We start from the raw sequence: 118,558 nt of genomic DNA, 5'->3' as shown, positions 1-118,558 counted from the left end.
ATAAACATATCCTTTATTCCAAAGTTTTAATTCAAGAAGGGCAGGGCTGAAAGCTCCACACGAAATATGTAATAAATGTTTCTGGTTTGGCAAACATGTCCTGTCAGGAGACTTGTTTTTATGGAAGGTATGTGATGGGAACTGTTTTTACATAATTACATACAACATGGGAATAACTAATGGGTCTTATATGTCATAGAAATGGTTTCGTATCTGCTGTGATTTAGTAGTATTTAGTTATTGAAATTAAATGCCATGACAATGTAATAAGATTTTGAAAGAAGAGCCATGGTAAAGGGGATTACTTAAAGGCAAACTGTGATAATCTCATCCGGTCTTACTCAGTCGTGTAAAAAATGAAATATTCCCGTTTTCCCTCCAAAAATAATGATTTTGTTAAGTCATTTGAAACACAATAAATTCACCTTCAGCCCTCAGGCTTTCAAAAACATTTGAGCAGACTCAGACTCATTTCCCATTCCTGCTTTTCTCTGCAGATTAGGTGGCAAAACCTGACACGAATTCTTCCATAAAGTACTCAGAGGAGGTTTGCAGAGTGCTAAAGCCCCCACAGCAACATTTCACATATTAAGTTCTGATTGGATTGACAAGGCGAAAGTGAAGAAACTGGGAGGGAAGAGTGTATGGAAAAACTGCCCTTGCACCAGATTTAAATGCAAGACTTCCATCCCTACATCAATCTGAGGCACTTTTAAGAGTTTGGCCATGATGTCAATAAAATATAATTTTCATTGTGCAGAGCATGACATGAAGAATACGAAAGCAAAGGGTTGATGTCTGAAAAGAGGTTTGAGTGCACTGCAGTTCCACAATACCAGCAAAACAGAACTCGGTGTGACAAAAGAGCAGCTACATCAATCAAAAAGAAACTAAATTCAATTCAATTTTATATTCTGTTTTATGCATTTAGCACCAATTCACAACAACAGATGACACAAAGTGCTTTAGAATTGCAAGGTTAAAGAGCCTAAAAGTAGTTGAGGGATGAGAGGAACGAGAAGGGGACCAAACATTCACTATAGGAGAGTGGACAAGAAGTGCTCAGTGTATCATGGGTTGTCCCCCTGCACCCTGAGCCTATAAGTAGCATAACTAACACAGGGTTCAGGGTCACCTGATTCATCCCTACTTATAAGCTCAAGGGAGGCTGATTACTTAAGATTTTGGGACCCAGTGAAGAGAAGCTTGCATGGGAGAAATATGATCTGTCTTTCTAATTGCTGTTAGTACTCTAATTGCAGCCTTTTTTGGATCAACTGAAAGCTTTTCAGGGAGTCTTGAGAATAGCCTGATAATAAAGAATTGCAATATTTCAGCATTAACATAATGCATGGTTGGATTAGCTGTGGCTCAGGTGGTAGAGCAGGTGTACCAGTCTGAAGGTTGGGGGATTGATCCCTGACTTTTGGGATGTCAGAGTATGCTTGGGCAAAGTACTGAAACCTCAGTTGGCTGCATTGTCACCGTCGGAGTTTGAATGTGAGTGTAAATGTCTTCATCTGAGTAGAAAAGTACTACCGGTATGTAAGTACCAGTTTATTTACCATTTTTACTTAATGTGCACATTGAAGGATATATCCTTGTCAGAAATGTTTTCTCACAGTTTTACTGGAGGTCAGGGCAATGCCATCGAGAGTACATCACATTTATAACATTTTTAGGACCAAGTACAATAACCTCAGTGTTGCTGGAATTAAGGAGAGGAAAATAGGACATGCCTGACAAGCAGCATTAATATTATAGACACTGTGGTTTGAATTGTAAGACATTTTATAATAGAAGCTTTTCTTTTCTTTTAACAAGATATAAACATAAAGTTTATGAATTTTACTTTTCAAACTTTTCAAAGTTGCCAGAAAATAATGGTCCTTGTAAATATATATTCATCTTCATCTTTTCACATCGTTGTTGAGACCACATAAAATAATATGAGTTAGGAAAGTCACTACTAGAGGCCAGGCCGATTTGAAGGTTCAAATGCAAAGCTGAATACCCTGCACGAGAACTGTGCTGTTACAGTTTTTCACAGTTCCTTTGGTGCTTTTCTCAGATCAGAATGAAAATTCTCAAAACCATTAGTGCAACCTCCGCAACATTTAGTCATTTGTGCACATCATAGTAGCAATTTCTCCTTCCTCTGAACAAATTGCAAATGCTCCTGGACATGTATCAGTTGCTTTCATACAATTCTCTGCCATTTTATAACATTATCATTTGCTTATGTCATGTCAGTCAAAATGAACTATACTTTTGGATGCTGAATAGTCGTTCCTAATCAAACTAATAGTCTTCATTTGATTGCTTGAGTCATTACATACAAAATTGTTGAATTAGTTATCAAATTCTGTCAAGCAAATTTTATACCTTTTGTTATTATTTTTTCCTGGAAATGTCTCCTAAATTGAACAATTTCTCTCAGGTGAACTTCAGCTTTCACTGACGAGGAGGTGTGTGAAGTATTAGTTGTAACCAATGACAAGCCACTTGCTCACAGTCACTCATGGATCAATCCCATGAACCCTCAACACAGAAATGGAAGGTCATCGTGGAAGACGGGTGAGGATGCGGTGGGGACAAAACAGGGGAAGAAGGAAAAGACGCCAAATACACAGGCAGATTCCTAATGAACTTAGGGCAACACTTGTTGGCCATGTTGTCAATCACGGCCTCACAATGGATGAGGCTGGTCGGAGGGTGCAACCAAATGTTGGAAGAACCACTGTGAATTCAATCATTCAAACATTTCGTAGGGAGAACAGGTATGTATAGTATTGGACAGTAATCCAACATCTCATAATATCTTATGTTTAGTGTACATCACTGTAATTTTTACTGTAATCTGCACCACAAAGGATTGAAAGACAACCTCGCAGAGGTGGAAGAGGGCCCCTTTTTACCCCGCAGCAAGAGGAAGCCATTTGTGCAATGGTGATTGCAAAGAATGCAATAAAGTTGAAAGATATCCAAAGTGCTGTCTTAGAGGATAACGGTGACAATAATGGATCTGCGTCAATTGCAACAATTGACAGAGTGCTCCAGAGGAAAGAAATGTGCATGAAACAATTGTACAAAGTGCCATTTGAACGGTACAGTGAAAGAGTGGAGGAGATCCATCACCAGTATGTACAGGTAAAACATGTCTTCTATGTATACTTTAATGTACAGCACTGTAAACTGTTTTACTTTGTGTAGTTTTATGTAGTAGACTAGCAATTCTGTATATATATTCACAGAACATACAGAACGCATTATGCTACACATCTCTCTCTCTCTCTCTCTCTCTCTCTCTCTCTCTCTCTAAAGCGTGTACTGGAGCTGGAAGCCAGGGAACCACTGCACACGTTCATATACGTTGATGAGGTGGGTTTCAATCTTGCCAAAGGCAGAAGGCGTGGAAGAAATGGCATTGGACAGAGAGACAATGGCATTCTCACCCATATTCCCCTTCTTGGTCCATACAATACACAACGGCTCCTGACGTTTTTAGACACTCTTTACAGGGACATAGTCCCTGAGAATGAGAGGGGTGGAGGCCAACTCAACAAGTATGTTGTTGTGTGGGACAATGTCCGTTTTCACTGCTCACATCTGGTCAGACATTGGTTTGCAGCACACGACACAATGCTGGTTGAATATCTCCCTCCCTACTTCCCGTTCCTTAATCCAATAGAGGATTTTTTTCTCTGCCTGGAGGTGGAAGCTTTATGACCGGCATTCACATGCGCAAATGGCCCTGCTAGCAGCCATGGATGCAGCATGTGACGACATCACAGCAGAGTCATGCAGTGATGTCGTCTCCAAGAGATACTTTCCTCACTGCATTGCAAGGGATGTAGATGAAAATATGTGGCAAGACAGACAGGAACGTCTGGATGTGCCAGAATGATTTACGGATATTCAGTTACAATATGTACTGTTATATTGTTCACATTTGTGCACAGCTCCACCAAAAGAGTGTTTCTTATGTTTATTCTAAATAAGTGGCTGTAGGGTATTTTTCTTTTACACAATGTTGTAGAATTACAAACAGCCTAAACAGTAAAAATATGAAACATACGTATTCAGTGTCTTGTACTCCCTTACTTGCCTAACTACAGGAATGTCCAACTTTACTGTAGATTTTACTGTAAATGGCTGTACAAAAAGTGTATAGTGCTGCCTTGAGCATTTTCAGGTAGTGTCGAGTTCTGACCTTTTTTTTGCATTGGGAAACACTGAGAGAATACTGTAAACTGTAATAATGAAAACATGACTGTTGCATCTTCAAAAAATAAAAATACAATAACTGAGCCTTACACCGGGGTATCGTTGCACTGGTTTACTGAACCTTACTTTCAGGGCATGTACAGAACATGAGCATCCATTTTCTACTGCCTCCTACAGGACACACTCTTCTTCCACTTCCTTACACATTAATGTAACACAGAACTAATACTGCCTCTCCTGGCATTACCATTGTAACAACACATTCATTCTGTTTCTTTCAGAAGATTAACAGGAACTTAGGATGTAGGTATCTATGAATAATAACTATTATGTATACTCATATATTTATATAACCACTTATTTCTTGCGATACCACATCTCCTCCCCCCTTAAGTCAACAACTCCCTTGACTTACAAAATAACTGTTTATCTAAAGAATGCTTAACAAACAATCAACATGTAATTAAGGTAACCATACAACCATACAACTGTACATAGGTTTCCATGTTTCTCTTTTTTTTTTTTTTTCTCTAACTAGGAAGGTACGTCCTTCCTGTGAGATCAGAGCGCATTGTTGCTCTATTTCTGGAAGATCTCACACTACCTAACAAAGTCCTTTAAAGTCTCTGGTGGACGTCTCTCTCTCTGGGAACGTCGCAACACGGGTGTCCCTGAGGAGTCTCCGGGAGCTGGAGTCTCCGGAGCATAAGGCAACTCCATTGCCGAAGGTTGTGGCGATGTGTCCAACTCTGATGGCAAGCAGCACTCAGGCACTGATTCTTTGTCAAGCAATGGCTCCACCTCCCTGTCTGGTGTACTGGGAACAGTGTCAGCCACTCTTGCTCTCACCTGATCCACATGCCGCTTCACAGTTTGACCTGATCCAATGGTAACAATGTAAGACACTGGACCCGATGCTCTCACAATGACTGCGGGAATCCACTTCGGGCCATAGGAGTAGTTTCTGATGAAGACCTTGTCTCCTGGTGTGAAACTTCTCAGTCTTTTCTTGGTGTCATGATTTTCTTTCTGTTTCGATTGTTTGTGCTGCACTTTTGTTTTCACATCAGGCATGAGCAAGTCCAAAACTGATCTGAGTCTCCGTGACATCATCAACTCTGCAGGTGATAAACCAGTAGTGGCATGCGGTGTGATGCGATAACTGAACAGAAATCGGGACAGTCTGGTTTGCAAGGTATCACCTTTGACTTTCTTCATCCCCTCCTTAAAGGTCTGGACCGCCCTCTCAGCCAGCCCATTTGAAGAAGGGTGGAAAGGTGCTGATCTTACATGGTCAATTCCATTCTGCTTCATGAATGACTCAAATTCAGCACTTGTGAAACATGTTCCGTTGTCTGAAACTAACATTTTAGGTAGTCCAAACACACTGAAACTCTGGCGCAGTTTCTCTATAGTTACCTGTGATGTAGAGGATTTCACAGGGTAAATGTCCATCCACTTGGAATGAGCATCCACAATGATTAGAAACATCTCACCGAGGAAAGGCCCTGCATAGTCCACATGGATTCTGGACCATGGTGACTCCGGCCACTCCCAAGGGTGTAATGGTGCAGTAGGTGGTGACTTGGAGTGTTTCTGACACTCCTCACATGCCTGCACTTCTCTTTCAATGTTCTCATCCATCCCTGGCCACCATACATACGACCTTGCCAAGCCTTTCATCTTCGACATGCCTGTATGAGTCTGGTGCAGGAGTTTCAATATTTTGTCTCGGCCTTTGGTGGGAATAATTACTCGGGCTCCCCAGAGCACGCAACCATCCCTCACACTCAGTTCCAGCTTTCTCTGTCGATACGGCTTTAAACAGGTGTCGGTCTCAGTTGGCCAGCCTTTTAAGGTGTACTCGTGGACTTGCGACAACAAGACATCCTTAGCTGTCCATCGTTTGATCTGTGCAGTGTCCACTAATGTGTCATCCAGTACATCCATCATCAAAACCTGCTCAGCCATCTCTCGCTCAGGTGCTGAGTCTGGTACCGGCAACCGGCTGAGCGCATCCGCGTTTTCATGATGTTTTCCTGGCTTGTACCTGATGTTGTACTCGTAAGCACTCAATGTCACGGCCCATCTTTGTACTCTTGGTGAGCCCATCTGAGGTATAGGCTTCTTTTCATTGAACAGTGAGATTAGGGGTTTATGATCTGTGTAAATCGTGAAAACTCGGCCATACAAGTATTTGTGAAATTTCTTGATGCCAAATATCACAGCTAGACCTTCTTTGTCAAGCTGAGAATACTTTTTCTCAGCAGGAGAGAGTGTGCGTGACATGAACCCCAAAGGTCTCTCGCTTCCATCCTCCATCTTATGTGACAATATGGCGCCTACGCCATATGGGGATGCATCACATGAGAGAACCAACTCACGGTCAGCAGAATAATGAACTAACACCTCTGCTGAGTTCAACAGATTCTTAGATTTCTGGAATGCTTCCTCTTGTCTCTTTTGCCATGTCCACCGTACCTCGTGTCTCAAAAGTTCATGTAAGGGTGCCAACCGGGTTGCCAGGTTTGGAAGGAATTTGTTGTAGTAATTTAGCAAACCTAAGTATGCTTTCAGTTCAGTGACATTTGTGGGGGTAGGTGCGTCCATGATTGCTTTAACTTTCTTTTCCACTGGGTGGAGCCCCTGGGCGTCCACTATGTGCCCCAAGTACTCCACTTTCTCTTGCATGAAGGCACACTTGCACCTCTTTAACCTCAACCCAGCTTCCTCCAACCGACCCCCTCATCCAGGTTCTGTAGATGGCTTACTTCATCCACTCCAGTCACTAAGATGTCATCTAAATACACTGCTACATGAGGTATCCCCTTCAAAAGACTTTCCATGGTCCTCTGGAATATTGCTGGAGCAGAGGCCACTCCAAAAGGCAATCTGTTATACGTGAACAGCCCCCGAGATGTGTTTACTGTCACGTACTTTTTCGATTCGTCATCCAAGAGGATTTGCTGGTAAGCGTGGCTCATGTCTAATTTTGAGAACTGCTTACCCCCGGACAGTGTGGCAAACAAGTCCTCCATTCTGGGTATGGGGTACTGCTCCAGTGAAGCCACAGTATTTACAGTAAGCTTGTAATCCCCACACAGTCTTATTGTCCCTGTGGGCTTCAGGAGTGGCACTACTGGTGCCGCCCATTCAGCATATTTCACTGGCGAGATGATGCCTTCTTTCAACAGTCGGTCTATTTCCTCGTCGACTTTTGCTCGCATAGCAAAGGGGACAGAACGCGGACGGAAGAAGCGTGGGGTGGCATCACTTTTCACATGAATAGCAGCTTTCATTCCTTTCAGGGTGCCCAACTCCTCTTTGAACACATTTTCATGTTTACTTAACACTTGCTGAAGTGTTTTCTCTGTTGTTTTGACTTGGTGCAGCTTTCTGTTGTTAGGACTGTTTTTCACTTCACCCCAGTCCAATTTAATTTCCTCGAGCCAAGCTCGACCTAGCAAGCTGGGGCCGTCGCCTTCGACCACCACCAGGGGCAGATGTTTTTTCTGCTGCTTGTATTTGACGCTGACTCGTGTTGCACCAATCACCTTAACAGGATCCCCTGTATAAGTTTCGAGCTTGATTTTGATGGGCTGCAGGCTGGGGGGCTTGCTGTCTTTCCCTGTTTCTCTGAATGTTGCTTCGTTCATGACTGTTAGGCAACATCCAGTGTCTATTTCAAAGTTCACCTTTTTTCCATCAATTTGCATATCCACAGTGTAGGGGTCTACTCTTCTTAAGTGTACCGCACTGCCACGCCCTAACTTGAACAGTTTTCTTTTGTGCCCTTGACTGCACTTGACACAGTTCAACATAAAAGAGTCATCTTCAGAGCTATCAGTTTTGTTGTTATCTGCTTTCTCGCCCACATTGTGAGTACTGTAGTGTGAACTCTGCTTTTTTTCTTTCTTTACATATGTCGATCCATACTTTTTCTGGTTCAGTTTAGTCTTGCTTTTACAAGCTCTAGCTATGTGTCCCATTTTACCACAAGCATGACATTTTTCTTGTTTGTACTTACAGTCTGCTGCTGTGTGCTTGGTTCCTTTGCAACGATAACACTCTTTATTTTCTGCTTTAAAGGTACGACTCTCCTGTTGTCCTCTAGCGAGACTGAAACATTTTGCTGACGCCCCTGAGGTCTGCAGATCCTGTGCATTTTTATTTGCAGTCTCCATGGCTACTGCAATTGACAGAGCCTTGTCAAAAGTGAGATCTATTTCTGACAAGAGACGTCTCTGAATTCGGTCATCCTTAATTCCGCAGACGATCCTATCTCTCAACATCTGTTGTAACGTGTTGCCATAGTTACAATCCTGTGCCAGGCGACGCAGCTCCGCTACATATTCCATGACGGTTTCATTCGGCTTGCGGGAGCGAGAGTCGAACTTATACCTTTGCACAATTTCACTGGGCTTCGGATCGAAGTGATTTTTCATCAGAAGCACCAGCTCTTGGAAGGTTTTGTCTTTGGGCTTGGCCGGGCTGAGAAGGTTTCGCATCAAGCTGTACGTCGCTGCTCCGACGACACTTATTAATATCGCTCTTTGTTTCTCTGCATCGTCGATCCCGTTAGCTGCGAAAAACTGCTCGAGTATTTCCGTGTACTCATCCCAAGTCTGATTCTTTGGATCGAACGCTACTAGCGTACCAATTGTAGCCATTTCCGCTTCGAGGTCACTGCCTTCTATTTCCAGCCGAAAACTTTTGCATTCTTTGAAAAGCTAGCCAAACCTGTAGCCGACTCCATCACTTTATTTTCTTCTCTTTTCTTTCAGTCCGATCGCCCAAACTCCTTCCCCCTAAACGTCCTCGTCGCCAAAAAGATGTTGCATCTTCAAAAAATAAAAATACAATAACTCAGCCTTACACCGGGGTATCGTTGCACTGGTTTACTGAACCTTACTTTCAGGTAGAGCTGGGCGATATGAGATTTTTTCATATCACGATATGTTTTTTTCATTTCAGGCGATAACGATATCTATCACGATATAAGCCAAATAGCTATATTTGTAAGATTTAAATGTGCCGTTGCTCACAAGTAAAATGTGAAATAATCAGCAGCTTGTTTTTATTTAAATATTTATTTCCCATAATAAGTTCAACAGGGTAGATGTACTTAAGGAACATGAGACTTTTTCAGATAAATAAAGGCAAATATTGCAAACTACACAAAAGGCAGCCGCTAAAGCGTTTAAGTTTCAAAATAGAACAAACGAAACAGACTAAATTGTCAATTCCACTTAGAAACAAAATATTAATTCTAAAAATAAATCTTAGTTTGTTTTACAGAAGAACAGACAAAACTGACTAACCTTTGTCAATATCAAATAAACTGAGAACTAAAAGGAAATTCTCAATCTCTCCTTGTTGTATAGCTTAGCTTTTCAAACAGTTTTAACAGTTACTTTAGTCTGACAAAAGCCGAATGACGAATTAGCGCTTCCAGTCAGAGACTGAGGCTACGTCCACACGTACACGGGTATTTTTGAAAACGGAGATTTTCCGTTTTCGTTTTAAAAAATAATCCCGTCCACACATAAAGGCAGAAATGAAGGAAAACGCTGCTATGAACATGCCAAAGCAGCAGGTGGCGCTAGATTCCTAACCGTGCAGAAATGTTGGCCAATCAGAAGTCTAGAAGCCTCGGTGGGAAAAAGTAAACAAAGCTGCGGCATAGAAGCAGAACTGAGTCGTATGTGTGGAGGGACAGTAACTGTGTGTATATGTAAGCATTTAAACACTGCAGAGAGTAGAATTAACAGTAACAGTATTGTAGAAATTCATTTCACCAAAACAATAACGTGGCGCACAGTGTGACGCATGCACCAGTTTATTGTATTTCCAGACTTGCTTTCGGCACATTTACAGTGCACGCTACTCTGTTTTTGTCAGACTTGAAATAGCCGAAATACCTTCACACTACGGAACTTCTATGGCTCTTCCGTTCGACAATCTCTCCGGCATTGGAACCATCATCTGTTTTCTCTTCGGTCACGCTCGGTTGATTTTTCTAGTCGGCACACTCATTTCCTCCATTATGCGCTGGCTCCATTACCCGCTGGCTGTTTCCCAAACAAACACACGTGCGGCTTGGCACTTGTGCTGTACGTAACAAGTCACGCGACGTGACGCTGCGGCTGTGATTGGTTCGGCTCTGCGCTGCTTAATTTGGATTGGCTGACCTTTTTTTTTTTTTTTTAAGAGGACAAGAGCGGCGAGGTCTATCGCGATAGCTTAATTTCTCTATCGAGTAAAAGTTATATCGCGATACATATCGTTATCGTTCTATCGCCCAGCTCTACTTTCAGGGCATGTACAGAACATGAGCATCCATTTTCTACTGCCTCCTACAGGACACACTCTTCTTCCACTTCCTTACACATTAATGTAACACAGAACTAATACTGCCTCTCCTGGCATTACCATTGTAACAACACATTCATTCTGTTTCTTTCAGAAGATTAACAGGAACTTAGGATGTAGGTATCTATGAATAATAACTATTATGTATACTCATATATTTATATAACCACTTATTTCTTGCGATACCACAATGACAAAGCCATTTGACTATCCTGTTCATAAAGATGGTGTCAGGACTTCTCATTTTGATGACATTAGCAGTTTCATTGACATGAATACTTGCTTTTGAGGACTGGATTATCGATTTTGAGCGAGTGACCTCCTTTTGCAGGTTATCCACTAGGTTTTGCAGTTTGCGCCAATTGTTTTGAGAAATACTCTAACTGCTGTGCAAATGTTAATAGTGATGTGAGGAAAGCACCAAAGCGACTGAGAAAAACGGGAACAACAAAATATATAAATGACGGTGTGATGTGAGACAAATCCAGTAGAGGGCAGCAGATCTCAATTTCCATAGCGACTCTCACCATCGGCCTATTGATCAGCACTGAAGTTAAATGCATTATAACTGGACTGAGAACCAAAGTGAGACTATATAATTGAATTATTTTTGCGCCTTATTGATGACATGCTCAATAACAGACTGTCTGGCTGACCTCCTGAGGCTGGAGGTAACTTAACCTTCAGGAAGAAACAGTTTGGCAAAAATAGTGTAATGTTTTCTCATCTGCTGAGATCAAGAAGTTTTCAAGAAAAATATTATTTCTACCCCTTACTGTGAGTATGAGTGTGTATGAGGGGAAACAGAGAGAGAGAAAGTGGAAATAACATACAGTTTGGTGGAGAATGAATCAGGCATGACTTTCTCCCATGCCTGAAGGAATGAATCATAATAATTTATACAGACTGAGAAGCCTGTGGGGAAGCAGTTACACAATAGGGAGATCAATTGAGTTGAGCGCTGAGCAGCAGCTTGTCTCTGGGGGTTCACACAACCGCGAACAGCTCCCAGGGGTGGACAAACACAGGAGAGAGCTGTGAAGACGCAAACAGATAAAGGGTCACACAATGGGGAAAAATAGCAGCAATGCCTGCTAAATCTTTATCTCCATACTGTTAGCAGAATTTAGAGTTTGCTTAAAGTCTATAATTCTTTTCCAGAAAACAGTCGGTAATGATGTCTCTTATTAACAATGGCAATAAATAGCAGTGGAAGTCTTTTATTACAGTAAATGTACCAAAACCATAATTTAGAAGAACTGGATATAAATTAAAGTCCTGAATTCATGTTTTAGTTACTATAGATTACAAAATACATCAATAAAACCAAAAGTACACATTCTCACTATTCAGAATCACACATTTGGAACTGTATCTGTTTATGATGTGTTAGTTTGTTCTAAATTACTCAAATCTAAGACTAGAGTCAACACTGACATTAAATTTGAAGATATATTTGTTTGCCATTGTTTGTGTGTACTTCTTTTTTTAAATCTTTTTCAAAGCTCCATGAGTTTAAAGCTAATCTTGTAGATTTTACTGTTCTCCGTGTAGCACTACAGTTATTTTCAGTTTTCTTATCCATGTTATTGTTTGCATTCTCGAAATTACTCTGATTATTCCTGTGTATAAAATATCCCAGAGTATCTACATTACTGTGCAAAAGTCGTGACACAGCCTTCATTTCAATTTTTTATTTTGCAAGGAAAATTGGAACGAAAAATGTGGGGATTTACTGAAACATCTGCAAGCATATATGAACAAACAGAATATGAGGCCAAAACTCATTTTTTACAATTCTAACGTGAAAGTTAAAACTTTGACCTCCTTTGTTCTTCAATGCAGCCTGAAATCTCTTAGACAAGCTTTCTTGTAAATTCTTTAGGAAGTCTACAGGAACAGTCCTTAAAGGGACAATCAAAGCTTTTTTTTGGATGCTGGCTAACTTCTTTTTCATTCTCTGTCAAGATGATCTCACACTGCTTCAGTAGTGTGGTGGTCCAGGCTCTGGGGAGACCAATCCATGACTCATACTGTGCATGCTCTTCTGCCCATATATGCTCCAACTGCATCCGCATGTTTGGGATCATTGACGTGCTAAAAAATGAAGCAACTACCAACAGATGTTTTCCACATGGTATTGCATCGTGAAATAAAATGTGACAGTATTTTTCTGTGTTCATGATTCCATCAATTGTGACAAGATCCCCAGCACCACTGGCTGAAATGCGCCAAACCACGATCACACTGACTGTTGCACCTCTCTCGTGACCTCCCGTGACCCTTCAATGGCTTAACCCTAATATTATGTCATATTAATAACAAGAATCTGCAGATTAACCTGTCACTGAAGCTTCAAGATAAATGATGTGGTCTAAATATGCACAATGTTTGCTTTCAAAAAATAGATAACCACGGAGAACCATCTCAAGATGGTCCTTAACACCACTTGAGTGCATGTAATTAGGGTATAGGTGTCATTTTAAATGTTTCTACAGCAAATGTTATAATGTAAATATGAATTATTGGCAGTGATGTCTGGAAAAAATCCCAAAAGAATATTTACTTTGATTTGTAAAGCACAGTTTATGTATAAACACGTGCTTTTCATATTTAATGTGTATTCAAATGGAAGGCAGGCAGATCAATTCAAATATCATTATTTGATATTTGATAATGATAATGATTGATCTCATATGATATGCTGATCTCCCCCATACAAGCAGTCTTTATAGGTTAGTCTATTTAAGTATTGGTAATGCTGGCCCTGTGTTTACCTGGTATCAGATCAAAACTAAATTTGCACAATACTAATAAAAATGTTCTACTAATTTTCATTAAGAAATAAGTGATATATTAATATAAAGGTTGGTATTTTCCAACTACCAAGGTATTAGAAATGAAACTAGGCTCAGTATCCAGAATCAAAATTTCAGCTAACTTGTAAAGAACACTTTCAGTGTCTTATGAGACCAGCTCGTGGCCTCAGTAAAGCTCATCTGTTTAACCTGCACAAAGACAGGAGAAAAATATAACTTAAAAAAAAACTATAAAAATCAGATAAGATATAAAAAAAAAGAGGAAAAACACAACACTTCAGGATTAAAAATTTGTTTTAAATGTATTTTAAATGTTTTGTAGTCTCTTGTGTCCTTGCATAAATATCACCTATAAGAACATCTCTTCCTACACTACAGTGTAAACAGACCTATGGTTTTCAGAAATGTTGTTAAACATTACACAACTAAAATATAAAAGCAGGCACACAATGGAGTTTCACAAGAGACTGCTCTACCAAGTATATAACCTCTGTCTCCACAATGTCTGCAGTCTCCACCCACCCTGTGTGTGCAAAGTTATGACATTCTCAATCCACCCTCTTTTAATCAAGCTCTTAACCCTGCACACACTCACCCACACCTTTAATGTATGTCATTATGTTGTAATCAGTGCTCTAATGGTTATATTTATGGTTTTCAATTCATATCCTGCTTCGTGAGGTCTCACCTGTCGATGGACGCACCATCGTTGTGCAGCTATTTTTGGATAGAGTAACTGCACGCAGAGACACTGTCATCAGAAAGCTTTTTGTTTTTCTTTTGGTCGGTTGGTTATATAGTTATTTGTCAAAGAAAGAAGCTGATTCTGGGTGATACACAATGATTAACCACACTCTTTTTATACTCCAGCTGCTGGCCTATTGCAACACTCTTACATGTGCCTGGAAGAGAACTGTTTGGTAAATGTCATGGTCTTATTTTGACATGAAAAATGATTTCGCACACACAGCCTTTGGGTTTCAAGGAGCCTGGGTAGATAAGGCTACTGGTGGACTTTTGACACAGGCAGGGATGATGCGAATTAGGAGTACTTCATAATATTGTGTTCTTCTTTGCACAAAGGTGTGGAGAAACTCTCTGCAAGTTGCATGTATTCTTTTTCCAGAAGGGTGGAGGAGTGTGTGAAAGGGGATCTAACACTTATCTGCCATATTTCCTTGTGGTTGCTCCTTCATGAATCACTACTCACTTCGTGAGTTAGGTTTCTATATAACTAGTTTGTTTAGTTAGTTAGTTAGATAGATAGATAGATAGATAGATAGATAGATAGATAGATAGATAGATAGATAGATAGATAGATAGATAGATAGATAGATAGATAGATAGATAGATAGATAGATAGATAGATAGATAGATAGATAGATAGATAGATAGAATTCAGACCAACTCTTTTCTCATGGAAACAATGGCTCCCAGCTGTATGTCTCCGAGCTGAGGGAGCCTCTTTTCTCCCACTCAGGTCACAGCTAAACAACAGGACAGGGTCAGGACCATACAGATTAACTGTTACCATTATAATGTTTGTAGTACTCAAGGGTGGAATCATGACCAGCAGTTATGAATACCAGTTTTCATAGAAAATAGTTTAAATGACACACAGCTGCCAAAGAAGAAAGAAGGGAGAAGGGGGGGTTGAGAGGTAGGGGATGTGTGATTCTATGTGTGTGTGTGCCTGAGCCATGTGTTCAGTGACTGTGTGTAGGTGTTTGGGGATATTTTGGCAGCAGCAGGGGGATTCAGGCATGATAGAGGCCTTCATCGTATAATAGGATAATGTTTTATCTCATCGGAAGACAGGGGGAGGAAAGAGGGGTAATGAGAAGCAGTGGAAGGGGTTGATTATTTTCATACAGCAGATGTCATGGTTGTCCTCCTACGAATCTTTATAACCTGCCTGATGCATCCATCGCTCACGTGCACAAACACACACATTAAGAATATGTGCACGGGGTAGTCAGACAAGTTAGGACAGGTTCTAGGAACATCTTTTCATTATGTAACATCTATTCAAACAGAATTATGTGCTTATCCTTTAGATACAAGAGTCTGCATGTTTGTGCGTGTGTGAGTGTACTTGCTGCCAGTTAGAGAGTTCTTCCCATAGCTTTCTTCCTTTTTAATGGAAACCAGTAAAAATAGCTTGTTTAACTGCCTTTTTAAATCACTTAGTTGAATATCAACTACCAGTGTATATCAATATAACATCTTACTGGTTGAATGACCTCAGTGGTATACTGGACTCTGCCTCCCACTGCAAATACACCTCCAGGTCAGAGCTAAATATAAGCTAAACTTAAAAGTATGAGGTTGGTGTGATGGGAATTTATTCGTTTCTGACCTCTTCGTCTATTCACTGGATGAACGTTTTCCTAACATTTCTGGTCACACTGGACTCCCACACTAGCTGTCAAACCAACACAAGATTACTCACAGATTTTAGTCAGTTTGTGACATGTAATATGTCAGTGCTCCATCTATCCATCCATGTTTTGCCACTTATCCAATTCAGGGTCGGGGAGGCTGGAACAGCTGCCATGGGGTGAGAAGCAGGAAACACCCTGGACAGTCTGCCAGTCTGCCGCAGGGCTAACACAAAGAGACATATAATCATTTGCACTATCATTTACACCTATGGGCAATTTAGATTTACCAGTTAATCTAACACCACCCCACCTAACATCTTACAAAAAGACAAATATGGAAAATATTTTAGTTATGAAAGAAATAATGTGTAATCTTAATTTTGATCATAATTACTGAACATGTGTGGTTTCAGTAAGGTTACCAAACCGCTTTTTATACGGGCTTAAGTATTCTATGTCATAGATAAATGAATGAACAACTGATAATTAGTCTGAAAATGACTTCATTGGAGTATCAGTACAGTTTCATCTGCATACATGTTCAGCAGCAGGCACTATTTTCAGACAGCTTATCCCAGAGCTTATTTAAGAATATAAATGACAGAACCTCCTACAGGTGATGATGTTTCTGTTTCTCATAAACATTCTTCCTGAAACTGGGAGAATGTACTCAAACCTCACATGATTTCTCAGGCTTAACATGATGTCATATTTTCTTTTCAATTCGGTGATTTATGCATTTGCAGTAATGCATGACTGAAAAGAGGTTAAACTTTGAATCATAGACCATAAACCAGAGTAACATGTTAAGTAAACTGAAAAGCAACTCAGGTATGTCGTTTTCTGTTTAATGCAATCAATTTTGTTAGTCAGTGAACAAATCAATCACTTTACTTTTATATATCAGATTTCATGTCGGTTAGTGCAGTTTAAAGAGTTTCAAAGATGACTGACAAACTTAAAATAACACAAAACAAGGAGTAAACAAAAAAAAACCCAAATAAATTAAAGTCTACAAAGTTTCTTTAATATAAAAAATGATTGTAATCATAAATATACATTGTTTACTACATATTACATCTTTCAATAAAGTGATATATCACATAAGCGTAGAATTGATGGATTAAAAATACACAGAAGCATGCACCTGATTGTGGAAGCTGCCATGTTGCCTCACCGGGCATTACCGTTCTGTGTAATCACATTTTATGCATATAGCTAGGGACTGGTCACATATGTAGTACACTAAAGGTGGAGGACCAGGCATTCATGTTCAATGGGGGTAAATTTTAATTCATGCCTGCACCTTCAGAATCAAGATACGAAGAGTCATACCTCATCTGAAGAGTCCCTTCACTAAAGAAGCCTAAACGCAAAAGAAAGAGACAACACAACACCATCCTATTAAATAGCCATCCTCTTCCTCCTCACCTTAAGCCTCATCTCCTGAACTGAGGTCAAGGCTTTAAAAATGTTTATTTATTCCAATTATTGTCGCGATCAATTATTATTAGCAGATTAGATATGCAACCCTCCCATCCTCAGATAGCTGACAAGCCAGTTAATAAACAACAACAGGCTAACAGAGGCTAACAACGAGCCTAACAGCTCACAGAGGCTAACAGCCGCTAACAGAGCCTAACAGTTCACAGAGGCTAACAACTCACAGAGCCTAACAGCTCACAGAGGCTAACAGCAGCTAACAGAGGCTAACAGCTCACAGAGGTTAACAGCAGCTAACAGAGGCTAACAGCTCACAGAGGCTAACAGACGCTAACAACTCACAGAGCCTAACAGCTCACAGAGGCTAACAGCAGCTAACAGAGCCGGCTCGGACGTCGCCCGGATCAACAAGGTCCGCGTCAGGTGTTGAGGAACCAGGGCACCCTGAAGAAAAGTGGGCTACTGGAACAAGAAGGCATCGGTGGGCAAGAGACGAAAACAGGGCGTTGTTGGAATGCTACTACGCAAGTAACCCCGGCGGAAGGGGCTACATGAATAGGATGAGGGACCTATGGATTCTTCGATACCCAACATCCACAATGACGGCGAAACAACTAGTAGCTCAGTGTTCCAACATTCGAAAGAAGGGACTACTCTCACAGCTAGAGATTGACGAGGTACAACACAAATGCTACGGCAAGGAGGAGTCAGGACGCCAGGTCAGGGGGGAGATATCATCACCCCCACCCGAGATTGGGTACATAGCCCCAAGTGCGATAGGAGAAGGATCGTTGAGTGCGAGAGGAACTGACCTGAAAAATAGGATCATGGCCAAGCTTGAAACCTGGATCCCCCATAGCCGGTTACCAAGATTACGTGAAGTACCCTCAGAAGGTCTGCTAGATGATGTTAATGCAGCATTACGGGCAATACCTACAACCACGATTACCGACACTAACAAGCTGATCTACAATACGGCAGCAGTGATCAGTGAGATGCTTGGCTACAAGTTGAACAGCGACAAGGGGCAGTACCCTCCATGGAGAAGGAGGCTAGAGGGCAAGATCAAAGTAGCACGGAGGGAGGTTAGCCAACTAACGGAGTTGCAGAAAGGTGCGACAAATAAGGTGCCTAAGAAATACAGCAAGCTGTCCATACCTGAGGCCTTGGAAACTGCCAAGCAAAGACTCACAGCCTTGGCCAGCCGCTTGAGGAGGTACACCAGAGAGATAGAAGGCAGGAGAATAAACCATCTGTTCTCCACAGAACCAGCAAAGGTGTACTCTCAGTGGCAAGGGAACAATAAGAGAACAGCACCACCAAGGCTGGAGACGGAGCAATACTGGAAGAGCATATGGGAGAAGGACGCAACTCATAACGGCAATGCTCAGTGGCTAGTGGATCTGAGGGCAGACCACAGCGACCTCCCTGAACAGGGTCCAGTAACCATCACAGTGGCAGATATCCAAGAAAGGGTCTCCATTATGAAGAGTTGGACAGCACCAGGGCCCGACATGGTTCACGCCTACTGGCTGAAGAAGCTGACTGCACTCCACGAGCGTCTGGCAGCACAAATGAACCAGCTGCTAGTTAACGAGAGACACCCGGAATGGCTAACCGAAGGCCGGACGGTCCTGATCCCTAAGGACCCCAAGAAGGGACCGGTCCCCTCCAACTACTGACCAATAACCTGCCTCAGTACTACATGGAAGCTCCTGTCAGGCATCATATCGGCTAAGATGAACAGGCACATGGGTCAATACATGAGCGGGACACAGAAAGGAATTGGCAAGAATACCAGAGGCGCAAAACACCAGCTACTGGTAGACAGAACAGTCAGCCGAGACTGCAAGACCAGACTGACCAACCTGTGCACTGCCTGGATTGATTACAAGAAGGCCTATGACTCAATGCCCCACAGCTGGATACTGGAATGCCTAGAATTGTACAAGATCAATGGGACCCTAAGAGCCTTCATCAGGAACTCAATGGGGATGTGGCGTACAACACTAGAGGCCAACTCCAAGCCCATAGCACAAGTCACCATCAAGTGCGGGATCTACCAAGGAGATGCTCTGTCCCCACTGCTGTTCTGCATAGGCCTGAACCCCCTCAGTGAGATCATTAACAAGACTGGCTACGGATACCGACTACGGAACGGAGCAGTTGTCAGCCACCTCCTGTACATGGATGACATCAAGCTGTATGCCAAGAGTGAACGAGACATCGATTCACTGATCCACACTACCAGGCAATACAGCAATGACATTGGAATGTCGTTCGGACTGGAGAAGTGTAGTCGGATGGTAACAAAGAGAGGGAAGGTAGTCAGAACTGAGGGGATTGAACTACCAGAAGGCAACATTGCAGACATAGAGGACAGTTACAAGTACCTGGGGATCCCGCAGGCGAATGGGAACCATGAAGAGGCCGCTAGAAAAGCTGCAACCACCAAGTACCTGCAGAGGGTCAGGCAAGTCCTGAGGAGTCAGCTGAATGGTAAGAACAAGATCCGGGCCATCAACACGTACGCCCTGCCCGTGATCAGGTACCCTGCTGGGGTAATAGGCTGGCCAAAGGAGGAGATAGAAGCCACTGACATAAAGACAAGAAAGCTCCTTACCATGCATGGAGGGTTTCACCACAAGTCCAGCACCCTGAGGCTGTACGCTAAGCGGAAGGAAGGGGGCCGGGGACTGGTGAGTGTCAGCACCACAGTCCAGGATGAGACAACGAACATCCAAGAATACATTGGGAAGATGGCCCCAACTGACCGAGTGCTCAGTGAATACCTCAGGCAGCAGAAACCCAAGAAAGAGGAGGGAGACGAGGAACCATCATGGAAGGACAGGCCCCTGCACGGTATGTACCACCGGCAGATAGAGGAGGTGGCTGATATCCAGAAATCCTACCAGTAGCTGGACAAAGCTGGACTGAAAGACAGCACAGAGGCACTAATCATGGCAGCACAAGAACAAGCTCTGAGCACAAGATCCATAGAGGCTGGGGTCTATCACACCAGGCAAGACCCCAGGTGCAGGCTGTGTAAAGATGCCCCAGAGACAATCCAGCACATAACAGCAGGGTGCAAGATGCTAGCAGGCAAGGCATACATGGAACGCCATAACCAAGTGGCCGGCATAGTGTACAGGAACATCTGTGCCGAGTATAACCTGGAAGTCCCGAGGTCAAAATGGGAGATGCCCCCAAGGGTGGTGGAGAATGACCGAGCTAAGATCCTGTGGGACTTCCAGATACAGACGGACAAAATGGTGGTGGCTAACCAACCGGACATAGTGGTGGTAGACAAACAGAAGAAGACGGCCGTAGTGATCAATGTAGCGGTTCCGAATGACAGCAATATCAGGAAGAAGGAACACGAGAAGCTGGAGAAATACCAAGGGCTCAGAGAAGAGCTCGAGAGGATGTGGAGGGTGAAGGTAACGGTGGTCCCCGTGGTAATCGGAGCACTAGGTGCGGTGACTCCCAAGCTAGGCGAGTGGCTCCAGCAGATCCCGGGAACAACATCGGAGATCCCTGTCCAGAAGAGCGCAGTCCTGGGAACAGCTAAGATACTGCGCAGGACCCTCAAGCTCCCAGGCCTCTGGTAGAGGACCCGAGCTTGAAGGATAAACCGCCCGCAGGGGCGTGCTGGGTGTTGTTATATATAGAATAGAATAGAATAGAATAGAATAGAATAGAATAGAATAGCTTTTATTGTCATTGTACAGAGTACAACGAAATTGGAGTGCCACTCCCTTGGTGCAAGTTTCAATAATAAATATAAATGTAAAATATAAAAAGTACAAAAAACAATAGTATGTACAATATATACAGGATAGCAGCATTAATATAATGACAGTATGAATAGCAGCACAATATAATGGTAAATGGCCTGCATTTGTATAGCGCTTTTCTAGTCCATAGGACCCCAAAGCACTTTACACTACATTCAGTCATCCACCCATTCACACACACATTCACACACTGGCGATAGCAAGCTACATTGTAGCCACAGCTGCCCTGGGGCGCACTGACAGAGGCGAGGCTGCCGGACACAGGCGCCACCGGGCCCTCTGACCACCACCAGTAGGCAAACACGGGGTTAGTATCTTGCCCAAGGATATTTGGCATGCAGCCAGGATGCAGCCTGGGATCGAATCACCGACCTTCTGATTAGTGGCTGACCTGCTCTGCCACCTGAGCTACAGCCACCCGATGACAGTGACGGTATGGAATAGGTCCAATTGTTTTTGTGCTTATTTACTACGGTGGTAGCTCTGGGAAAGAAGCTATCCCTGAATCTGTTTGTCCTGGTTTTATGTGACCTGTACCGTCGGCCTGACGGTAATAGTTCAAACAGTTGGTTGCTGGGGTGAGAGTGGTCCTTGATGATATTGCCAGCTCTGCTGAGGTACCGAGAGTTTGCAGTGACCTCCAGGCTGGGCAGAGAGCAGCCAGTGATCTTCTGGGCTGTGTTGATGACCCTCTGCAGTACTTTCCTGTCCGCAGCTGAGCACCCTGCATACCATGTTGTTATCTCCAAGAATATACAGAGGAGATTCTACACTGGTGTCATTGAGAGCATCCTGTGCAACAACATCATGGTGTGGTACGGGAACTGCACAGTACAGCAACAGAAAGCCCTGCAGAGGGTTGTGCGCACAGCTGAACGCACTATGGGAACATCTCTACCAGCACTGCAGGACATCTATGCTGAAAGGTGCAGATCCAGGGCCATCAGGATCATTAGGGATTCTAGCCATCCCGCCCACAAACTGTTCAGGCCACTGAGGTCAGGGAAGCGCCTCTGTAGCCTGAAAACAAGAACAGAAAGGTTCAGGAGGAGTTTTTACCCACAAACTGTGAGACTCCTCAACCAAAACACAAACCGGACAACATGATGGACAATCTCACACACAGTACATAATTTGCACTTTATCTTTCTTCTCTGAACCTTATCCGTACCTTATTATATACATCTGTACTATGTAAATATGTATATTTTTTATAGTCTTCTCATTCAAATCATTACAGTGCAATATCTTGCACGTCATGGATATATATTTATAAGCACAAACATATGGACTTTTACATTGTTTTTTTATATATTTTTTTACTTTTAACTTTTGTTTCTTTTCCTTTTTTTCTTAGCTTATGTAAAATCCTTTTTAGCATGTTTGCACAGTCGGGGGGAGTACTTTTTTAGCCAGAAAAAACATTTCACTGTATGTTGTACCAGCTATAACTACATGTGACAAATAAATAAAGAATTGAATTGAATTGCCGTACGTTAGGATGCTCTCTATGGTGGCTCTGTAAAATGTCACCAGCAGCCTCTCCTCCAGGTTGTTCCTCCTGAGCACTCTCAGAAAGTGGAGACGCTGCTGGGCCTTTTTAACCACCGCCATAATAACGGTAATATATATATATATATATATATATATATATATATATATATATATATATATATATATATATATATATGTGTGTGTGTGTGTGTAAACAGATGAAATTATGTTAACAAAAAAAATTGAAATAAAAATAAGTTGAGGTTGAAAATACAGGCATGGTATTGTAAAAAAGAAAAGAAGAAGAAGAATTAAATATGCTATAAAATATGTCATGCTAATGGTTCTCAGAATTGTCATACTTTTACACTTTCTAAAAAACATACATTTATTTAATTATAAACCCTTTCAAAAAAAATTTTTATTTCTGTGTACGTTGTATATGAAAATGCATTGGATGATTTCCACATTTATTTTATTTTCTTCTCTTTATTTATTTATTTTTTAATCCCTCCTAGAAATTACCTTGGTTTTCTTACTGGTAGGGCTTTGCTTGTAAATAATCTCATTTGCACTCTTCCTGAGCGTATATTTCAACTAAAACCAGAAGATATGAATGTTAGGTTGTCTCCTGCTTCACTGGGAGGTCACATTTTGCAATGAGTTTGCCTACCAAAGATGAGTGTTTGCCATTCAAAACAAAAGACTCAACAATGGTACTTTTTTCTCTTTTTTAAAGAATCCTGTTTGGTTTTTTTGCGATGACAAGACCTCAGAGTTCCCCAACTGATTCCTCTCAAACAGAATAAATCAGTTCCTCAAACAGAAACAGTAACAACAAAAGCACAAAACATTCTTAAGCCACAGGTTCAAGTCATTGTCTACTGTACACTCATATGAAAGGCCACTGACCAACTGCTGCGTATCATTTCCCTCACGCCCTTCCATTTATGGATATTTGAAGCTTTACACGTGTAATTACACGTTTCTGATTAGTCACATGCTTAAAGCTGAAGTTGGTATTGTGTTTCGCAGCCACTCGTGTCAAAAAGTTGGAGATGAGTTTGGCTTACTAACTGGTAACACAATGCAGTGTGCACAGAAGTGGAGATTAATATGTTAAACAATGACTGTGTCCAACATTTTTTATTTATGAGGGGTAGGATTTTTTTTTTTTAACTCACTATTGTGATTGGGAATAACACATTTTCAAGAAGGCATGCAAGAAAACATTGTTTTAAAATAGAAATACATCATAGCTGTTTTGTTTTGATCAGTTTCACAACAAGAAGGGACATATAAGATACTTTAAAGAATGTTGACTGTGTGGTATTTTTTACAAAATGTTGTAATCCAGTTATTTTAGTCTGTCTGTTGATTGTTTCCATTATAGGAAAAGCCAAAAACAACAAAGTGAAACACATTTACTTCTATTTGTGTCATGTATTGCTTTTGTTTGACTGAGGAGTTCACACAAACACCTCAAAAGTGTCAAGAAAATTACATTAATTACATTTACCGAATTTCCCGGAGGAACCCACCTAAGGGATTTATAAAGTTTCATCTAATCTTTTATCTAATCTAATTTAATGAAGCGTAGGAGCATTACAGTGTAGAAAAACTGGGCATTCCAAATTACAATACAGTAAAATGACAAAAGTATTAAAATATTAGAATCAAGATAAAGGTTAAAGTAGCAATTTTAAAATCTATTTTATATATATTGTATTTTGTTTTATTTTTCATTCTTCATAGTAACTAGGTAAACTCAAAGTAGTAGGATCACTACATAATATTTCCTCTCAAATGTATTGGAGAAGAAGTATAATAAAGCAGCAACTGAAAATACTCAGGTAAAGTGCAGCAAAGTGCATATTTAAGTATTGCACTTGTGTAAATGTCGTTAGGTACATTCCACCTCTGCAGCTGACTGACATGTTGGACTGAACCGTGAGGTTCCAGTTATACGAGTAAGACTGTACAAGTAACCAAATGGTGACCACATGTGCTCATCACCTCTAATCTGAACCTATAAAGCGATAAAGATTGCGAGAAAACGTGGAGAAACGATTAGCTGTTTGGTCAGCGAGGCCTTCAGTCCAATCCAACAGCCTAGGAGTTTTCAGTAAGCAAACAGCTATGATTAAGAGCACGTATGTGGATGATATATAACCTGTGGAGTGTTTCTTTAAAAAAAAAAACATGATAAGAACCACTCAGAGTCACACCTCAAATGTGAAGGGAAAAGGTTTTTGTTGTATCCCCACTTAAAGTGTGACTCTGAGTGGGCCCTGAGTGTTCAGTAGGTGGAAAGATATTTGTCTGATATGCAGGGAAACGTCACAGGTTTAAACTCTGAGCTTATTTTACATTCAATGGAAGCATGAGAATAAAGTTATTTAACCTAAGATGACTCATAGCTGTTGCAACAGATTTCTGACCATCAATTATTACTAGAAAATGCTCCTTCAACAGGAACTATGACTGTTATTTGGGTTTACAATGTCATGTTTTTCTCATTTGTCATTTGTCAAGTCGTGTTGAAACTCCTTGACAACCGATTGTTTGAAACACTGCTATGTTTCAGTGAGGCGGTGACAAAAGCGTGAACTTGAAAAATGAAGTCAATAAAAGACAAAATAACACAAGACTTCAACCTTCAGAACAGCGGCTAAAACTTCATAATAGTATTTTTGTGGTCCACTTATTTCATTCTCAGAACGTAAGGTCACTAAATTTCAACAACTATGTGTGTATTTCAGTCATGCTTCTGTTTGCCAATCTCTTGTATCTGTTGTTTGATTGTCGAAGGGTTAGAAATTCATTGTTGATCATCAGCCATCCAATGGGATAATGAGCTTTTTTCAATTTAAAATTTTAGGGTTGCTATTTTCTCTTAATCAATCAGTAGTTCTGGTGTCAGTCCTAGCAATGACACCATTTGCTCTCAGTTGCGAGTAGCAGTTTGTGAATTTTTCATCCATGCTTGTCACCCAGTTGCGGCTATTTTATTTTTTTTAAACTAGGGACGCAATTGTCACTCAGCATTAGAAGAAACTGAATCCCTGAAACTCCCTCAAGATATGTGAAAGGTTGCAACATAGAGGTCCAGTCCTTTCTCATTTGCTATAATGTGTTTCCAGAGAGCACTGTCTGAAAAAATAACAATGAGAACATTTAGTCCAAAAATGTCTGAAGCCTCAGATAAGGTTCATATCTTCGCTGTGAATTTTGTCCTCCCCCATATTGAAAATTTCTTCACTCTTCATTGCCTTGCTGTGACTGTATGTGCTTTAAGCCCATGACTCAAACTTGAATTTCTGTGCAACTGAATGATCACTTCATTATGTGCAAGATTGGGAACTGTCTTGCACATAAGAAATCTCAAAAAGCATAATCTCATTTCAATTCAAACATTAACCCATTGCCATTTTTTATTACATTTTTTGTTTTTAATCCCAGTAGGTAGTAACCAAAGTTATCAACCAAAAGCAGTTGTAATGACTGATCAGTATGCAATTGTATTTATTTTGAGTAAAATCAGATTTAGACACAAAGACACCTTTGAGGCCTTGTCCTGTTGGTATATTTCAACCATAAGTGCTGTTTGCTTATCAAGTTCATGCAAAAACTACCAAAACCAAAAATTCAGGGGAACGGCCAGAGAAAATGTCATTTTCCCCAGTTAATAATTCCTCTTTACTTGAGGCCAATCTTGGCTTAACTTAAATGCTAAAGCTATAATAGTGACACAGAGATAAACACTGATTGTCACACAAAGTGTCATCTAAACTACCAGGAGCAATTTGGGTCTTGACTCAGGATGCACCTGTAGATTGAGGAGTGTTCTGGTACTTTTGGAATTTCTTTGGCCTACAGTGCTCGGCTGCACGGCCCACGAAGTCCCCTGTGGCGGTTGTCATATAGAGAACCATCTATCAGCAGGCATGATGAGGCTCTGGTATCTGATTTCAGCCTTCTAATATTTTCTAACTGCTGAGCGGTTCACCTCAGGCAACATTTTTAAAAATGAACGTAACGTCGTGATATGAAAACCTCCTCAATTTCTGATATTATCTTTAGCTTTGTGTCAGCGTGTCAGTTGTTGCGGTATCTCTTCAATCTTTGATAACAACGTGTTCTATTCTGAGAATATTGGGAAGGGTTGATTTTGGAGGGAGCTGCATATGTGTGTGTGTGTGCGTAGATGTTTGTGTCTAGCTGGGCTCCCTGTGGTCATTCTATTGGTCTTCTGGGTGGGTGGTCTGTTCCAAGAGAGGAGCACTGGAAACATTATACCAGCGTACACACACGCACACTTTTACACATGCACAAAGGGAAACTGGGAATCACACCAACGCAGCACAGCAGAGGGTGGAGCCGGCAGGAGTCTTCTTCCAGATGTGTGATATTAATTTAGTTGATCCAAAACATGAACCGGTAGCTCCCACTCAGTCATCACCGTTTAGCATGTGTGTGTGTGTGTCTGCTGCTGGTGGTGTCGCAGCACTCGACCTAATTTTTTAATATTTTCAGACCCATAAAACACCTGTAAGTTTTTATTGGGATAAAGTCTATTAATTTGAACCCTAAGTAAGAGATAGAAATCAAGACTGACTCAAATTCATGAGTTTCAGGTGGAGGAAACTACAGAGCAGAGCGGGCTAGAGAGAGGAGAGGTACATGATTAAAAAGGGGGGAAAGATTAGGAGTGGAGCAGGTTATGAGAACAGCCTCCACTCTGACCTGTGGAGCAGCGCCCCTGGACTTTCATACAATACATTCCACCGGGGAGGAGAGGGGGATACGGTGCATGGAAAGACAAAGAGACAGAAAATGAAATTAAATAGGAAGAGCGGAGGAGGAGAAGGAGACAAGATGTAGGAGGACGGAAGTGGTTGATTGGGTTCCCCCAGAGATTCTTTTGTTTAGATTGTTCTGCATTTCACTTCTTTCACTCTCTCCCCTCCACCTCCCACTTTTTGACATCTGAGGTAGATTACAACAGAGACCCTGGGTCACATTTATGACTTAAACCAAGAACATATGGTGTGTATGCGTGTTTGAACATCCATTTCAGTACAGTGGGATTCCCCTACGGTCCTTGAGTGGTGGTCAGATTTATTTTCTTGTCCATTGTCTCTTGCTGGGATATCAAAGGACTATTGTTTGTTGATCAGCAAGGGTTCCTCAGGTTACTTGCAGGTCCTGGACAAAAGTGCTTTGCCTTTCTTCCACATCTTCCCTTCTTATCTCCTTCTATTTTTACTTTTTAAGTATGCTGGCCCTACCGCAGAAAAGCCAAGAAACAAAGGATCAGCACTTCCACAGAAATGTTGTTAAGATTATAAAAGATTAAGCGCGGTTATGTCTTGTTTGTCTTGTTTGGTCAGGCATGTTTATTGTTCCAAAGGTACCTGACTTTCTATTTGTACTGCAACGGATTTGATTTTATACGAAGTTCACAGACAGATTACCAACTCCACCACTGCAGCATGTTGTTAGCAAGAAGAAAGAAGAAATATTCCCATTAACTTCAGCACAACAAGCACATCTGTAAAAGTGTCAGTTGACTTTATTAGCATCAGCTTCACTCAGTTGAAGAAAAACAACTTTTGTCTTTGGAACGTTTAACCATGGAAGAAAAAAAAAAAAAAAGCATCTATAAAATAAGTTGCTGGAAGGACAATATATAAAACAATGGCATCAAAATAGGTTTGACAAGAAGAAAAAAACAAAGAAAAAAGGCTCAAATATTTTTGGATGCGGGGCATTTTTCCTCTGTTTGCCCTGTTGTTTACAAAAAATAACAAAAGAGGAAAACAAACAAAAAAATGTATTTACAGTGCATATATTTACATTAAGGCATTTTTGCTGGGGGAAAAAAGACGGTTGATCAGATACAACCCCTGCTTCTACACAATCAAATAAATAGTCAGATTTACCATTATACATTACAGTGCTATATTATCGATATGCTACCTGCAGTGAATGAACAAATACAGTTATAAGTGCAGGCTAAATCTCCCCATCAAATGGACATTCAGGCGTACATTAAAGGATAGGTTCACACTTTTTTGTTATGCTTTTTTTGTTTTAAACAATACTCCATATCCATATGTACATTAAAAGAGTTGGTGATTGACGAGATCCGTTTGGGGAGCGATTTCAATGCAAGCAATTGGGCAAATTCAATATTCTGTGGGGGGGGGGGGCAAACTAATCTTCAACTTTAGAAGCTGAACCAAAGTTTCAACAAGTTAATAATAAATTTTAAAAAACAAAAAAACAAAGTGAACCCGTCCTTTAACAAAACGTGTCCAGGAGTAGTTAGAGCCAAGATAGCTCCGTAGAGCCAGAGCATCCCAGGATGTCCGCGAAGTGGCCAGAGCTGTGTTGTTACATTACCACAAGGGTGGCTACCTTATAATTCAAGAGATTTACCTTTTCAAAGCTAAACCTAGAGATTTAACAGATTTAGTTTTTCTTTTCTTAAAAAGCACCATGTTTTTAAAACGATTGACTACACTCATCACAGCTCTGCTACTAGAGAACAAAAACACATAAATGAGAGAAAGAGGCACTTAATAAGGTGTTGGCGATGTGTTGAACATGATGCTTTGGTTAAAACAATTAACAGAAGTAAAACGCTGGGTGAGACTGATCTACACTAATAGCATGCTGCATTTTGAAGACACTTCAGTGCACATTCAAGTTTGTGCATCAAATACTGTCGATTCTGTATTAACTGAATGAGTCCTAGAACACGTCTATGGGTTCTGCTTACATTTCTCTGGATGGAAATCCATCAAAAGACGACCTGAATAATTCATCATCTAATTGCTGCTCTTTAGCATCCATCCACCTTACTCTGTTTCTCAATCATCTTCCAATCTCCTCTCTCTAAAATCAAAAATTTCTCCCTCTCGGTCTTTCTCTCCATCTCCATCTCCACCCCCACACTCTCACTTTTTCCCTGCTCTCTCTTCCCTCTCTCCAGAGTACAAATGCCTTAAATTTTTAATATCTGAACAGCAATGATTTGTGTGGTGCACACAGAGATGTAGTCCAGTAGTGATAATGATCGTTCCAGTGGTGAATGAGATACTTGGGCCAAAAAGGCTGAGGCTTAGATTACCAATTCTAGTGCAAATCTAAGGATTTGGTAAAGAATAAAAACCTGGACATTCCAGTTCTAGAGAGAAACTAACAAATCAATGAGTAAACAAAGATTTGGCTTGACTAGTTTTGCAAACAAAAGCTTCTCTTTTATAAAAGAAAATTAAGCCAGTTCTATGTTACAATAAAGACAAAAAAGATGCTGTTTTAATTCATTCCAGTCACACCCCATCTCATCTTTTCATTTGCCCAAACACATCTATAATATGTGTATCTGGTGGTTAAGGGACCAGAAGATCATCTGGCCACCATCTTCCTACTTTAAAACCTCCAAATTGTTCCACTTGGCGTTAAGAGCAACATGTTTGTTAGGCTATCGAAGTGTTTTAGCCCACGACAGCAGCACCAGGAAGAGCTGTGATGTCACTGAAAGTCACTCTGCATCAGGCAGCTCGTGTAGCTGCGGGACACGGAGTGAATGCTTTATGTTTTGTCAAGATAGTGCTTGTATTTTTGAGCATGTGTGCAAAACGTTGCTAGTTCTGGTGTCTCTTCATGTGCAGGGCAAGGTGATCCGATCGGGAGAAGGAGCGTGAGCAGACGCCACACTGGAAGGGTTTGGCGCCCGTGTGTTTCCTGTAGTGACGCGTCAGCTCATCCGAACGAGCAAAACGCCAGTCGCAGCTGTCCCACGTACACCTGTACGGCTTCTCGCCTGCAGGACAGGAGAAAGAGTTTGAGTGAGTGCAAACCGCCGTGCCGTCTGGTGATCTATTCTGAGCTATCGCTTGATCACACGATACGAACCAGAGCAGGACTGTCAATATTCAGGTACTAAGAACAACAATTATTGTGACACAAGCCAATTCTCTAACTAAAGCGATTCATACAGTTGGGTGGAGGAACTGGGAAAACAGGTTTCACTGAAAACGCCAGTTGTCTAACTAGATATACAGTCATAACACGGTCACTCAAAAGCATTCATCAAGCATTCACACGCCAATGCAGCAACCAGTGCTTCATAATTTTCCCACAGTGCCTGGTCTGTATTGTCAACTTTTCCCTCCAGGTATTTTTCTTTAATGACTGCAGCACATATGTCTTTCTGTCAGTCATTCCAGCAAAATTCACCTGCAGCTTCAGGCACTTTCTGAAAAACCAGTCTGCTCTGCTCGTTGTCCCTCTGGGAGAGTTTTGTCTTAGGCCCACAAGTTGACCAGTGTATACTCAGGTCTACTAAATGTAAAGCACTTGCTAAATATTTAGTATGCAAGTATAATTCATTTTTCTGCAACTTAAATTCAACCTGACAAACCTACAGTAACTACAGTACATGCAAAAGACCAGAACAGAAAAACTTAGAATTATAACTTGTACATGTTGACGCGTCTACTGCTTCTTTGTATTTAGCGTGTGTCTGATAACAGTGGATGCTTAAAAAATATGAAAGGATTGGAAGGAACTTGATTTTTGCTGAGCTATATTCCTCCCTTTTCCTTCTTTTTGTACCCTTTCATCCAGATTTTGAAGGTTAAGTGGAATAGCATCTCATTTCAGCAAACACATTTTTTGGCTTTTTAAGATTCATGAATATGAGCCACTGTGGTGCAAAATCAAATGGAATAAATCAAGCTGTGTGGTTGTTTTCCTTCTTCCACTCCTCATCGCTTTTAACCTCTATTTACATATCAAAAACAGAGTCCAGAATCAGTGTCCCCATTACTCTAAATACCCCCCATTCCATTGTAATGAGAAAACAGTGAAAATGTTTTGAGCCTTTTCTGTGGCTTATTCAGGCCACCAAGGCTAAAGTTAATAATAATAATAATGATAGTGGAAAAAACAACTATTTGAGAATCATTTTTCAAAGCTCTTTGCACTATAAACATAATCCCATTAAACTGAAGTGGCAGCATAAATCACAGAGATGGCTTGTTTTATAATCTGGACAAATAAAAACAGAACTATTTCCGCATGATAAACGCCGCTGGGGACATCCAAGAATTTTTTTCCCCCCTTTTGTCATTTAGGTGACCAACTCTTCAAACAAGCACATCAAGCTCTGCAGCATTGCTTTTTTAAAAAAAAAAAACCCAGAGTAAACCTGTTAGAACCACAGTGTCACCAAACTTAAAGACACACACCTTAAACCGAACACAAGGAAGAGAGACCATGAGAAGGCGCTGTTTAAGGGGGAAAAAATCAGAAATGATTTCCAATACAGAAAGAGGATATTTCTCACAATACACCCACCCACACATGCACACACACAGACACACTAACAATCAGGGTAATGGATGTTGATGGAGATTAGAGTGGGAACTCCCAGTGGGACCCAAACGCATTAGGAATCATCTCATAGAGATTACTGACAGGTGTGTGTGGAAGTGTCCGTGTGTGGGTGTGCACGTGTGTGTACGAGTACATAAGTGTGCATTCGAGCAGCTAAATAAGAGACGGAGAACGAGTTATAGACGAAGATAGAAGTAAAGGAGGAGGGCAGGGTTGAAGATGAAAGTATGAGAGCACAAAAACAGAGGAGAACAGGATTGGAGAGGGGGAAAAAAAGGGGGGGGGAGAAAATAACTAAGCGAGGCCGACAGAGGCATAAAGGACATGTAGTTGCTGCTAGATAACATTTACGTGTCTAGTTCTCATCTTGCGGTCTGTAATAAGTGCAATCACCACAATCAGCCTGCAGCATGAGTGACGCCATATATAATTGTCGCGTCATGTTCCTGATACGAAAATGCAAAGCACGCGCACCCGCAACGATGTTCCGAACAAGTAGTTTAGATCCATAATTAGGACACATTCTGGCTTTTGTGTGTGTATCCAGATGAGCGAGGAATGTGTAGATATCAACAGAAGCTTTGTTTTGTTAGCTGGAGTGAGGTGGGGCCCAACACCTAAGCATTTGTTTATTGACTTTGCTTGTCCAAATCCAAGCTCAAATCTAAACCTGACAGGAAGAAAGGGAATAAAATGAAATGCAGAGAGAACGGAATCAAAGTGGAAAAGTGCATTAAAGCATTTGAACAATTCCTGAACGGGCGATGGGATTCAAAAAAACATGGCACCACACGTTTAGCACTGACCACATAGTCTGAGAGTCATCCCCTGGCAGAAGTGTGTCACTTCCACCTGTTTTGATGGAATAGTATATTGGGCAGAGGATGGGGAATGGGCTAGGATACATTTACACACACATGCCAAGAACACAACACTCTGCCTAGCAACATAGTGCCAGTGCAGATACTGAAATACGAGTCCTGTGGTCAGCGTCATTTTTTTTGATGGGTCTTTTTAAAAAGCTGCATTAATTAGAGGAATCTCTTACCAGTGTGAGTCCTGAGGTGTGCTTTCAAATGGGACGACTTGGTGTAGACCTTCTTGCAGCCTGACGACAGACATGGAGATAAACACAAACAGACGGCTTAATCCAAGTAATTCACACGTGGCAAATATGCATTTACCCCATAAACTGAGCTGTGGAATTCAAAAAATCCAAACTAATGAAGAACAGAAGCCGTTTTGGAATCAAATATAGTAAAGTGTGTTTCGTAGAGCCTCAAATCCTGCTCCATCTCATCTGCTGCTTTCCAAAATGAACAAAACAGGCTCTGTTAAAAGCAGCCCTCATAGCCTCATTTGGTATTAAAAGGCATTTGATTACAAGCCTCGAATCACCAACAATGCGACCTGAAAACCTCTGTTTTCTCCTTCTGCGCACGCTACAGTTTGTTTCTACAATGTCAGAAAGGTCATTAAGGATTTTGAACGATTTAGAAAGATATTCGTCAGATATCTTATGACTTTAAGTTAGGAAACGATAGAATTTCGTGTATTGCTATGATTAAACTGTGAGCAGCTGCAACAGTGTGACTAATATACATACACTTGGATGAAGTGTGGCTCTGTGAATATGATGGATCTGCTTCATCTGGCTTTTTAAGAAGTAAGACGTGTGCTAACGTGCTGCGGTAGGCTCTGCTTAAGCCTATTTTACATGCCGCCACAGGCTAGCTGACATTACATGTCCTACAAGTAGCTACATATCATACAGTCTGTATGTGTGTGTGTGTGTATGTGTCTGTGCGCCAGCTAAAGAAAATAAATACTTTAATCTCAGCATGCAATCTCAAGTGTAACAGTATGAAGATATGTGTGGGAAAAAAGATCAAATGATTCAAGGAGAACATCTTTTTAATTAACACAGCCCCTGCATACAAAAACGTGCACTCTCTCTCACACACACAAAAACAGGTTCATTCCACAATCATACCAGTGATTACTCTAAAGCCACCACACTGTTTGAGAGCTCATAGCTGAAAGTGCCACAGTCATTTGAGGTGTGCTAATATATGCAAAGCAGTGTTTGAACCAGATAGTTGACTGAAAGGTAGTAACAGTCTGGCTGGCAGGACAGAGTGTACTCTGCCTCCACGACCCAAAGGCATAGGCAAATCATTCAAAACATGAACAGAAACATTCACTACAATGCAGTGATAAACTAAACACACAACGGTGATTACATTCACAGTGCACATTCAGTGGTGTGTGTGTGTGTCGTTCTTCTAACCTGGGTAATCACAGTGGTGGATCCGTCGCTTCTCTAAGTCGGGGTTGTTCCTTCGGTTGTAGCGGACAGCCACTGCGTTCTGTGGTGGATTTGGGGTTGGTGTTGTCGTGTGGGCTTGAGGAAGGACTGTGGCTGGGCCTGGGACTGGTGTGGGGCCTGTAGGGTGGGGCAGAGCTAAGCCACCTGGTCCCGGGCCAGGTCCAAGTCCGGGTGTGCTACCTGCAAGCTTGGAGGCAATGGTGGCAGCATACGACGGAGGTGGTGACATGTTGTGGAGCAGCTCCTTCTGCCTGTCAGGGCTGCCGGGCTCTGAGTTTGGCGGAGAGGGTGGCAGGTAGGGCACCTGCTGCTGGAGGAATTGGGGATGTGCCTGAGAATGAGGATGTGTGTATACCCCACCACCTAGACAGCGGTAGGCAGGCTTGACAGTTTGCTCTTGTTGAGAAGCAGAAGTAGCTACTGGCAAATCATGAAAAGGTGTGTGCATCGTGGTAGTGTGTTGGATCGGTTGCTGCTGCTGATGGTGATGATGATGCTGAGCCTCCATCCCATTGCTATGGCGATGATCCAAGCCAGAGTTTAGGAGCTGAAACAGCGAGCCGCTGTTGTCATGGTGGTGGTGGAGAGCGTGCTGCTCAAACTGTGGTGACATTTCCTGTTTGACATACACTTCTGGCAGTGAATCACCACCGCGGCTGCCTCCCAGCTGATTGAAAACACTGGTGAATTCTGGTAACCCAGTTAATGTCATGTTTGTGGCGGAGTTTTCCATGGCCATACTGCCAGGGCCGTGGCCGGATGTGCTGCAGCTACTTGTGGGCGTAGTGCCGGGGCAGTGGGGCTGCAGGTTAGAGGAAAAACACGAGGAGGGAGATTCTGTTTTAATGTGAGTGAGACTCGGGTGGTTCTGGTGTTGAGGGGACCGCACCTGCTGGCACAAGCCCATCCTCAGGTAGCCGACGTCAGGGAGATAAAGATTCATGTTGAGGGTATAGGGAGCCCCAGCGTCAGTGAAGAACTGATCCACTGCTGACGAGCTGTCTCTGAGTGACTTCTGCTGGTTGTCTGCAGGGTTTGGAAGTGGAAGAGGCTGAGGGGAGAGATATCTGTCCATCTCACACTTTGCCTGAGGATTAAAAGGGAAAACACACATTAAAAAGAAAAATTTAAGAAAAAAAACAAACAAAAAACAAGCAGTTAACATAAAAATAAACTTTCTGTTGAATGAAAAGTACCAAAGCCTGACTTCACTAAGTCCTTCTCAGTGCTTCTATTCTGAACCACTATTATGAGAAGACAAAAGGTTTGATAGGACAGTCACTGCTAAAGCATTTATCAAGTAGTCATCAAAAGGCAGTTGCCACATTCCCTCGCGGCCTGCAAGGCTGAACTCAGAAACCTGACGGTGGTGAGGCCCACATTTGAGGATTAAACGATGTTATGTCAATAAAGAACCTGATCTAACGCCTCTTATTTGAACATGTGCAGCTATTACAAGCATAACAGAGCAGCCAATCGCCGGTCAAACTGCACACCACAGGTGAACAACTTGGCATAAAAAAATGCTTCATTCGTACTGCTCTTTTTGGTCCAGCTCCTGTGGCTCTGGGGGGATCTAATCGGTATAAAAGTTAAAGAAGCAGAGCACCAGAGGATGAAACAGTATCATGAAAGGGAATAGGGAAACACCCATGTCTCCCTGCAGCAGCAGCAGCAGAAACAGCAGCAGCAGTAGTAGTCTGGGGATGGGCTGCTATTTGAGGGTCCTGATCCTACCAGCTGTTATAGATCTCCCTGCTATGTTGCACAAGTTTCTTTCTAACTGGGGACAGAGTTGCCGGGACGTTTCTGTCCGAAGCTGGAGTCAGTTGCTGTCAGCGTGGTATGATGGTGAGAAGGGACGCCAAGGAGAGACCAACAACTGGTGACCAACTGGCTGGCTGGCATAGAAAACATGCGGTGAATGCGTTTTGCAGGCGGAGGTGCTCGACTACGCGTCCAGCTGGTCGCTTATTACCGAAAATAGAGCTGAATAAAGTGACGGTTACGATCGCGCAGAGGGGGACGACTGAAATTTAGACTCAAATAAATAAACAAATAAACAAGCAAACAGAAAAACAAGCTGGATTTAAAGCCAGACTGCCACGCCCATTCAGTGAAATGCATCACTAATGTATAAAGTCGGTTTGATTTCCAACCGGTTTACCTGTGCGTAATCATTTTGTCCAGCCTTGTCTGCTTCGGTGATCTTGCAATCCAAGCCGAACAACGCCGAGTCCTCCAAGGGGAACCCAGCGGGCAGAGTCGCCTTCTGCAGCGGGTAGAAGGGATCCTCCTGCACGCCGCCGCTCATCGTGAGTGTTGCGGCCATGAAGCTCCGACGCAGCGCCGCAAAAACGATCGCTTGCCGTGTGTTATTATGCAAAGCGGAGGATGCTACAGCGTACAGAGAAACGAGTGGAGCCGACGAGGTGTAGTGCGTGCGTTAGAGTAATTAATGTGTGCCTGTCGGCTACATCTCCTTCCACTTGTTTCATCCCTCTGCTCCGGCCCACAGACAGTTTTCTATCTGGCGTTCGCAGGGCGGAGCGGCCCCAGTGTAAATACAGACCGCGCACCGCCCACCAAACCTTTAAAAACGCTTTGATCATTCATTCACCGGCCACCGCCCTACGTTTGCCATCCATACACACCGACAACAGCGCCGTAAAAAAGTCCACGAGACCGGTCAAACCGCATTAAAGTGGTGAAAGTTAAACTCATCGCAGCCACGTTAACCGACAGAGTTTTTGTAAAGTGTTTTGAGATGATAAAAACAGATAAAACGTGGAAAGGCACCGCGAAATTGGTCAAATAGTGGGTATGATGCACATGACTGCATATGACACACGCGTGTTACTTAATATAGTTACAGCAGGTACAGGTGTGGTTACAGGTGTGGACTCTTGTGTAATGCTGTGTCTATAATCTATAAACTGTTTCGATGTTGCATTAATGGTTAGTCTAGTAAGGAATCAAGGAAACTATTGGACAGAGCAGAAGAATAAAGTGGAATTCGATGGAAATACTTGAAAGTATTTTAAAACTGTACTTGAGTAAAATGAGACCATCTGTTACAGGAAATATTTGTGTTGTCATCAAACTATTATTAAAATATTGTGGGGTTTTTTTTTTGACTCCAAATTAGTAAATTACCAAACAATTACAATAACAATAATAGATTACAATATAAAGCGCCTTGATGCGACTGTTGTTGCGATTTGGCGCTATATAAATAAAATTGAATTGAACACAACGTTTATATTTTTGCCTTTTGCTTCCACCTCAGTAGATTTGAAGTTAAACAATCAAGAATCAGGTGAAGCCCAGGCTCATCTGTAATCCAGAGGGCTGAACGCAAAAAATATATGAGCCATCTTTATCTACCCAAGTGTAATTGGACAAATAGAGGAATAATTATAATGTTCAGTTGTAGTACTTTGTTAAGAAACCTTTGCCAAAACAATGACAGTCTGAAATCCATGGATTTAACCAAATGCAGTAAAGCAAATGCTTCACTGCAGCTGCCATCAATTATGGTTTGCTCTTGAGTCTTTCTGCCTTTCGCCTTCAAAACTTGATGCTCAATCAGGGTGAGATTAGAAGATTTACACGGCCACTACTGAATATCCTATTTCTTTACACTTTATTCAGAATCACCTGGGCCTTGTGCAACATGCTTTGGCTCCCTCAACATCTGTGCTGTGTAGCAGCTTCCAATCAACAGCTGCATTTAGCTGAATATGAGCAAAAATCATACACTTCACGATTAATCCAGCTGTTTCTGTTGCATTATCAATGATCACTACTACCTTAGTGAATTGAGAAGCTATGCCTACCCATGCCATCACTCGTCTCCACTGTGTTTTGAGGAGAATGTATTCGCCGGGTTAACATCCAGTCCAAACCTTCTCCTTTCATTTTTTCCTCACCCTACCTCACACCCATCAAGATTAATCTCAAGTTCATCTGGCTGACATTTTCTCTTCCAAAACTGATTTTCTGATATTTTCTTAGTTGAGTGTATTGTAGCCTTTCTACTCTTGAGGTTTATGAAACCTTTTCCACAGATCTACTACTACTTCTTATGCGAGTTTTAACATCACATGTAGGATAACAAAACTCCTGAAAAGGGACAAACCAGTTTCGCATTAGCCGCCCGCCCAAATTTAATATGACACCGATAAGAACATGGTCAGAAATAATAAAGGTATGCCTACTATGTCTCTATTTAAGGAACCTCAGCTTGTGCAAATCAAAGGCTAAGGTTCCTGCAGTGTTGTTTGTAGCGAGCAGTATCTGCAAACTTGGAAAAGATGAGAAAATAATGATAGACAGACCTAATAAAACAGGCCACTGCCAAAAAAGAGGAATTTTTGGGCCTTCAGTTAGCTTGGAATGTGTACCCTGTGGAAGGTAATATCTCTGGACCAGCACACAGATAATTTATCCCATGAACAATATTTAACAAAGGATGAGAAAAACAAAACACTTAGACAGTTCAAACTGTTTGTGCCTTTGTATTTGAAAAGCAATCAAGCAATGAAATGAACTGTAACTTACAAAGGTCTAGACAAAACCTAAAATTTAAAAACAAAGGTCCTGAGCTCCAGTCATGACACAAACGGTCACTTGGATTTCCGCTTCTGCTTTTGGTACCAATCGGGAACTTCTTTATTTGTCTGTAAATGAAAATAAGAGAAAGAAATAATATGAAAAGTGAAAGAGATTTGTTAATATACTCTCATCTATTTGACTTTCTCATGACTCATGGCTACATACTAGAACATATGCTCAGTTAGTGAAAAACTTCTATTTCACTAAATGATTTTTTAAAAAACTGTTCATCCTTTTATTTCTATTGCTTTGTCCTAACATGTGTCTAAGCACGTTCACATGGTGTGACTCATAAAAAGGGTGGTGCTACAACAGTCACTTACAAACACAGTGGGTTTGGGTTTGTTTGGTGATTCTTCTTCTGCTGTCCTGTTGATACGTTTGGACTGCTGTTTTTTCCCCAATCCAGAAGTCCTGATACCAGTTTTATCTGTTTCCAACAGGTTTAGAGCGTCTGCCTGTCTGGACCGCATGCTGATCAGGACCTGCTTCATCATGGCTAACTCCTGGAAAACCGCACAGTTCATAAAAGAAAAAAGAGGAAACAAGAGTAAAACAATAAATGAAGGAGTGTATGAGAAATTACTGGGAGTGTAGAGTCCAAAAGGCCACAGATTTCAACTATATAATCGTTTGATTTAACAAAAAAAAAAAAAAAAGTAATTCTTCTCTTTTATCTTTATTAATGTTTTGTGAAACATTTGCTTTCAAGAATTCAGGTCGAAGAAACCAAACACAGTCCAGCGATGGGACGACTTGCACTAAGGGTCTGCAGGGATGGCAGCAGCGGCAACAGCAGCAGGGCAGAGAGGGGGACTCTCGGCCATTTCACGGTTCTATTTATCACCTCTGAGGACATGAGCCCTGGCATCTCGCACACACGCACGAGCACACACGCACACACTAGAGCACACACACACGCTAGTGGCATCCCAAATAGCCAAGCTGAGGAACAGCTGTCTATGACAGGGCACATACTTCATACAGCAAACGGCCTGCTTGGGAACATACTCCTGCGTGTACGCGCACGCGTGCCTACGATCATTAAGACGCTGCACTAAATTCTCCGGTGTAAAGATCAACATTAAATTAATCAGCAGCTATTACTTATAATTGATTAATACCGTTAAATTTCAGACAAAAATACCAAACGTTTTGTTTTTAAGAAAAAAAAAAATTGTGTGAATTATCTGATTAAATTATAATTAGGTTTGTGTTCATTTATTTATTTATTTAAAGAAGACTTGAGCTCTAGGATATTATAAAGGAAAATTCCTAAATATTTACCAAAGACTGTTGGGGCCATAATTAAAGAGAGATATTAAATCTTTATATGTGTTGTTCCACTGAAGCATGGATTAACAGGTACGGTACCCACCTGGAGCAAGATACACTCAGACAATACAGTGGATGTCGCAGGTAACAGCTGCAAAACCTCATCACCGAAAACTAGATCTGCAATCATTAGTCATTAAATTCATGCAAACTGGGGAGTACTATAACAAAAAATAAATGTAATCTCTTTAGGTTTTAAACTCATACATTGCCAAAAAAACAATAAAAAACTCTGAGGTTTAAGTCATGAGCTTGTAGGAGAAAGAAAAAAAGAAATTGTGTCTCATCCCTGCAGCGGATGATGTGATCAAATTACAGCTTGCTTTACAATCTGGTTTAGCTACAAGTAAACTCTTGTGATTTGAGCTCAGAATTGCCACATTTCTGTCTGCACTTCAGAAGAAAACAACATGCTGACCTGGAAGAGGTGACTGCTGTTTGAGGGTTTTACTGTTTACGTCAGTTGTGTGATGAAGTTGATCCAACACTTTGAAACTAAGAAACCAACCAACCAACCAGTCTTTCTTTCTTTTTTCCAGGTTTCTCACTTTTCATTTTGTGACCTTACTTTCAGAGAATACTCTGGCTTTTTTATGTTTACAGTGATGTGCTATTGAAATATCACTGCAGCTTATAATTAAGCCCCCTGGAGTCTATTTGTGTGGGGTTTGAAAAAAAAAAAAAGCTCCAACAAAAACTCCATACAACCACTGATAATATAAATAGCAATGTAGCTTTTCGAATAAATGTACCACCCACTCAGTTTACGAATATTTTATATCTTGATATCATCAGAAAGCATTCAGCAAATTGATTGCTAACAATCACATAAACACTAAACAAAACACAACCAGTAACCAACACTGTCCCTTTGTGTACCTCTTGATGGTTGAGAAGTCGCTCCAGATCAGCGGCCATGTTATTTTTCACCTGTTCCAGAGCGGTCCGCTCTTTCCTCAGAGAACTGAGGTCATATTCAAACACAGACAGAGAGATCAGATCTCTAGTTAATACAAAAAGTACACTTAATATTTATTCAGTAAGTATATGTAGTAAAATATTAACATGTCTTGAACAAAAATATTTAAAGACTGCAGAAACGGTAATATTAATGTCCTTCATGAAGCAGATTTAGTGGGTTTTAGTTTTTTTTATTGCTCTTTAGCGTCAGGTCAGGAGATGGGACACACAGGATCAGATGTGAAGGTGTGGTATGCATCGTAATTTGAATGTTCATTCATTTGTGTATGCAAAAATAAACAAAAACGTTCATAATAATAAAAGCAACAGGACTTCAGTGCATCACGTAAAATTCTCCTGAGCTGTGCATCTGCAGCCAAACAGGTTAACCTTGCAGACCCACAGAGAAAACTTAAATGTTTCCGACAGGGAAAGTCTGACAGCATTTTTCTTTTTTTTTAACCCTTCTTGTTCCTGCACCTGGTGAGCGCTCCGTGGTAGCACACAGCAAGAGAAAACCTGCAGTCTGTCAATTTGCATTTTTGACAGGCTAAAATAGAGAGGGCACAACAGCAATTTAGGTCATTGCCAAGAACCTGTAAATGCACTCATGTGGGGACTTACATGCACGCATGCAGGTTTGCACAGACATAATGGGCTAGGTGTGAAAGGGACAAAAGATGAGACTGGGAGATAATGATAAGGAAGAGATAAACCAAAGGGTGGGGAGGTATGGGCTCCCTATTGTATCAAGTGATTTACAAGATACAAAGTTTAACCAAATAAATTAGCAAAGGACGCTTTCCAAGAAGGAGAGAAGGCTGAACAACCTTCAGATGAAAAGGTCGTGAATGAATGTTTTTTTTTGTTTTTTTTTTAAATGTAGTATGCAGCATTTGTACCTGACATTGCCCTCAAGTGAGGTGACACGCTCCTTCAGTATGCTGATCTGTGCATCCCTTTGTCTCACCGTCTCAATCAAGTAACTATAAGGTTGCTGCGTCTGCTGTAACAGCTGGTTGGCGGCCAACAACTGTGGAAAAAACAAAGTATGTGTTAACCTGAGCAGTTAGAGAGCAATTACTTCACGTATGTAATGTTTCGTTTGACTTGTGTAAATTTTTCATGGGTCTGTCAAACTGTTATCTCCGGCATTTTTCAAAGATTCAACTAAAGAAATTAGAAAAAAAAATGTGTTTTTCACAACACACGGCTAGTAACAAAGTGCTCAAAGATGCAATTTAAAACAGGTTCTTTGCAAAGTTGTCTGCTATGTGTAGACACAACACTACCTCATTCCTTAAGTTAGGTGCCTTTATTATGCTTGAATGATTCATAGGTCAGTGTTAAGTGGCTTAAACAAAAACATTCCCCTGGAAATGGTCAGGTACGATAACTTGATGGAAAAAGAGTGAAAAAGCAGCCAATTTCCACAAAAATGAGAAAAAAAACCTTTAAAAGACCTTTAGAAAACTAGTAGTGAAAATCTATTTATAAAAAAAACCAAAATATATTACAAGAACGTCTGACAGCTTAGAAGCAAAATATAAAGAAATCAGCGGTGGCTCAGTACAGTGCACAGTAATTGATAAACTAATGTCACACCAGTTAAGTAATTCTCTTTAGAAACTGGTTTTAGTTCATATTATAAAATTATATCAACTAAAATATTAGCAAATATTTCTGAATGATGCAAGATCTACAGTCATGGCATCTCTGATCTCATCAGGAGAAACTTGCATAAAAGTGAGTTTTTATGAAGGCATATCTAAACTTCAAGCTTTTTATGAAAAAAACAAAACAAAACATATCCATCAGTTGGTATTGTTCTTAAAATCTGCTGAACACTAGATAAAGTATGGGTGTTAAACATTAAACGGCTTTTACAACTGGCCGATAGTGAGTAGAACTGGGTGGAGGCTAAGGACAATCGTTAGTTAGTCAGGGCATTCGTGTGGGTGGTTTAGCAGTTAACACCCTGAGCCTTTCTAGTGAAAAGGAAGTATAATTTTTTCTTTTTCTTTTCTTGTATAGTCAGTGAATCATGAGTTATTCCAGATGAATGCCAGTTGATCACAGCTGACAGTTGAATGGTTGGCTTATTTAAATCCTGCCCATTCTGGCTTGCACAACCTCTCCTCTCATTGAGTTTATAATAATGAGTGAGGAGAAAGAAGAAGAAAAGAAAGGAAAACACAAGCACATTTGGCTGACAGAGCTATCAGGCTTATAATTCCAAGTCTTCCTGGATAAAATTTCCCATTAGTGCACGAGTGGCAGACACGTGACTTTACATACACATTTGTATACAGAGAGAATTCACACACCCAAACTTTAAGCTTCAGTGTTGCACACTCATACACAAACGCAACATACTGCCAAACGCAACAAAAGCTCAATGGCTGTCATGGTTTTTGGCAATACTTCCCACTGTATCAACAACGTTTGACAGGTATTATGACTAACTTCACATTCTTCTCATACAAAGTCTGCAATGCATGCTGTTTGTTTTTAAACAACCTGCCATTTTCGTCATTTGACTTCAAACGTGGAATCTGACAGTTTCATTGTTAAATGTTGACAGAAGATTCAGAAAAAAAGCAGGGGACCATCACAATGTGTCCCTAAGTGGGTTGGATGATACTCACTACTGTGCAAAAGTTTGGCCCTGAGGATGATATGAAAGAAATAATACCACAAATAAAGTCTTACACAACTACGCAGTAGTTAAGAAGAAAATAAAAATAAAAATCCTCCTAAGCTCACTTGCGCATAATTTTTAAAGACACCTGGCACGTCTTCCAGGAGAACTCGCCATGCCACTTCTGAGGACTTAACCTGTGGCAGGTGCTTCTTTCTCTTTACGCAAATTCAGCGCCGTTGAGATCAGGATTCACCGTTATGGATATATTTGTGGTCACTGTCATGCTTACCCTTGTGAAGTACCTAAAACTTTGGCTTAGTACAGCACACATGCACACTCTGCCAAAATCATTTTTTCCATTCTTCAAGATGTGACCTAATGTCACGGCTCCAATGGCAGCCTTTCAAAGAGAAGTGATTATACCACAGTCGTGACAATGTGAGGAGGTAAATAGAGATGAGAGAGGAGCCATCAAGGTTGGGCTTTGTAATGACTTTCTTTTGTTACAAGAGGGAATACGTAAATCATTGTGACTTTGACAGAAAAAGTGGAATAAATTTAAGCAGAGTCGCTGTAGGAGTTTTGTCACGGCGGGAAAACAAGTGTTTGCAGGTACTGACTTGAAATGCTTTCAAGTTTGTTTTCCTTAGAAAACTCTCATATTAATGATGTTCTCCAGGGAACTTGATATTGTTTCAGGTGTTTACCTGTTCAGATATCTGCCCCGTCTGCGACTTGTGACTTTCCAACTCTCTCCTCAGTGATGTATTCTGCCTCTCGAGCTGCAGCACCCTGCGGGCCAAGTGAACGCTGCACAACAGCCACATAAAAGTTATGGGAATTTCAATCAACAAGACAAAAATCAACAAGATTACACTAGTGTGTATTTACACAATGCATCTTCTAGAGTCTGCTGCTAGGCAATGAGATTAATTTAGCCTTTTGGCTGCACATGCTGGAGATAAAAATCAAATAAAAGACTAAGTGGAAACATGTCCAGATGTTCTAGTTTGGTATTTCTAAGGAATTACTGTTAAACAACTGTTTAGTTCACAAGGCAAAAGACACCGTGTGGGTGACCGCCAAAGAAGAAAGCCACAAAGATGCACGATATGTGTCACATTTAAAGCATAAACAGCAAATTGTTTACAAGTATTGCAACATAAAGGGCAAAATTCAAAATCAAATACAAAGGAAAAGAATATATGACAATATAAATGATGCATTTCTTTAAACACTCAAAATATGTTTTGCAAATCTTATGCAGGATGCAAAACCTTAAAAGACCAACATTTGTGTTGCATCCTTTGCTTGAAATGCAGTGAAGTGCTTCATGTACTATACCTCTGTTTTAGTCTTCTTTTGGCCGTTGTAGGAACATTTGCCCCATAGCCATATGAGAACAAAACCCTCTCTGCCTCTTCTTCATTCTCAACTGATAAGAGATAATGGTACAACTGGAATTAGAGTATGTCTGCGGGGCTATTAAGATAAACAGGTACAAACATGTGGTTTGTTTTCTTTTCCTGCAAAGCTCAGGCATTTAAAAAGATCAAAAGATAAAACTGTATTAAGATTTTGTTGCCATCTTTCTATGTCAATCTCCCATTGACATAGAAAGATTATTATGTAATTTGTATTACACACATTTTTCCAATGTTAGGTTCCAGTTGAGTGCACTTGTTTGCTTTTGTCTGTCTGATTTCACAGATATGTGTTTAAAGTGGCTGTTTCCACAGAGATAATGCAATACTCTTACTTTCGGCGGCTTGCATGGTGACCTGGTCCAGCTCTTGCTCGAGCTTTTCATACGTTTCCAGGCGAGACGCCTGCTCAGCGTTCTGAGTCTGCAGCTCTGCTACCCGCCTCTCTGAGGAAGTTTGTAGCCTGTAAAACTCCTGAGTGAGGAGCTTAGCAGCAGGAGGAGAGACAGAGAGACAGACAATAATGTTCAAAACTATTGTTCTTAGTTGCACTTTAACACCTTTGTTTCCAAATTATGTCCGCAGAGTTATAGTTTATCAAGATCAGCTTTTTCCAAAATGATAAAAGTTATCTCACTTCAGTTATGTTTTGCTGTAAAATGAGGTTGTCAAACATGCCAACGCTATCAGTAAATCCTGTCATAAACCTGCCGCGTATGACCTGTGCAACTGCCACAAGAGTTGACTTGAGTCCCCATGAGTTGTGCTTACTGACAGAGAGTCATTTGCACTGATGGCAACATTGCCATGTCAAGCTATCCCAGTGTGGGATGGTTTGTTGATGGAGGCGATTTAATATAAATTCTAATCTCTGCATTAAAACTCATGATATGAGCCCTCTTGCTTCTAGAATTCCCAGAGTATTTAAAATATTTTAATATAATATTGATATTTGGTCTCTCTGTATAGCTACAAAAATCACCATGCAAAATATCCCAATACTTTTTATTGATTGATTTATTTTTCCCCACCACCCCAAACTAACATAGTAGCAAAAAACCTTTCGCTATACAAAGATAAAATGGTTAATAAATGTTAAGGTAACCCTGGACACACACAAGGCTTTGAAATCTTTTGATACTGCCAAGTTTATAGAGACTGAAAGAAAATGTAAAATGCTGTGCCTCAGCCTGCTAGTAAAGACACCTATCGTATAAATTTGAGGCGATTTTCCAAAAGGTTGACCGCTGATCTTGACCCTGAGTTCAAGTTCATTGAGATGAGAAGTCACCTCGTTTCTAAGTTAACTTGAGTGTCTAAACCGCCCGCTCAGCCAGCAAGGTTACGACAATACCCCATCAAACTTTTACAGCTGAGGGGCAAGAATTTCCTGGATTGGATGAGTGCTTTTTTGCTTTTGCTTATTTTGCTTCTTGCCTATGCTGTTTTGCCAAACTCAGTTTGATGCAGGCAGAAATTCATCGTAACAACAGGCTTGTAGGGAACAAGTACATTTACATATTTGACACACTTACATGTTTCAGACTATGAAACAAATTTTAGTATTTGAAAAAGACAGCCAGGTTTTAAATGACAATGTCATTTGTTACAGAAAAACAGCTATCTAAACCTAACCTAATAACTGGCTGTGCCTTCCTTGGAAGCAAGAATTGCAGTAACTTGGAAATAGTCTTACACATTGCTGTGCAGGAATTTTGGCCCGCACTTTCAGAAATTTTAATTCAGCCAAACAGGTGGGTTTTCATGCATGAATGGCCTGCTTAAGGTCATTCCAAGGCATCTTAATTGGATTTAAATGTGGGCTTTTGACTAGGTCACTCCAAAAACCTTCATTTTTCTTTGTTTTGTAGCCATTCAGAGGTGGTAGAGAGCTTCACGGTTCCACCAGTTGGCCATCACACTACACCACCACCGCACCACGTTTGACGGTTTGTATGATGTTCCTTTTATGAAATGCTGTGTTGCTTGTGTTATGAGACACAAATCTTCCAGAAAGTTTTCCCTCATAAGTCCATAGAATTTTCCTAAAAGTCTTCATCAACAGATCATCAAGATGTTTTTAGGCAAATATGAAATGAGCCTTTGTGTTCTTTTTGGTCGACAGTAGTTTTCTCCTCGGAAGTCTCCCATGGCCATTTTTCCCAGTCTCTTTCTTACTGTTGAATCACGAACGCTGACCCTAACTGAAACACATGAGGTCTGCAGTTCTTTTGTGTCCTCCTGGATGAGTCATTGATGCACTCTTAGAGTATTTGGTAGGACGGCCACTCCTGGGAAGGTTCTCTGTTTGTAATTAATAGATCTCACGATGGTTCACTGAAGTTCCAAAGCCTTGCCTTGGAAATTGCTTTTTAATCTTTTCCAGACTGAGTGACAATGACATTGTTTCTCATCTCTTCTTGAGCTTTTTTAGATGGTGGCATGTGATTTCTTGATTCAAGAGGTCTGGCAGGAATCAGGCCTGGGTGTGGTTAGTGAAATTAAACTTAGCTTTCCAAAATAAATGTGGTTAATTTTCTCACAGTTAATTAACAACTTAAAAAGGCAGGACAATAATTTTTTCAGACAGGGCCAGGTGGGTTTAACTCTTTTCCCCCCGACTAAATGAAATCACAATTTAAAAACTACATTTTGTATTTACTTGGGTTATCTTTGTTTAAAAGAAAATTTATTTGAGGATCTGAAACATGTAAGTGTAACAAAGATGCAATGTCCAATGCAAAAAGAGGAAGCTAGGAACTATTTGACGCTTGTCTTTTTAATCACAGTACACTATACTGGGAAGTTGTGGAGAAGTACCTAAACATTATTTATGTACTGAAGCCACAGGTCAATATTGTTATCGTTCAGATTAAACATAGAGTTCCTTCACTTACATACCCCTCTGAGTGTGTCTCTCCACCATGCCTCAGTTCATGTGCAGATGCATAATGAAACACATGCTCAAATACAGCTTATAAGATAATGACAAGATAAATAAGATAATGGCTAGATAGTAATTAACTAAAAAGAGAAGATGGCGTAATTACAGCACTGATAAATACGTTAAAGGGATAATGAAAATTTTTAACTGATTTTTCCCATTTGATTTAATCAACGGTGAACTACAAAGCATTACACGGACTTTTAATCAGAATGAATGTTCCACCATCGTAATCAAATGATGGATAATGGAGTAATATCTTGAGACGTAGGGTATATTTTTGTTCCCATTACATACATGATTACATAAACTTTGTTTTTGGATTAACTTGTTAGAAATTGTTTCCTTTTACCATTTTTCCTTTTCAACATTTACTCGAAAAATAGATCAGGAGAAAAGAAAGATCAGACGGAGACAAAAAGCAAGCCTTGCAATCACAGCATTAATTTAAAAATAAATAAATAAATAAATAAATAAAGCATTTTTCTCCTTTTAAGAACACGTGATGTGATGAGAGGTGCATCCAGACATCAAGGACTAATTGCACTTAGTGTACTTCTTTCATAAGTACGCTTGATTCATTGGACACAAATAAAAATGAAGCCACTGGAGCGATTTATGAAGACGGATAGCCGTGTTAATTTTTAAGTACTATGGACGGACTTGATTTTAGGCTTCAGTTGTGCATATTCGGTTGTAATAACAACATCGTATGTTTGTGGGCAACGTTTCTCCCGTCTGTGCCAAACAGATCATTTTTGACTGACTGATAATTAGGAGTAGACTAGAAGCACCAACTTTGTTATCAAAGAAGTGTTCAAGGTGACAATCAGACTGAGGTAATCTTGAATTAAATAAGAAGACTGAGAGAATTTTTAAGTTGTGTGCTACTCTCTGTAATGAATGCTCCACAGACCTCAGCAGGATGCACTGAACCTGCTTTTAAAAATTCTAGGAGAAATCCAATTACTAATACGAATAAACAACCTGTAACATTAACTCAAGCAGAAAGTAAAACAAACACACTAGTAATCGGGTATCCCATCATTTTATGTCTGAGTACCTCTAGTTTCTTCTGCTGTTTCTCACACTCCAGCTGACACTGAGCTAGGGCTTTAGCCGTCTCATCCTTGACCATATTAGCACGCTCAGCTTCAAAAGAGTGCAGCTTGGCCTGGTTGGATAGTTCTGCCACCCGGCTGTCTGTACCCAGCTGCAGCTGACGGAACCTAGAGTAAGAAAAGATGGAGATAAAGTCACACACCTCACTAGATATTAAAGATAATTTTTGTATTTTTTTTTTTTAAATGCTACAACATGTTTTGGTACAAAGAGACTATGTGGACTAGATAATAAAGGAGCACAGTGTGCTTCTCACACAAAAGGTAAACTCAGCTGTAGGCTGGTGGTTGAGCTCAGGCATGCCCGGTGGTTTTAAACAAACGCTGCAACTTCTTCCGTAACAGGGACTCAATTACATTTTGCGGTAAATGTCTTAAAAGCATGCTCCTTTGGAAACTGGCAAAGAAGCTGTCAGTTGGTATACTTTAATTCCCCATTGTACACTATTGTGAAATGAAGTTCAATTTGCGCCTCCACCGCTACACAAAGTCATTTAGCAGGAAGTTTGCTTGTTACCATTTCTTCAGTTGTGCTTGCAGCAGTTTTTGATTTTGTTCCATCTACAGTGATTAAGTTGGCACCAGTAAAAGGTTTTTCCATATAACCTAACCAATTAGACAAGAACAAAGGGACCGAAAGTGCCCTGCAGTTAATGTCGGATATAGAATATAAAGACAGAGGTGCTTTTATTTTCATTTTGATCCAATTTTCTATGCATGTAAATGCAAAGACATAACAAACTGGTTGGTTATTTTAATCTTTCCAGTCATTTATCAGGCTGAAACAGCAAATGGATCCTGATGAATCGAGCAGCATGTGTAAGACTGTTAGATGAGTAAGAAAAATAACTTGAAGATATCACTTCCCGCTCGAGAGAAATTATAAACTCAATTTTTTCGTGACTAATTAAAAAAGGGCAACGATTTTTCTGCAGCCTTTAAAGTACAACACGAGCAGACAACAGTTTCAAGCTCACTTCTCCTCCCTAGGCAGTGTTCGAGCATGCACACACAGACCCCATCAAGTCGTGGAGGTTGGTTGGATAATATTAATAACTCTCGATTACAGCTGACCTGATAAGATTTCATCATCCATAGTGCGCAGGCCTGAGCTATGTGCTCACAGTGATAGACGTGTACACATGGTGGACATTTTATGCCTTCTATTATTCATCGTGGCCGCAATATGGAAGCAAAGAAGTAAAAATTTCTTTGGAAAACAATGCTACCCTTCCGGAAGGCTCATTAGCTGCATTTATTCTTGTGCTTTTAAATGGCAAATTTATGACAGTGGCAAATAAGAGTACGTGACACTCAAGCTACCCAAGGCAGCATTGCTGCAGCAAAGTCTGTCAGGAAGGTGAAAACGGAAAACTGTGCTCAACACTTTGCCTTTGTTTTGGACAATCGGATCGCTAAGGTTCAAGCTGGCCCTTTAGGCTTAAATTAACTGACGCCATTTCAGGCTTCTCACCCTCATTCTTTGCCCCAGAAATAGGGGCATGCGTGGGGTTAGGGGTTAAGGGCTTGAGGCTAGCATCTGTCATTGCTGGCTTGCGATGTGATGTAGAGAGGGAATGTGATCGCTGTAGAGAGAGTCCAAGGGAGAGTGAAGTGACTTTGTGCATGTGTGTGTATGTGTGTGTGTGTGTGTATGGAAAGACTAACAGCTGGTGGTTTGGATGTAGAGAAATGCATGGCATGTAGTAGTAACCCAGGACTGGGACACTACTACTACTGCTGCTGCTGCTGCTGCTGCTGCTGTGTAAGTGGCTCTGTTTGTGTGTTGCAGAGACACTTAAAGTGAAAAAAATAAAGATTTATGACATGAGAAATGAGAATTCTTGATGGTGCAGAAAGAAATTTCTCCACGTAAATAATTGTTAGTTTTAAAATGTGGTTTCAAAAGGGAGTCTTGAGAAATCAGGTGCAAAGACACATACCATGTGACTAATGACACGACTGAAATGCTACCTCCAATAAAAAAGAAATCTTACACCTTAAGTATTTATGTGCTGGCGTGTTCATCAGGGCTCACAATATTTCTGTAGCAATTTTCATGCAATTTTTAAAACTTCTTACAAGGCTGTGGCCCAGAGGCACCTTTCCAGGCTATACTGAGATGGCCTCTGTGGCCTGGAGCAGAGATAGAGACTAGCTGGTCAGACACTAATCACTCAGAAGGAGGGTGGAAAAGGAAAAAATATACTAGAAAAACAACTTCATTTTTTTTTTTTAAAAAACCTACAAAATCTGAAAAAACCCCACATAGTTTAAGCATTAAAAGGCAACAAAACTTGATTACTAAACTCACTTTCTCTTAATAGCAATTTCAAAATCTCATCTTATTTCCTCAGCAAATATCGTCAGTGCCACCAAATAATCGGTGCCTCATTTTGCTTTTTACCTGTGCTGTTTCTGCTTTTACAGGCCAAGACACTGGCTGCTTAGGACCTCTTTTTATAAAGTAAACTGACTTCCGAGCAACCTTTTGATCTCTCTGCTACAGCAAAGCCTTCATGTGATCTTTAGTAAGAGATGGTAAACCACAGCCACCAAAGTCCTGCCGCGCCCACAACATTTGCTAATGACAGGCGGCCAGTGGCTCGCATGTCAGCGTCAAAGCAAGTACAAGCTCACAGCTTTAAAAGAAACAGAAGAAACACGGTGAGAACTTAATCTTTATAAAAAGCACAGCAATCAAGCTGGCTTTATTAATCAAACTAGTTTGGCTTCTTTGGCTGGCAAACACAAAATACAATGAATTATGCAAATGGGTTCCAAATATTTCATGGTTAACAACGACAACAAAGAGTCGTTCCAGATGCCCTCAGTTACCCTCAGGTAGAGTTTCTTAAGTAGCCAACATTGGAAGGTGTTAACTAACCACGACACTACCTGTCACATTAACAAATCTTTCTCACGCAGCTGGAAACAAAAACAGACTTTAGTAGTCTAAAGCAGAGGTCCCCAACCATTTTTTGCGCCACGGACCGGTTTATGCCTGACAATATTTTCATGGACCGGCCTTTAAGGTGTCGCGGATAAATACAACAAAATAAAACTAGTACCGGTACTGAAAAAAAGAAAATTTATTCATAACACACGTGAAAAGACCAAGGAACCGAGTAAACGATAAAAACGATAACAAAATAACGCTGAAAAGAGATAAAAACCCTGAAAACTATACATTTCACACCTGAGCCTCAACTCTCGCGGCCCGGTACCAAACGACTCACGGACCGGTACCGGTCCGAGGCCCGGGGGTTGGGGACCGCTGGTCTAAAGTATGTAATCATGTGACCAAGCACTTTTTTCCACTTTCATGTGTGGTATTTTCAATTGTAACTAAGAATTTGTACTCATTATATCGCTGCTTGCACGGATAAAAATGTTGATATTTATTCTAAAACTACCAGTTTTCATGTTATTTAAAACCTCCCATTTTGAACCGCATTAAAAATCTAGTTTATACAAGAAAAAATAAAAGAAGTTACCCCTAACATGCATTTAACAAGGTGCACAGACAGTCCCATTTTCCCACTTACTTTTTTTAGCACTCTCTCTCTTTGTTTTTTAATCAAATTAAGACTGAGAGAATTTTATTAATAATCAATAAAATAACTTCCACTTATCTTCTTGACTACAAAAATGACCTAAAGGGAGACTTCTGAGTCAGAAGTCTCCCTTTAGGTCATTTTTTCTGACTTCTGTGCATGACATGGAGTGACAGGGAAAAAAAACATGTCAGTGTTGCGCCTTAAGCATGTGACAGATGATAAAACTCACTGCTCCAGCAGTTGGTCATATCTGGACTGGGCATCTCTCTCAGCAGCCACTGCTCGGTCTCTCTCCAGCACCGCGCCGTCTCTGGCCTCGCGCAAGTTCCTGATCAAACACACACACACACACACACAGTTGAAAGACACTCTCATTCCTGTGGAGAGCAATGATTTTAATCATTCGAAGATATGCTGCTATTTTCTTAGTTTTTGAGGTACTGTTACATTGTAACATTGTAACAGCTCTTTCTTCTCTTAAATATCTGTGTAGGCACAAGTAAATACAGTAACAGACAAATGTTATGTTATTTTACTGACCTTTTTTTGAACATGTATATATAAAGAAAAAAAAGAAAAGAAACATTAAGTTGACACGAATAAGTATATAATCACACAACTTACACACTCACAAAGGATCAGGGTGAAGTTTACTGCGAAATTTGCTTTACTCTATGTTAGATAAGATGAAAAATAAAAAGACCAAGTGTAGTGTGTGCACAATTATTCTACTTTTTGCTGTTCTCTAATTCACCACAAGTAGCTCTACATATTTTAACAATGCAAATATTTATGTTTGATGTCTTGTTTCTTCTCCTCCTCCCGGGGATCTTTTGCTTTTTAGGTGAATTTGCAAACCACAACATCATTGAGTCACCAGCCTCTTCCCTAATGCAATGGTTCAATTTGTAATTATAAACCACTCACTGACTCTTAATGAGTAATGAATAATGTTTGACTTTACTTGGTTTAAACAGCACCCCTGATATTCAGTTTTTCAGCAGTTATACTAAAAGACGCTGATACCTGTTTTCCCTCTCATACATCTCCCTGGAGGTTCTCTGCAGGTTGTCTATCTCCTGACTTGTTTTCAGCCTGATGTTCTCCAACTCCTCTCTTAATTTGCTCTCATATTCTGACTTGTAGTGGTCTCTGTAGAGAAAAGAAGATAAAAAAAATGGTTTTTTTAAATGAACAGAGCATTATACGCAGAAGCTTTCTTCATGTGGGTGAGGTCATAAGAACTGAGATCAGAATACAGCTGGCAGATACTGCGTATCATCATCTAATTTTTATTGACTATTATAATACTTGCACAGCTTACTTCTTCCATATCAAAGCACTAGAATAGTGGCTTCTTATGAGAAGCATAAAAGAACAAAAACAGCAAAGCCGAACCTGGATGCTACATATTTTTCATAGGCGTCTTCCCTGGCTTTTTTAGTGTCTTCTAATTGTACCTGGTCAAAAAAACAGAAACAAAGGTGAAAGCAAACCACACGGGGACTTCTTGTGTTACTATAAGCATTTTGCCAAAGAACTGTCTGAACCTGCAATCTCTCCAGGCGGTCTTCTTCATGTGCACAGCGAACACTGAGTTCCACATTCTGCCTGTGCAGGTACTCCTTGTCCTTCTGCAGGAGTGTCACTGATTGTTGCAATGTTGCCACCTGGAGGACACGAAGGAAGAATACATTTAAAAAACAAAAAACTATTAACACAGAACCATGAAAGAAAGATTTAGAGGGTATTACGAGGAAAGCATCTGTGTGATGCACCTCTTTGCTGAGTGTGTCCCTTTCTCTGGTCACTGCAGCGTGAGACAAGTCTACGGCCTCATATCTCCTCTTTAACTCCTTCAGCTCTGCTTCAAAGTTGTCGCGCTCTCTATAAAACACAACATCAGGAGTGGACACAAATTTAAACTTACAAGTTCAAAATTTAAATATAAAGGTAAGTTTAAATTCATCATCTCCTACTTGTTGTTTTCTGAGGGGAAAAGGGGTTTGGAGCTTGTTGTTTCCAGGTTATTAGATAATATCATAGTGAAATGCTGCTCTTTGAAACATTACATAATATTAAAGTAATTAAAATGATAGCAAACAAAAACTGACGGCTGGTTTTCCTTTTTTAAATAAAACACAAAGGCTCCTGGCGTCCTACTTTTCCACCACATCTATTACAGACATACTGTTACGCCAGACGATCCATTAAGTGTTTCAACGCCAGTATCAAATGTTACAATGCACTGTTTTCAAAGGATCTGACTCACAGTAGTCAAATTTATAATGTGTTCTTTCATTACTGTTATAGAAGAAAAAGCAGCGGGCTGCTCTTAAATCTACAATACAGTTCTGCATTTTTTCCCCATGTACTGTTTAAAAATTGTGTTTCTGGGACAAGGACAGAGCCTAAAATATGTACTGTGGCCTTCGTGGGAAATATAGAAAGCTCATAAGCTGACCTCTGATTAGCAAATGTCACATAAGCAAACACACCGTTTGATGTTTGGGTAGTTTTCTCTGCGGTAGTCGCCATCTTGGATCTGCTGTTTGGTGTCAGCCAGTTCTAAGGTCAATCTCTGACTCCTCATCTCCAGCTCTGTACGCAACCGCCGCTCTTCCTCGTAGCTCTTTGAGGACACATGCACAGAAAAGACAATACTGATAATACAAGAAGCACCTTATCTACTACGACTATTAGTATTATTAGCATTATCATCATCATTATTAGCATTAGCATTATTATTATTAGATGTGATAAGACACATTCCCGCATTCAGCACGAGGTGATGCGCAATTTTACAGCCAGACGTCTCCAAATCACAAACCGAAACCTTGCCAAGAAAATAAGGCATCCGAAAGAAATACTAGGAATTCTGCTACTAGTATTCCTTGGACACTGGAAGGAATAATAACGAAAAACTGAAAGATTAGGATTTCAGGAAGAATCCAGTCCAGGCACTCAATGTAGGAGCAACTGATAAAAAGGCCTTTGTTTTTAGTGAGCTAGAGGAATTAGAATATGTACACTATTGGCTTGTGTGTTCTTCAGGGTGCGGGACGTCTACGTTTAAAAAAAAAAAGAAAAAAAAAAAAAGTAAAATCACCTGTCACACAGCAATGTTTAGATGCCCTGTGGCATTTTCATCTTAAAGCATCTCTTGCCAAGAAGAGAATTAGGACAGGATATTTTCCACAGTTTTCCCATTCTCAGATGTTCCGAACACAAGGAAATAGTCTGCTTTTAAGACATCCAAACTACTGTGTGGGTAATACAAGCATGCTGTTTGGATAGTGCACATGTGGAAGCACACATGATATCCACTCAGTAATGCAGTACAGGAATATTACCTGTGCTATTTACTATCTGTAACAAAGCAACAGCATGCCTACTTTTTACTATGGAACCGTCAAGTTAAATACCAGCATGTCTGGTCCGACTGTGTCAGACATTTGCGTTCTCACATTCACCTCCTTAGGGTGAAAACTGCTTAGCCAACATCCCTCCAGCAGCCCGAGTCTGAATTCATGACATTTTTTTGGCATATTATAACCCTGCTGTCAGCATGACACAGCATTTTCTCATCATTGTGTCATGCATGCCTACGGGGTGTCTGGTAGTTGTATTGACTGTACTGTTTTTGTTTAACTCACACCAATATCATTCTCAACACTGCAGTTTTTAACATGACCACTGAAAAGTCGCTACGATTGACGCTTTTAGCACACCTTGACCATCTGGGATCTTTGTTTTTACATTTCCTAAACAAGTGACTCAAAGTCTGAGTGTTTCAAGTATGTTGCTTTAAACATAACAAAAGAAAATAAAGACAAAAAAGAACAAGTGTTTGATATGCTACGTAAACAATTATGTGAACACTTTGCACAAGTGCTGCTAGGTTGGGTTTGTGTGTTTTACCTCAATCAGTGTCTTCATCTTGGTTTTGTGCATACCCAGCTCTTCTGTTACACTGCTGTCCTTCAGACTAAGCTCAACCAGCTGGGCCCGCAGAGGAGTCACTACCTCATAGAAACGCATCTAGGGACACAGCACAAAGAAAACGTCACCTTGTTTCTTAATTTCTTTATATGTTGTCCTTTCTAATGACCAATAGAAGACCACCTCATACTCACAGCTACATATTCCTGTATAGATATTTTGTCCTCAGGAAGACCACGAAGCTCCTGGTATCTGTCCTGGGAGAGGTCCAGATCCCTGAGAGATCTCCTCAGTTCTCCAGCCTTCTCACACAGCTGTCGGTTAGTCTCCTCCAGCTGCTGCTGCCTGAGCAGGATGGCCTCCATCTCCTGCTTACGCAGAGCCTGCTGCTTCCTGGTGATGACAGCCTTTTTTAACAAAGTTGACATTTGACCTCAGCAGCTAAATGATGGGACGGAGGGTATATGTAGTTGTATTAGTTAGAAATTACATTACAATGCACTATAGAAGCTCTGCTTATGCACGTTAAAGCACACATAATTGTGTACTTTAACATGCATAACACGCAGGTCCTCTTTCACTGCATCCATCAATCTTCTCTGTGGTATTCCTGTTTTCCTCCTGCCTGGCATCGCCATAAGACCCTGACCTCCAATCCCAGATCCAACAGGATTAGAAATGGTTCAGATTAAGCAGTTTGTATACAAAGTTAGAAAGGCAAGGTTGACATGGTTTGGACACGTACAGTGCACGGATAACTGATATATCTGATATAATTGTCCGATATATCAATTATCAATCACTGGACATACTGTATCAATTATTCACGCACTGTACGTGTCAAAACCATGTCAACCTTGCCTTGTTGGAAATACTGCTCAATAGCCTGAGCTGTATATGCATTTCTTGCTCCCAAACATGACACTGATGCTACAAAGGGCACAGGGCAGACACAACATCCTTGTGTGATGTAATACAATGAGATATGGGGGCAGGGGCCACGTCTATAAGAGTGCTGCTTTATATGCACACATAAAGACTTCAATTTAAGTCTTTATGTCTCGGAAAATATAACTAGTCATGAAACCCCTGCTCTGGTTGTGTCCTTTCTCACCTGTTCTCCTCCTGAGTAAGTTTCAGCTGGTTATCCAGTCTTAGGACCAACACTTGTTTCTGATGCAGGGCGTCATTCAGCCTCTCCTCCAACTCCTCAATCTGAAACACCAGATATTTTATTATAGACGCTTTAATTCAATCACAAAACTATTACTGCAACAATGATGCTGCAGTACCAGGTCGTTTTTCTCCTAACCAGGGGAAAAGTTATCTGCAGAAACACTGTCTCCATTTCCCACCCCAAGTCTACCTTTGACATATGATCGGCCTTCATGTTGTCTATGATGAGATTCTTCTGAGATAGCTCGATTTTAAGCAGCTGGATGTTGTGCAGCAGCTCCTTCCTCTCGATCAGCTGGCGGGTCACCTTCTGGGAGCCGTTCCGCTGCTCGTCGGACGAGGAGACATCCTCGGTGGTGGGCACGGTAGTCTCCAAGCTGATGTCCTCAGACTCTAGGTCCAAAGAGCTGGAGACGTTGGCTGCAGTCGGCTTGAGATGCTGCTTCTTCGGAGGCATTTTGTATCGTTTTGAATCCTGATTCTGACTCCTCGGTACCTCTCTGGCTAAACAGCTAAACACTGGCAACCAGCGTTAAACAAAGAGGACATGAACTTCATGCTGAATTGCAGTGACACCCCGGACTCAAAAAGAGAAGCCACAGAATTGTTTTTGTTTTCAAGGGTCCCGCTCTGAGCTGCCTGCTAGCCGCCACCGGCTCGACTTCTATGTGGGTTCAGCTACAGCGCCCTCTGTAGTAATAACCGTGAAGTGCAATCGCCATATAGTTCTCTGTACGTGATAACGATATACCGTCGTGCAGTACCCCCTCCTAACACGGGGGTCGCTATAATAACAACAGCGACAAATAATTCAACTGCTTCCTTTAAGAATTTGTTTTCAACAAACAATTAGATGGCCAGCCAAAACTAACTTTTAACATGTATAATATTTTACACAATGCTGAAAAATACTTTTGTGTTTTTCGACATAACATGCTTCTTATTCGACATGATTTCTAAATGCAGAAGATTATAAATGGGAATATAAACGATCAAAAACGCGTAAAGTTAGACGCAGCGTTTTTCTCAAAACCTTTGGAAAGTTTTGTCGGGCCAAAGAGGTAGTTTACACATGGGGAGTTGAAGGCTTACCATCAGTTGGTAGCAGAAAACATCTGAATTTTATCTGTTTTCGGTTTATTATCGTCATTATGTTGAAGTCTAAAACCTTCGTTAAGAAGACCCGGTCGGGTGGGGTGATGAAGGTAGTGCGTGAGCATTATCTGAGGGATGATATTTGGTGCGGGAGTGAAGTTTGCACTGAATGCAAACAGGAGTCCACGGTGCTGCAGAAAGACGCGTGTATGGAGAGCAGTCTCTGCTCCTATCCACATTATCTGGTCCCTGACACCAATGTGGTGCTTCATCAGGTAGTAAAAAGTGACATCAAATTTCTTCAAACAATTGAATATGGTATTCTAAACGTGTAAGCTTTGACTTCTCTTCCCTAGGCACATAGTGCAAGTTTGTGACTCAAGTACTGCGATGATGCCCCTAAAAGTACAGTATACTATAGAAGAAGCACAAATCATGGCTGTGCTCGAGGTAGTAGATAGTAGAAGATGCGAGTGACCAGAATGGACAGGATTAGAAACGAGTACATTAGTAGGACAGTTCAGGTTAAGCAGTTTGCATACAAAGTTAGAGAGGCGAGGCAGCAACAAAAGAGAATATGCCAGAGCAGTTTCATGGATTGAATTAAGGAAGACTTGCAAAGGATGTAACAGACAGTTCTAGGATAGGGTGAGATGATCTGCTTTGGGGGGCCCTAAAGGGGAGTAGTCACAAGAAGAAGACACAAAAAGCACAAACTGGGGCCATTAAACTTATGTTATTGACAAATAACACTTTTTCTGGCCAATGTCAATATTTTCCTTTTTACACACCTATATATCTTTTTCAAAAGTGACCTAACAGAGAGATCAGCACATATAGTAACAATTACAGATTCAATACAAATTTAATAAAAGTTGGGGGTTTTTGTTTTTGTTTTTACTGACTTGAGTAGTGATCAGTAGTGACTGTTTGCCTATTATTCAAGAAAAAAGACTGACCATATTCAGAAAGTGTTTTTTGGCCAGTTATTATTAACCAGTTGGAACAGATATCTGACATCAATTTAGGTGAAAGATTCCTTTTAAGCATTGCACCTGATTCCCTAACACTTTGTGTACACTTTGTCCTGCAGATCGATATACTGGAAGATCCTGTGATTTGCAATGTGATTATCCTTCAAACTGTACTGCAGGAGGTGCGCCACCGCAGTGCACCCGTCTACAAACGCCTGAAGGACATTATACACGAGAAAGAAAAACGCTTCTACACTTTTACCAATGAACACCACAGGTAGAGAAACACTGTTGGCATTTTTAACATCATAATGACATCCAAATTTCACAGTATTGTCAAAAATAAACACACACAAAAGTAATAAGTAGAAAGATCTTTTTCTTCTTCATGGTATCAGATCACTTTAAAAAGGCATGAAACTGTATTTTACTTTGAAGCTCGATACCTTATTTTATCCATCCTTATAATTCCTGCTCTTCCAGAGATACATTCATTGAACGTGAACCAGGGGAGAGTGCCAATGACCGAAATGACCGGGCAATTCGTGTAGCAGTCAAATGGTACAGCCAGCACCTGAAGACATTTGAGTCTGACACAGATGGTCTCAAGGTGGTCCTCCTCACCAATGATCAAGGGAACAAGCAGAAAGCACAGGACAACGGCCTGCTGGTGTACAAATGTAATGTATCACATTTTCAGCAAGAAAAGACCTTCTAACTATGTTCTTTTAAATTTAATCTAATTTTAAATGACATCAGCTTTAACAGTTTGTAATAAGAATACTTTTTAAATTTTTTTATAGGTGAAGAATATGTCAAGAGTCTGATAGCAAACCCTGAGCTTGTGGATCGCCTGGCCTTGTCCAGTGATGACAAGGTAAGCTAAAATTGTTACATACAAAAGTCAGGTGTCTGTACCTGAACTTGAATCTGTTTCTCCTGTTTACATATCTCATTTTCTTTTTAACCTAACCTCTTTTTTTTTGGTATTCTTTGTCTCTCCTCCATCAGAATGAAATTACTAGCAGTAAAGTGTTATTTCCAGAGCACCTTCCCCTATCCAGAATCCAAACAGGAATTAAAAGTAGCTCCTTCCTCCAAGGCACCTTTAGGGCCAGCAGAGACAACTATTTGGAGGCAACTGTGTTTGTCCAGGGAGAGGGAGAAGACAGCACAGAGGTGTGTGTGTGTGTGTGTGTGTGTGTGTGTGTGTGTGTGTGTTTGTGTGCATGTACATCTGTCTGTGAATATATAGTTCTGTTGATCATGTCGAACAGTCTAAGTTTGTAATTTTCTGTGCAAATAATCGTGAAAGCATGCTGAAAGCTCTCTACGGTCCTTTTATTTGTTCACAGGTTCTCATCCAGGGTCTTCAGAACCTCAACAGAGCAGTGCATCAGGATGTGGTTGCTGTGCAGCTTTTGCCGCGAAGTGAGTGGGTGGCACCGTCCTCAGTTGTCCTTCAGGATGAAGGCACCGCAAAGGATGATGAGGATGCTGAAGAAGAGGAGGGGAAAGTAAGTTTTATGGAAGAAGATGGTATTAGATAAATCTGTATATTTGCTTATAGTTGAGTTGTTTGCTTTTTTTATTTCTTATAATTTAGTTGGAATATAATTTAAAATAAGTATTGGTGTAGATGTTTGAATGTATAAAGGTGTCTTAGAGTGTTATTAATAATCTCCTTGTTGTTTGAGCAGTTGAGAACAGCTGCAGTCGAGGCAGCGAGGAAGCCCACTGGCAAGGTGGTGGGGATCATCAAAAGAAACTGGAGGCCATTCTGTGGCATGCTGAATGTTTCCCAAATCAAAGAGGTACGTTAAAGCTGCTCAATAATATATGGAACATTCCTCAAAATTGATATGCGTCTTTGACGTAAATTAATACAACTTAGTAGTTACAGATAGTTTTGTGCTTCCTCTTATTGTCAGCACTGACAATCCCTATTCTTTTCCTGTTCTTTCAGTCCACTCGGCATCTTTTCACCCCAGCAGACCGCCGTATCCCACGCATCCGCATTGAAACGCGGCAGGCATCCACACTGTCAGGCCAGAGGATCATGGTGGCCATTGATGGCTGGCCCAAAGACTCCAGATATCCAAATGTGAGTTGGAATCTCTTCAGACTGTCAAATAATTGGAACCTGCATATCTACTTACCATTTCTATGTTAAGTTTAATATAAAAAATTAGCACAACATTTACAGGAAAATATAAAATTCAAGGAATACCAATTTGTCCATGGAAACATTCTATTTTATTATTGTTATTTTTGTTATTTAGGGTCATTTTGTACGCAGTTTGGGAGGTGCAGGGGAGAAGGACACAGAAGAGGAGGTGCTGCTACTGGAGCATGATGTCCCTCATCAGGCTTTCTCCCAGGCAGTACTCAGTTTCCTCCCTAAGATGCCGTGGGCCATCACACCAGAGGTAACATTTTTTTTCCTTAAGATAAATGGAGCACAGGTATATTATTTAAGTCATCAGTTGGTCCATCAACCTATAATTTGACAGCATGCACATATACAATTGTGCATAAATGAATGTAAATGTATGTGGTGCAGGACATGATGAAAAGGGAGGACCTGAGGCCTCTGACAGTTTGCAGTGTGGACCCTCCAGGATGCACAGATATAGACGATGCTCTGCACTGTAGAGAGCTGGAAAATGGAAACCTCGAGGTACAAATACACTATTAGTAAAAGTACTTGTGTCTGTAAAACTGTATATGCGAGTCTTTTGATGTACTATCCATGTTCGTTTGCAACAGGTGGGCGTCCACATTGCTGATGTCAGCCACTTCATCAGACCTGGCAACGCTCTAGACAAAGAGGCAGCCAACCGTGGCACCACAGTGTACCTGTGTGGCAAAGTAAGAAAGTCCACCTCGCATGTTCGCATCCTTCATTGATGCGTTTTAAACCACGATATCAACAGCAGTACCACAGAAGAGAAAAAGGAAGCACTCTGCTGACAACTATTTTAATTAGTCAGGTGAAACAATTTAGGACTGAAGTTAAACTCTTTTACTTTGGGAGGAAGTAGAAGTGAAATATACTTTCTCTGTAGCACCTTAACCTCTTCGATCTCAATGTTTTGTCACAAAAGTCAGCTAATGCGATGCAGTTTTATCAGTGCAGGAGAAATCTTAGAGTGCGTTGATCTCAAAGGGACTGGGCTGGCTTTTGTCAGTATTTTATAACATTTAGTAGTGCAACTGGAACTTCTCACAGAACATGCCATAATACATCACCTTTTTCATCCATAAAATCCAGTCCAAATCCCTGCAGACCTCCATTCATCCGTTCCATGTGCACAGATTTTGTTTTACCAAGTCGAATGTAGCTCCTGCTCCCTGTCACTCTGCATTTTTGGTCTATTTTTATTGGTCACATAAATATGTGTCACACCGAATGTACGTAATACCGTGCTGATTTCAAAGTTTGATTGTGCGATTGCTCTCCGGTCTTCATGCTTGCATTGCACTGTGCTGTGTTTTTCTCAACACTGCAGGAAACTGTGAAAACAAGCTTATTAGGGCCCTTTCACTTAGAAATGGCTCTAATAGTAGAAGCAAATGAGCAAATTTCTTCTTATTTGTATTTTATTGAAATCATCTGATCATGTTTGATTTTTAACAGTGTGTTTAATTTTTTATCTCGCAGAGGATAGACATGGTTCCTGAACTGCTCAGCTCCAATCTTTGTTCTCTGCGGTCCAATGTGGACAGGTAGTGACACAAACACATACACGCGGCCTTTTCACATTAAATGAATAAAATGAATGTACTTAGACTGTTTGTGTCTAATTCTGGTTCTTTTATTTGCTTTCACCAGACTCGCCTTTTCGTGTATCTGGGAAATAAACCACAAGGCTGAAATTCTAAAGACTCGATTCACAAAAAGTGTTATTAACTCCAAGGTATCGTGCCAACACACACGGACAGTTAGCATTTTGTTTTTTAAATTTATACCTTTTTTTTAATGTTACCATTTTGTGTTAGATTTTATGCAATAATTTTGTTTCTGAGTAAGGTTTATTATTACTATTATTGATGATTTTCTTTGTTTTGGTCCAGGCATCTTTGACCTATGCTGAGGCCCAGATGAGGATTGATGACACCAACAAGAATGACGATATAACAAAAAGCCTACGGGGTCTGAACAAACTAGCTAAAATCCTCAAGAGGCAGAGGATAGAGAAAGGGTAAAGACCAAAGTGAAAGAATAGTAAAAAACAAAGGCAAAAAGCTGGATATTTAGACTTGTTGTAATTCACATGAATCTCATTTTGATATCATTTAGGGCACTGACACTGTCCTCTTTAGAGGTCCGTTTTCACATGGACAGTGAAACTCACGACCCCATTGATCTTCAGACCAAAGAACTCATGTAGGTAACTTTGAAAAGGAGCACTCTGCAGAATCCATTTCTCTGCAGAAGCCTCTTTGTCTTCATATTTTTCAGCGTATGAGTCATGCTGTGTTTTTAATGAGTGTAAATAAAATCATCTCCTGTTCATTAGGGAGACAAACTCAATGGTCGAAGAGTTCATGTTGCTGGCCAATATTTCAGTTGCTCAGAAGATTTACGATGAATTCTCAGAGTGCGCTCTGCTGAGGAAACACCCAGCACCACCTCCGTCTAACTATGACATCCTAATCAAAGCTGCAAAGTCTAAGGTGAGCAAAGGAAAACAGTCATGTGAGTTCCTGCTATGAAAGAAGAACATTGTGTCAGTAAAGCAGCTTTAATTCAAGATCCTGACTAAGAGCATTTTTAATTTGAAATAGTTTTGTGGGTTTCTCTCACATTGGAAAGCAACTGCATAAGTCTCTGCTTCTAGTTGAATCACAGCAGTACATTAAGTAGAAAAACTAGTAAATATGGTTACGTTTTTAATAGGAAAAATATTTTAATGTGTCAACATTTTTGTTTCCAACTCCCATCAGGAGGTCAAGATCCACACAGATTCAGCAAAGGCACTGGCTGACTCGCTTGATGCAGCCAAAGTGGATGGATTCCCATACTTTAACACGCTGCTGCGCATCCTGGCCACTCGCTGCATGATGCAAGCCGTCTATTTTTGTTCTGGCATGGACAGCGATTTCCATCATTATGGTCTCGCCTCGCCCATTTATACGCACTTCACGTCCCCTATCAGGAGGTATGAAAACAGATGTTCTACACATCTTGGCAAAATATGTGTACGTCAGGCTTTTCTAACAAAGAGATGTTCACAATTGATTATGGATCAGTTGTTAATATACTCTTTTGTCATCCGGTTTCATGGTTTTTATCTTGTGGTCAGGTACGCTGATATCATCGTGCACCGACTGCTGGCAGTGGCTATAGGTGCAGACACCACCTACCCAGATTTAATGGACAAGCATAAACAGTCAGCTCTCTGCAATAACCTCAACTACAGACACAAAATGTCTCAGTATGCACAGCGGGCTTCTGTGGCCTTCCACACACAGGTAAACGCATATCAGCATCTGAACTGTGTGAACTGGCTGTCTTTGCTTCATATTAAAACCCCTTTTTTCCTGCAGTTGTTTTTTAAGAGCCGAGGAATACTTAATGAAGAAGGATTCGTTCTGTTTGTGAGGAAGAACGCAATCATCGTACTCATCCCAAAGTTTGGCTTGGAGGGAACTGTGTTCTTTGACTCAAAAGACAAGGTTTCCCCAAACATTGTGTTTGAGGAAGAGGTATAAACACCTTTCTCTTTTTAAATTTAAAAGCAGTCAGCTATGCATAGAAAGTCAGTAAGGTTTAACATGGTTTTTGTTTTTTTGCACGTGTGTAGGGTCCCACTCTGTCTGTAGAACAGCACAAGTTCCACATATTCGACAAGGTGAAGGTCACCATCAGCCTAGATGACTCCAATATTCAGCACCAGAAGATCCGCATGGCTTTGATTGAACCAGTGGTAAGAAAGACCAAAACTGAACTTTTAACAGTTAAAAGTATTCAGAATAAATTGAATACTATTAAGATACAGATTTCAGTCAACCATGATAAGAAAATGTGCTCGTTTTTTCCCTAGAAATAAAAGTTTGTTTTATTTTAGATCCCTGGTGTGAGTGTCTCAGCCCCAGATACCGAAAGACCAGCCAAGAAACAAAAATTGGACCACTGACCCAGGAAGGAGCTCTCGGTTTTCACCTAAACCACATGATGTTCCAGCTTGGACTGTTTGATGTATTGATAAAGTTTAGTTGTTTTATTTTGCTTTAAAAAAAAAAAAAAAAAAAAAAAAAATCTCTTTTCTAATGAGTAAAATTTTGCTCTTATGATTTAAAACATTTGTTGGAAGAGTAAGCTGTCTTATATATTAAAGGTATTTTAATGATAGTCATTAAAAAAAATTTTTTTTTATTAAAATAATTGTTTTTGATGTACTTCTCAGAATTATTTTCAAACATGATTTGAATGGAGTCATAAGCCAAAATATTGGAAGATTTCACCGTTTACAGTTTTGTTTTACTTTTATTCCTTGGGTTGATTTAAATCATTAGCAAATAAACACCCTGTGCAGAGGTCCGTAAAACAACGTGTCCTGAAGCCAGTCAAAAAAACCAAACTTGAACGCAACTTAATGTGACAATAATCCAGAAACTGAATTTAACTATTAGAAACAGAGCGAAGAAATGGCTCAGTCAGCTTTTAATTCATTAGTGACATTATTCAGTGCATCAGACTGTGATATAAAACAACTCAGTATCAAAACAACATGATAAAAAAAGTTTTATAAAAATCATAAATACAGCTCAGATCTGATGTCGCCAGAAAGTCAACGTACATCCAACACCAAATGAAAAGAAAACAAACCTCCCCAAACAACAAAAATGGTGCTAGGATCAATACAGCTTTCAGGAAGGTTATCGTTGTGCAAGTTGAATGCAGACTTGATAGTTTTATGCTGGTTTCAAAAGTACACCTGTCTGTGGATTAGACTTCCCTTTGATAACCTGTGATTAAAGAAACTGCTTCCAGTCAGGTAACTTGTGAAACCCCATGGTTGTATTCATACCTCATTTAACAGTTAACACAATTCAGTCTAACCAAACATATTTACCATAAATGCTTTAGACATAGTGTAAACCTTGTTATATTTGATTGCAACATATTAAGCACATGCTTTCACTAGAAGAAGAATCCCTTTCAATCCATCTATCAGTTGCCTCAGTGGTGAGGAAAAAACACCTGAAAGAGAAGAAACTTAGTTTTAATGAAAGAAAAAGAAAGTAAGGATATACAATGTACACACTAGAGCACACTTCAGGGTTTTCTGTTACACGAACATGTGGTCATTGTTTAAAGTGTCTAATCTTGAGTTTTTCTTAGTGAAGAGTTGCTTAAATTTTATTAAACAATGGATGAAAGAAGCAATTTTTTTTTTTTTTAAAGCATCAAAACTTAATGCGGATAATAACTAATAGTTTTAGGAACAATTAGATCTAAAGGCACAAACTCGAATATCCACATTCTTGTGATTGTGTGTAAAGTCAGTACCTTTACTTTAGTGTGTCGAGTGACTTGGAAGGCGTCTTCTGCCATGTGTGAACTGAAGAATTCTTTGTCACAGTCTTTGTTGGTGCCATCAATAAGACTGACTGCTGAGGTAGTGTTATAACCGCTGTCCACCTGAACACGTGCAAAAAGCAGTCAATCAGAAATATTCTGTTACCCAAAACATCAATATGAAATTATCCTTGCTGGGATTAAGCTCTTTTTACAAACCTGCATGCTAGAATCGTAGCGTATGCTGCTTCCCTCTGCCAGGAGAGACACAAACATATGAGAGTTTTCTGTTGCTGATGCATTAACCATGCGAGAGCTGGTCAGCTGCTCGGAAGGCCCCACACCTTCGTCCTCCTCATACTCGAGCCTCGGTTCAATTTCTGTCTCCTTGCCTTCCTCCATTTTCACAGGTTCCATTGGGTCCACGCCAACCCTCTCAGTGTTGGTGGGGTGAGAGTCTTGTGTCAGGGGTGATGATGAATCTAATTCCATAGAGGGGAAAGAAGAGCGAGTGGCAGAGGGGAGGTGTTCTTCAGCCACCTCATTGTCTGGGAGCTTAGGGTTGAGGATCGGTGAGATGAGGGGAGGGGAAGCCCAGCAGCGGCCTCTAGGTCTGGGCCTGGGTCGAGAAATGCGCTGGGGTTCATTGTGGCAATGGAGCTGGTGTGGGGAGCAGCTACGAATGGGAGAGCAACCCTCAACAAATGGACTCTCACTGCAGGAAGCGACTATATCCAAGGGGGCACCACGTGGGGTCAAACAGCTAGGCTGGTTTCTCTCAGCTAAAGAAAGAACACAGTAACAATTACTTGCCTTTTTACCAACATTTTGTCTTCTCAGTCACATATTCTTTATTGGATCATAACATTCCTGAAGCACGACCCCATTCAGAAGATAAAGACACATCTGCCTCGATTACCAGTTGCTAATTTAATGTAAAGACCAAATTATAGGTGTTCTTCTTGCTGCAATGCAACTTATTCTGCATTTTATAATATCACCAACTAAACACATGGAGGCATCACCACCATACTCAAAGGATTATGTATTATAGAGGAAGATTTAAAACTACTAGCTGGATGAAAACTGTTGACACACACAGACACACTAAATACAAAACCGTGTCAGTGTGGATGTAGCCTTAGCCAATATTTCTCCAATTTTGATTTGTTTGGATATTAAAATTTTAGTTACAAAGTGTAACTAGTGTTTTAGTTACAACTGTGTACCTGAGCCAACAGGTGTGCATTCTGCATGTGCAACAATAGGAGAAATTGTGGGGGAGATGAGGCCAGCAGGAGAGGACCTATCACGGAAGAGAGGACTGTCGATGCTGCCAAGGCTACAATCCCGGAAGCGTCCGTGCTGGATGGGACTCGAAGAGAACTGACCCTAAAATAGCAATAGAAATTTTATTTATATAGCACATTTCATTACGTGTAAACTGCTTAACAAAGAAGATAAAAACCTGTGTAGGCTCACAATCCTTTAAGGCAGCAAAAACACAAAAACAAATCAACAGCAACTATTTAATGTAAGCCTGGGTGAAGGCTAACAGTGTCAATGTTCATTTTCCTGTTATTAAAATTATTCGTTGAGCAAAATATGATCTCTAGATGCATTTTTTCTCTTGAATTTTATGCCTAAAATAAATCGTTTGGGTAACGGTTGTGTATATGAAATCTCTACACTCCTCTACTCACTGTAGAAGGCGTCGGAGCTGACACACCACAGGCCGAAGGGGAGGAAAAGATAGCAGATACAGCTTCTCCCTCAGAACCTTCAATGCAGTCTCCTCTCTTGGGAGATGGCTTTTCCTGACCGGCATTGCCTCTCTCTGGACTTGGAGGGCTCGAGCTGTCTGAGCCACTATAACTATTTTGGCCATCAAGGAATAGTTTTCGTCGCAAGGAGGAGCTGCTCAGACTCTCCTGCACTGGATCACACACCTCTTCATAACGGTAATATTCCCCTGTGAGGAAAAAACAAAAACAAAAAACAGTGACTTGACAGCAGATTGTTTGATTTTCTTTTTCTCACTATGATCCTGTTGGTGTTTAGTCAAGGTTTACCTAGAACTTTCTCCAAATCAAAAGCCAAAGGCAATGTAAGGGTTGTCTGACATCCAACTGTAGATCAAAACACACAAAGTTATGTATATATATAAAAAGTAGGTAAAAGAAAAAAAAAAGGCAAAACAGGTTAAAAAAAAAAAAAAGTAACCGACCTGAAATTTTTTCTGGCTCCTCTGCAATCATTGCAGACATTGAACCTTCAACATTAAAAATAAAAGTTTTTACAAAACCAGAGTTTAACAGAAATCTATGGATAAAAACAGAATAAATACAAATACAAAACCTACAAGAATTAAGAAGTAACATAAACGATAAGACAACTTACTATTCTTAGAAATCTGAGGGACTTTACGGGTCTCTGGTGCAGCCCAGGGGGAAGGGACAATTATTCCTTTGGTGAAAAACTTTATTGGAGACAGGATAATGACATCAGTACAAAGGGAATCTATAAATTCTGGGTACACTAAAGTCTGTATCATTAGCAAAGATGACATTTGGTTACCTGCTCAATAGCATTCTGACGTTTTTCCTCAATGTCCAAATCCGTCCTAAAAGAAAGACCACTCACTTTGATAGAGTCTTTAATAAGCTCCCCAGGTTTAATACATAGAGGAGGTATTAAAATCACAAGATAAAACAATGCAGATCTTCCTCAAAGAATTTCACATTTGTCACAGTGTCAGCCGTATTACATCACTTACCTTGTCTGACTGAGGTAAAAAGATTGCCGCTGAATTTCCTCTGGGTCTATGTGCACTGGTAGGAGACTGGCCATTTCATCAATAGACCAGTTAAACTTAGGTGGAGTCTGGGTAAATTAAACAAGTCTAAAATTATTAAGAGACTACATCCACTCATGAGTAAATGAGTTGAGTAGATGATATGAAGTAAATTTAAAACTTACAGCTTTACAAGGTAGGGACTTAAATACAGATGGACTTGGCACCAGCGGTTCGCGAAGATGGTGATAGTCGTTTGGACTTTCAAAGGGGTTTCTAATGGAGGGCCTGCCTGGAGTCTCTGGAGTGATCTGGATCTGAGCATGGTCCCCCATTTTAGCTGACAAGAAATATCCAAGTCGGGATGACGATAAATGACAATCCAAAGACACTAAAATTATTTCGTTGTAAGATTTTCCGTTTTGTTCTACCTCTAGTACGTTGGCTACATTACTTCCTCTGTTTCTATAGCGTTAACAAACCTTCGAAGGAAGCAGCTTTTAAAAAGAGGATTTAGCTTCACACATTTCACTTCACCCCTAAGTTATTTATACATTTACGCAAGAACTAGATAACGTTTGCCTTACAACTGTTGGTACTTACAATTGTGAACGAGCCGGAACTCTAACAGCAATATTCATTGAAAAGCCAGCAGCAAACAATCAGCAGAGAGACCAGTTCAAACGTTTTTTTAATTTCGCCCACAAGGCAGGCTAGCCAATAGAATCGTCGCAGGAAGCTCGCGTAACCAATGAAGAATTTCATGTCGTCACTTCCTTCAGCACACTTTCGCGAGTAGCGGCAATGAGCGCTGTCAGCTAGCTAGGATCTTATGTTGACCTTTACGTGATTGTGCTAGCCTGGTTTTTGCTGATTCAATCTAAATGTATACGAAACGCCTGAAATCTGGCTGATTTTTTTGCGTTGTGTCTCTAAATCTTAATTTGTCAGCCACTTGCTAGCAAGCGTTGGCTAGCTATAATCATCCATCACTATGGCCAGTGCAGCAAACGCAAATCTAAACGCAGTACGGGAGACGATGGACGGTAAATATGAAATTTCTGCGTGTAGTGTTTTGTGTATTTGTGTAATAGTTGAAAATTCATCTTTATATATATATTATTATTAGTACGTTTTAGCATGTGTGTCATAGCTGTGTCTCTTTTTACTTCCTCCCCCAACAGTGTTGCTGGAGATCTCCAGGTTGCTCAACACTGGCTTGGATATGGAGTCTCTGTCCATATGCGTGAGACTGTGTGAGCAGGGAATCAACCCAGAAGCCCTTTCTGCAGTCATCAAAGAACTGCGGAAAGCTTCCGAGTCCCTCAAGGTACAGACACAGCCTCCCTTAAAGCTAATCAGCTCACATTGTATATACATGTAGATAATTTACTGAGCCAACAAGGAAATTATTGTTAAAGCGGCAGAAGGATAAAAATGGTATAATCTACAGCATTATTAAAGGTACCACAGGCTTATACTTGATTCCTTGTTAGGAAAGGTAGTGCAACATGAATCCAGTCTGGGTCCTTTCTGTATGAAGTTTTGCATATTGTCTCCAGGTACTCGCAGTCCACCCACAGTCCAGAGACATGCATGGGGTTAGGTTAATTTTGATTCCAATTTGAACACAGGTCTGTCTGCATTAATTTTGCAGTGGCAAAAGAACATGTACACTATAAATCTGAGAAATCACAGGAAGAAGGTTTGATACAGAAATATCTCTGCCATCTTGTTTCACCTTTTTTCACCAGTTATGTAAAGGAGACTTGTAGAGTTTTATAGAGAACAGTAGGAATGCTTTTTTTTTATGTACGCAGAGTCAGTCCTCTGTAGTTTGGAATGGAGTGAGTTGGCCATAATGGTAAGCAGTTTGTTCAGTGACCTCCTGTCCCTCACTGACTTAAATGACTCCAGATTCCAGCCAATGATGGTTCCAAACTTGTGGATTAGTTTGTTGATCCTGCTGGCATCTCTGGCACTGATCCTGCCTCCCACTGCTAACTGAATTTGAGCTTAGAAAGTCCGGTCTGCTCTTACCCTTCTTGTACATAGCATCACTATTTATCCTCCAGACCAGTCTTTCATTCAAGTGAACACTCAAGTACCTGTCCACCGTTTTACCATCCTTGCCTATAACGTTAATGGGCTTCGGTGCATTATTTTTATTTTATTTTTTTTAAATTTCCTCTAAAAGTCAAACATCTCTTTTTGACATCGAGGAAGAGGTGATTTCTGCGAGACCATTTGTTTGAAATATGTTAAATATGCTTGAAACTATGTGTTTAGAAAAATACTAATACTTTTCACAGTGGCAGTCACTTGTCTGTGTGAATCGGTCCAAGTAGTTAAATTCTTTGGAATTGTTAGCCTGCCTGCCTATCAGATTTGCTTATCAGTTCTCATGGCGCTGGAGGAGGAAAATAGTGACACAGTCTACAGCATGGATCTAAACAATACTTTAGTTTTAAAAGCCAGTGCGATGGTAAATTGCAAACTGTGTCCAGGACAAAAACAACTGAATTTTGCTGCTAACCTAACTACAGATCTTTACAAGCACCTGCACAGACGATATGCTAACGCTAATCTAGCCAAGAACCCAGAGTGATGTTAAAGCTGAGCGAATGCTGACCCCAGCCCAGCATACTTTGTGTTCATGCCTAAATACTAAAGAAAAATACTAGAGCAAAGATCATATGCGTGTCTTCAGTAGGATAGGGATTTGTTTCTGTGTGTGGGACTGTATAGGTTTATGCTGTTATATAATATGAGACAAAATTCTATAATTATGAAACAATGAGTTTCAGGTCATTTTATGGAGAAAACTTTCTCCTGGGAATAATTAAGCAACTTAATCCATTATGTTTAAGAAAAGTGTTGTGTGTAATCCCTCAAATATGTAATACCTGTTCTTTTTATCATCACACCAGCCAACCGAGTCTTTCCAGACTTATTCAGATGTTTAATTGATGTCAATACTAAAGCGAACACCAGCAATGGCAGTGTGACAGGCTGAAAGGTGAACTGCCTACAGCAGGTGTGTGTGTGAAGATAACATCTGAAATTTAAGAATGTTTATAAAGATGCGGCCTGGTGTAGGGTGACAGAACCTCTTTTTCCATTGCAGTTTTACTGAGATATGCCGACACAAAGTAAGCAAAACACCTGATTTTAAAGCATTATGGGCATATTATTAGATTTGCATAGATATAAGAATCAATATAACCAAATCTTAAACACATACTTCCAACGAAGATTATTTTGCTCATTGAAAGAGGCTTAACATGTCGTCCAGAAAATAAACTCTGGTCATTTAATGCATATCAGGATATGAAGTACCAGATTCACAGAAGGGGTTTTTATATAAAGTTCTCTCCTAACCTGCTGCTATTGGCCCCTTTCAGATATCCTCTGCTGCATCTATAATCTGTTGGCTTCCTGTCTAAAAGACCACCCCAGTCAACTTGCAAAAAAAGTCATTACTATAAGTGAGCCTTTGTAACATTTTTTTTTTTTCATATCTCTCAACAGAAGTCTTACTGCATGCAGTTTCCTTAACAAATAGAAAATGCCATAAACAGTCATAGCACATGCAAAAAGCATTTTGTCCCATTCACTCATTTCTAATTTTTGGCGTTTCTTGTGTATGTTGCATTTTCTCTATTCCCCAATTCCAAAGAGAGATCTCTTTTTCTCTCAAGCTGTGTATGAAAGGATACATACAGCGTTCTTAGAATTACCATCCAGTACTCAAAATCTCTCTCTCACACACACACACACACACACACACACACACACACACACCTTGCTTGGAGAACAAAAATAAAAAGCATGAAGAGCAAATGTGGTCAGTGCTCAAGCCCACAAGCAAACTAATCTTTGGTATTGATGATAAATATTCTACACGTGTCCTTCGGTGTCATCAGGCTACTGTGAGTATGACGCTGGCAGGAACATTGATCTAAAAGCGACCTACTGTACACTTACTTTATTAGGTACAACTGCTCAAGTCCTCAATACAGCAAACATCTTAACCCATCACATGTGAGCGTCTTGATGTATTTAGGCAGACATGTAGAGATGGTCAAAACAACCTGCTGAACCTGAAACCAATTATCAGAAAGGTGATTTAGTTGACTTTGAACACAGGATAGTTGTTGGTGTCAGACAGGCTGGTCAGAGTATTTTAGAAACTGCTGATCTACTGGGATTTTCCTGCCATGAATCCCCAGACTGCTTTGAGCTGATAGGAAGGCAACAGCAACTAAAAAGAACCACTTGTTGCAACAAATGTATGTAGAAGACCATCTTTGAACGTATAATGTGCTGAACATTGAAGCAGATTGCCCACAGCAGCAGAATACCACACTGGGTGGCATTATTGTCAGCTAAGAACAGGAAACTGAGGCTACGGTTTGCAAAGGCGCCCTTTTATCAAGAATTCAGGACGTTGATGGTGGTGTAATCGGGTTGGATGTTTTCTTGGCACTCTTTGGGCCCCTTAGTGGAAACTGGACAGTATTGTTGATGAGCTTATCCATCCCTTTAATGACCAAAGTGTGTTATCTTCATTTAACAGAGCTCAAATAATCCAAAACTGGTTATTTCACTGTATTCAGATGGCACCCAGATTTACCAGATCCCAGTAGAGCATCATAGGTGTGCAGCTGACAAATCCACAGCAACTGTGTGATGCTGTGATGTTAGTATGGACTGAAATCTCTGTCTGTGCCTCGAAGAGTTATTTCAGTGCTGAAGGCCAAAGGTGGTCCATCCCGGTTCTATCAAGGTGTGAGTGTATGTCAGAATGACAGACAGTACAGACTGAGAGGTTTAGTTCTGGTTGGTCTGTTAATTGTGTTGATTTCGCTTACAGTTTTCTGTTTGTGCTAAATTAAAAAAAAACAAAAAAAAAAACTCTTTGGTTCTCATCTAGGGCTGAACGATTATGGAAAATAATCTAATTGCGATTTTTTTTGCCCCAATATTGCGATTGCGATGCGATATGCGATTATTTTTTAAGGTCTTTGTCTTCTGTATTATTAAACAAAGACAAGCAATACATCATATAGTATGGCCAATACTATATTACATTAATTTTAAACTGTTCTTTCCTGGAAGACAGACCTCTGTTATGATGACATGAGGTGATGCATGAATTGATGACTGACATTTTTATTTAACTTCTTCAATCACAACAGTATATTTGAACATACACAATAGTTTATTTTTAGCTTACAAACATCTGAGCATAAAGTGCTGACAAGGAACCCTGGTGTAAACATTAAAATGAAAGTCAGTACAATGTGCAGATTGCAGAAATATACATAAAAAAAATCAGTGGCTTTACCACACTCGGTTTTTCGACATCTGTGAACTACTAGACAGTCATTCAATTAAAAAATAATATTAAATAAATAAAACTAATAAATAAAAAATACACACATCTTACTGATCTCTGCAGTCAGTAACATTACACATAAAGTGCAAACATAATAGCAATTGTATAAACACACACACAAACACGCCTTTAAAATTTAAAGGCGTGAAATTGGATGGTCTAGTTCTGATTAGCGTCACCGCTGTCTCGGTGGAGTTTAATAAACTCGGCCGTCTGCTTCTTGCTATCTAAAATATAACCAGACACTGGTGTAAATTCTCGACTGTCTCATACTTCTGTTTAATAAGTTTTCTGTTTGACGTTTAGTCAGCTGTGTGAAAACCAAGGAGGAACCCACCCGGGGGATTAATAAAGTTTTATTTTATCTAATCTAATAACTTTAATCTCAGCCAAACCGATTTACTCACGAACAAACAAAACACTGAAAAAAGCCCAACAATAACATTTTTAGGTTGTCTAAGTGACTTATATATTACGTTTAACCCGAGCAGCGAAACTCCGCGGTGATCTGAAAATGATGTGCCGGGAGTTGTGCCGTTCTCGGCCGCATCAGTAACCCTCGAGCTCCCGGCTAGCTGTCGAGCTGGTGGGTAGCAGACGCCTCTGAAAACGTCGAAGCACTTTTGCAAATATGGGATATCTTGATAAACCGAGCAGATATTTGATGTTTACACAACTACTTTCTCGCCTGAAAATATGTTAAAAGTTTATTTTGTGACCCAGAAAGATTAGTATGAGTAATTTTAAAACTTAGTAGCGGCCGCCATTGCTGGAAACTGGAGTTTGGCTGGGCCGCGCTATGAATTCTGGGATATGGTAGTAATTTGGACAGCCTTCGGCGCGTCGCTGTGACGTAATCGGTCTACAAATGCGGCCTCAGGAGGATGCAGCCCATGAATTGTATAATATAATCGCAGTATAATCGCAGCCTTTGCGGTTAGAAAATTGCACTTGATCATGTCGCGATATTATCGCAAATGCGATATATCGTTCAGCCCTATTCTCATCGCAGAGACTGAAAAACCACATCAAAGGTAATGTGTGATATTAATTTTGAGGCAGCCTTTGTGTTTTCCTCATCTTTTCCCACCCATTCATTTTTTGTTTGGCAAAGATGTCCTATGCTTTTTACTGGTAAAAATATGAGTCGTGATGATGACTAACTAGCATTTTATTTATTTTCTCTTTCAGGCTTCCGAGAACTGTACAAACTGAAGATAAAAACAGATGACTTAAGTTTTTGGACCTTTTAATGGGATCGTGCCTCCTACCTGCAAGTGTACATACATGGGATCGCCAGCCAATCAGATTTGTCTCCGTTTTGGCACTGTGTGTCTAATTGGTGACTAATGTGCTTCTCTTTTGTGTTTTTAATGTAGTCTTCTCCTGAAATGAGCTCATACGCAACCATTCTGTCTCAAATATAGACATACTCCATGTGTTTCCTGTTACTTCAGGCTATAATTGACTTCCTGCCTTAATTTGAGTGCAGACTCGATTTCTGATCATTAATTTGTTTTGTTTTTTTAAGATCTATAATATATTGTGAATTGTTTTAGTTTTGCATTTCTGTTTTTTCTCAACATTTGCCATTTTTGTTTTACATGTAGCAGATGAAGTGTAAATTAAAGTGTTACAGTGAGCGGCCACCAGGTGGTGTTGTCTTTCTTATTACAGTCAGGGGTCTTTATCGCTGTTGGGAAGCTTGCACAGTTGTAATTTATTCCACCAAGTTTTTCCTACTGACTCACCATTTCTGTGATTTTAATCAGGTACTTTTTAAAATCACATTTTTTTCACATTTTATTTCTTTATTTTTGTTTTATGTTGAGCCAGTTTTCCAAATCCATCCCGATGAATTCATAGTTGCACCCCTTCACCTTTTATTGGGAGGTTATCTTTGTGCAGGATTTTACAAAGGAAATTATTTTTCCTGTCAGACTGGGTGAAAAGGAAAAGATACTGGCGGAACATTGCACAGTGTAATACAAAAACAGACCGTGCAGGACGCACTTCAAAAACGAAGACTTGAACAAGGGTCATTCTTTACAGCAGGATGCACTGTTGCTCTGAAATCTTTCCTCCTTTACGTCTGTGCTCTATTCTCAAAAATCATTGGAGAATACTGCAAACTTGCCCCCCCCCACCCCAAAAAAAAAAGAAAACACATCTTTGATCAACAAGGAATAAAACTCCTAAATCACGTACAAGCACATGCATTGTTTTGTTTTTGTCCTGTCTTTAAAATAGATCTATTCATCTTCGAGACGAGAGAAAATGCTGAGAGCAGGGAACATTCCTCCACAGGCCATATATAGGCTAGAGGAGACCTCTTATTCACACAGGCTTTTATCAGTAGCTTGTCTGTGTCCCCTTATGTGTGAGAGCTTAGGTGTTCATGCGGTGCTGTAGATGTCTACAAATGAGTAGCCCCTAAGCCATCTGACAGTAACACCTCACCGCTCACAGGCACGCCACAGAGAAAGCCAGCGATTGAGCAGGAGAGCACGTGTGTGTGTGTGTAAGCATTTCTGTCTTCTTCTGCTTTGTCTCGCCATCTTGACTGACAGGCTCCGAGTCTAAATCTCTGTACTGCTGCTTTGATCTCCTAACACAGTATCTCTCTGTTCTTCTTTACCAACACCGTGTTTAACCAAGAATGAGAGACATACAGACTCGATACGGTGGCTCTGCTTGATAGTCCGTAAGCCAAAACAACCCCAGGTCTCGGTGGGGGGTGAGCCACAGGAGATGCTGATGAAGGAAGACCAAAACCTGGAATCTTTTTCTTTTACAAAAGGAAAATTGTTATGCACGGCTTGATTGGCTACTATGGGCATGGGATTCGGGATGTATTGCCCTCTGTTTGATGTGTTTGAAGGTTTCTCCTCATCCTAGCAGCTACTTTGATCTCTGTTAAACAAAATATTCCCAAATCCCACAGTCCTAACAGAGATTAGCGTCCATATATGCATGAACATCTAAGAGGTGTTCAACTAGGGCACTGGTCAGGTCACATGACTGTATCAACTTAAGAGGCGAGCGGGTCCTCACGTAAAAACTTCTAAAGGTGTTTATATTTGTATGTCTGATAATTATCCAGGGCGAGGATTATTTTTTCTGATAAATGAGGCCAGTCTCATTTAAAAGTGAAAGATCTATGTGCAGCAATTACAGTTCAGGTGTGTGCAGTGGATATTAGGAAAATAATTAGACTGGACTGATTAGAAGGTCTCTAAGTAAAGGGAGAGATGGTCTGTTGATGTTTTTCCAAACCTAAATTACAGCAATATTGGCGTATGAAAACAACTACAGTGGAGAGACTAATTTAAAGCAGAGTTTAAACAAAAGTCAAAAATCTCTGTGTGTTCAGGTCACTAATTACCTTCAGCAATAAATAGGCTGGGGTGAGGCGTTCCCTACAGAGACGTGGCTTTGTTTGTCCATGAAGGCTAGAATTTTTGGTTTAAAAGAAAACATCATTTTTGACAAGTTATTAAAATTGTGTGGTAGTGGTAAGAATTAAAAAAAATTTAATTGAGTTATAAAAGAAGAGACAAAGTTCACTATTTGAAATATTCTATGTCTAACAAATGTTTTACCACCACTAAGATACTTGCATTTGCACAATCCACACAGTGATGGGAAGTAATAGAGAAGTATTCAGTCCTTTTTTTCAGTAATTTAAATGCGACTTTATACTTCTGCTACAATATTTCAAGGATTAGGTTTAAAACCTATAATATCCACATAGCTTGCGTTAAAATGTGTGTTACATGAACGCATAAGCAACTGGGATCCACTTAACGTACAGTAATTTTGGCTCCTTTTTTCTGTATGGGAATATTTTTAGGTTTCAAGTTAATTTTGCTAGTAAGTATTATCTTTTGCTGTGCAGTGGCCACTATGGTCTCTAGTACAGGATAATGGCACTTAAATTTTTTAAAGATTCTCTCGAGACTATTGCTTTAATGGCATCAACTTGTTTTAGAGCAAGTGCCATGGGACCATAAGCAGAAAGCAACAGTTTTTTGTGTTTTTTTTTTTTTTACACGGTGGTGGGTTTGGTTATTGTTTTAAAAATGTTTATCCATTCCATCTCACAGCTATCACAAACTATTGATCATAACAGTACAGATTGTGCAGTAGTACATTAGCCTCAATAGCAGCACTCCAGTATTGTTTGAAGTAATATTTGTAGAGCAGATCCTTTACTGGTAATTGGTGTACCTACTTAAGTAAGGATAACTTAAGCAGGAAATTAAAACGGTTCTTCTAACACTGATTAAAAAAAATGTCATTACTAAGCAGTGGAGCATATCCTGGAGGTCTGTATTGAAATGATTGATTAATATTTCTGTAACGGTTTGAGCCTGTTTGGCCCTCATCCTTCCGCAAGGTGAAGCTCCACTGACTGTATTTGCCCCAAGAGGAGTTCTGTGACCTTGTTAGTGATTTCGCCAATGCTCCACCGCTGATTAAATACTGGGCACATTTTTAAACCTTAAGATTATACTGTTTAGGTTCCAATTCAATTACATAGCAAGGAAATTGGATCATAAACTCTTTAAAGGATCGTTAACAATCATTAGACAAGATAATAGCATGGCAATCAAAATATGTTTAAAAAAAAAAAAAAGCAAAAAACTTCCAAAGTCTTTTAGTGACTTTGTTGTTTTTGGACATTTTCCAAGATGATTAATTTGGAAATGATTGATTTACAGTTGTAATTAGCTGTGCTCTGCATAGATGCATAATAATCGTATATCTCCCTGCTTGTTTTAAAGTATTAATTGGTTTCATTAACAAAAGCAGTTAATTGAATAACAATTAACAAAGTTGATGATGGTATCGGCAGCGCATGCAAACTCCCTTGTGTTTTCCCTGTGATGATAATGAAACCACCTTTTTATCAGATTGAAATTTTGTGTGTTGGACTATGTAATGACTAATATGATATTGAGCTTATTAGTTTATTCGAGTGACTCACTGAGGCGTTAAGCTGGTACTGAACACTTTGTGTTTAACAGGTAGGCACCATATGCTGCCTTAATCAGACATTGGAATCACATTTGGTTGTTAAATTGTCTTCTAATAAAAGCAGGTAGTAAAACAACTTGTGCTAATTCAATTTCAGGAGAGTTTTTCTGGAGTGAACAGCTGTTTCTGTTTGCTGGATTGCTTTAACAATCTCCCTCTCCTCTTTCTTATTTGTAAGGTTTAACTCCAACAGCTTGTTTGTTCTTCAACTTTTCTTGTAGAAAATAGAGATGGAGGGTGGACGAGCTGTCCACTCTCCTTAAAAGAAGACAATGCCAGGCATATTGTAGTGACAGCTTGCATTGTGTGTGCGCTTGTGTGTGTGTAAGAGAGAGGGAGAGAAAGGAGAAGGGAGATGGAGAGTATGCGTGTGTGTGTGTATATTAGAAAAACAGAAAAATTTAGAGAATGTGTGCACGCGCGTGTGTGTGTGTGTTTGCATGTGTGTTACAGTGACAGCTTGTATTCTGCGTGATTAATGATGTGCTGTGTGACTTGATAAGTGCTTCGGAGGACCAACGCTTGTTTCAATTAGACCTTGTGAAGGTCGCGACGCCGTGCCGGCCTCTCATTATCATATCCATAATCAATCCACATTATCATAGGGGAATGTGGAATGGATGTGTGATATCTTGGTCATGCACACGCACACGCTCACAGGCACCTAATGACATACCAAAACACAATAACATGCTCTCTCACTCACAAGAGCACACGCACACTCTTCACTCCAAGTTGATTTGAATCATGACAGTGGCTGTCGGAACGGATTGTCTGTTCAGATTAAGTGTATGTTTCTGAGAATTAAGCAGCATTGATGGTGGTGGCATTTCAGATCCCCACTGCAGACACAAATGCCAAAACATCATTCTGTCATTACCCCCCTCCTTCTCTTTCACACAAGCACATATATGACCACACACACACACACACTTAACTAGGACCCTGGGGCATTTTTAATAGAGGCGAAGTGATTCGTATGTTTTTACTCCTCTAATGAGAACAGATTGAGTGGTATTTACACTTCATCGGCTGATCTAACCACCTACACATTTCCCTCATGCTTCTGCTGCTCACTGGCCAAAACAGACATGTGGAAAGGACCAGAGCTTGGCTTTCAAACAGCGACACAACATGAACATTATCTTTGTCTCTTTGGCTCATGGTGGCAGCGTGGCAAGATAAATATGAACTGTTAAAAGAAGAAAACTGCAGCCAGAATTGGGATCTTAAAGGAAGCTGCGTGTATTTGATTCAGGCAATGAAACGGCAAGGAAAAAGCATCTTAAACTGGATTTAACTCTCTGGCGAGCTCGTTGTTCTGGCGGGGGCAACTCACTTGGGATCTGACTGTTATTTCCTAGGAAATCTTTAATATAATCAATAAGTCCGCCGAACATAACAAACATTTAAACAAACTAATAAGGATTATATAATACAATAAAAATAAAGTGAGGGAAATGTTGGAGGTTAAAACTTAAATTATAATACTACTGGTGCAATTAGAGGTCCTGAAGAAGATATTAAACATTAATTAACTCAGTAGGCTAATATTCAGTGAAGGGAAAATCTTCCCAGGCGGTCAAGATAGATAGGCTGAGGAAGAGGAACTTAAAGCACTTCAAAGACTAAGGATACCACTGATTTGGCATTTCACTGCTATGATATTGTCAGATTTACAATTAAAAAATGTAAGTATTTTATTCCATGCATTTTATTCTAGTGAGTTTAAAAACTATGCTGCTCGCATAACCCAAAAAGATAATTACGTTGGAGAATCAGGTGTGTTGTGCTCATAATGGATAATTTAGACTTCAAAATAAATGAGGACCACGCTGTACTTCTCAAGATCTGCGAGCAAGCTTTGATTAACGTTAGAGTGAAGTATGAATTAGTTTTCCTGTGTGTGCCACACTGTGTTTTTATACTTGAGTGACTTGAGTATTGGGCTACTTCATTGTTTTCTTTTCAGGGGAATTTAAGCACAATAGCTGCTGTATGAATTAAACCCATGACCTTCCTGTTGCGAGACAAAGTCACTTCCCACCAGTTCATCCTGCAGTGGTATTCTCTGGTAAAATGAAAAATGTAATTAAACTGTAACCTAGCGGTGCAGTTTATAGGTGCGAAGCTTTCCTCTAGGCTGGCATATTACTCATCAGGTCCTTGTTTATACCGTTGTGCAAAGTTGACTGAGTTCATCATAGATCAACGAATCTATAAGCCTATCAGATGATGGCTAAAAACGTGCAAAGCCCTGCCCTGGGAGGTTAGAACCGAACATTTTACTACCTATTAAACACTTAAAGGTGGGAATTTACAACATGAATCAGCTCTTCTCAACACTAATGGCTTTATCGGTGTATTTTCTACAGATGGAGAAAGAGAGTCGTGACATTTCTTTTTGCCAAGGAAAAGGCCATACTCAGCAGGAGTTATCAAAGGCAAAAAGTAAAAAGTTCGAGTTAGCTATCTCTCTCTCTCTTTCTCTCTCTCTCTCTCCCCCTGGAGATACTCATGTTAAGCATAATTAAGCAGATTTGATTAGCATCAAGCCTGGCTTCCTCTCTTGACTTTTAATGAATGTAAATCTACCATCTACATCCTAAAGATTAATTTCTGCCAATTAAAAAACACAAGAGGGCTTATTCGAGAGAGGTGGGGGGGTTGGGAGGGAAAGAAGTGTTAAAGTCCTTTGAGTTGGAGTACAGTCAGAGTTTTATCCTCTTCCCCCTTGTCTTATGGTGAGATGGTCTCTGGAGATCTGTGTCTCTCTCTCCCTCTCGACCGAGATCATTATCAACACAATGTTCCGTGAAAGCCACTTTGAAAGGACTGCAAGCTCCATATGTAAATGATGGAAGTGTGTGTGTGTGTGTGTGTGTGTGTGTGTGTGTGTGTGTATAAGGAATCAGTTTGGGGTAAAGGGGTCAATTTGTCAAGCCAAGGTTACTGGCCCCTGTACGAGCTCTTGTACAGCCGCTTTGCATTTATAAGAGAGAGGAGGTGCAGCACAAATTACCTTTAAAAAAAAGTTATGCCTTTTTTTTTAACGGCTACCCTGAGGTACCCCTGAGCAAGGTACCGTCCCTACACACTGCTCCCCGGGCGCCTGCTTAGTGGGCTGCCCACTGCTTCACTGAGTGAATGGGTCAAATGCAGAGAAAAACAAGTAATTTCCCCATGGGGATCAATAAAGTATCCATTATTATTATTATTATTAATAATTGATTTTTAAAACATTTTATGAATTTTTTTAATCCACCTGTGATAACACTATCAGATTCTACACCGGCGGGGTGGTATTTTTCCAAATATTTAATTTCATTGACAGATCTGCATAAATCTAAAATATGTATTTTTTCATCAGCGCAATTAGAAAAATAGACTGCCCATAAAAGTCAAATACTACCACTTCTACATATCTAATATTTGATATATTAGAATAAGGCGTTCAATACTTTATTTAAAGCACTCTGCTTGTCATAATCAGATTTTTAAAAGTCCCTCTGATATCCATAAAGACTAGTATTTGGGGATAACACAAACATTTTCTCTCAGAAAAAGAACTGCAGTCATTTACTTCTTTCCCCCCCGAGGATAAAATAATTATACCCAAATATGTTATAGGAAGATTACCCTAATATGGAGATTTAAATGTTATAAAGCTGGAGATTGCATTGCTACAGACATCAGAGGCGTTAATATTTAGGTGTCGTTTCGTTAGGCGTTCATAAATAGGCTTATCCAAAGTTTATGTGGGCTAATCTTTGCTCTCTCTCCCTCTCCTCTCTCTGATCGCGTCTCTCACTCTCTAAGAATAAGCCCAAGCTCCTCCTCTTTATGTTAATGTGACAGTAGCATCTCCAGCTCTGAGACAAGCCTCCGCTCATTCTGATTCAAGTATGTGATCTGTTTTTCCACACACGGACCCCGTCTACTCTTCTTTCATCCCCCTCTCTCCTCTTCGGCACGCTCCATGCGCAGTTCACACTCTCCAAAGTGTATGCGTGTGTTCGGCCAAGTTACTTTCTTAAATAGTTGACTTTGAAGTTTACTTATTCTCCAGTTCTTGGTCATGACCACTATGGCAACTCCTGCGCCTCCGGCTCTGCTGCCCGCAGCTCCACTCGGGCACCACCCGGCGCCAAGTTCCGTGTCTCCGGCCACAAACTCTCCGCCACCTGCGGCCACCTCCGCCGCTTCCTCCCCGGCTCCTCCGGTGGCGCACCCGGCGCTGCTTCACCAGTTCAGGGCGGACCTCTTACTGCCGAACGGGACCCCGTTAAAGAGCGGAGGAGCTCCGGTGTCCAGCAGCGCTAAGCCCGTGTACGCCACTGCGTCGCCCGTAGAGAGCACGCCGCAGAACAACGAGTGCAAACTGGTGGAGGTGAAAGGTGCCAAACTGGCGTCGTTCACGGTGAAAGACAAGGAGCTCATCTGTTTGCCTCAGGCTTTCGACGTGTTTCTCAAACACCTGGTCGGCGGGCTACACACCGTTTACACCAAGCTGAAACGGCTGGACATTACCCCGGTGGTGTGCAACGTGGAGCAGGTCCGGGTTCTTCGGGGGCTCGGGGCCATCCAGCCCGGGGTGAACCGGTGCAAACTTATCTCCAGGCAGGACTTTGAGACGCTTTACAACGACTGTACCAATGCAAGGTGAGGCAGGGGTCCGGGGAGAGGAGAGCGAGGGGAAGGTGGGGAGGGTGGCAGTGTGATGGAGGGTTACCCAGCTCATTATTGAGGGAGGGGGAGTGCAGCAGGTGGGGTTAGCAGATAGCTACAAATATATCAAATTTGGGGATCAAACAGTCAGCAGGTCATGAAAAGGATCACAAAAATCTACATAATAATATAAACGCCATTATTACTAATGACCTTGTGTTATTTTATATCTAATAGGGTATCTCTACACAGTGTGTCTGTTATGTTTCAGAACTTGCCTACAAATGATTCCACTAATTTAAAAGCAAACTCAGTTTCCTTAAAGCTGCTGCATGAGGAAAAATACATTTTCCATATGTTTATTTATTTATTTTAGCTTTTATTGGAGTTCGTGTTTGATTTGATAATAACTGACTTGGGTCCAGTTAACCCCTTTTCATTTGCCACAGCACTGCTGCTGCTGGGGCTGTTACTAATTACCATTTTTATGGATGATAAACACTGTGATGGTGATTATGGTGTTGGCGATAATGAATTTTAGTAATCCTTATGAGAAAAACACTCTTAAAAGTTTCTCATGTTATCTGGGAGTCTGATCTCTGGCGCTGACATGCACGCACGCACTACTTCCCTTTCTCTCTGACACACTCACACTTGCACACATTGAATGTGACACTGTCATTCTGAGAAATTGATTCTTCACAGAAATTAATTAATTTTCATTTGGCCCCAAGCGGCAGCTTAAATCAGAACAAGCTCACTCACTCACTCACTGATCCCTTTACTCTCTCCCTCCTTCTCTTTGCCTCCCTCGCTCCATCCCTCTCTCTCTCTCTCCCTTCTTAATAACTTGCTGTCTTATCATATCAACACTCTTTAGCCCTGAGCATCAGAACAGAGGAGATGATTAAATGAATTCTCGGTATTTATGATGCGATTATGTAAATTAGCCTGTTTTGCAGAACTCTGATGGTGACCAGCTACATGGGTCATCAATCCAGTGTGCAGCAGATATGTTTGGATAAAGGGGCTAAATTGGCTGGGATTTGTGGTTTCCTGGTGCCTCAGTCTGCTGTTGTGCAGACCACATGCTCATAACAGCATGAGTTTGAATCCAGAGCAGTGTGGATTAGTCTTAGTTTGGGGAATTTATATTGTTTGATGGTTAATCCTAGCTCCTTGGAGCATGAATGATCCAATTTACACCTGCCATTAAATGGAGATGGAGAATGCATCTAGATGTGCGCTGATAAATGCCAAAATACCGATTCTGCAATGTTTAAATTACTTTTTTCCCCCCAGTTCTTTAGATTTACTGTTTGTAGGTAAGATCATTCCAGTGTTTTGATATGCCCTCATTTTATTTCATCTTTAAGCCGTTTTTGGTTTTTAAGTCAAAGTGTGGGATTTAAGACAAGCTTTGACTTGTTGAGCAAGCCCAGAAAAAAAACTCCAAAAAGAAACATACTATTGTGAGAATCAGCTTCCAGCTTTACATGCGTGGATTAACACCTGCACTTAAGCATTTGCGGCCCTCCAACCAAGACAAAATCCAGATGCATCTTCTGGCTGCTTGGGGATTTCTTCTATGTCTGGTGTTAATGGGAACGATGTTATACAACCCCCGAAAAATACACATCCTCTGCCGTCTCTAATTATCCACACAACACTCAAACAGCCTTTACTTAATGAGATCTTAAAACATCACTCGTCTGAAATCTTCAAACGACTTCTGTGATTCTTTGTCTGAAGGCTTCAAGTGTGCTGCGGTAGCCATTAGTATCAGCTCCACCTGCATTAGAAGTTTCTAAGTAATCCCCAGCGTGGACGGATCGACATACAATAGCAGGTAAAAAGTGAAACTCACGATGGCTTTTGTTTAAAGATTTCTGACCAAAGCGAAAAGTTTCAAGAACATCTCAGAGATTTTGATGATGCAGCTTTCCGACCACGTCAAGGCTGACTGAGGTTCCTGTTACTGATTAAGACAGCCATCACTTATTATTTTCCAGTTCACTACAGTGAGACAGGCTTGAAAAAAATACCAGCCTTGTCTGATAGTTTAACATGACTAACAGAATGCTTTACATGGCTTTCATCCTGCTAGTTATTCTTTGGGCCGTTTGTTTATTCATTGGTCCTTTTTTTTTTTAGATTAAAATGAAGTGGTTTTTTGAAGCAGTGTCCTCTGTTTACCGTTGTCTTTCCTTCTCCTCTTTGTCTCACTGTTAACTCCTGCTGTGCACACACACACACACACACACACTGACCACTGACTCATCAAACCATGAAGAAGGGCCGACTTCACCCTCACTCAAAGCCTAGTTATAATTCATGCATAGGTGACACACAAACACACTCTCTGTTAACACGCACACACAGAACTCACATGGTCACGCCTGTGTGTTTGCTGGCTTTGCTGCTAAATGACATTAGTTCCACAGTGAGAACATGGCGTGTAGGAGGCAACCTGATCCTCCATCCTTTTCTTTCTCCCTGACAAAGGAACAGTTTCATTCTCTGTTAGTAACACACATCAAATAGCTCGCTCAGGTCAAAGTGTGTGTGTGCATATAGTTTACAGATGCCCTATAAGTATTCATTATGCAGTGTCCATATATGCCTACCCTCCTGAATGTTACATAAAAGTAGTGTAACATGGCAAACTGATTACGTTAATAACAACACACTTGAATAGTAACACAGGATATATATTTATAAGTAATTGTATTTAAGGTTTGCAACTTATAATGCATTTTTATATTATTTCTATATATGCATTTTTTTTTAACTTGGCACCTGATTTGGACCATGCAGATAGGTTTGTTTGCCCTCATATTTGCATTAAGATTCTTGCCTCCAACCCTGTAAAATGAGGTAAAAGTAATTGTGCAAAGCATTGGAAAATGACATTTAAAAACAAAACAAAACTTAATGGCAATTTTTCCAGAAAAAAGTCCATGTTACAGATAACAACTGGACAGATAGCAGTTTTCAGAGGACCTAATTTCTTCCAAAGAAATTGTCCCTATTAAAACTGCTGATAGTGTGTTATTTTTGATGAACCACAGTACCAAGGTCACATTTTCTTGGGAAATACTGCTGAAAGAGGCCCCTTTTTTTTTCTAATAGCGTGAGCAAAATTCCATTTACCACAAATATATTTGGGTGGAAACAGAAATCCTTTTTTTGGGTAATTTTCAGCTGGCATTCACACGCTTTTCTTTGCAGCTCATGCAGCAGGGGCGTCAACAAAAGCAGAGTCAAATATATGAAGCAGGTGTTAATGTTACTCGAACTTAAATCAAACGACGAATGATGAATGAGACACAGTGGTATGTAGAGTACAACAAAAGCACCCTCTTTGTGTTTCTCGACTTGGCAGTGTCGAGCCAGTGTTTTTGTGTGTGTGTGTGTGTGTGTGTGTGTGTGCGCATGGGAAGGTGGACTTCTCAGAGCTGAGCCCCACTGCCATGCCATAACTCACTGTCAAAGTCAGCAGTGTTAGGATGAAGGGGCGGAGGGCTGTGTGTATGCCCATGTGTGTTCGAGTGTCTGTGTTAGGCTGGGGCGGTTAGCTCAACTTTAACCTCATCGCTCTTTTGATGTTTTATAGAGACGAGCACGATGAGATAGAGAGGGCCTCCATGTCTTCCACTGTGACAGGTTTTAATGGAGTACACATACTTTTCAAACGCACAGACACACTCAGTCTTGACACAGCTTTGACCCTGGAATGCGGGACAGGAATGTGAAGCGGTATCAGTTTAGGAGATCAGATTTTTTTGCCATGATCAAACGTCCTCAAAGTCGAGCCCCACTGTGTGTGTGCGTGCGCACGTCTGTCTGTGTGTGTGTGTTGTCCTGCCTGCTTCTTTCATGACATCATCACGCAGGCTTTCCTAATAACAATGGCGCAGAAAGCTTTTTCAGCCCTCGATTTGAGAGGAAGATCACAACATCAATCTTTCCCTGCCTTCTGTAACCACCAACATAAGTCTTCCTGCGTACAGCAGCGACATTATGATTTATCAAACCGGACCGTGACGGCGAATACAAACCCATGTGATAAACACAGATTGAAAGGATGGGAGCATGGGAGCTGTAAAGCGCCTCTAATATATTCAAAACAAAATCTTGTTTGAGCAAGTTCTCTTATTTTTTTTTCCCTCGCTCTCTCTCCCCACACATTCATATAAACACACACACACACACACAGCTGCTACCTATCACCACCTCAGTCCCTCCAAGCTAGTAGCTGTTCCACTGTTCCACTGTTTTGACTGTAACACTTCCTCTTCTTTCATTACTTTTCTCTTTCCCCTGTGTGTGTGTGTGTGTGTGTGTGTGTGTGTGTGTGTGTGTGTGTGTGTGTGTTAGCAAGGATAGAGATCTGTCATCTTTGTTGTGTTTTGTTTCTGTTCCACCTGCACTAAGCTCCAGCTGCCATGTTTGGCGTTTCATGTTTCAGGTAACACACACACACTAAGCTTGGAGAGCAGAACTCAATGTACAGAGCACCTTTATTTAAAAAAAACTGTGTGTGTGAGTGTGTGTGTGTGTGCATGTGTGGCCAGAGCGTTGGCATGAGGGAGGACGTCTGGGTGAGATTTTAATTAAAGTTTGAGACAAAGAGGTCATAAGCCATACACCCCCTCCTCTGCACACACACACACTCACACACACCTTACACACACACACACACACACACACACACACACAATGAACTGTTTTCTCTCTCCCCCCTCCTCTCTCTCATTCCATCCCCTCAGCTTGATGACTTTTCCATGAAAGGCTTTTTCATTAATCCTACCTCAGGGAACCGGTGCTCTCCAACCACACACACAAACACACACACACACACACACACACACACACACACACACACAAACACACTTGCATGCACAACACACACATAGACCTCCCTCCATGGGTCACTTTGATGTATCAACGCACTTGCAGACTAAACACAAAATTAGGTTTGAGTTCTTTATGCCCCCTAAAATGCAACATATACAAAGCCGCACACACACACACACACACACACATACAAAACACACCCACCCATCAGCGCAGACACGCAGAGGCCATTAATTAGTGTGTGCAAATAAACAGTTGTAAGGGAAAGGGAAGCGGCTGCAGTAAAAACCAACCACGGTCTTTTGGTCTCTGTGTATTTTATTTCCCCCCACTGATGTTCACTACTGCATTTGTGTGTGTTTGCGTGCATCTGTTTGTGTGTGTGTCTTCATTTAAGGTGTTTCAACATCAGTTGCGGTGGAACTGTTACTTTACCTTCAAACCTGAGACCTAAAAATACATTTCCTGCTTTTGTTAAGCCCAGTATGCTGCTCTATAAGGACTGCAAAAGAATATTGTTTGTCATTTGAATGCGCCCCCCACCTTCACAAAAACTGCACATACTCCCACACAAACACACGTGCATGCGCACACGCACACAAAACACATACTTACAACTTTATCCCACTCACACATCCCTGCTGTATGTCTTTCATGTCGTGTGCGTGGGTATGCGAATCTACCTGAGTGTGTCTGCATGCTTGTGTGCGTCTCACTGTCTGCGTGTGTGTGTGTGATAGTGTGAGATATCTGATGTCAGCTGTCACATCCCAGTCGGTCTGGGCCCATAATAAGAGACAATAATAACAACTCATTAAAACCGAGGGCAGGAACTGTGGAGCTCATCGGCTCATCAAATTAACCTTTGAACACTTCATACACACGCGCGCGCACTCACACAAACCCATACACGACCCCGCACATGCACACACTCACATTCCGATGTGCACGCACACGCACGCCCACACACACACTCACAATCTACCTGTTTTTCTCCCACAGTTAGTGACTACACAATCTTTCTCTCTGTCTTTTTGTCTCTCTCCGTCTCCCCCCTTCTCAGCCAGTGGGTGTGTCAACAGGGGATTGGTCCTTTCTGCTGTGTAATTGATGAATTATATGCAATATGCAAATGAGGCGCCATTAATCTCCTGACTGACAGCTTCGTTTATGGGGCCTTAATGACGGCTGGATTAGATTCTAATTAAAATCTGCTCAAAGACACCCCACGCTAGGAAGCTGCTGCTGCTAGTCTATCTCTCTCCCCCCCCCCCCTTTTTTTTTTTTTTTACTCTTTCCCACCTTTTCTTACAATTTCAAACTCTCCCTTTTATTCACCTTTTCCTCTCGCTTTACACTCCTTGTCTTGCATCAACTTTTCAACTGTTCTCTCTGTTTCTTCAGCGCTCGGTCACTCCGTCTTCATCTCCTCTTGTTCCCCTCGCTCTGTCTCGCACTTGCCCACAGACTCATGTTATGTCAGGTTGCTATGAAAGGAGATGAGGTACGCTGGTTGTCATTAAGCCTGATGTGGCCCGTGTCATTTCCCCTGTCAGGACATTCACACCGTTTAGTCAGAGCCAAAGTGATGCCTGACAGCTTTTCACATACTTCCTCTAAGATTGATTGAGCATGCCCGGCTCAATCAAACCGCACACCCGCGCACACAAGACAAGAATCCATGTGAATCTGCTTGTAGTCAGTGTTTATTGAGGAAAAATTGTGGCACGGCGGGGAAAGAGGACTGAATGAAGGAAGGATTGAAGGAAAGAGGAGGCGAGCAAACACATTTAATAAGCAAACAAATGAATGAGTAAGCTGAACAGTAATGAGGTGCTTTATTGATGCCATAGGGAAACTCGTTTTTTGCTTGCTCGTATCCACAGGGAGGTCAGATTTGCTGTACAGCAGCCTTCCTGGAACCGGTCGGGTTTCAGTGTTTTGCTTGTTGACACTTCAGCAGGATCAGAGGTTTACAGGCTGAAGGACACTTTCTTTAACCGGGCCACCCATCTCAGTCTCGGCATGAAAAAGTGACTAAGTGGGTAAAGTATTAAACTGCCTAATTATTAATGCATGCTTGTGTTTTCCGCCTGCAGTTCAAGGCCTGGACGACCGCCCAAGAGGCTGCAGAGTGCGACAGAGGGCGGGACTCACCACATGCTGTCTCACAGTGGTCTGATGCATGCTGGGATTATACCTCCTGCAGGTGACCACCCAGACCTACACACACACACACAAACACATAAATCGAGCATATTTTCTGAAGAAACAATATCACAACAGTGCATGAGCACAGTAAACTATTATGACAGTGTGTGTCTTAAATTACCAGTATGGCATCATGTGTAGTGCAGGGCATGTTCTTAAAAGAGTATAGGAAAGAAGCAAGTTTTGTTTTACACATATCACAATAAATTTCTTATTAAATTTTGACTTTCACCTTGTTTAACTGGCTGTGATAGTTTAACAATCAATATTTTCAGGTTCTGGTATTTTGTGTTTTCTCAATAATTTTTTGTCTACAGTAAGCGACTCACAAACGATCCCGATGTGTGCCCTTAGTCGGCATATTGATGTAAAAAAGCTGCTGCACGTAGAAAAAAGATGATTTGTTTAAGCAGGACAATCAGAGGAGGAGTACATATGTAGTGCAGTCAAATAATCGTCAATAAAGACGAATGAACAGTTGGTCCAACCACCTGGTCTTTCAGGAACAGAAATAGAACAGAAATAGAAAGGAAGGCACATTTATTAATTTAAAAAAGTGAAAAAAATGTAATTACTGACACGTATGAAGTTGCAGTGCAATGTTTAAATGTGGGGAAAAAATTTGAATAAATGAAAATGCACTTATCAAAATAATATTTTATTTAATGTATATATATTAATTTGATTTTAATGCAAATAATATCTATAATCAGCTTTTTTAAGGTTTGTTCACATAGTTTCATGTATTTCAAGATTAACTATTTAATATGGTGAGAAAATTACTTTAGTATAGCTGTTACTTATAAAGACATTAACATTTAAGTAAACAAAACTAATATTAAAGTTTAATAATGGAAACATCTGTGATTGTATTCCATATTCAAGAAGTAAAGGAGAAAGCCTGTGTAATCACCCCTTTACACAATTTTTTCTGATGTCAGGGTTCACCAGACAAATCCCTCCTAGTGACACGTTGTTGCTTCAGACAAGAGTAGCGGTTAGCAAAGTTCAAAAACTGTTCTTGCTTCAGCTTTCAGAGTGAAAGCAGTGATCTGGCAGCCAGCTGAGTTACCCCATCAGTTTAAAAAAAAAAAAAAAGAACAGGTTGCTTATGCAGAATGGGGCGGGTTTCACCGCTTTTCCAAGCAGACCCCCGTGATGGCACATTTTACCCCTCATCAATAGTATGAGGAGGTGGGGTTCGGGGAGGTGACCGCTGTGTTGATTAATAAAATTAGCATACGCACTGCTGACATATGAGAAACAACTCATAACTTGCAAGCTTGGTCTTTTTTTCTTGAATTATAAGTACAGCGTTCCCTGTTAAGCCCTCTGTTGAACTGGGTTAGAATCATAATCTCTAAAAGCTCTGAAACCTCTTTGAAATTCATTTTATAATTGAAGTGAGGATGTGTTTAGCTTGGTACTGTAAACCTTTAAGTTCTTATTGTGTAAAGGAGACTTTAAATCGTTATTTGTGCTTTTCAGTATGAGTTAGAATTTATGATCAATTTGAAGTGTTTGCACATCTGGCACTTAAACTTTTACAATCTGAAGCTGCATGTTACATTTATATTCTGACTTTCGATGAGCAGTCTGCTAAAGGCCATGGCGCTGCTTGTTTTAGTCACGGTTTTGTGTTTGAGTCCCTTTTGTAGTCTGTGTGTGTTTGTGTGTGTGTGTGTGTGTTGCAAAGAGAAAGGGAGAAAAGTAATTGTTGGCACCTCACCGCTCTCAAAGTTGCCCTTGGCTTTGTGCTCTTCACTGCAACCTGATCTTTTCATTCCCCGCCTCAAAAGAAGCCATTTTCTATTAGCCTCCGCTTCCTCTCACTGTTCAAAGGTGCTTGAGTGTGTATGTGTATTTGCGCGCGTGTGTGTGTGCGTTGTGTCTGCGCGAGCGTTCAAGAGCATCTTTCTCAGTGGGAAAAAAGAGTCTTTTTCCACCAAAGGAGAGGGCACGGCGGCAATGTCAGTGCTACTGATTAGAACTGGCCACATGAGAGGGGAGAAGGAGACAGAGAGAGGGAGGACATTTGAGCGTAAAAGGCAGGGGAAAATCTTTGATGTGATCCTCCTTAGTCTCTTTTTCTCGCCCTCATGTACTCGCGCACACACACATGCAGCACAGTGGCTTATGTCCCGCTGTGATGCTGACATTTGAAAAGGTAACGTAAGGAGAGGGGATGGGAGGAGAGAAGGGGAGAGGGCAGGAGAGAGAAGAAGAGGAGACGAGAAGAGAAGAAAAAGGAACGATTTTGTTGTGGCTGTCGACGTCTTCAGCTGTTCACCTCAGACACCCGCCGTCTGATGGGAGCGTAGAAAACCACTCAGCAGTTCAGTTTGTTGCAAATGTTTAGACGTATTGAAGACCAGGAAATTAAGACTTACGGTCTGTTTGTGTTTCCTCTGCCGTGTTTGCACAGTTGTGTGGTTTGTCTGAACTTTAATAATTCAACGTGTTTGACTGTGTTAGCACAAGACATATTTAATTTTCTATTTTACAGGGTGATCTGAGGGTCAAACTACCTTCTGGGGTTCAACGCACAAATTAAAACATGGCTCGCATTTTCTCACTCTCTATTACACATTATCCAAAAGTGCACAACCCCCATTAGAAAGTATCTTCACTTTTTGCCTTGTGCGTCTAATTCGTACCGATAACGAAGTTCTCTCTGGATGAAAGGTGGAGCTGCTGCTGCCGCTGCTGAGTGTTATCCTGTGCTCTGTGCTGTGGGATGTGATATCCCTGTGTGGGAGAGATGAATGTCTTGGCTTGTTCCTATCACTGCTGATTCCCTGGCAGACTAAATGGCCAGTGCAGCGGTGCAGTCAGAATGAATGTCTGGCCCCTGTCCTCCTATGACAACCTCCTGCCTACCTACTGCTCTAATCCTCCACCGGGGGCCATTGATCTGGCTCTTATTGATTCTTTTTCTTTCTTTCTTTCCCTCTTTTTCTTCATCTCTGCATCTGTCTCTGTCTCTCTCTCTTAGATCTCTCTGCCCTGGCCAAAAAGATCAAACTGGAGGCGATGGCCGGTTACCACAGCAACCAACAACATGGCGGGCGAAACGGAGAAAACGGCGACCACAACCCCGGACTGGGTGAGTCTCATCCTGTTTTTTTTGGTACGTGCATATGTGAGTGTGTGAGTGTTATGTTAATCACGACCCGCATAACACTGTTGAACACATCTGTGATGCCAAGTCAATACAACTTGAGCAGCTGTGTTTATGAACCAGGCTGATTAAAACCAGGATGTGACATCACCTCTGCAGCCTGTATGTTTCCTTTGAGAGACAGTTAGTAGAAAAACAAACAACAGCAGCAAGATCTTGAGATGAAATGCAAAAAAGGATATCTGGGTGAGGTAATCCAAACAAATATATAAACACATCTATATAAATTACTGCTTCTGTGGTGTTTTTTCCCAGCTTGTAATAATTGACTATAAGGCTGAATTTTCTCCAGCTTGGATTAGTTTGCATATTTGTGGTACTCAATAAGATTCAGGAATCATTTCCTGAAAAACGCAGTTGGTCATCTGCTCTGTGGCCTCAAAACATTGCCGGCAAGTCATTAGTACTTATTAGTCATCCCAATGAGAGAGTGTCGACTCAGACCAGCTTTGTTAGTCACACTTGTTTGCCATAAGGAGAGAAATTAAATCAGGATTTTTCTGGAAAAAGTCTTGCCTTTCAGAGCTGACAAAGGAGTGTGCTCTCATTTACAGTTTGCCCCTGGAAAGCAAAGAATCACCTTCTCATTTTTTTTTTTAATCGAATCCCTGTTGGCTGCTCATTACATGTTCAGATATTCTCCTATTTTAGTCATATGTTAGAAAAACCCGCTCCCTTCACAGTGCCCATCCCTGGCTTTGCAGCGAGGGAGAGCAGCCAGCAGATCTGGAGCATCGGTGCACGGTAGTAAGCACACGGGGATGATAGAGAGATGAATAAGATGAGAGGCTGAAGCCAAATCAATAGTCTTCTCTCTAATTCACTATCCTGAATGCAAACGACAAACGCTGGACAATCGATGGCGGGACGGGCACAAGCACGCGCGTGTGCGCACACACACAACCCCCCCCCACACACACACACACACACACACTCACACACTGTTATCGACAGGTTAAAGCGACATCAGTGTGTTTAGACAGATGACTGGGCTTATGGAGGTCTGTGTGGAATATGCTATCAGCCAGACACACAAACACACACACACTTAACATGTGGAGCACAGCACAAGGCTTTAGGACAGAAATGTCCTAAAAAATGTCCTTACAGTTAAATCACTGTATGTTTAAACCCATTATTACCTTTTTCTTTTTTTTTGCTTTGTGTGTACGGTGCTTGTGTCTGTAAACAATCCCAACATTAAGCATTGTTTACCATTGCATACACTCACTTACAACTGCCTGCATCTGTGCACAGTTAGATGGCATGGTTACCACCAGCCATTATAAACCTGTAAAGCTTAATCACTGTTAATGATAGAGTCAAGTGGAAACACACACACTCTCTCACACACACACACACAAACAGCACAGGCATACATACACACATAAGCACAATGTGTTTTTTCCATACCGCCACCCACTGCCTTATGGGAAGGATAGGCCCCTACCAGAGCTTTAACCACTACAAAGGCAATCTCAGATTACACACACGCACACACTCACAAATGCTGAGTGTGACACCTTATGGGCTGGGGAAGAGCAGGGAGCAGCCATTTCTGCATTTAACAAGATCTTCTGGGAAATTTACAGTAACTGTGTGTTTACAGTAATGGTTTGTTTGGATAAACATAAGAGAGGCACTTTGACTTTTGATGTTTTTAATGAAACATAAGAGAAAGTGATGGGAGGGCAGAGAGAGTGGAGAGGGGGGGATAAAACAGAGTTAGGATGAGGGATAGAAAAATGAAATTTATGGAGGCAGGTGGGATTGGAGTTGGGGTTGAGGGGGGTGACAAAAGTGGAGCGCTGGTTTCAAACCAAGGCTTAATATTTAGAGTTGGCTCATAGTTGATTGTTGGAGCATCTGGTTATTCAGCTCCATTCAGAAAGATCTTTTGTTTGGATTGGTTTCTGCTTTGGGCAAGTGAGAGACTAATCTGCCAAATGCACAAAGCACTGCACATATGTCCAGCGAGCCCAACTCATAAAGTCAACGCCTCGCCCTTTATTTCTTAGTTTGCCTTTTCCCCTTCTTTCATTCTCTCCCTTTTTCTTTCTTCCCTTTTCTCTCTTTATTTGTTCTATTTCATCTCTCTTCTTTGGATAGCCTTTTTTTTTGTTTCCATGCACTCGTTCTATTATTTGTGACAATTGTGCGGAATAGAGTCCAAGATTTTTTCCTTTGTGTTTATAATTACCCAGCGTGCATTGCTGGCCCAGCACCAGGACTGCCATCAGCTTCTTTTGTTCCACTTCCTCCCTGTGTTTCTTTTGTTTTTGTTTTTCCTTTTATTAAATGATAAATATTTATGTCATTTTCTACCCCTCCCCCCCAACAGGATTGTTTGCTTCATGAATAGAAGGACTGCAACAACCCACTAGGGTGCTGTGGAGAGGAAGGATTTTCTTTAAAGATAGTGGATGCTTGTCTTAAAGAGAAGAGCGCGAACGACAGATTGGCCGAGATAATAGGAGTTTAGTTTCAACTGCTGAAAACGTGTTAATTTATGGTAAAGAACACCGGGGTGCTAACAGAAAAGTTATGTGTTTTTCCCTTGACTCCAGCAGGGCTGAATTTGTAGGTTTCTTAGCGCTCAGAAAAAATCTCGAGGCCATCAAAGCCTTTGAGAAACAGCCGTGTCTTCCTCTACTCTGTTGCCTTTTCTTCCTTTCGACATTTTTTTCACGCACATTTTCAAGTTGTGATTTAGAAGCAGAGCAGTCATCCAGGTAATACAACAAAGAGGAATGACGCTGGTTTTCAGATTTATTTCTTGTCATGAGAGATGCTGTGCATTTTCAGTTCAGTAAATGACATTGGGCCGAACAGAGGAAAGCCTTTTAAGATGTGATGGGTAAAAAAAATAAAACAAACACAGCTGAAGGTAAAACGAAAGAAGCCCCACATTTATGACGAGCCAGCCTGGTCTGACTTATGAAAACCAACTGACTGTCTTACTCCATCTTGTTCTCCTTCTTTTTTTTATTCTTTTCTACTCCAGTTCTTGAGCAGTTGCCCTTCATGATGATGTCACATCCTCTGATCCCTGCCAGCCTGGCGCCAGCCTCCGTTTCCATGGCGATGGGCCAGATGAACCGACAGAGCATGCTGGCCAGCATGGCCAACGTGGCGCATCTCCACGCCAACCCCCCTGCCAGGGCTCCCACCTCCGTCATTAAGGTGAACTCAGAGGCCCATCAGCCCGGTGGATCTGACCACGAGCCAGTAATCGCCTGAGTCCGCGTGATGCTCAGGGAAGAAATCAGAGTTTAAGATTTACATCGAAATGTTGTTTCAAAACAAAACATTTGCTAAAACAAATTTCTCCCAACGTTTAACATCCAAAGAACTAGTTCTCATCTCTACATCTTCTAAATGATTCAATCTCTCTATCCTTTACGTGCAAAATTAGGAATCAAGTTATGGATCGCTACCAGAATATAATTAGTCGTTTCTTGGCTTCAGGTCAATCCAATATCTATTTATGCATTTTTCAGATGTGCTGCATACCAACAGAAAATGCAATCCTCTTCGCCAAGTTGATGACTTTGCTTAAAAATAAACCGCTATGTATAATTAAAGAAATTGAACCTGTTAAAATAAATTAGTTTGAAGAGACACATAAAACACATCAAATTAACAAATCACTCACAGTTTTCCCAGTGTCTCATCTCATAATGTTATTAAGTATGGTTTTGATGATTGGTTAGGATGGCTTAAAAGACCTGAAAGTAGATTTCTGGATTCTCGTTTTTGTAAAGTTTGATTTTTGTGAGCTTTGTGTGTCTTTTTATTATCCATAATTTCAGTTGAAATTGTGTGCCACTTTGGTGCTTCTTAGGAGCGAATGCGTGACAGCCCCTCCCCGTCTCCCTCACTGGAGGAAGCTCAGCTGTCGTCCAATCACAGCAGCAGTGTGTCAAGTTCACCATCTCACACAGAACGCACTGCAGAAACTACACGTATGTACTCACTTGTGTACGCATAGTATTGTGGCAGGTTCAATCTGTTCAAAAATACATACATATATATATTATTTATATTTTATTTTCTTAGCTATAACAGGAGCTATAAGTCCGTTAATAACCTTTTTGCGTTGTATGTTTTCTCTCCAGATCCGCTCCATGACGGCCTGTCGTCAAGTCACAGTGTGTTGGGTCATTCTCCTGGTTTAGTGCAGGGGGGCAGAGATACAGATGGGACTTCAGTGGAATACAACAAGGAGAACAAGAGGAGCCACTCTGACAGAGGTAAGACAGTCAGCGCTTGAAGTTCCAAAATCTTAAAGAGTGTGTGTTGACCTCACTGCAAAGGTCAATTTATAACTGCTTTCTGAGAATATATTGTATAGTTAGTCATTAGTCATTTAATAATGCTTACTGATTATTTCTCAGACAGATGAATTGCCTTTGAAACAGGTCTGTCAATGCAGAACAGCAAGCATTCAGTTTCCTTGCAGTTCACCTTCATCCACAGCACATTGTTATTTAAAGGCAATTTAAACACCTCCGTCACCTATCTGAGAGTTTCTCATTAATTATTTATTTTTAAAGAAAGAGGGTTCAACAAGAAAGAAATCAGTATATCAGTAACAGGTCAATGAGCATTCACCGTCTTACCCTTTCTCTCCACTTTCTCTCCTTCTTGCTGTCAGTGGCCCCCAGGCTCCCTGCGGGGAGCAAAGACAAATAATTCTGCAAAACAGGACTCCATTAGACCAGGAAGCGGTGTTACATTAGCGAGCCATTTGCTAGGCCGCGGTCTAACGAGCCAGGCGGCCTCCCGCGCTCTCAGCTGGACCTCATCTGCATAACGACTGCCTCCCTGTCGTTAGGGCCTGCGTTGCCACGGCGCTGCAACGTCAGTTGTTTGGTTCTCTCTGTCAGGGAGGTTTGCATTAGCTTAATGAGGACTGCTCAAGGACAAACAGTCAGCAGAAATCTACTGCGAGAGAAAAAGAGAGAGAGACTGTTTGTATGCGAGTTTGTACGTGTGTGCGTGCATGTAAATGTATTCTAATACGGAATCGCATTATTCAGTAATTGAATCTAAAAATCACAAAGGCCTCCCAGGTACGGTTTCTGATGCTGTCAGGTGTCTGACAGTATTGACAAAGCAGCGAGGGCACCAACAACGTGAGCGCCATGCATCACACGTTGCATTTATGTGATTGATTTTCAATTGATTTTCCTGCATGCAAATGAAACGCATGTGCATTTACTGGATTGCAAACTTTTGTGCTTGACCTAGAACATCACAGGATAGGCTTTACCGTGGATTGAGCAGAGTTTCAAAGAGCACTTCAGCGCTGTCATTCTGTCAATCCATTGTATGATAATCTGCGAGTGTGTGTATGCGAGTCCGTTTTTGGCTGTGTGTGCTGTTTTACTGGTCTTTGAACAACGTATCCATGCAGCAAAGATCAGAGGCCATCCCTGACACCTCACTCCCATTAACCAAACATCAGCAAAATTTTATTCTCTCACTGTCTCTCTCTTTCGCTCCCCCCACTCCCCCTTTTTTCCCTCTTCCGCTGACTGGCAGTCTTCACGTGGTGAAGTTCATTAGCCCTGGGGACGGGTGGGAGAAGAGTAAGAGAGACGGGGTGGGGGGGGGGGGAAGAAGTTGGGAGAAAAGAGAAAAACAGACAGTGACCTTGGTTAGAGAGATGGGTAAATGATCAAACAAGCTGGCAGCTGTGTCTGTGTGTGTATGTGTATGCCAGACCTGTGTGCGAGTGTGAGGTAAAGTAGGCGTAAAACTGTAACTCAATAAAGGATCAGTCACATCCAAGGAGCCTGGGGAGCCCACGCTGCTGACTGCGCACTTCAGCAGCTTCGAATATGTGTGTGTGTGCGTCTGTATGAGAGCCACAGGAGTGTAGTTGGATGCCCTCCGCTGAGCTCGCCAGCACCTGCTAATTACCTTTCTCTACAGAGCAATGCTTTTAGCAAGAAAGAGGGAGAAAGGGGAGGGGGGGGGGGGGGGGTATTGCTTCTCATCTGTGAAACACCTTGAATGTGACAGTTGCCAAGACGTGAGGCCGAGGCAGTGTGGGGAAGGTGGGTGGATTTGGAGCAGAAGATGCTGTGGTCAGCTAAGTGGAGAAAACACTGTCATTTGTCACAGACAGAGAAAACTGCCAGATATCACATCGCACGTTCACACTCGTCTCTGCTCCAATAACTGCCGAACTCCCAGGACGTCTTCGTCCTCGGCGGCTCTGAAGACAGTAGACGCATAAACTGAGCAACTGCCTGATGCAAGGGGGAAAAAAAACATGCAGGAAATGGCTAATCTTCATCTCCCTCTCTGTCACGAATAGGGTACACGCAGTTCTCAGGTTTACAAACAGATGGTCATCCATAATGCAGGTTCTTAGCTGGTTTTATGGGAGATGTCAAGCTGTGGTGCATTATCAATAGGCAGACTGCCATCTAATAAAGGGTAACCACATTTTTAAAACCCCAAACCAGGACGTTTGTGCATGTGTGCACGAACTTGCACGCAGTAATTAGTGTAAACACCTATTTGCTGTTGGGCTTGATGTGTTTACAAGAAATTAAGTAAATTATATTAGTAAGCTAGAAATTTCTGTGCTTTGATTACATATTGTCGCAAGAATGAAGATCTTTTTTGCTGATTTTAAACAAACATTAACCAAGATATACTATACTAATAGGATTGAAGCACACACTTGATAAAAGAGACAGTTGTAAGACAAATTACTAACACAGTAAGTATTGTCAAATATGCATACCACTTTTCAAAGGTTTGCACTTTTGGAAGGAGAATAAATGTTAAAAAAACAAAAAAACAAACAGTGCCTAGACCACAAAATACATTTGGAAGCTCAAGAAAATCGAATCGATTTTTATACGTGTACATTATTTAAATCACTCCTTCTTTGCAGGAGGCTTTCAGCTGAAGTGTTTTGCTTTTATAATCTATATGAAATACGCTTTGTCAACTTGTATTTAAAATTATCAACTATCAAGATCCACTTTCTAGCTTTTTCCAGAGCTCTCTATTGTCTCTTAGTGTATGAAGAATATATTAGAGTAAATGACGTACCAGTTATCATGATAAATATAAATGTGTAAATTGAAAGTCTCATACACTTATAGCCTTATCTTTGTTTTCTCAAAGTGGTATTTACCACGGTCAGTAATTTACTTTTCTTGCTCTAATAATTTTGTTATTGATCCTTACTTCACATAATGAAGTGATGGCACCCCTGTGTGTGATTCCTTAAGAGTCTGTGTGAAGGTGAAAGCCATGGGCTCACTGTGGTAAACTGATTCAGTCAGATGTGCATCAGCCTTACAGACTAGACATCAAACTGTCTCTCTTGCCTCCAGATAACACCTCCTTGGCCGCTGAGACGACCAGGGAGAGCTGTGATAGACAAGTCTACCAGAAACCCCCATCAAGCAGGGAGGGCTGTGAGAGGGTTTCTTACCCGGCAGGACAGAAGCTCCCAGCAGGTCTTCACCACACTCCCTTCATCTTCCCGGAAGGCTTGTCCTCCATAGAGACCCTGCTCACGAACATCCAGGTGAGGCTCTGCCGGGCTTTATTGTTATTATTATACCCCAAGATGAATAGGAAGAGAGATGAGCCACTCTTTGGGATTTCCTGAAATGGTAAATAGTAGACATTTAGGATATGCAGTAATTCAGATGGGCGTGTGCTGACCTGCTTCTCAGATTATACATCTTTGTTATAGTATAGTCACAATGAAAGCCCTCTCTGGTTGGGTTTTCACAGGGAGAAAATAAATAACCCATCTGACCCTGAAGTGATGGCAGTTAAAAGACCAGCATTTTTTCCCACTCGGTAATCCTAACCGAATGTGATGACAGACAAAGATTTGCCCCTAAAAAAGATTAATTGTGATTGTTATACTTTTACAATTAGGAGACTTTTTATGTTAACATGAAATGTTCAGAAACACCGTCTTTTTCAATTTGTATTAGTAAGGTTCAGCTGGTAAAGGGTTTACTTTTTTAATGTTGGTGTAACCTGTTGCTGTGTGTCTGTGTGTCTCCAAGCAGGGTCTACTGAGAGTTGCCATAGAGAATGCCAGGGCGCAGGAGAAGCAGGACCAGCTGGAGAGGACAGAGTTGAAGATGGAGCTGGTCCGAGAGCGGGAGCTCAGAGAGACCTTGGAGAGACAGCTTAGCATGGAACAGAAAAACAGAGGTAGGCTGCTCCACATACAGATGAGTTAGAAACAAATGTCAGTGCTAACTCGAGATTTTGTCTCTGGAAATTATTCTAGTTGGCAAGTGTTGATTGGAGTGTTACATTTGGCCCTCGTGAATTTATTAACTCTGGCACGGTGTGGATTTTACTGTCGAAACACTGACAAAATCGGCCGTGCAGCTAAACAAGAGTGGTCTAATCCACTTGTAAAGCTGACAGGACGTCCATTATCGGGAAAATCAGATAAGGAAGTGAGGACCCCTACTGTATATTACCCCTCAAGGCATCTGCAGAGGTGAATTAGACTAAAGTTGGCAGTCTGCTACAAACTAAATCAAGTTTGGCAAGTTTACAAAAGCTGTCGTATACGGCACGGTCAGACAAAATTCCAATCAAGGACAGTTTGGTTGATGAGGACACACCAGGTGGGGAAGCATGCAACTTGTGGTGGAAAATGACCACAAAACACAAAAACTGAAAGAGCCGCGTGATGTTGCTTACCTGTTGCAGGGGTTTTTGAGCAAATGCAGAGTTTGCTATACTTTAATAGCATGTTGACCTCACTTACTAAGGTCAAAGTGCCATCAGAGCTTTTGTTGCAAATATCCACCAAGGTCAGAAAGCATCCAACACTGCATGCAAGTCAAGCATTAAAAAAAGCACCTTAATATTTTGATTGCAAAGTTTGAACTTTTCTGACATCCTTTCACACTCTTGGCCGTCTGCTTGTTCCTTTCTTCCTCTTCTTTTTTAAGTTCTTATCCAGAAGCGCCTGAAGAAGGAAAAGAGGAGTAAAAGGAGACTACAGGAGGCCCTGGAGGAGGAGGTGAAACTCCGTGATCAGGCAGAGCACAGTCTCCTGCACACTGCCAACACACACACAGGTACAGAAATGGTTTTGACTCAGAATTTATTTAAGTGACTAAATCCTTCGTAATTCTTCTTTTCATATCTAATATTGCCCAAGCCTTCACTACAGTGTAGCCTTGACTGTTCATTAGCCTCTAATTAAGTGTCCTTATTAATTAATGGCCAAGCTACAGGCCATCAATCATCAGCAGCCCCTCCCCACACAGAGCCTGTGACCCAGGACTCGGATGGGAACAACCACGATGACAGCAGGGTGGACACTAAGGCAACAGTACAAGGTACAAGTGTCCAGATAACGAAGGCAGCTTTCTCAGTATGTAGAGGTGAAAACAGGCGTCACATTGTGATTAAAAAAATTGTGGAAAAAATCCTGCACAAAAGCTGTCACTGCTGTAATGTTCTGCCACCAAAAGACAACTTAAATGTGATTAATACAGGAAATGCAAACAGAAATGCACTAAACTTAAAACTTTAAACAAGTGGGGACTAATTGATTTAATATTAATGGCTAAAAACTGACGTAATGTTCCCAAAAAATACATATACATAGTGGCAGGAATTTATTTAGCAGCTATCGACCAAGCTGGGGAAGGAGATTTCTTTATTTCACCTACTCACTGCTTTTGATGCTTAACTGACCGGTCTACTGGAAGAGTTTTCAAAGATTTCACAGGGAGACCACTCCTGAGAAATTGAACAAAATGAAATGAAGCATGAGACAGTTTTCTGAGGTTGCCGGTTTAATGGAGACAGGCATTTAATATATTTATTTTGCCACCTTTATTGTCTTCATAGATTAATGAGAAAATCCCACATGTAACATCTTAAACAGACAGAAAAAGAAATGGCCATGATCTCTAGCTCGGCCTCATCAAAAGAGTGCATGGTTTCAGCCCACCTCTGCTCCGCGCTGTGCCAAGACCGCCATACCAAACAGCGTGCTTGTTCAAAAGCAATTTTTAATTGAATGTCAGTGAAGCAAGAAGAGAACTGGCCACTAATTAATGGCTGTCTTAATTGTCCTCATGACGAGTTTGTTTGGACATCATTTGCATAATTAACACCCAGTAATAAATCATTTAAAGGGGAATTGTCTGTCAGACAGCAGGGCAGGATGTGCTTCCTTTGTGCCAGGAAGTTTTATCGCCAAAAATGGAGATCAGCGGCAGAAAAACACTTTCAACTGAGCCTTAATAATGTTCTTTTGTTAATGATCTTTGCTTGTGGCTCTATAGGACCTTCTCGATATTGAAATTAGTGAATGAATTGGATCCAGCACCGTGCCTTTTACTGTTAGAATAATGCTTGTCTCCCCTGAAATTGACAAATGTTATTGTGCTGAAATTTTATTCATTATCGTTTTTATTGTTTCAGAGGGGAGAGTGTTTCTGCAAACCACTGGGATGTACTGAAGAGGATGGATGGATGGATGGATGGATGGATGGATGGATGGATGGATGGATGGATGGACGGACGGATGGATGGACAGAGTAATGAAATTTCTTCATTCATGGGAAATACAATCGACAGGCATGCTCAGTCGCGCAGTGGCATCTCCACATCCCCAAGAGGACCCCTTCCTACATTTTCAAGAGTGACATTTGAACTTTCTCATTGTTCTCTTGTTTAATTTATTGCATTTATCACCAAATTCTAGTGGGAAAAGTACTGATGTTGTGTTTGACTGTGTTTCTTTCAATCAAGGTTTTTAGATCCTAGACGAAAATGACCATAGTTGTTTTTTTGTCAGTGCTGTTTATCTCGACACAAGTGATCGATATAACTTGTAACAGAGTTGTGTACATATATATAGTCATCATTTTTGTTATCGCTATCAGGAAGAAAAAAAAAACTCATAATGGCATGTTGTACAGTCAGGAAATGACTTGTATTGTGTATGTTATGCAGTAGTGCAGTTTGACAATACAAACAATACAAATCCTTTTTATTAAATTGTGTCACTGTTTCTTTCTTTATTTTACTAGTGTAGTCTCCGATGACATTTTTCATTTTGTTTGTCTTCATTTCTAATTTATGGATTTATATTAAACTTTTTGTAAAAAGTTGCCTGAGTGGAGGAAGAGATGGTCCATGTGTATTATGCATTGTGAGGGTATGGAGAGGGACGTGGCATTGATTCTTGCTCCATCCTTAAAACCTTCCACGCAAGTATTGATGGCAAAGAGCAGGGTCATAACTGACAGGCTGATTAATGACACATGTTGAAAAGACACAATAGTTCTCATTAAGAATGGATCATTTTGAGTCAACAATTAGTAGTTGGCACCTTTTTTTTGTTAAGAACTTGACAACAACTTGTGGAGGAAAATAGTACACTTGTGGCTATTTATGGTCTTAGTATTTATGCAGGAGACAGAACCCTGCAAAATCAAACTAATCAATAGGATTTTTTTTAATTGAACTCCTGTAAAGTCTTATAAGATAAATCCAGTGTAGCTTTCAAAAAAAGTGTGTGCCTACTTACAGGTATAAGATATATTTGGCTTATAAAATGAGGTCAGAGCAGTGAAACCAAAGTGTGTGTGTGTGGTTTAAGAAGTGTTGTTTTACTGATGCAGATGTTAAAAGCATGGATATATAATATATTAAGAGGCATTACAGATCAAAAGTGCTGGCAGTTTAGAGACTTTAGAAGCAGTTGCCTTGAAGACATACTCAGGAACTCGGCTCAGGAGGAATATTAAGTTTTCTAAAATCCCAAACAATACATTTCTCATTGCTCTGAAACCATTTGTTGTGCCAAAAAGAAAAGGAATCTTTGCACTCAGCCAGGCTTTGCTCATGTAACCTTGTCTAAATGTGCAGTGTGCCATTTCCTGGACACAGGCAGATAAGCTGTGATGCAGGACGAAAACAATACCTCTGTTATAAGCAATTCTTCCTGAATACAGAATGGCTGACAAGTGAATAGCAATGATTCACATAAATGAATGTATGAATGAGTCATCAGCTTTTCAGATGACCACCTCAGAGGCTGTCTTGACTAAAAAGGTTTGTGACTTCATTCAGCAGCGCACTACTCTTTCACACTCCCTTGTATCTCTCTCTGTCTCTCTGACACACACATACACCCACACACACACACACACATCCCTCACAATTCACCGAGTGGCATTGTCCTGCCAAGAGATGTGTAATGGAAAAGATAAATGGAGGATAAAGCTAAGGTGACAGGACTGAGCATGCATGTGTATATGTGTATTTGCATGTGCGTGTGTGTGTGTGTGTGTGTGTGTATGTGTGCCTGCATGTGTGCACTGCACAACAGACCAGCAAACCATCTGCTCATCTCCTCTTAATGAACAAAGCAAACAGCAGGAGTCAAGGCTGTCTCCAAATCTGGAGTCTCTTTATTGGTAAGCACACACAAACATATACATACACACATCTCTGTGCTGTTTAATCTGATTATCTTTGATTGAGAACAGGGGCAAAGCAACCTTTTTAGACCTCACTCCTACATCAGTGACAGAGAAGGTCTGAAACACAATTAGCAAGCTGTTACTGAGCTCTGCTTTGCAGTCACATCTGACCACAGGCAGCCAAATAGACCTAATGGGTGGGAACTAACCAATGGGAACTAACACAACTGCATCTGTTGATGATGGGGAAAGTGCAACACTATTAGACAGCTGTTCGCCATATCTTTTCAAATGCACTACGCTTTGGATCGACTGGTTCTGGAGCTATCACACCCAGGCAAGAAGCAATACATACATTTTGATGTCACTAAAACTGGCAGCAATTTGACAATAAGACAAAGCAGGGCCTCTGCAAAGGAAGTCTGGACCTTGACAAGATATGACACTGTGTGCATGACGCCAGATGACCATAAGAAAAAGTCATTAAGCTAGACTTGTGTAGTTACATCCTGCTCAAAGGCCACAGAAGAATTTACATGGGTAGCACTCTTTGAGAAAGCTGAAGTTATAAACATCTGCTGTGCTGCATAAATGCTTATTACATACCTAGGTGACAAGGTTAAAGATCAGACTTCAGGCCTTGATAATCCCCTTGGATTAGTTTATAAGATAACAGCAAGGGGGCACTGTGTAGAAAATACTGCCTTTCTGAGGGTCATCCAGCTGCAGCATCTGTACTGTTGAAATGCCTGATATTTCATCATGGATACAAAAACCCAGTTGTTATTGGAGTAGCTTTTAACCTGAGGATACAGACCTAATGGTTGTCGCTGGCTGATGGAGGTGACCCGGCTCTCAGAGATGGTGTGATATGGGTATTTGAGTATCAATATAGTATATGAGTGCCTTAAAATAAAATTGCTCTTTTGAGCAACATACAGCATTTTCTTATCATAGTAGATGCAAATAAAATTTAATTTAAAACTTTTTAATCTACGAAGCACTTGAAGCAACAGAAAACAGTGAGCTGTGGCATGTCTTCAGGAACTGATGGCAAAACGAATCAGAAAACGCTCACAGAAACGAATGAGTGTGAAGCTGCACTTATAAAAAGGGCATCAGCGACTGCCGTGCATGAGAAGGTTTTCCTGTTTCCAGATTGATAAAACCATGATGGTATTATTTTACTGTGCTTTTACTGAATCTGTTTTATCCCTTTCCTTGGTCTCATAGTAATTGATATATATATGTAAAGAACACAAACTCACTTAATGAAATTGTTAAATGGTTTGACAGACTGAACCCAGCATACACCAGATGGTTACACCAGTTGGTTTGATTTTACTTGATGATTTGCACCGTTTGCATAGTAGGTTTCAATTTCTTCCTACTGGTTGAAGGCTTTTGGTCTCAAAGTGCACAACATCAAATATTAAAAACAGCTTTCTTCCATCAGCTATCAGTCAGATAGACATATTGTAGCTTTCCTACACGATGCTATGTGGATTCTCTAAGCATGTGTTTATCTGTGATCTGTGTATGTATTGAAAATGCACACGTAAGGATGAATGACTCACTACAACAGACCAAACCTGCCTGTGGGTACAAATAAAGTAACCTGAAGCTGAACCTGAATCTGAAGTTCATCCATAAAAATGTCTGAGCAGCGAGACTTCTCCCGGGCTCAACACAGAACAACAGCGACCCCCACAGGACGAATTTCTTTTAACATTTGGGGCTTCTGCGAGAGAAACCTTTTAGCTGTTGTCGGGCTTCCGTAGCGGAGTCCTTTGCCCTGCCTTTCCTTCCACGGTTACAGCATGGATCCTGTCTCCAACTTTATTTCGGTGTTTTAGTGTCACTTTGGCGCTATATTTGGATCGACAGCCGTCGCCTGGACACCGTAACATACCTGGACGTTATGTTCACAACCACCGGTTCTCGTGGCCTTTGTAAGTATCGTGAATTTGCCGTTAAAACCACAGCGAGTCTCAACGGACTACTAGCTTAGCTACCTGACGTTAGCATTGCGCTGTCATTCATTTACTCTGAACGGTATCTATCAGTTAACGCTTCGGTTTGTTCATTAGAACCTTATGTCACACGTTTCCAAGTATTCAGTTTGTTCAGCTAAGGCCTCAAAGTTCAAATAAAGTGAATATTATGCTAACTTCGTAGTACTGAGGTGGCTGTGTGTCTTATGTGTGCCCCGCCTCTGTATACAAATAAGCCCTTCCATCTTCACGACTCTTGGTAATATTTAAAGAATATTAGATAAATCGATGAACAAAGCGACGCTGTACATTGCTGTTAATTATACTGTGTGTGTGTGTCTTTGACAGACAAGGCTCCTCTGTCGAAAAGCCTTCTTCTGGTTCTAAATGGGCTAACTGTGATGCTCACCCTGCTGCCACAGTACCAAGACCTGTTTGTTTACCACCTCCAGGCTATCACACAGGAGCATCAGGTACGGCCCGGCATCTACAAGTGTGTTGGGGGGTGAAACATAGAGGGAACGCTAAAACCAACACCTAGTGCTATCTGATAGTTTACACCAGTGAAACAATAAGGATCCAGGACTAAAGACCCTGAACAAACACACCTTGTCTCGGAGGACAGACACCAGCTTTGTTCTTCTTTCTGAAGTTTTGCTTATAGACTGTCTGCTGAAGAAATCCATTTTGCCTGTTGAACTGCAGAATAAAGCGTGTGGAGTAAATTTCCTGTCCCAAGAATTTGCATGTATCCTGGCGATGCAGAAAATACATAAATGTTGTTTATGCTTGTCCTAATTTGTCACCATATTTGTTTTACACAGCTAATAGAACACAGGTTAAAACAGATTAAGTTTGTAGGTTATTTATCACAAAGAATAATCAGTCAACAAAGTTACTTTCTTACTTTTACTTTCTTAACTGAAAGTTAACAAAGAGATGTCCATGCTTCCTGCTTCAGGGGGTGGGACAGTGTTAAACCTGAATATACTGAGTAGCAAAATGCATAAAAAGATCCCGAAGCAGAAAGCATGGGTTGACAAAGAAAGGTGATATACACTGTTGTCAAGCCTGCTTACACAAACCCTGGTTATGTTGCTCAGTAGTACACCATCAACCATGCAGAAGTGTGTGGTGTGACAGGAATTATCTTATCGTCATATGTAATGACCTGTTATCACGAAACTAAAATTCCCCATTTAGGTCACATGATTACATCTGAGTCTGAGCTTGGGGAGATGTTATTTGCTAAGAGAAGTTGCTAAATGGATTTTGAGTTTGTTTTTTGTTTTTAATAAAACCTTTGTTGGAATTTATGGTAAAATGTACTAGTATTTGGTTCAGAAATGTGAGATAGTATGCCAAATTTGGGACACATATGTATAATATGTGTAATATATACATAAAAGGCATTATTATACAGGGGTTTATTTGTTCTTCGTATGTTTTGGATGCAAGTGTCTGTGTATGACTCTTCCGTCCCTTCTGTTTTAGGTGTGGAGATTATTGTGTGCCAGGCTGGTGTGTCTCGATATCAAGGACTCATTCTGCAGCAGTTTGCTCATTTACAACTTTAGAATCTTTGAAAGGAGGTTTGGCACCAGGAAGTTTGCTGTAAGTATAAAAACTATTGATAGATAAAAACATTTAAGGAAGGAGTGTAACCAGAGATTTAGCTGAACCAGAGTGAAGAGTGGATGGTGCTGTATAAAGCGATTAAAAAATTATTCCCCAAATTGGCTCAGGTGATTAGAGGATTATCAGGGGGTCCTTTTGTCCCTCTGTGGGGGGATACGCCCACTAGGTTTAAATCTGGGACTCTCCACCATTTGACCTTAGAACTGAAGAAGCTTCTCGGATGAGAGGTGAAACGTCTTCAAGCAACTTAAAGAAGTCCAGACGCTTTTCTTTGCAAGCTCCTTTGACTCTCCAAATTAGAATTATTTCATAGATGGGATCATCAGTCAGAATCAGTATGAGTTTCATCTCAGTTTTGAATTCACCTTTTAGGGAAGAAAATGCATAACTTCCTCATTTAGGTGGCTTTGTGTTTGTGCAAATGTTTTTAGACTCATGGGCTGCATATAAAAGAGTGATTTAACATCTCTGTATGAACAGTAAAGATAAATTAGAAGTGCCTTAAACCTCTAGTCTTTGTAATGGCCACCAATAAAAAGAAGCCTGATTGTAGAAGTCTGTGGAAAAGTGAAACTCCCCAGCTGTGACTTTAGATAGAGACCAGGTTTATGGTCTCAGTCACTTTTAACTCATCTTATGTAATACAGTGTGAAGGGTTTTTTTTTTCTTCTTCTTTTTTTTTATAGGTATGTACTGCTCTGATAATCTTATATGGTGCTCTTTTCTCCCTTTACCAGTCGTTTCTTTTTGGTACTTGGTGTCTTTCTGCATTGATGGATTTCTTGCTGGCAGAGGCTTTCCAGTTTCTGTTTTACTATGAAGTGGAAGAACTGCCTTCGGGACTGTAAGTAGACTTTATTATAACGCACGTGCAGCATCACTAAAATAAAAGTAGACTTTTTCAGTTTTATGGCCTGCGACAACAGTTTTCATGACATATTTTGTTTCATCATTCATGATGTATTAGATAATCAGTTTACAATCCACCTCCACAAAAGAGACAATGGCAGTTTTATTTACATACATGTAAACTTAACATAAAAGATCAAAATGCATAAAAATCAATATAAGTTCACAAGGGAGCCCAAACCTCAATCCTCTTGATTTTTCCCTCTCGCCTCCCACAGGCTTGCACCAGTCTTCTCTCTGTTTGTGCCTTTCTACCTGTCGATCCCCAGGATGCCAGTCACACAGGTACTGGGTCGCATCCACATCACCAACAAGTCCCTGGTCTACATAGTAGGCTTACAGGTAAATCCCTATGGACACGTGGAAGTCTGTTTCACTTTTAAGTTTGAATTCTTACTAATCTCTGTTTTATCATCCTGTTCTTTGTGATACAGCTGCTGACTTCCAGCCCTTTTATGTGGCTCCTTGCACTCAGTGGATTGGTGAGTAAATAAATTCTTCTTGTCTTTTGAATGTATATCTAGCATGTGTACCAGCATTTAAAACATAATAAGCTATTCATGACCAGGAGGGATAAATAATGGTGATCATCAAGGACTCTGTGTGCAGTATGAATCAAGGAAATCAAAATCAAAGGATATAAGCATTTCAGTATTAATCAAACAGTTGATTGATTGATTGATTGATTGATTAAAAAATATATATAGTCGTGTGAGAAAAAAAGTCTGCCTACATTCAGTTCCAAGGTTTTAATGTAAGTCTATAATTTATAAGTAGTAACAGATGCTAATCTAAGTGTGAGCACCTCTATAAAGGCAGAAGGTTTGTCAGTGGAGCATTCAGGTGTCTGTTAATACAATGCCATGGAAGAATGACATCAGCAATGATCTTAGAATAGAGAATGTTGCTGCACATCAATATGGGAAGGCAAATGCAAAACGATTTGAAGTCCATCATTCTCTAATGAAAGATTATTCACAAGTGGAAAAAATTTCATACAACAAATTCACCCAAGGTCACATGATACAATGCTCAGAAAAATGACAAAACACCCGAGAGCTAGATCTCAGGGCTTAATAACCATATTAAATGTTAAAGTTTATAACTGTACAGTTTAAAAAACTCAGAAAATATGGCTTCTTTGGAAGAGTTTGCTAACACATCTTTAAAAAAAAAGGCACGGACTACTACAATTTAAGGTCCTGCATAGGCTCCATCTGTCTAAATTGAAGGTTTCAAGGATGTTTCCAGGGGCTGACTCAAGATGTGATCGATGTGGCCAGAATTCTGCCTCATTGTCACATATGTTTTGGACATGTCCTAATATCGCTACCTACTGGTCTAAAATATTTAAAACTCTGTCTGATATTTTTAAAAAACAACTCCCCCCAGACCCAGTAATGGCACTATTTGGTGTAGCTACAGTTAAAAACTTAAATAATAAACAAATTCGTGCTCTGAGTTTTATAACATTGCTTGCAAGACGCCTTATACTTCTAAATTGGAAAAATAAAGCCCCCCCCCCCAACTCATTCTGCTTTATTAAGAGACACAATGTATCATTTACAGTTGGAAAAATTAAATTTTCATTAAGAGATAATGTTAAATAGTTCTACCTAATTTGGCAACCCTTTATAGATTACTTTAATAAGTAAAACTGGGAGGTATGGCCTCCTCCCATATCTGCTCCAAGATTATATATATGGGTCTACGCAGGTGTTGTTTTTTTTTCTTTTTTTTTTCTTTTTTTTTGGGGGGGGGGTTCGTTTGTTTTGGGTTTTTTTTTGTTTTTTTTTTTCCCCTCTCTCCCTCCTTTGAATATACTTATTTAGGATAATAAATGTGTGTGTATAGACATAGATATGATTGTTTATATAATGGTAGTTATATTTTATGTAAAAAGGATGGGGAGAGGAAGGAAGGGAAGGGGGAAAAGAGGGGAGGGGAAGGGAAAAGGGGAAAATAGAAAAAAAGAAAAAAAAAACTATGTCAATGTAAATGAGATATATACTTTGTTGCCTGATTTGAATAAAGAAAAAAAAAGACATGTTAGCAGAGCTTGTGTTTGCAAAGTTGCATCTAAAACAAAGACTGCTGGAGCAATGTTCTGTGGACAGACAAGAGCAAAGTGGAGATGTTTGGCCATAATGCACAGTTCCACATTAAGCAAGTATCAAACACAGCATACACGTCTCATTCCAACTCTCAAATACAGTGGTAGAGGGGTGATGATTTGTTTTGTTGACCATCAAGTCTTCTGTATACCAAAGTATTCTAGAGTCAAGTGTGAAGCTATCTGTCCAACTGCTAAAACTTAGCTTAGCTAACTGTGTCAGGCAACAAGAGCGTGTTCCCAAAGTACAGCAATCACCAACAAATTGGCTGAAAAAGAAAAAAATCAAGGGGTCGCAATGGTCCAGTTAAAATCCAGACCTCAACTTAATTGAAATGCTGTGGCAGGATCTTGGAGAGAATACTCACAAACCTCGATGGACTGAAGAATCATTGTAAAGAAGAGCTTCCCAGAAATCCTCTGCAAGGAAGTGAGAGCCTGAGCTATTGAATCATGATATGGGATTTTTTTTTCAGACACTGGTTCTCCATTTTGGCTTAAGTTTTGTTAAATAAATAATGATTAGGTGTAATATGACACACGTTCTTCATCTCAGGCTGTATTATTATGATTTTCTTTATGCCTAAATCCTTGGAATAAAAAAAGGGGAGGTGACTGTCTTTTTCACATTACAGGGTTTTAAGATTTGGAAAGCTGATTAGACCAAGCAAAGCTTTTGAAGACATGATCATAGACTTTGACATCTTATCACTAAAGCAACTGAGGAAAATAAACAAAGGATTTATTGGAGAGGCACATTTTTTTTATTTTTTTATTTTTAACTCGAGCTTTACTTACTGCCCTATACTAGTTTATATCTGTGGAAGCACTTAATATTGTTCCTTACTTTCTACTGTGTAATTTAATCTTTATTCAGTAAAGATTGCTATTTCTGTATTATGTCCACATGTGCTTTTATAAATATGCCTTTCAGATCTCAGGTGGACTATACCACTCCAGTGTCCTACGGTTACAGAAGATCCTGTTTGTCCCCATCTGGGTGTCTCGTATTGGACAATATATTCTGGAGCCAGTCTTTTCAAGTGAGTCCATCCTTTCGTAATAACAACAAACACAAATCCTGTCTAAATCCCTTTTACAAGGACGAGAGTTGCAGAGCCTGACGTGGGGTTGTTGTCTCTTTCTGCCTGACTTAATGATAATAATAATATACATACCTTTTAGGCATTTGACTAGTGCTGTGACACAGAGTGACTTAAAATGATAAGATGTACCGCTGTCACTGTTGGCTAATCTTTTTAACTGCTGGTTAAAAAGATTTTTACCTCTCAGCTATAAAAGGCTGATGGGATATTGTCGTCAGCTCACCAATCTATGAACTCATAGATTAAGTTTTATTAAATAATGTGTGAACAGATGGAGTTAAACCAAAAATGAGCTTTTTATGTTAATGTGCAGATTACTTTTACCTCTTAAAACATTTCCTCGATAGATTACTTACCTTTTTAATGTTCTGTTTTAAGTAGCTCTTCCTTTCTAATCCCTAATGTCCCGCTCACTGATTTTTAAGCCTTTTAGAGTGCTTATCAGCCTCAAAATAGTCAGTGCTTAACAATGTCAAATTCCCTAACTGAACTATTGTTCCCTGACTGAAGTGAAACATGATAATAGTAATCTAGTTTGTTCACCACTATATAGGATATGAGGTCCTGAAACCTCTTAGAAAAACTGAATTTGTGCTAAATGATCCTTCATAGCACTTATCCACTCGTGTACAGATATGTTATGATATTTTTAAGACAAATCTGTTGTTTATATCTGTGTTTGTCAAGGCTCCCAACCTACCAGCGAGACACCTCTGGGGATGGGTGCCACTCTTGACGTTCAGAGGCAGCAGAGGATGGAGCTGCTCGACCAACAGCTGCTACTGGCCGAGTACAACGAGGCCAGGACGAATGCCAGACAACAGCCACAGGTAGATGCACACAAAGACTTAAAACTGAACCTATGCATAGACCACCCAGTTTCTCAGATATTGATTTTGCTTCTAAGGCCACATGACAGTATGCGATACAGCAATGAAAGAAAGAGGGAAGCATGCTTACAGTTACGGTTGTAGTCAGACATTTAACCATGATCATTTAGGTAGGTAGTTGCACAAATTTGAAGTTATTAAAGTTCCTGTGTAGCGTCTGTAGGGTCCAGATATCAACTCATGCTACCAGTAGTGACACTGAACTTAGCCAAATGCAGAGCTAGTGAAAAAGAGTCAGAAAACATGAGAAGAGGAACATTTTTTAAGTCATTAAGGATGTATGCTATACAATCACTGAGCTATCAGAGTATCTGACAGATATCTGATATTGGTATTCAATTGGTTCTTGTCTAGATGGAAGTGATTAGTATTACAAAGTATTAGATACTGCTTTTGTCTGTGTATTTGTGCAGAGCGGGTTGCTACAGTGGACAAGGTTATTCCCTTCACTGAGACACAGAGGACAGAACCGCGTCCCGGTGCAGCCCCGTCCTCAGCCTCAAGCCCACCAATCCACACAGCCACCTTTTCTGGACAACTCCCCTGTAGCAGAAGAACAGGTAGACGTTTACTTCAGTGTTCCTGTATGTGTGTGTTTCTGTGCTTAAGTTTGAGCTGGTTTTATCTTGTGTCCTACAGGTTGCACGTTTAGTGGAAATGGGCTTTTCCAGGATCGATGCCCTCGAGGCGCTCAGAGCTTCAAATAATGACATTAATATGGCAACAAACTTCCTCTTGCAACACTGAGGGAAGCAGCTCAGTGAGGGGAAAGAGGTGACAGAAAGAGAAAGCAGGAACCAAAGCAGACGAGCGAAAAGCTAAGCAGAAAGCAAATAATTCAGAGTCGAAGAGAATAAATAAAGGAAAGGAGACGACAAAGAAAATTTGTACAGATTATATGAAGGCAGTGTCACTGCTCCCCTGAAGCAGTGTTAGGCTGCCCCAACAGGAGCTGAGCCTGATAGCAGGCTGATGAATGAAGTGTGAAGCACAGAGTGGATGTCATTTGCGTCATCGCTTTCTGATGGCTGTTGTAGTGTGAAACAGACGTCATTGCTCAAGGAAGGTGAGTCAGGCCTCTAACTTAACAAGATGCCTGAAAAAAAAACTAAACAAAACACAAAAATCAAACAAGTCAAGAGCTTTTCTAAGAGTACATCTTAAAAATAACATTCTCCAGTCCATTGGTGGAAATAAAAGGTAGACTACTTCTTTCAAACAGAGTTGACAAATCAGCTGCCATCTCACAGGCCAACATATACAGTAGCTATGTAAAATACAGTTTGTATCCCAATGTTTTGTCCGGTGTATCCAGAGTTCTAGATGTTGATAATTGGTTAGAAGTGAAAAGGGAAAAAAGTGCAAGATTTTTGTGCACTAAATGATCAGCTGTGCTGCTGTCATTTTATTTTATTTTCATGCTGGCAAAATTAAAATAAATTAGTGGGGACTCTGGAGAAAAAACTACATGAACAATATAACCTACTAAACAATGATTTAACTACACAGGTTTTACTTTTTTACTTTGGCAGTGTTTCATGGAAGTAACAGATTGCAACCCTTTCCTGCTTGAGATGTTTTAACAAAGCAGTTAGCCTGACTGAGAGATACTTAAAGAGCCAAACTCTTGTGGGGTTGGCTGGTTTCGCCCATTTTAACTCTACAAGTACTGTACAGTGTTGTGGACAGACGG

General features: G+C 40.7%; 7 protein-coding genes and 1 long non-coding RNA gene across 13 annotated transcripts; 4 read left to right on the top strand and 4 right to left on the bottom strand.

Annotated features, from left to right (window-relative positions):
• Positions 1-28,089: 28,089 nt before the first annotated feature.
• On the bottom strand, positions 28,090-36,899 carry klf5a (Kruppel like factor 5a). The gene is made up of 4 exons (XM_085296564.1): positions 36,444-36,899; positions 34,238-35,363; positions 32,996-33,055; positions 28,090-30,370 (listed from the first exon to the last, which is right to left on the bottom strand). Exons 1-4 carry the CDS (start codon positions 36,606-36,608, stop codon positions 30,192-30,194), a joined length of 1,530 nt encoding a protein of 509 aa, XP_085152690.1. The 5' UTR covers positions 36,609-36,899; the 3' UTR covers positions 28,090-30,191.
• Positions 36,900-38,783: 1,884 nt separating this feature from the next.
• pibf1 (progesterone immunomodulatory binding factor 1) lies at positions 38,784-58,792 on the bottom strand. The gene is made up of 18 exons (XM_085296559.1): positions 58,190-58,792; positions 57,938-58,038; positions 57,018-57,216; positions 56,803-56,922; positions 55,380-55,513; positions 54,660-54,768; positions 54,432-54,551; positions 54,280-54,341; positions 53,908-54,033; positions 53,111-53,209; positions 49,264-49,429; positions 45,592-45,742; positions 45,177-45,267; positions 44,540-44,642; positions 42,091-42,221; positions 41,108-41,192; positions 39,217-39,399; positions 38,784-38,958 (listed from the first exon to the last, which is right to left on the bottom strand). Exons 1-18 carry the CDS (start codon positions 58,454-58,456, stop codon positions 38,905-38,907), a joined length of 2,301 nt encoding a protein of 766 aa, XP_085152685.1. The 5' UTR covers positions 58,457-58,792; the 3' UTR covers positions 38,784-38,904.
• A 55-nt stretch (positions 58,793-58,847) lies between these two features.
• Positions 58,848-66,752, top strand: dis3 (DIS3 exosome endoribonuclease and 3'-5' exoribonuclease). Its single transcript, XM_085296558.1, has 21 exons — positions 58,848-59,369; positions 60,188-60,345; positions 60,552-60,748; positions 60,872-60,945; positions 61,080-61,247; positions 61,424-61,585; positions 61,769-61,882; positions 62,035-62,172; positions 62,351-62,497; positions 62,632-62,748; positions 62,838-62,939; positions 63,733-63,797; positions 63,904-63,988; positions 64,146-64,273; positions 64,372-64,458; positions 64,592-64,748; positions 65,019-65,233; positions 65,378-65,546; positions 65,622-65,780; positions 65,879-66,001; positions 66,143-66,752. Exons 1-21 carry the CDS (start codon positions 59,151-59,153, stop codon positions 66,209-66,211), a joined length of 2,853 nt encoding a protein of 950 aa, XP_085152684.1. The 5' UTR covers positions 58,848-59,150; the 3' UTR covers positions 66,212-66,752.
• On the bottom strand, positions 66,722-71,133 carry bora (bora aurora kinase A activator). Of its 2 annotated transcripts, XM_085296561.1 has the most exons (13): positions 70,994-71,133; positions 70,576-70,730; positions 70,373-70,479; positions 70,174-70,219; positions 69,997-70,075; positions 69,824-69,868; positions 69,669-69,725; positions 69,300-69,568; positions 68,826-68,988; positions 67,941-68,378; positions 67,816-67,850; positions 67,588-67,719; positions 66,722-67,278 (listed from the first exon to the last, which is right to left on the bottom strand). In XM_085296561.1, exons 2-13 carry the CDS (start codon positions 70,723-70,725, stop codon positions 67,258-67,260), a joined length of 1,542 nt encoding a protein of 513 aa, XP_085152687.1. In that variant the 5' UTR covers positions 70,726-70,730; positions 70,994-71,133; the 3' UTR covers positions 66,722-67,257. The 2 variants fall into 2 exon arrangements, with proteins under 2 accessions (XP_085152687.1, XP_085152686.1); XM_085296560.1 differs by having other exon boundaries at positions 67,816-68,378.
• A 10-nt stretch (positions 71,134-71,143) lies between these two features.
• On the top strand, positions 71,144-77,440 carry mzt1 (mitotic spindle organizing protein 1). The gene is made up of 3 exons (XM_085296563.1): positions 71,144-71,436; positions 71,575-71,720; positions 76,983-77,440. Exons 1-3 carry the CDS (start codon positions 71,385-71,387, stop codon positions 77,004-77,006), a joined length of 222 nt encoding a protein of 73 aa, XP_085152689.1. The 5' UTR covers positions 71,144-71,384; the 3' UTR covers positions 77,007-77,440.
• Positions 77,441-84,711: 7,271 nt separating this feature from the next.
• Positions 84,712-106,785, top strand: dachc (dachshund c). 3 transcript variants are annotated; one of them, XM_085296556.1, is made up of 11 exons: positions 84,712-85,493; positions 92,459-92,568; positions 95,566-95,676; positions 98,756-98,934; positions 99,596-99,716; positions 99,870-100,004; positions 103,116-103,312; positions 103,812-103,959; positions 104,718-104,846; positions 105,000-105,110; positions 106,207-106,785. In XM_085296556.1, the coding sequence occupies exons 1-11, from the start codon at positions 84,910-84,912 to the stop codon at positions 106,242-106,244; spliced, it is 1,863 nt and encodes a 620-aa protein (XP_085152682.1). In that variant the 5' UTR covers positions 84,712-84,909; the 3' UTR covers positions 106,245-106,785. The 3 variants fall into 3 exon arrangements, with proteins under 3 accessions (XP_085152682.1, XP_085152683.1, XP_085152681.1); XM_085296557.1 differs by having other exon boundaries at positions 103,809-103,959; positions 105,039-105,110; XM_085296555.1 differs by having other exon boundaries at positions 103,809-103,959.
• Positions 98,895-100,578, bottom strand: LOC146560931 (uncharacterized). Of its 2 annotated transcripts, none has more exons than XR_014894820.1 (3): positions 100,374-100,578; positions 99,842-99,920; positions 98,895-99,003 (listed from the first exon to the last, which is right to left on the bottom strand). It is a non-coding gene; the product is annotated as an uncharacterized LOC146560931 (long non-coding RNA). The 2 variants fall into 2 exon arrangements; XR_014894821.1 differs by lacking the exon at positions 98,895-99,003 and adding an exon at positions 99,666-99,760.
• A 3,167-nt stretch (positions 106,786-109,952) lies between the features above and the next one.
• Positions 109,953-117,655, top strand: ubac2 (UBA domain containing 2). Of its 2 annotated transcripts, none has more exons than XM_085296553.1 (10): positions 109,953-110,167; positions 110,558-110,682; positions 111,704-111,823; positions 112,585-112,691; positions 112,975-113,098; positions 113,191-113,238; positions 115,804-115,912; positions 116,663-116,805; positions 117,279-117,425; positions 117,505-117,655. In XM_085296553.1, the coding sequence occupies exons 1-10, from the start codon at positions 110,137-110,139 to the stop codon at positions 117,610-117,612; spliced, it is 1,062 nt and encodes a 353-aa protein (XP_085152679.1). In that variant the 5' UTR covers positions 109,953-110,136; the 3' UTR covers positions 117,613-117,655. The 2 variants fall into 2 exon arrangements, with proteins under 2 accessions (XP_085152679.1, XP_085152680.1); XM_085296554.1 differs by lacking the exon at positions 109,953-110,167 and adding an exon at positions 110,245-110,468.
• The last annotated feature ends 903 nt before the right edge of the window (positions 117,656-118,558 follow it).

This window comes from Mchenga conophoros, linkage group LG13 (assembly GCF_057382185.1).
Source record: "Mchenga conophoros isolate Kocher_MC1m ecotype Shallow Benthic linkage group LG13, M_conophoros_male_GT1.1, whole genome shotgun sequence".
NCBI lineage: Eukaryota > Metazoa > Chordata > Actinopteri > Cichliformes > Cichlidae > Mchenga > Mchenga conophoros.
This window is presented reverse-complemented; position numbering and strand designations above follow the sequence as displayed.

What these genes read in the sequence shown, in the direction of transcription:
- klf5a (XM_085296564.1), bottom strand. Translation starts at nt 36,608, where the DNA reads ATGGCCGCAACACTCACGATGAGCGGCGGCGTGCAGGAGGATCCCTTC. An exon ending in CCACCACTGTGATTACCCAG is followed by an intron (nt 33,056 to 34,237) that starts GTTAGAAGAACG and finishes GTCTGTCGTCAG; the next exon opens with GCTGCAAGAAGGTCTACACC. An exon ending in ACACCTCAGGACTCACACTG is followed by an intron (nt 30,371 to 32,995) that starts GTAAGAGATTCC and finishes CCTGTCCTGCAG; the next exon opens with GCGAGAAGCCGTACAGGTGT.
- pibf1 (XM_085296559.1), bottom strand. Translation starts at nt 58,456, where the DNA reads ATGCCTCCGAAGAAGCAGCATCTCAAGCCGACTGCAGCCAACGTCTCC. An exon ending in GAAAAATATGTAGCATCCAG is followed by an intron (nt 54,034 to 54,279) that starts GTTCGGCTTTGC and finishes TTTTCTCTACAG; the next exon opens with AGACCACTACAAGTCAGAAT. An exon ending in AAAAGAAGACTAAAACAGAG is followed by an intron (nt 44,643 to 45,176) that starts GTATAGTACATG and finishes GCTGTTGTGCAG; the next exon opens with CGTTCACTTGGCCCGCAGGG.
- dis3 (XM_085296558.1), top strand. Translation starts at nt 59,151, where the DNA reads ATGTTGAAGTCTAAAACCTTCGTTAAGAAGACCCGGTCGGGTGGGGTG. An exon ending in CGTGGGCCATCACACCAGAG is followed by an intron (nt 62,498 to 62,631) that starts GTAACATTTTTT and finishes TATGTGGTGCAG; the next exon opens with GACATGATGAAAAGGGAGGA. An exon ending in TGGCTTTGATTGAACCAGTG is followed by an intron (nt 66,002 to 66,142) that starts GTAAGAAAGACC and finishes GTTTTATTTTAG; the next exon opens with ATCCCTGGTGTGAGTGTCTC.
- bora (XM_085296560.1), bottom strand. Translation starts at nt 70,725, where the DNA reads ATGGGGGACCATGCTCAGATCCAGATCACTCCAGAGACTCCAGGCAGG. An exon ending in TTTTACCTCAGTCAGACAAG is followed by an intron (nt 70,220 to 70,372) that starts GTAAGTGATGTA and finishes TCTTTCTTTTAG; the next exon opens with GACGGATTTGGACATTGAGG. An exon ending in CCCTCAGATTTCTAAGAATA is followed by an intron (nt 69,869 to 69,996) that starts GTAAGTTGTCTT and finishes TTAATGTTGAAG; the next exon opens with GTTCAATGTCTGCAATGATT.
- mzt1 (XM_085296563.1), top strand. Translation starts at nt 71,385, where the DNA reads ATGGCCAGTGCAGCAAACGCAAATCTAAACGCAGTACGGGAGACGATG. An exon ending in AGTACGGGAGACGATGGACG is followed by an intron (nt 71,437 to 71,574) that starts GTAAATATGAAA and finishes CTCCCCCAACAG; the next exon opens with TGTTGCTGGAGATCTCCAGG. An exon ending in AAGCTTCCGAGTCCCTCAAG is followed by an intron (nt 71,721 to 76,982) that starts GTACAGACACAG and finishes TTTCTCTTTCAG; the next exon opens with GCTTCCGAGAACTGTACAAA.
- dachc (XM_085296555.1), top strand. Translation starts at nt 84,910, where the DNA reads ATGACCACTATGGCAACTCCTGCGCCTCCGGCTCTGCTGCCCGCAGCT. An exon ending in TGGGATTATACCTCCTGCAG is followed by an intron (nt 92,569 to 95,565) that starts GTGACCACCCAG and finishes TCTCTCTCTTAG; the next exon opens with ATCTCTCTGCCCTGGCCAAA. An exon ending in ACGCACTGCAGAAACTACAC is followed by an intron (nt 99,717 to 99,869) that starts GTATGTACTCAC and finishes TTTTCTCTCCAG; the next exon opens with ATCCGCTCCATGACGGCCTG.
- ubac2 (XM_085296553.1), top strand. Translation starts at nt 110,137, where the DNA reads ATGTTCACAACCACCGGTTCTCGTGGCCTTT. An exon ending in TCTGGAGCCAGTCTTTTCAA is followed by an intron (nt 115,913 to 116,662) that starts GTGAGTCCATCC and finishes GTGTTTGTCAAG; the next exon opens with GCTCCCAACCTACCAGCGAG. An exon ending in ATGCCAGACAACAGCCACAG is followed by an intron (nt 116,806 to 117,278) that starts GTAGATGCACAC and finishes GTATTTGTGCAG; the next exon opens with AGCGGGTTGCTACAGTGGAC.